We start from the raw sequence: 120232 nt of genomic DNA, 5'->3' as shown, positions 1-120232 counted from the left end.
TTCCTGAATCAATTAAGTTCGTAAGTCAAGGCACCACTATATATGAAATCTGACCTAAAGTTACAGGCAAATAAGTCAAAAATATATTTCAGTTGTTAGTTTTTAGCTATAAAAAGTCCAAACAAGAACTTTAGTCATATCTGAATCAAAAATAAAGCTTATTTAAAAGACATTTAAAAAGCATATGAAAGAGTATACATCTCTTAGTAGTCAAATTGTTAAAATTAAAACATATATGAAAGTAAATATATTATTCAGCCTTATAGCATATTAAGAAAACACACAGAGAAAAACATTTGTAAAAGAGCTCACAAATCCAAGCCACATTAAAATCTGTGTAAAATTGATTATTTTTGTAGTACTACTTTTAAAAAATCTTTTCCACTCCTCTGATAGACATGTGCCTGGCATAAATTTCACTCCGTTTTGAAAGGAAGATCTGGCTCTCTGTTCTCAACTGCGTTTATATGTTTAGGTTTTATAATGATAGGAAATTGGACACTTCCTTTGCAGATAGAACTCCAAAACCTCGAGTTAAAATAAACAGGTAGGAGGGATCAGGAAAGTCCCTTCTCTGCCGGAGGTGATGCAGTGACAACAGGAAATAGTACCTTAGATGAACAGGTTGCAAAGGATTCTTTTTCAGAGTTCCCAGAATCCCACAGCGGTCTCACTAGCTGGGAACTCTTGAAATTTTAGTGGGGGGGAAAAAAAGAACAATGGTCCGACTAAAGCAGTTTCCTAAACACGTATTTTGTGATTGCAGAATTGTGCCTCAGATTTAAAATCCTTATCCACTTGAGACAATAAAGGAATGCAGTCACCTAATTTATTCAAGAGACTGCCAGAGTTCCTATCATAATCTGTAAAAATTTAACACATTGTACACGACTCGTTCAAGGCTCTAAACTAGTTACTAACTCCATCTCTGCTTTTCAGCTCCTCCTTTTCTCTCTCTCTTTTGCCAAGGAAGAAGAGAGACAAAGTATCATTGGTTGTAAGGTTTCTTGAACCGTGATTCGACTTCCAAAGGGGGAAGAGGACGGCAAGGCCACTCTGGCCCGCTATTTCTCTATGTCTTTCAGGCGCGCGCGCGCGCGGTCGGCCGTGATTGGGTGAACTATGTAGAAATACGGGGTTGAGTTCCGCCTTCCCCTCCTCGGCGGCTCTCGCTGGAAGGCGTCTGTGCAGAAGGGCGGGCCTTCTTGGGTGAGGCGGGTGTTCCGCGCGCTCTCATTCATTGTCCTTCGTTTCCTTACTTGCCTCCTACCTTTGCTGCTGCTTTTGCGGAGCTTCCTGGGCGGGAGGCCCCTCTGGAGGGGGAAAAAAATCTTTGTTTTGGGAGTTCGCCCGCGCAGGTGAGGGGAAAGAGCCATTTTATTTGTGGGTGGGGCGCCTCATCTTGAACGGGTGCCACAGAACAGCGCAGGGAAAGGGTGGCGTCGGCCTTCTTTTGCGCGAGGTTTGTGTCAACAACCCTTGGGAGGGGATCTCGCTGTTGTGGGGAAGAGGCAGCGAGGATAGGCAGCAAAGCTGGGAAAGGAAGGGGCCATGGGCCTCTCTGTGTATCCCGCGTCTCGTTCTTCCAGCCTTAAATGGGGGCATTTTTGGAGGGACACCCCCCCTCCCCCCGCACACCTGTTTGTAGAAGTTATGAGAACAGCAGTCTTCTCGAGATAATGTTTTGAAAGGGTTCCCTGTTACTCATTAATAGGAAAGCAGTCAGATCTCTTCCTCCTGGGTGTGAAGCCGCCCCCATCCCCGACTTGTCCGGAAGATACAGAAAGGCTCTTATTTTCTGTGCCAGAGAGATGGGGAGTTGTGGTCTGCGGAGATGTTATACCCTGCTCACTTCAGAAATGTTTAATTAGAATTCTTTGATTAGTGTAGATGAGAATTGATATAACTGTTTTCTTACTGTTTCAACAGTCACAACTCCTGGTGATAAATCTTAAGAAAGGATTTTCATATTGCATTTTCTAGTGCCTGATTTCAGTTCTTTCTTCAAACGGTGACACCTAAGTCTGGAAGGAATAATTTTATTGCTTAGAATGCCTGGAATATACAATCTTGGTTGCACCTGCCAGTTCTGTCTTTGTTAAGTGAACATTCTATCCTGTCTGATCCTTTCTTTGTATGTTAAGTTTGCATTTCATGCATGACTTGCTCTGAAAGTCTTGATTCAGAATACAGAGAACATGCTGTGAGATTTCATGTGGACAATGAAAAGTGCACCTGTTGAGCTTGGTGCTTGCTTCCCATTCAAGGAATGAACCTGCAGCTGATATTTTGTGTGGCATAAAGGAATACATTTATCTTCCTTGAGATTGATGGATGAAAAATCATCTAGGAGAATTGGGTTCTGGTACAAGCATTGCTTAACTACAAATGAAGCAATAGTTCATTATGTGAACTTCAGCATTATGCACATACCTTTTGTTCCTGGCTAAAAACAACTTCTTATGTTTTGGTGCTGTGTAGGTGCTGTCTAGGATCAGAACAAGTTTGTAAGAAGGTCATTATATAGTGCTAGCACTTGCTTTTTCAATAATGAAGCAAGAAAGCAGGCATATTAAAATTGTATCATGTGGGCTAGCTAGAAAGGAGCTATTTTAAAAAGCTGGAACTTCTCTCCTGGCCTTTATTTAGTAACTGTTACTAGAAAAGTATCAATTGTTTTGTGGATCATGAAAATCATTATATAGAAATAACTGAAATTTTAAAGTTGTGACAGTATCATGTCATTGCCCTAAATGCCTTCTCTGAGAATGTTGGTTTTGTTTCTTTGACTTCCTTGCCACAGTGTTGCCTGATGGCAGTACTCAAAATGCACGCAATACTTAATGTGTTAAGAGAAAACTGTGTCTTGCTTCACATATCTAGAAAACTATATAGAGGGCACTTACATTATTGAATCAATTTAATAGTTAAGAGGGACGTGGTGGCACTGCGGGTTAAACTGCAGAAGCCTCTGTGATGCTAGGTCAGAAAACCAGCAGTCGTAAGATCGACTCCACGTGACGGAGTGAGCTCCCGTCGCTTTGTCCCAGCTCCTTGCCAACCTAGCAGTTTGAAAGCATGCAAATGCGAGTAGATAAATAGGTACCACCTCAGTGGGAAGGTAAGTGTTCCGTGCCTCAGTCGCGCTGGCCACCTGACAACGGAAACTTTCTTTGGACAAACGCTGGCTCTACAGCTTGGAAATGGGGATGAGCACTGCCCCCTAGAGTCTGACTAGATGTCAAGGAGAACCTTTACCTTTAATAGTTAAAAAGTCCCTAATTTAAACTGTGGCTCTAACACAAACTTATTAGTTAGGCTTAAAGTTGCTGTTCCTCAATTTTATTATCTGCCTTCTCCTATCAGCAATGTGAGGATGATAATGTTTGCATAGCTGTTAAATTTAAATTAAAAACATGACACCTTTTGAACATTATCAAGCACATCTAGGTAAAATGTATCCCTTGGACTGCATAAGGTCCTCAAGCTTGTTTTCTCAGGCTTCATCGATTTCTTCCTCACAGTTCCCCTGATTCTATTTCTTTTGGTGAAAAAAAGTGAACTGTCGTTCCTCGAAACATAGAGTGATTTCATGATTCGTCATCTGAGTAGTTTAGTCCACTGGTTCTTAACCTTGGGTTACTCAGGAGTTTTTGACTGCAACTCCCAGAAGCCTTCACCACCAACTGTGCTGGCTGGGATTTCTGGGAGTTGCAGTTCAAAAACATTCGAGTAACAAAGGTTAAGAACCATTGGTTTAGTCTTCCCCACAGCTGTATTAAATGTTTATTTAAAAAAAACCCAAATTTTTCAAAATTGGAAGTTCTGTTTGTTTAGAATTTTGGATGGTTTCTTGGGCAGAAGATTGTCCACCAGACATGCAAAAGTTGCCCACCACTGTCCTATTTATGTAGTATCACAAATATTTATTCTGTATATAGATATTCTGTAAGGTAGTTTTTCCATAGCATATTTATCTTTGTGTTACATCGGTAAGGCCACTTGAGACATCCAAGCATGATAGCTAAAAATCAGTGGTTAGGATTTTTTTTCTTTAAAAAATCCTAATTGGATTTTTTTCCATTGTTGAATTTTTTGTTTGTTTCACCTTGGTTGTTTCAGCATCTTTCTGCAGTTTCTCTACAGTGCCTTTTTGACAGGGGCTGGACTTGATGATCCACAGGGACTCTCCAGCTGTCCTAATCTATTATTATTATTAATAATAATAAAATAACTTTAATTTAAAACAAGGATCTTATGAAGTAGCAATTATAAATTCTAATTCTTTAATATCAAGCAGAGGGCAGAATTCTGTTTACATAGCTATGCTGGTGTAAACCAGATCTGGGTGCTGGAACTTTTAGTAGCCAAAAAAAAAAAAAAGCTGCTTGTGGCAATCCAGTAGTTATATTTTACTAATAAAGTCTCCTCCTCATCCTGAGGTTCCCAAAGGCTTCAATACGGCAAAAGAAGGTCCAACAAGAAGGGAGGGGTAGGAGGCTTTCAGTTCATTGAAACTGATTTTTGGCAGCTGAATTTGGTTTATACTGGTGTAACTGTGTGAACAGAATTTTGGATAATTAAAAAAATAATTTCATAAATAGGGGAAAGCAATTCTTGGATTGGAACTTCAATTTTATGCAGTTTAGTATGCCTCTGTATAGGTTAGTTAGTTGACCGTTCTGTTTCCCCTAGTACTCAATCTATTAGCTGCCACCATATGTGTCTCATTTTGGACGTGTATGTTGAGAGATTGGAGTCATCTCCAAAGCTTGTGTTTCTGTCAACATGATATAATGCTGGAATTAAATTTTTGAAATCACCTTTTCTGAGTATTATAACTGGGTATCCCACGTAGTAACTTCTAATCCCCTCTATGTTACCAGTCATGTTACCTGGCATCTCTCTCAATAAAAACTGATCTGGAGTTTCAATTTCATTCAGTTGCTGTTTAGCCTCTGGTGGTTTCCCCTTCATCAGGCCTTCTATCTGTCTAAGTTTCACTACCATGGTAGTGAAACTTATCATTGCACAAAATCTCATAAGTTTTTGACACACAGTGCTTCTAAAGATGTTTCAGGTCACATGATCACTGGAAAGAAGTCATAGATGGATAAGCCAAAGAAAGCTGAATGATATCTGCTTATGAGTATTCTCAAGAAACTTGAAATTTCTTATTTGAATGTGTTTTATAGTAGGATAACTGAGGGGCTGTGATACCTTGGTTTCTACTGTCAGATGTTTGGTGGACTACATTACAGCCTCTCAATTTCTCACCTCTACCAGAAACCTTAGGCGAACCATTTGCCATTTAAATGTAACCGATGCACTCTGACTACTCAGAAATAGAAAATGACAAGCTGGTTACTTCCAGTTTCTAAAAAAGGCTAAGTCTGGATTTCATGAGGCCTGAAGACAAAATTACATTTAAATGGTATATTCCAGCCTTATAGATTCTGTGGTGAAAAAGCAGATGGAGTCAAGTGTTATCAGCATCCTGGCAATAGCGGACCAAAAAATTCTGGACAGCCTTTTTCAGGTTTTTCATGTATACAATATCATAATCTTTAGCTACCAAGGATTTAGAACAATAGCAGTTGTATTGCAGAGGGCATGACATTTTAATTAGATTTAATCTAGGACGAGGAATCTTAGATCCAGAATTTTAGAATGAGGCCAGTCACACTTGCCAGGTGACGGTTGGCAATCAACTATGCTCTCTTTTAGGGAAAACTAAAAACAAGCAAAAGAGGTAAGGTGCAGTGGAAGCCAGGGGACTTGGTGGCAGTGTCAGCAAGGTCAGAAATACTTTCTTTTACATCACTAAGCGTGTCAGCAAAATTGAGATTTGTAGTCAAGAATGATGAGAGAAATCTCAGTGTTTTTGTTTTTTATAGTTTCCCCCCAAATATTAACTGAATTTGGAATATGACAATAGCTTCATCTCACAAGCACTTTATTACGGTCAAAGACCAGTAAAACCAAATCAATATAAAATAGATACATATAATTATTGTTAAGTAAAGTCAGGCAAGGTAATAAAATTCCATTAAAACATGATAAAACAACCACTTGTTTCCAATTAATAACAGAATATATCCTTAATATAGGTAAAACATCAGGAAGTGTTATATTAAAAACATTATATTGTCCATCTAAAATCACCTACCCAAACATCTGTTTACGAATAACCATTGCTGCAGCATAGAATTTGGCCACTTGTCTTGTAATATAAGGGGTATTGTCAGAGAGTAGCCACTGCACATAATAGTTCTCTGATCTCCCAGGAGATTTACAGATAATAGGTGATAAAAGCTCCATGCAAATATCCGATAAAAAGTACAGAAAAGAAGAACATGACCAACTGTTTCAACTTTATCACTGTTACAAGGGCAGGGACAATCTGATGCAGGGAAACCTCAAAATCTTCCCTCCAGAAGCTTAGAAGGTAGTACATTAAGCCTAGCTAGCATAAAAGCCCTTATGACTTTAGATGACATAGTGTTGGTTAAATACGGGGAGGTAACAAAAGCAGATTTCTTAAGGTAGTTATATTTGCCTAACTGGCCAACATGGTCCTGTAGTTCAATGTCCCATACCCTTAACTTCACCGCTTTAATGGCATCTGTAAGACCCATTGCTATAAGTATACTTGGAGAAAAGCCAATTTTCGATATCTCTTCTGTTATATGCTTCTTCCACTCCGACTGAAAGGAATCTAGTAGGATCATTTTTTCTTATGAAAAAATCAGTTTAAGCCAGTATTTCAGCATAAGGACTTTGGCCTGTGCTTTAATGGATACTAACCCAACCTCTAAGCGAAGAGCCACATTGGAAGTACAAGGTGGAACTCCAAGAATGGCTCTCGCAAATTTGGTCTGAACAATCTCCAGAGGTTGTAGATTAGTGTAAGCGAATAGTTGAGAACCGTAAAGCATTTGTGAAATAGTCCTGGCCTTAAAAACTTGGATTACTGATGGTACATGTTTACCCCCAACCATATAAAAAAATCTTGTTATTGCCCCGGTATTTTTCTGGGCATTCATTGCTGCGTGGTTTACATGAGTAAGCCAGGATCCTGAAGAATGAAAAACTATGCCAACATATTTATAGCATGCTACTTACTCTACAGGGTGTCCATTTAGAGATCATTTGTGCTTTATTCTCCTTCTACTCACCACCATAATCTTGGTTTTAGCATCTCAGAAGTCTTCTAAATCCTACGCACATAGTTGACAATAAAACGGCATCATCAGCATAAAGTAGAGTTGAAATTGGGCGAGAGGCAAGTTTGGGTTGGTGAAAACTGGGGTTGTGATGATTTGTGTTTTTATGTGTATTAGAATGGGATATGTAGTCCTAAGATTGTCCCAATAGCATCCATTTTGATTTAAAGTCTGCTCTGTAGTAGGAAAGTTTTTCATGCTGTTTCAGAGAAGCTTCGCTCTCTGGTTATCTCGTTGCTAAGATGAGTAGAGAGCAGAGACTTTCGTAGTCAAAATAATTCTGCCGCAAAGTATGATAACAACTGAAGCTCCATGAGAAAGTTAGGCGGGACAACAAGACCCAGGAGGGGGTGTTCCTTATGAAGCATTCTGGGAAGAAGAAGGAAGTTGGTAAGGAGTTGAAAAAAGATGGAGTTGGACTGAGAAAGGTCAGACACGTGCTTTTTCCCATAATGGCTTGTAGATTTGCTATGGACTATTTTTCCTACCATGGACTGATGGAAGTCAACTGGTTTTCATCTAGCATCAGCCTATGAAGACCCAAGACACGTGAGATGGACTGTGTTATGCTTTTTATTAGTTAGCATAATTCTATTTCTTTATTTTTATAGCTGGAGTGGAGAGGGGAGTATTCCGTTTGTCTTGATATGAAAATGTACCTACTGAACTATTTTACTATCAACTGAAACCTTTTCTAAAGCAATTCTTTTCAATAAAGCAGTAATGATTTGATCTGCAGGCATTGGTTCTTGCACAGACTAGCTGAATGTCTAATTGGCCATGTGTGTTTGCTACCAAAGATTTAGAGCCAGATTATTCTGAGTATAACTCATGGATTTGTCTGTGTGTGTTGCTTTCTTAATAAAGGGGATTGGCTTTTGAGGAAGAAGTTTAGACAGGACCTGGCTGAGACCTAAGTGGCTCTGCTCAGCAGTCAGAGGTTTGTCTGGATTTCGGACTCATCCCAGTCTCCGGCACCCCCATAAATCTCTTCGGAGATAAGGGGCTGCTTACATGGTGGCAGCGGTGGGATGAAACACGGGCTTTGATTTATTGTGTTTACTTTGGCTTAAGTTGAAAGCAGCAAGCATCTCGATGCATGTGCTTTTCACAGCTGGGAAATCCCAAGCCTTGGCAGAGGGGTTTCTTCCACGCTATTTACTTTGAAGGGCTATAAATTAGCTATATTGCATTTTTCTTTTCAGCTAAGGGTCTTAATGAAAGACTTAGCTTTAAGCGAAGTCTGTAAGAACTAATGCTTTGGTTATGTAATTAGGCTGTTTAATGAGTGGCCATTTTCATGCAAGTAAGCGGTCGCCCTTCTGAAGCTCCAGGGTAGGGCTGTTTTTTGCCAGAGTGTTTTATGGCTTTGCCCTTGCCCTACAGTTTCGGCTACAGGGGCAGGGAGAGGATTTTTCCTTTTGGGTCAACTTGGCGTCTGCGTTAGTTGCAGCTTGCATGGAGCAACACTTAGACGGAGAAGAATTTTTGGAGTTGCCTGGAGAGCAGTTTGTGACTCAGAGAACAATTAAGATTAAGGGATTGCGAACAGGTGGAATTAAGTACAGTCTCACAGCTGAGGATATCCAGGACCTACTTGGATCTGATCCAGATCAGACTTGGTCTAAGTTGCAACAGATGGATCAGGCAGAGGAAATGGCGGGTGCCAGCACTCCAGCAGGGAGGGCAGTGCCAGCCAGGGACATTCCTGATGAAACAGCAGGAGCGGCAGCAGCAGCAGCCGGTGCTGAGGGTCCTGATCCTAACAAGAGTCTATCACCAGTGGATAAGTTAACCCTTATGTTTGCTGATTTTGTTGCTTGTCACACTCAATCTATTCATAATCAGAACATTGCTGATCAGTTATTGAAGCAGTACAGAGAGAAAAAGGTGGAGCGTTTGGTTAATGAGCTGAAGGAAAAAGAGGAGTTTAAGAACTCAATAGCCAGTGTTGATAGAAGCAATCTACCTTACTACCATGATGCCCTACCTGTTAGGGCAAAGACTGCACCAGTAGTGCCTAAGAGACAGAGTCAGCCTGATTTTAGAAAGTCTTTTTCTCAAGAGCCCAGGCAAAGTTCATTTGAGCAACGCAGGAGCCTAGCTCCTAGCCAGAGTAAAACACCTCTTAAATGTTTTGAATGTGGTGGCTCTCATCTGCGACGAGATTGCCCAAGGTTGAATGTGCCAGCTAGCCAAGTTAAGGAGCCAGCTAGAAAAACACCTGTGCCAGCTCCACGCAGATCTAAAGCAGGCACTCCCAAGATGGCGTATGTAAGTTCTGTGCCAGCGGGAACTCAGCAAGTGCCAGCTGCCAGTAATGCAGTTTCTGTGCCTCACCAGACAAGCATTGTGCCTTCACAGAGTCAGGAAGGAGTTAACCTAACTGTAACCCCTTCGCAAGCCAGTGGAATGCAGGCAGCAGTAAACCAATATGTGCCTAGAGTTTTGGACTTACAAATTGCTTCAATTTCCTCAGAAATTGTAAAAGAGATTGCATCAGGAGAGAGGTTTTCTGTTATGGATCCTGATTGCATAGTACCAACTACGCAAAGGGACTGGGCAACCCGCACATTTTCTGAGGTGGTTTTTCTTCACACACCTGGAGGTGATATGGCTTTAAGTGCTTTTCGTGACTCGGGTGCCGACATTTCTTCGATAAGCAGACATTTTCTAGACCCCACCTTGATCTTGAACAACCTGAGGTGTCCAGTAAAAACTTATGGGTCTATAGAGACTGATCAGCATTTCATTCCTCTGGCATATGTAAAAATTACCTACAAGTCTTGGTCAGGTGCAAAATATATTTTTACTCATGAGGGAAAACCTGATTTTCTTCTTGGAAATGATCTTGCTTTTTTGGATCACATGCAGAGTCAAAATGTAGCTTCGATGTCGGTAGTCACACGTTCTCAAAGTAGGGAGATGCATGATCCTGAACTGGAGCAGGAATCCACTGAGGATAGCTCAGATGGAGACCTTACCCAACAGCAGCCTCTTGTGACCGAACCTGATAATGCAGCTAAAACTGAAACTACAATAGAGGAGGTGATACCTAAGGGATCAGAGGACTTTAGACTGAAGCAACTTAATGATCCCTCTCTAGCTTCTTTGAGGTCACAAGCAGACAACTATGCTGAACGTCCTGAGCATCAGCAAGTTAGTTTCCTGTGGGGAGAAAATGGACTTTTGTACAGAGAATATTTCCCCAAATCCAACTTGGATGCCCAACCTGTTCAACAGTTAGTCGTGCCTACTGAATATAGACTGAGAATACTAGAAATGGCTCATGACCATCCGAGTAGTGGGCACCAAGGAATACAAAAACCCCTAAAGAGGATTTCTCAACATTTTTACTGGCCTGGTATTTCAAAAACTGTAAAGGACTATGTCAGTTCTTGTGACTATTGCCAACGCACAGGCCATCAAACTGACAAGGTAAAGGCCGAAATGCAGATTATGGAAATTCCTGACCAAGTGTTCCAGTGTTTGCAAATGGATGTACTAGGACCTTTTGTTCCTACTAAATCTAAGAAGAAATACATCATTTCTTTCATCTGTTCAGCCAGTAGGTGGATCGAAGCCTATGCTATTAGCAACCTTACAGCTACCACCATAGCCAGAATCATCGTGGACTTGTGCTCGCGTATTGGAGTACCATCCAAAATAATTTGTGATCAAGCAGGAGCCTTTACAAGTGAACTTATGCGTAAGATCTGCGAGATAAGTGGAATAACCATCAGTTTTAGCACGGCCCATCATCCTCAATCTCATGGTATGGTGGAAAGAGGTCAACAAACTTTGCTTAGGATGATTAAAACTTTGACCCAAGAATATGGAAACATTTGGGATGAACTTTTGCCTTTTGCTTTGTTTGCTTACCGTAGCTCAGCTCATTCTTCTCTAGGTGGCTTTTCTCCAAGTGAGGTGGTGTTTGGAAGAAATCTACAAGGACCATTGGACTTCCTGAAATCCGATTGGGAAGGTGTGGTTAAAAGTAGTACGGTGTCAGTTGCTGATTTTGTTAGAAAACTTCAAGAGAAACTCTTGGCTGTCCAGGAGTTGGCCAGAGACAATTTGTTGGATGCTCAAGCAAGTCAGAAGTTCTTCCACGATAAGAGATCCAGACACAGGGAATTTTCTGTGGGTGATTTGGTACTTGTTCTGAATCCACTCAGACCTTCTAAGTTAGAAGTTGTCTGGGAAGGTCCAGGTGAAATTGTTCAAAAATTGGGAAATGTCAGTTATCTTGTCAAAATGTTGGATTCTAATAAGAAACCTGTTCTTTACCATGTCAATAGTTTGAAACTGTACAAAGATAGATCTGCAATGGTTTTTCAATGTCATGCTGAATATTTTCATGCTGCAAATGAACCTATTGATATGTTGTCTGAATTGCAAGATGCAGGTACATGGTCTGATAATCTTGTTTTAACAGGTACCGTTGATCAGAAAGAAAGGTTGTTTCAAATTTTAGAACAATACCAAGATGTGTTTTCAGATAAACCAGGTTACACCAAATTGATCAGTCATGTGATAACTACTGAGAACAATGCCCAGCCCATACGGTCTAGCCCATATAGAGCAATTGGTAATCATGCTATCCAGATTGAACAAGAGATACAAAAGATGTTATCTTTGGGGGTGATTGAACCGTCATTCTCCCCTTGGGCTTCTCCGGTGGTTCTGGTGCCAAAACGTAACGCTATGGGTGAAATTCTCGAGGAAGTAAGATTTTGTGTTGATTACAGAAAGTTAAACAGTGTTACTGTTCCAGATCCATACCCATTGCCTAGAATGGATGATTTAATTGAACATCTTTCAAAGGCTAAGTTTATCAGCATTCTCGATCTAAAGAATGCTTATTGGCAGCTCGATTTGGCTGAAGATTCACGAGATAAGACCGCTTTCATTACACATGTGGGAACTTTCCGTTTCCAAAGATTGCCATTTGGTTTGAAGAATGCTGGTGCTTCATTTCAAAGGATGATAGACAAACTTTTACAAGGTTTACCTTTTGCAAGTGCTTATCTTGATGATGTTGCCATTTTCAGTTCTGATTTTGATTCTCACATGTCTCACATTGAAACTGTTTTGTCCAGACTTCAGCAAGCAGGACTGACAGTCAAAGCCAGCAAATGTCAATGGATGCAAGGAAAAGTCATGTACTTAGGTCATTTGATTGGGCAAGGAGAAATTCAGACTCTTCAAGCTAAAGTACAATCTATTAATGATTGGCCTATTCCAAAAACTAAGAAACAGGTACGCTCGTTTTTGGGCCTAGTTGGCTACTACAGAAAATTTATTCCTGATTTCAGTCATTTGGCTTCACCTCTGACAGAGCTCACTAAGAAGAGACAGCCTGTCAAGGTAAAGTGGACACCAGAGTGTCAAGGTGCCTTTGATGCTTTAAAAGCTAAGATTATGGATGCACCTATACTGAAATCCCCTGATTTTGACAAACCATTCATTTTACAAACAGATGCCTCTGAATTAGGACTTCGAGCAGTATTGTTACAGCAAGGAGAAGATGGGAACCTTTACCCTATCTCATACTTCTCTAGAAAACTCTTGGATAGAGAGAGAAGTTACGCAGTACCTGAAAAAGAGGCTCTTTCTATATTTTGGTCTCTAAATTTACTTAGACCTTACCTATGGGGGCGTAAGTTTACACTCCAAACAGATCACAGAGCTTTAGTTTGGTTACAGAAGATGAAATCTCACAACCAAAAATTGTTGAGATGGAGTCTAACATTGCAAGATTTTGATTTTGAAGTTCAACACATTCCTGGAAAATTGAATGTAGTGGCAGATGGTCTTTCTAGAATGTACTGTGAAGATTCTTATGAACCTGAACGTTGAAACAATGTATTCAACAGTGTGCTATGTTTCAGTATTGTAATAGTTAATCTGTAGTTGAATTTTGAGATATAACCAGTTAATTACTTTGAATTACTTTTTAGTTACTTTTGCTTGATTTCTTAAAATTAGATCAGATTTACTGCTCTGAATTTTAACGATTATCGGGGGGGCATGTGATGATTTGTGTTTTTATGTGTATTAGAATGGGATATGTAGTCCTAAGATTGTCCCAATAGCATCCATTTTGATTTAAAGTCTGCTCTGTAGTAGGAAAGTTTTTCATGCTGTTTCAGAGAAGCTTCGCTCTCTGGTTATCTCGTTGCTAAGATGAGTAGAGAGCAGAGACTTTCGTAGTCAAAATAATTCTGCCGCAAAGTATGATAACAACTGAAGCTCCATGAGAAAGTTAGGCGGGACAACAAGACCCAGGAGGGGGTGTTCCTTATGAAGCATTCTGGGAAGAAGAAGGAAGTTGGTAAGGAGTTGAAAAAAGATGGAGTTGGACTGAGAAAGGTCAGACACGTGCTTTTTCCCATAATGGCTTGTAGATTTGCTATGGACTATTTTTCCTACCATGGACTGATGGAAGTCAACTGGTTTTCATCTAGCATCAGCCTATGAAGACCCAAGACACGTGAGATGGACTGTGTTATGCTTTTTATTAGTTAGCATAATTCTATTTCTTTATTTTTATAGCTGGAGTGGAGAGGGGAGTATTCCGTTTGTCTTGATATGAAAATGTACCTACTGAACTATTTTACTATCAACTGAAACCTTTTCTAAAGCAATTCTTTTCAATAAAGCAGTAATGATTTGATCTGCAGGCATTGGTTCTTGCACAGACTAGCTGAATGTCTAATTGGCCATGTGTGTTTGCTACCAAAGATTTAGAGCCAGATTATTCTGAGTATAACTCATGGATTTGTCTGTGTGTGTTGCTTTCTTAATAAAGGGGATTGGCTTTTGAGGAAGAAGTTTAGACAGGACCTGGCTGAGACCTAAGTGGCTCTGCTCAGCAGTCAGAGGTTTGTCTGGATTTCGGACTCATCCCAGTCTCCGGCACCCCCATAAATCTCTTTGGAGATAAGGGGCTGCTTACAGGGGTTACTTAAATTTCCAACTAAGCCATTGATACAGAAGTTGAACAAGGTGGGGCTAGTATGCATCCTTGTCTCACTCCATCCCAGAGTGTAGGACATGCAGGAATGTGGTATTTTATTTATCTTACTTTGCTGTTTCCTGCCCTCTGTGGGAATAATTCTTGGCTCATGACACCATCTTGGGTTTCAGGAGTGTCCTTTTTACAATTTTATGATTTGGGTGGGGAATGTTTGTTTTCCTTTATGTTCAGTGTTGGAAACCACCCCGAGTAGTGGCATGCCACTAAGATGGTTCAGAATAGACAATGAATGAATATCAGTCAAATATCAAACATTTTTGTATAGTTTTAGTATCCTATACAGGGATCCCTCCTAACTGCTGGATAGCTATGTGTTTTAGGTATCTGAGCTGGAGGTTGGGAGTTTGATTTCTCACTGTGTCTTCTTGAAAGAGGTTGAACTTGATGACCCATAGGGTCCCTTCCACGTCTACAGTTCTAAGATAGCTCAGATGTCCTTTTCTCTTCCAGTCCTCTATTATAGGTAGAGCCCTTGAGGTCCCTTGACAGGGTGCTTAACCATCCAATCATCATAGAAGGAGATCTAGAACGGTTTTAATGTAATGTCTGGGCATGGTTTGGTAAGCTTATAGAACTAAATCTGTCCAAGGACAGGAACTAATAAGTGATCTCTGCTAGCAAATTAGGAATTTTAAAAAAATATTAATGTCCCTTTGCCACCTACTGTAAACTTCCCAACAGTTTTACAGATTGTTGTAGTATTGAAAAGAACCCAATACATGGCAAATTGTGATCAAAATAGATTTTTTTCTTTAGATTTACCCTAGATGCCCCCATTGTTAACATAGCAATTGTAAAGGCAATGGCTGACTCATAAATGAAACCAAGCCTTGCAAGTTCAAGGAAAGGAGTGAAACATACTTCAGTTTTGGGAACCATCTTTGTTTATAGAATCATAGAAAAGTGAAGTTGGAAGGGGCCTACAAGACCAACCGCCTGCTCAATGCAGGAATACAATCAAAGATATCTGCCAGGTGATTATCTAAGTTTTTCTTGAATGCCTCCAGTGTTGGAGCACTCACCAACTCCCAAGGTAACTGGTTCCACTTTTGTACTGCTCTAACAGGAAGTTTTTTCTGATATTCAACAGAAATCTGACTTCCTTTAACTTGAGCCAGTTGTTGTGTTTCCTGCACTCTGGGATGATTGAGAACAGATCTTGTCCCTCCTCTGGATGACAGCCTCTTTTCTCAAGCCTAAACATGCTCAGTTCTTTCAGCCTTCCCTCGTAAGGCTTGGTTTCCAGCCCCCTGATCATCCATGTCACCCTCCTCTGAACTTGTTCCAATTTGTCAGCATCCTTCTTGAAGTGTGGTGTCCAGAACTGGACACAATACTCAAGGTGAGGCCTAACCAGTGCTGAATAGAGGGACTAGCACCTTGGAGGATTTGGAAACTACATTTCTATTAATGCAGTCTAAAATAGCATTTGCATTTTTTGTAGCCACATGTCCAGACTATTGGCTCATATTTAGTTTGTGGTCTACGACAATTCCAAGATCCTTCTTGCTCATAGTTTTGCTGAGCCAGGTATCCCCCATCTTGGTACTGGACCTCCCAATACAGGATCAACTCACAATCTGTATTGACTCTTCGGAAGACACACTCATGATTCCTTCCGCTCAGCCAGAATCACCTGTCTTGGCTCAACTCCTGGTTGAGGCAGATATGACTATGATACTGATGTCTCCTCATTCAAGTCCACCTTCTACCCACCGCTCCACATTGTGGGCAATTCGGACTCAGCCTCTGTGGTACCGCAACGTCCTCTTCCACGAAAGAGGCAGAGAAAAGAGCGACATGCTTCTCATGGTACCAGATTGGATAGACCCACAACACCAACTGGGTCCATCCCGTCCCAAGAGCCATTCGATAGGCATCGGCACTCGAAGAGGGTCAAACTCTACGAACCCAAAGAGTACTACAACCCAACCTATAAACGTTCCCAGTTTCGAGCACATCGGTACCACCCTTCCAAGCTCCATTACTACCGAAATTGCTGTCACCGATGTCATTACTACTGTGAATCGGACACTTCATCCTCATCTTCATACCCTTGGTACAGACACCGGTACCGTGACACCTATCGATCCTGGTCCTCATCGGACATCAACTTGGTACCAGACTCTCCAGTACCGACGCATACCTCCAGAAAGAGACAGTATACAGACATCTCAAAGTCTCATACTACGGTACCAAAAAAGTCTTGTGACTCAGTACCATTACTTCAGAAGTCGGTACAATCAACCACAACCTACTCTTGTCCTCAACCATTATCTCACAGTATCAAACAACCTACCAAGGACCATCCCAAGCAAACTTTGGTACCGAACCAACATCAGTTGTCTAGAACCCATCAAAATCCAGTGGTACCAACTCCATCTCTACCTAAATCTCACCCTACCACACCAATTTTGATGCCACCATTTTGTGGTCCATCTTCTCCTGCTCCACCATCGCATTCAGCCTCTTCGCACTCTTTCCTCTCTGTTCCAGACCAAGGATCTATTCCTAATCTGCCAACACCTGATTCTGACAGTAATCGTAATGATTCACCTTCACCCACCTTCATTTTGTCATACTCGCAACTCATCTTATGTGTTGCTTAGAGGGACTTAGATGTCAAACAACCATTACAGGTACAAACTGACAAAGTATATGAGGACATCAATAACCAACAATCTCTTCTTCCAAACTTGAGTTTCATACTATCTCTCCTGGACTTGACCAAACAAACATGGTCTAAACTATCGTCTGTTCCACAAATGTCACATAAAGTGGAAAACTTTTACAGAACTCATGGGAATGATGCCACGTTCCTCTACAAACACCCACCACCTAATTCATTACTAGTTGCTGCAGCTCATAACAGAGCGTGCAACTGCTCTTCCACAACACCCAATAATAAAGAGGGTAGAAAACAAGACCTTGCAGCCTGCAGAGTGTACTCTCTTGCATCGTTCAACCTTCGTGCTGCTAATTATATCGCAGCAATGGGAGCATACCATCGCTACTTGTGGACCAAAACCCTCCCATCTCTCCAATCTGCCTCAGGTGAATACAAGACATGAGGACTTGCATTCCATCAGGAAGCTATGACCCTGGCTCGCCAGGAAAGAATAACAGCAAGGCACATCATTGAGACCTCCTCTAGACAGATGGTCATAGCAGTAGCCCTTCGCAGATACGCATGGTTGAGACCTGCCCAGATACCAGATGATGGCAGAATGAGAATTGAGGACCTATCCTTTGACAGTTCCGGCCTCCTTGACAATAAAACCGACGACATTCTGGAAAATCTGCAAAAATTAAAGAAAACAGCATGATCATGCAATGCTGAACAATCCTACAGACCGTGCGGACTGCAATGGCATTGCCCTTACCAATACCAGCAGTCACGGTCATACTATTAATTAATTAGATTTGTATCCCAGCCATCTAGACTATATCTACTCTGGGTGGCTTACAGCAAAAACATGAAAACAACATATAACAATTAAAACAACAATTTAAATCAATAATATTAGTGGCATTCAAGATGGAAAAGCAAAATAGAAGTTAAAATAAACAGAAAATCAAGTAATGACCAGAGGGAAGGCCTGCCTAAAGAGCCAGGTCTTAAGTTGGCTGTTAAAAACACCCAGGGTGCCAGGCAAATTTCCAACGGGAGTTTATTACAAAGTCTAGGGGCCACTGGCGAGAAGGCCCGGTTTCTTGTTCTTTCTTTCCAGGCCGCCCTTGCTGTTAGGCCCGTCAGCCACCTTTCCTGCCTGTATCGAGTGATTCGAGTAGATCTAGGTGGGAGAAGGCATTCCACTAGGTATCGAGGTCCTAAACCCGTTTAGGGCTTTATATCAACATTAACACTTTGAAATCAATGCGGAAATGAATAGGCAGCCAGTGCAAGGCAGCCAAGGTGGGGAAAATATGCTGATGTCTTCTCAACCCACTAAGAAGTCTGGCCACCTCGTTCTGCACCATCTGAAGCTTCCACATCAATCTCAAACGTAGCCCCACGTAGAACGCATTACAGTGGTCTAATCTTGGACAAGAGTGAGGGCCCCGCCATCAAGATAGGGATGTAGCTGGGCAATCTGCTACAGATGGAAATATGTGTAGTGGGCCATTGATGCCCCCTGCATTTCCATGGTGAGTGCCGGATCCAGATGGACCCCCGAACTACTAACCTCACTCTTTGCTGTGTTAGCCCCCAAAAGAGAGGGAGTTTCCCGAACCACCAATGGAGGGGGCCGCCCACCCTCAGGACTTCCATCTTGTCCGGATTGAGCCTCAGCCCATTCTCCTGCATCCATCACAGAACAGTCTCCAGACAGCGCTGAAGGGACAGAACGGCATCCACTGAGGTAGGTGAAAAGGAGATGTACAGCTGAGTGTCATCAGCGTACTGAGGGCATGAGGCCCCACACCCCCTGATGACCCCACCCAGTGGCCTCATATAGATGTTAAACAGCATTGGGGAGATAATCAAGCCCTGCGGAACCCCACGATTGAGACTCCACGGAGCTGAAACACTCTCCCCAATCTGTATTCTCTGAGGACAGTCCTCCAAAAAGGATCATAGCCAGGTTAAGACCTGCCCACCGATTCCCAACTTGGAGAGCCTCCCCAGGAGGATACCATGGTTGACGGTATCAAAAGCGGGCGAGATATCGAGGAAGACCAAAAAGGACATTTTGCCCCCATCAGCCTCCCTCAGCAAGTCATCCAACAGAGCGACCAGTGCCGTTTCTGTGCCATGGCATGGCCTGAAGCCCGACTGGAATGGATTCAGGGCATTGGTTTCATCCCAAAGAGCCTGAAGCTGATCAGCCACCATCCTCTCCACCACTTTACTGAGGAAGGAAACATTGATGACAGGCCCATAATTGCCAATATCGTCGACCGCCAAATTTGGTTTCTTCCTAATGGGCCTAATGAGTGTCTCCTTGAGGGCAAGAGGGACCTTGCCCTCCTGGAGAGACCCATTAATTATTACTGTGGCCCATTCAGTTGTTATAGGCCTGGCTTCTTTGATAAGCCAGGCCGGACAAGGGTCAAGAGAGGGTGGCCTGGCAGTGATCAAGCACTTTGTCCACCATATCTGGCGTCACAGGCTAAAAGAATTCAAGTCTCACCAGGCAAGGCGGAGCGCTGGACGTCTCTGTGCGATCCACTGTATTTAATAAAGGAGAGAGGTCCCGTCGGATGGCCTCCACTTTAGATTTTAAAAATGCTGCAGATTGGTCAGGTGAGATATTAGTAGGAGGCCCATCACTTAGACCAATTCCAGAAAGATTGCAAACTATACGGAAAAATTCCGCCTGCTGATTTGAAGCTTCGCTTATCCAATTAGTGAAGTGCGCTCAACTAGCAGTCCTCACCTTAGCAAGGTAGAGGTTAGTTGCGATCCTAATAGCTTTCCTATTATAATCTGTTCCTGTCTCCAGTTGCACTCTAGCCATCTCCTATTTTACTTCATAGCTCGCAGCTCCTGGTTAAACCAGGACCCTGGCCAAGCTCTGCCCCAGAGAGGGCGTTTAGGTGTGATTGTGTCTACAGCAGCAGGAGTGATCGTGTCTAGTGGATGCAGCAAACCAGCCATCAACTGAGCCTCAACAGGAGCGCCAGACAGATCAGCTGGAATCCCTCATGGTATCATGGTCTGCATCCTCCTCCAGAATAAGATTTTGAATAATCTGGGATTTATTGGACACAGACCTGACATTGAACAGCAGCAGTTTTAGGGTGGAGGGCCAGCTGATCTGACTACCTCGAAGACTGGCAGGTGGTCATAGTGCTAGAACAGTGAACAGCCTTCAAACATCTGTTCACCGTTCTTCTAAAACGAGTGGAAACTGTGCCATTGCCGTATCTCCTTCTACCCGTAATCACTCAGCTGTTCAAAGAACCCTCGTGGGGGGGGCAAGCGTTCTACTTCAGATCAAAAGAAAAACCAAAGGGTACACTAAATTAATACAGTTAAACAATAATAACAGAATTAACAAGATTAATCCAAATAATAATAGAAATATAAACAATTATCAGATTTAACAAATTATCAAATTAAGCAATTTATCCATTTAGAGATTTAAATAAAATTTAAATTAAGCAATTTAAGATTTAAATTAATAAATTCAAATGAAATTTAAACAGAAAAATATGCATTTGTTTCAAAAATAAGTGAGATAAAAACAGAATAAAACAAACTAAAATAGAATAGGTAAGATATACCAAAAAAGTAAGAAATAAATATAAACAGAAAATAAACCCAAGATCCACCCACCCAGTTGGTCCTGTCCCGCAGCACTCTGGCTGTAAGACTTATTTTCCTCAAGGAGGCTGTCAGAAATGAGTTCAGGTTTATGGGGGCAGAGATCACAAGCCAAACAGTCAGAAGCTACCATGCTTTTTCGACACTTAAACAATTTTTGAAAGGTGTTGCCAATATGCGACCTTCTGCTCCTTCGCTGCCTCCACAGTGGTCTCTCTCTCTGGTCCTGCACTGCCTATCCCATCCCCCCTTCGAATCCCTCACCAACACGTCTGAATGCCTTCTTTCACTCAAAACGCTATTTCTCATAGCTATTACCTCTGCTCACAGAGCATCTGAGCTTGCAGCCCTGAGAATTGATCCTCCCTTTCTACAATTTCATCCTGGCAAAGTCATCTTATTCCCAGATGTGTCATTTATGCCTAGTTTCAACCTTTCACCTACAGTGGACCCTCGACTTATGGAATTAATCTGTATTGGAATGGTGGCCCCAGGTTGAAAAGTCCGTAGGTTGAGGGTCCATTTCCCATAGGAATGCATTGAAAACCATTTAATCCATTCCAGCCAAAGGAAAAAAAAAAACCCAGGCTTCAAAAGCTGCACCCACTGCCCTCTGCCTTCTGTCCTCACTGCCCTCTGCCTCCTGTCCCCGCGGGGACGAGAGGCAGAGGGCACCGGGGACAGTAGGCAGAGGGCAGCGGGTGCAGCTTTGGAAGCCGCTCCACGCCCACTGCTGGTTTTCAGCTTCCCAGGCTTACAAACCCCCTCTGCTGCCCTCTACCTCCTGTCCCCGGTGCCCTCTGCCTCATGTCCCTGTGGGCAACGGGGACGGGAGGCAGAGGGCAGCGGGGACAGCTTTGAATTTCCCACCCTTTCCCCCTGACTTTAGTAGGTCGAAGCTCTGGCCACAAGTCGAACCAAAATTTTGTGGCTGGAGCTTTTCGTACCTCAAAATTTTCGTAGGTAGGGACCTTCATAAGTCGAGGGTCCACTGTATCACAACCTATTATCCTGTCTATGTTTTTCCACCCCCTACAATGGACCTGGAATGCTCGCTACACTTACTGAATGTCAGGAGAGCCCTATCATTCTATCTTTCCAGAACATCTTCTTTCAGGAAATCTAAAAGACTCTTCATATTGCCACATCCCCCTCATAGGGGTTCCCATGTATCCTCACAAACAATTTCCATGTGGCCGGTCTCAACTATTAAACTAGCCGATCAAATCGCTAAGCAACCTTTGCCTCCCGGAATCAAGGCTCACTCTACCAGAGCTACTGCCACGTCTGCAGCTTTTCTTCGTGGAGTCTCCCTCCTGGACATTTGCTACATGGTCCACGCCATCTACATTTGCTACCCACTACAGGCTGGACCTGAGGGACAAGGCTGATGCATCTTGTGGACAAGCAGTACTTCCTTCAATCACACTTCCTGCCCGTCCTCCCTTCTGTCCATCACTCATGTACTAATTATGCAGTGGCCGACTATCTTTAGAACTGGGGTACTTTGGAGGGAGGGCGGACCTTGTGGATGGGGGTGGTGGTCCTGCCTAGATTAGCATAAAGCTCTAGAATATTCCAGAGATCTCTGTGCAGGTGCAGAATTAACCCATTAGTGTAAATTCACAGAGTACCACTTGAAGAACCAGAGTTACAGGTAAGTAACCTCTCTTTTCAGACAATTGGAGGAAGGCTAATTTTGTCCCTATCTTCAAAAAGTAGGAACCTGGGAACTACAGACCAGTCAGTCTGACATAAATCCTAGCGAAAATTCTGGAACAGATGATTAAGCGGTCACTATGCAGATTCCTAGAAAACAAAGCAGTAATAATTAGAAGCCAACACAGATTGTCAAGAACAAACCCTGCCACATTGATCTCATTTATTTAATTGGGCAACGTAACAACAACAAATTTAGTTGAATAATTGAATAACTGTTGATGCAAAGACTGCTTATCAATGATCTAACAATCAGAGCAATCCATAATTAAGTAAAATCCATATACTTTGGATGAGAGGAGAGCCTGTAATATTCTTCTCCTTTACAATGATCTTTTTCCATCTCCTTCCCCCTCCATTAAAAAAAACTTTCTCTCTGAAGAGGGATGCAAAAAGAGATTTAGTGCGTTAGTAGAAAATAGTCTTCATTTATAAGGAGGTGATTAGGTTTGCAAGCATTGCTAGCAAGCACAACATCGAGTAAGCAGCAGGGCAGAGTCCTTTTGTAAGATGACTAGGCCAGAGATTGGTCTATCCAATGCCATGAAGGTTTCCAGCTCATCTTTTCTCCAAGTGGATACAGTTTAGGTGTCTCGCAGGTGAAACTCCAGTAATAACAATAACAGGCCTTGTTGAGATGGAGGTGCTTGAATGCTACAGTGAAGTTGAGAGCTATGCTGGCAGAAGTCTCACTACCTAAAGGGTTTTCCAAACCAGACAGGTCTCCGCTAAGAAGCCAGGCCATCTGTGTCCACCAACCATCAATTATGGTGAGAGGAAATAAACAGAAATCCATACCAGATCAGTGGTTACATGGGTCAAGGTGCGATAGCTCCTGGAGATCTGGTTATAAATGAACTACAGGACTCAGTAGATGCTGTTGAGGAACCAGGATAAGCTGCTGCAAAGCCACTGGAAGAACATAAACACAAAACTTAAACCGACGCCAAAAATTGAAAAATTATGAAATGCGATTATGAGGCAAACCCAACAGCTTGCGATTTAAAAAACGTGATGGAAATTTGGAAAAGGAAACACCCAAATAGTGACATAGGTAAACAGCAACTAATGAACTAGAGAAAGTTTATCATCTGGAGTAAAGTGTTTGCAGAACTTGAATTGCAAGAACTAGAAATGATGGCAAAAGAAAAATCAAAACAGAACAGTGACTATAGTATGGAAGAGAAATGGAGGGTAGAGGTAGACTCAACAGTGGAGGAGAGTAGAGGAACAGCTTCTGGAACAACCCAGAAATTATGAGTTGACAGAGCAGAAGAAATCATTGAGGGGAAAAAATAGTAAACCACATTAGTCAAAACATAGAAAGACAAAGGCTCTCCATTTTGCCCCAATTACAAAGTAAACCAGTAAAAGCTCTACTGACAGATGCAAATATAGTATTCAGAACAATCTCAACCAACATGCTAAAGGAAATAAATCAGCTCATGTATAGCACAGTTGTCATAATAACTATGGAACTTGGTTGAAAGCTGAAAAAACAAAAAAACAAAACAAAACAAAAAAAATCCAGAAAACACTTGGCACACCAAAATGGAAAATTTGGCCGGAAAGAGAAATAAACAAATTATTTGCACAAGATGATGGCAACTTAAAACACTTGAAAGATTCAAAAATTTAAAATGAAAAAGTAAAAGCCAGACTATGCAAAACTTGTGACCTAGATAGGAAGACAATTGTTGAAATTATGGAATAATTAAAACAACGTGTAGCAGCTCCAACAAAGAAAATCCAAAGATGTGATGGATGCTTGAAACAATATAGAGAAAACCCTCAATTTCAAAATAATCAACAATTATTCTATAAAACACTAGATGAAAATGTAGAGCAAAAAAATTAGACTCATGTAAAGATGATGCTCTAAAATTTTGGAAAGAATTTGGGAAAACCCAACCAGATATAGCAAAAACATCTCATGGATTAAAGACATTGGTAAAGAAACTCAACTAAAACCTATGGATGATATTGTAATAACAACTAAAATGTTTAAGAAACAAGTAAAGGCTATGAAAAACTGAAGTGCATCTGGTCCAGTTGAGCTGCACAGATTTTGGTTAAAGCATTTAACAACTCTCTACCAAGATATAGCAGTACAATTTAATCACTTACCTCAAAATTCTGCAACTAAAGATCGGATGACAACAGGCCACACAGTTCCGATAATAAAATACCATCAATGGATTCCAATAATTATTGACCAATTACATGCCTTCCAACAATGTTCAAGCTTCTTCCAGGGATATCTGGAAGCTCAATATATAATTGAAAACTGAAAACACTCACCCAACTAACAGAAAGGGAACTTTTAAAAGTCAAGAGGCATGAAAGACCAGCTACTTATTGATAAATACTAAAAAACACAAAATATGAAAAACAAATCTTAACAAGTCCAGGATAGACTGTAAAAAGACATTTGACAGCTGAATTGCCACACACTTGCCTGAAAATATTTGGGATTAGTACAAATATTCAGAGGTTCCTCAGGAAAAACATGAAGAAATTGGGGCATTTAGCATCAAAAGAAGAATACTTCAAGGGGATTCTTTGTTGAAATTGCTGTTTAATATCTCACTAATCCCCCATGTCAATAATTTTAATTAAAATGGATTGGTATTTCAGAACAAGCAGGAAAAATCAATCATCTGCTATACATGGATGACCTAAAACTGTATGCAGAAAGTTCCCCTGAGATAAAATCACTGCTAAACACAGTGTGAATAATCAGTGAAGATATTCAAATGAAATTTGGAATTGACAAACGAGTAGCTCTCTCTGTACAACATGGAAAGATCCAAAAAATAGATGGAATAGTTAAAAATGTGATATTATAAAATCACTGTCAAGTGATGAAAATAATACCTTGGGATACTAGAAGCAGATGACATCCTGCGCAGAAGTTAAAGAATTGACAGGGAATATATAAAAAGGCTGTGGAAAATCTTAAAATCAAAATTAAATGGTGGAAATAAAATTAAAACCATAAATACATGGTCAGTTCCAGTAATTAGATATCCAGCTGGTATAGTGGATTGGACCCAAAATGAATTAGAAGTATTGGATTGAAAAACATGGAAACTAATGCATTATGCACTAAATCCAAAAAGTGATGTGGGCAAATTATTTTTACCACGAAACATTGGAGGCCGTGGATTACTGCAAACAGCAAATAGTAGAGGAGGAAAAAAGAAACCTAAATAATTACATGGGTACAAGTATCAAAAAATTACTTAAAGCAGTGAAACAACAATTTGAAAATGAACAGTTGGAAAAGTAGACCACTACATGGACAACATCTGAGAAATATTGATGGAAGGCATGATCATAATTCAACGTGGACATGACTAGAACTAGATACCCATTAAGAAAGAAAAGTAATATTCCTTAATGTTTTTATATTTTTGATTGACTGTGCCTAGTGTCTTTGAATATTAGAATAATAATAATCTACAGAGTTTATAGAACTGCAGAGTTAGAAGGGACTCTGTGGATCATGAAGTCCAGCCCCTGTCAGGGAGGAACAGTGGGGAATTGAACTCTGAACCTCTGGAGAATACTTGGAGTTGGAGTCCAAACAAAATACAGTAGTACTCCCATATCCACTAGGTATTAGTTCCAAGCCCCCTGCAGATACTGAAAACTGTGGATAATAGTAGTGATAATTCTTAGTAATAATGCTATCTATATATCTATATACAGTGGTGCCCCGCATAACGAGCGCTTCGTTTAACGACGAATCCGCATAGTGATGTGTTTTTTGCAATCGCCGCCAGGTAAATAAAATGGCCGCCCGCAGTGTTTTCGCGCCCTTTCCTCGCTACCGGGCAGCGAAAATGGCGGCCGCATGGAGGATTTTCGCAGAATGGTGAGTTTTTTTGCCCATGTTTTTTGTTTAATGCATTCCTATGGGCTTCTTTGTTCCACATAGCGACAAATCCGTATAGCGATGATTTTTTCAGAATGGATTATCGTCGCTACATGGGGCACCACTGTACCCTGTTTCCCCAAAAATAAGACCTAACCTGAAAATAAGCCCTAGTATGATTTTTCAGGATGCCCTACCCCAAAAATACGCCCCAGTTAAGTGAATCCCTGCCATCCACCATTGTGCACCAACCAGAAGATGGCTGTACAGTGGTGCCTCGCATAACGAGCACCCCTTTTAATGACGAATCCGCATAGCAGTGCAGATTTTGCGATCGCAAAAGCGATCGCATTGTGATGTTTTTAATGGGTAAACAGCTGATCGGCGGTTCCAAAATGGCCGCTGGAAGAAAAAATGGCCACCCGCAGTGGCGGCGAAAATGGTGGCCATATGGAGGATTTCCACATAGCAGTGAGTTTATCCCCCATAGGAACGCATTGAAGGGGTTTCAGTGTGTTCCTATGGGGTTTTTTGCCTCGTATAGCGACGATTTATCCGGAACGGATTATCGACGCTATGCGGGGCACCACTGTATTTGAATAATGTAGTTTATTGTTTGTTGGGTTCAGGCAATGAGCAGGCTGATGGGCTTTGTTGTGATCATCAGATAATAGATATCAAAGAGTCTCTTAGCAATAGATTAAAGAAGTCAGCCACACATACAGATGGATGTTTGCCAGCAGTACTCCTGGTGGGCGACTCAGCAAGGAAACAGAATGAGAAGTCTTCGGACTCACTCTCGGTCCGTCTGTCTCTCTCTGCCCGGCCCCCAGGAGACTGTCCTTTTATGAACATTACAAGGTCACAGGTAATGACAGCATTACAGATAGTAGACAGGGTTCAGATAGTACAATGGTTACATCATGTTAGTAGGGTTGGTCTGGGGAAAGGCAATTAATTAAGCCCTCTGATTGGCCTAAGGAAAGGCCTCTATGGCAAGCTCTCTATGATAATGAGAAAGAGGAGGAATAGTGGCAGCTCCTCCCCTCAGAAGCAGCCACAGGATGATAGGAGAGTTTTCCTCACTACAACACCCATGTGGCTTAGCAACCTTGGGAATGGCACCCCCACAGTTGTAGCGTTCCCCATTAGGTCAATGGTTCATGTTTTGTGATGTAATTGTTCATGCATATTCATGTTGCTGAGAGGCGGAGCCGAGAGATGTTATAAGAGGTGGAGTCAGGGTCAGTCAGTAAGAGTGGAGTGTGAGAGAAGGGGATAGAGTATAGAGTTTGGGGAATTCTGAGGTGTGATTAGAATTAGGCATGTACTACCAGTTAGAAAGTTGTTGTTAATAATACCTTTACGTACAGAAGATATTCATGAAACAATTTCATTCTCTGTAATCAATAAACAAAAGTTCTATTTAAAAGACCTTGAAGTGTGGACCTGAATCTTCCTTAAGTAATGGTGATTTAGTGATCACCCGGTGGCAGCAGTGTAAAAGAGGGGATTGTTTGCCTTTGTGTGCTCTGAGACTTTATGGTCAAGCAAGGGGCAGAAGGGTAAACGCCACAGTTATATATGAAAAAAATAAAACATCCCCTGAAAATAAGCCCTAATGTGTTTTTGGAGCAAAAATTAATATAAGACCCTGTCTTATTTTTGGGGAAACACGGTATATTCAGATTGTGGATAAGTGAATCAGTGGATACTGATCACATGGATAAGGAAGTCCTACTGTAAAAATAATAATAAATGCACATGCCTAGTAGGTAGCAGTTAAAAAGCAATTAAAATGTGAAATAGTTAAAATCTCCTGTAGCATTCTAACTAGAAATTTGGCCCTTTCGACAAAGCACTCATGAAGCATTTACGAGCCTTATGACCTTATTAATCTGTTAAACCAAAAACAGTCATGTAGCAATTTATGAGCAATTTATGAGCAATTTATTAGGCAGAGTCGTTCATGGGCTGCAGATATAGAATCATAGAATAGTGAATTTAGAAGGGGCCTATTAGGCCATCATGCTTGATGCAGGAATACAAATCAAAGGATATCTGCCACCTGGTTGCCTAAGTTATATCCTCCCACTTCCACCCCGTTGAGTGAGGGATTTTCTATATGCACATGACAACAACAACAACAACAAAGAAGCCTTTATTGGCATAGGAAAGTTAAAAGCATACAGATAGAGAAGTTAATAAAAATATAATAAATAAAGAATAAACGTAAGCATAATAGTTACACAGCTAAAAATGTAAGCATAATAGTTACACAGCTAAAAAACACAAGAGATACAGTGGGGGCTTGACTTGAGAACTTAATCCGTATTGGAAGGCGGTTCTCAAGTCAAAAAGTCTGTAAGTCAAGTCTCCATTGACCTACAGTGCATTGAAAACTGATTAATCCCGTAACAGGCCGTTTTTGTTCCATTTTGGTTTTTTTTCTGGTCTGTAAGTCAAATCTCAGTCTGCAAGTCAAACCTAAATTTTGCGGCCAGAGAAGTCTGTAACTCAAAAAGTCTGTAAGTCAAGCCGTCTGTAAGTCAAGGGTCCACTGTACTTAGGACACTCTAGTTAATTTTTAGAAACCTGGGAGGAAAGAACCTTTGCAAGAAACTTGGCTACTAGGTCATGGAGGAGGAAACCTGTAAGAAGCTGGGGAGGACCGGAAAAGCCTGAGATAATTGGGCCTAAGATACAAGCTCGGATATCTTTGAACTCAGGGCAGTGACAGAGAATGTGTGTGACTGAGTCAGGCTCTAAACCACAGAGGTTGCAGATTCTTTGCTCAAAGAGTACCCGAGCATATTGTCCCTTAAGAACCTCAGAAGGGAAAATGTTCAGCCGGGCTAACATAAAGGCCCTCCTGATAAGAGGGTTCACCAAGGACTGGAAATAAGAGTATCCAGAACCAAAGGAGGTTGGGGAACATGTCTGATTCACATTGGAAACTAACTGGATATACTCAGACTCCCATAGTCTCTCCTTAATAAGGGAAAGTGCCTGATTAAAGTTACTTTTAAGAAGGGAGTTTAAAGGTGTGCCAATAGACATGAGTTTGGTTTCACATTGTGTAAACCATGTGGATTGGTAAGGGTTTTTAAGAAGATGAACTAGGAGAGACTCTGGGTCTATTTTAAAAAAGAGACATAACCAGAATTTAAAAGTGAGTGCCCACACCGTCGTTGAGGGGAGGTGCAGGCCTAGCTCTAGGGCTATAGTAGATAGTTTAATTAAGACATAAGACATAAGAAATTTATTTGTCATTGCGCTCACAAGTGGGTGCAACGAAATGAGGTGCTCTTCCCCAAGGAAGTTGGGAATCCCTAGAATCCGTCTATAGAAAGAGGCGGCCAATAGATCAACTTTATTGTTCATGGCATTGATCCAGATTGGGATGCCATAGAGCAGGAGATTAATCAGTTTAGCCTGGAAAATATGAATGGCAGCTGGGACAAACTGATTCCCAGCATTATAATGGAATTTAGTTATAGTTCCGAGAAGATATGAGACTGAAGCTATCACAGAATCTCTATGTGTAGTCCACTTGAGTTGGAAATGGAATGATATACCTAGGTTCTGACTTGTTCAGTACACCTATTAATTTTCCACTGGAAAGGCTTCCAAGATTTTGAGAAAACCATAATTTTAGTTTTCTCCACAATAATTACAAGATCATTGCGTGAACAATATGATTGAAATAGGAGGAGAAGTTGTCTTAAGCCTGATCTAGATATCCACATATAACAAAAGAGGTACTGGTACCTTATTTAAAAACGGGGCAGACTTTTCAGCTGGTGACAACTGAGGACGTAGATCTGCTAAGAAAAGATTAAATAAAAACGAGACTAAAACACAGCCCTGTCTCACTCCTCTAGTGACTGGGATCTTCTCGGAGACGTAGACGTAGCAGTCATAACGAACTTGTCAAGAATTGGCATAATGTAATTTACAAATTAGGAAAAGTAGACGTGGGGGGATTCCCCATGAAGCTAACTTTTCCCACAAAATAAGTCTGTTGACAGAGTCAAAGGCAGCTTTCAAATCAATGAAAGCCACAAACAGATTTCCCTTAAATTGGCATGTATACTTCTCTGCTAGGAATGAAAGAGTTAGTGCATGATCTAATGCACATGTGTGGCCTCCCTTACCCCTCTCTGAATCCACCTATCATCTCAGTCCAAAATGAGTACAGTGGTGCCTCGAATAGCGAGTGCTTCAAATAGCGAGGAAACCGAATAGCGATGAGGTTTTCGGGGCATTTTTTCACTTTGAATAACGATGTTTCCTATGGGTGATTATCGAGTAGTGATGGTTTAAACAGCCTTGCGTTTGCTACAGTACCTGCATTTTTAAAATGTTCTCGCGCTCACCAGCCCCCCGGGGGCTGAGGGCTGCCGGCCTTGGAGCCGTCACTGTGGGCCGAGAGCTTGCGGAGGGCGGGCAGGTGGGGCCCCGGTGCTGGGGGGGCCTGTTGCTGGGCGGCGGCGGGGGAAGGGAAAGGGCCCTGGCATGGCCGTGCGCCTAGCTCCCCATCTCCCGCTCCACCTCCTCCTCTTCCTCCGAGGAGGCGGCGGCTGCACTCTTTTTTAATTTGTTGTTGATTTTTTCCCCCGTTGAGATGCATTGAATAGGTTTCAATGCATTTCAATGGGGGAACCGCGTTTTGAATAGCGATGTTTCCTATGGAGATTTTTGAATAGCGACGGCAATTCGTTCCAATTGGAACGGATTAGCCGGCTTTCAATGCATTTCAATGGGAAACTGTATTTCGAATAGCGATGAAATCCAATAGCGATGTTTTTTGTGGAACACATTAACATCGCTATTTGAGGCACCACTGTACATCCATCTCCAAAAAGATCAGGAAGACCATTGTTAATGACCCATAATAATATGTGGAAAAGGACTGCAGATGTAGGATTTTCACTCACTCTCATTCCTTTGTCCTTCTAACGAGCCTATTCAGACAAGGGGAAAGTGAAACCATGGAGGATTTATCAGGAGTTCCTTACAAACTCTCCTCAGACTGAAGAAACTACTTGGATGAGTAGTGAAATGTTTCAACCTAATAGGAAAGAAGTCCAGTGTTGTTTCTTGTTTTACAGAGTTATTGTACTGTATCCTGAAGGAGCTAGAATGAATTGTAGAGACAGAAGAGATTCCATTGTTTCCCAGTAGTGCTACCTACGCTACTGTAGAAATTTCCTATTTAAGGAAATGTGAAGTCATTTCTTGCAGTGTTGTAATCACCAGCACAACTATGAAGTTGCCTCATTTTAGATAAGGAAAAAGGAAAAAGACTGGAGTTTCAGCCAATGCAAGATAAAGTGACTGGTAACATGTTTCCACTCATATATTTCAGCTTGATTATCACTATTAGAAGGAGTAATGGGCCCAGTGAGAATGCCACCTTGATTACGATGTTCTAGTTCTGTGTTTCTTCTCAAAATATATGTCAGAAGTAGAGATGGGGGACGAATTAAAAAAATGAATTGAAATATTTGTTTAAAATTGCTGATTTGTTTAATATTCTTCCCTTTGTATTTGTCAGTTCCGGAGACCTCAACAAATACAAGAGGATGACTATTTCTCCAGTTTTATTCATCCCCCATAGGCAGAGAGAGAAAGCTAGCCTTTCCATTCTGCTTCTGGCCTTCTCACTCTGCCTGTAGGCCCTGCTAAACAGCTGATCAGTGGGCCCATAGGCAGACAGCCTCCCCAATAGCCTGCTCCTTTTCACTCCCTTATACACCAGGACCTATACCACTGGTTCTTAACCCTGGGTTAGGAGTTTTGGACTGCAACTCCCAGAAGCCTTCACCACCAACTGTGCTGGCTGGGGTTTCTGGGAGTTGCAGTTCAAAAACATCAGAGTAACAAAGGTTAAGAACCACTGACCTATACTGCCTCCAGCCTCTAGCACCATCTTAGCATCTAGCAGCCTGCTGTAAAGAAAACAGGACCACCATTTGCAAAGATGACAGCTGCAGCTTCCCTTAGGGCAGGGAAGCCACAGCTGCCATGTTTGCAAAAGGCAGCCTGGTTATCTTATGGCAGGCAATGATGGAGCAGACTGTGGCCAAGTCGGGTGATGGATGAGGCCTCATTAGCAAGTGTGTGGCAGTAGTGGAGGTGGCACCGGTGGCGGGCATGGACTGTGACAGCCAAGGTAGGGAGGCAACATGGGCAGGGGGCAGGCTGTGGTGGAGTGGACATCAATTTTTTTTCTGTACCTCCATCTGCTCCGTCTGCTCCCCTCCAGGCCAAAATTAATTTCATTAGGTCTTTCTTTCCCAGTCTCCTTTCTCAAATTCCTGTGATCCTGAGATTATTTCTTATAGCATTATCTTGCTGTAATACCATCTGGACCTTTAAATCAGTATTAGCCATTACTTTGTGCATTAATCTGGTAGAATTGCATTTAACATGGGTTTACAAAACCACAACTTTATCATCCATATTTTTAAATTGAGATTCAGTTTTTAACTTTTTATAATTCTCTTGGGTAGTTTTGACTTGCTTGCCCAAGTCCTGTAAATTCTGACTCATGTCTACCACTGTCTGTTTCAATTTTTTTTTCATATTTTAATCTGCTGCCAGAACATTTTGACTCACTTTTGCTATAGCATTGAACACCCTTTTCATATCCATCGGTTCTAATTTTTGACCTTTTTGATCCATTTCAGTTTGAATTAATCTCGCCAGATGATCAGATAACCTAGATTTCAATTGACCAGAGTCCTCTTTTTTCCAACCCACTTGTATTACTTTGAACTAGTCCTAAGAATGGCTCAAAGCCTTTTAATTTTCCATGCTATGAAGAAACAGCACTTTTTACCATACTTCTGTTATAGGAATCGCCAGCAGGTGGTGCTCAACACCAAAATAACTATATCATGCATGCAAAAAACTAGAAGATTTTTACTTTCATTTTCTGCTGACACAATGTAAGTTTAGATTTAAAGATTTATAACTTCTACAGCTTTGTAATTCTGTGGGTCTGCAGTTTAAGATGTGAGGGTTGTTTGTATATATGTAAGGCTCTTGTCTTTTAGAGTCCTGGACAGTTCATGAGAAGCATTAGAAGGTTTATTTAGCTCCTCATGGCCACATCTTGCCCCAACAACAGTTCTCTCTCTCTCTCAGGCACACACATGCAAACACACAAGATCACTTACCTGTCCATCAGCCCCTGGAATTTTCCTCTTTCTCCCCATCAATGTTCTGAAGATGAATGATGTAGAGGAGTTAAACTCTCTGCCATTGAACCCAAGCCATACCCCCTTAGATTCTAATTCTTATTTGTATACTGAATAAATTTTGTTGGCTGAAAATATTCAGTGGCTCTACACCTGCACTTATTTGGCATTGCCAATGAATAAGTCATTGCTGAAATGCAAGTGTGATTTTTTTTTACTTGAAAGGATGCAGTCATATTTTGTTTTGCCCTGTGTGGAATGTCTTTCCAAATTAACAAAGAAAGAGACTTTCTGTGCATGTTGGCCTTTGATTGATCTGGTTTTGATATATGTATATTGACTGTTCTCAGGTTCTCTGTTCTTGGGGAATTGTTTCCACATTGATATATCTACCATGGAATGTCTGGGGAGGATTCAGGATCAGATTCTATGCTATACAAGCCACTCATGTAGAGTATTGGCTGAGTGCCAGGCCTCATCTGTGTTCCTATACCCCAGTGGCTCCCAACTTTAGATAAATCAGGTGGTCCTGGACTCCCAGCTGATGCCAAATGAATCTGGGAAATGCAGTCCAAGAACACTTGGGTTACCCAAGGTTGGGAATCACTGCTGTACCCTATCAAAATCCTGCTGATTTTTCAGGGAAAGATGAGTAGTAGCAAACTTTGTCTTGTTCATATATCTTCTCTTTTGATTGATTGTCTTTTAAAAATCCTCTTGTTTTACGTCTTTCACATCAGGATGTTAGGTAGGTTCCAAGAAAGGTGACTGAAATGTGTTTAGTATAACCCTTCCTGCGTTTCTCAAAGCTCAGATAAATGTTCAATTTCTATATTTTTATTTCTTAAAATGCTTTAATTTGTTTTCAGATATGATGTGAATATGCGTTGCTTGGCAGCTCGGGTCAACTATAAGACTTTAATCATCATCTGCGTTCTCTTCACTCTCATCACAGTCCTACTGTGGAATAGATGTTCCAGTAACAAAGGAACTCCATTTCTGCATAACCCAAGCAGCAGTTTCAGAGCTGATGGAATAGAAAAGCGAGCCGCTGCATCAGAAAGCAACAACTATGTACACAGCCCAGCCAAGCAGCAGAGTGAAGAAGCCTCGCCCCAAGAGCAGCAGAAGGCTCCCCCAGTTGTTGGAGGCTTCCAGGGGAGTAAGATCCTGGGGCTTAAGTATGAAGAAATAGACTGTATTATCAATGATGAGCAAACAATTAAAGGCAGAAGGGAAGGGAATGAGGTCTTCCTGCCATTCTCTTGGGTGGAGAAGTACTTTGAAGTCTATGGGAAAATTGCCCAGTATGATGGCTACGACAGGTTTGAATTTTCTCACAGCTACTCAAAAGTGTATGCACAGAGAGCACCTTACCAACCAGATGGTGTCTTCATGTCCTTTGAGGGCTACAATGTTGAGGTCCGGGACCGAGTGAAGTGTATAAGTGGCGTTGAAGGTTTGTCTTTGTTATTCATATCTGTTTATTTACATCTAATACCTGTTTACTCCTTAACACTTAGTTTGCATAGATGTGTGAAGGTATAAAAACAGTAGCACTTAAAATTCCAATTCAATCTGTGCAGTTAGGAACATAGGAGGCAAAATTCTGCCAGGGATTCTGCCTTTCCCTCTATTACTGTTCCCATCCTTCCCCAGCATAGAAAAAAGGAGGCTAAATAGTTTTGAAACTTTGCTTTTTTCAAATGTATAGCTTCTGGCATAAAAGCTATCAGCCCATTTCAGTAGACAATCACTCTGTTGCTCCACCCACATATGGTGTGTTAGCCACTTGTAGTTTAGGAATAGAATATCTTTACGTGAATGTTTATTAATATTTTTAATGAACTGTAAAAGTTTTATAAAAAAATTAAAAAATCACAAAGCACAGTACTAAAACCAACATATTCTTAATTCCTAAAAATAAAATTTAAAAGTATTTTCTTCTTAAAGATTGCATAGGGACAAGCGGCTTTATGATTTGGTTTCTGCAGGATAAGGCTGCTGTTCCCAAGAATGTAACTTCTGGTAAACATTTCCCCATAAATTGATTTTAGGCTTTTTCTGGTTGTTCTGTTTACCTGCTGAGTCTATCCTGTTGCACCAATATATCTGTGATGATCTAATGTGCTTTTGGATCTAGCTGAGGGCTTTGTGTTGTTCCATATACAGATACCAAGGAAGTAGTTGTTAAGGACATTGCTTTTTTTAAAGCATTATTTTTATATTTTAAAAATACTGTTATCAGATAAAAGCCTAACTTGCACCTAATAATTTGTGTTCAAAATTAGCATAACTAATTTCCTCAAAGGGGTTTTGGGGGGACATTCTTAGAATTTCCAGTGTAGCCCAACACCTGTTACACATCTGTACCTGTTTTCTTATTCCTCTGTCTTCTCGTGACCTCATCTCCATACAGAATTTTAGCTAAAGAACTAACGTGATTTACTTCAGTAAATGAAAGGCAGAGGTCAGTCCAAAGTCAGAAGCCAGAGAATCAGTCAGAACCAGAAGTAATAATGCTAGAGTCAAGGAATCACAAAGAGAAGTCTAGGTCCAGTCTAAGGGTCAAGATAGCTCTAGGAAATACCGTTGCAGGTAAAGACAATAGTTTCCGGATTCATCATGGGACCCTGTCTTATATGGGTCCATGCCTTTACAGTGCTCTTATCCTTCAGTAATTACACATTGGTCTTAGCTGAGCCCTTAACTGAAACACTGTAAGAACAAGCTGTTATAAAACTTCTCAGTTTGGCTGCCTGAAAGAGATTTTTTTACCAGTTGGGTATACCTGGCTCTAGTAGAATCATATCTTTGGTGAATGTCATTACTGAATGCCATTACAAAGGCAATGAAGAGCTCATATTAGGGACTGGAAAATTGTGGTTTGGATCTGGAGGGGCTGGTTGTGACCCCATTGTAATGGTCAGACGACTTCCTGGTCAAGTTTAGTCTATTAGCTTCTTCTCCCCTCTGCAAGGGTGGGGGCTCTATTAAGATGATCCATCCTCGGAGACTAATGGATCCAGATGGTTTCCTGAATGCTCTGGAGGACTATCCATCTGATATAGTCGGCACGTCTGACAAAGCTCAGGTCACCCTATGGAATAGGGAGATGACCTGGGTGGTTGACACAATTGCACCTAAGCGCCCTCTCTCTGCACACAGAGCCCAGACAGCCTGGGAGTGCTCCTAGACCCCAGTCTAACTCTGGAAGCCCAGGTGGACTCAGTGGCCAGAGGCACCTTCCTTCAGCTGTGGAAATTATACCAGCTGTGGCCCTACCTGGACGAGCGGAGTCTCATGACAGTTAAACACGAACTGGTAACATCTCATATAAATTACTACAATGCATTCTATGTGGGGCTGCCTTTGAAGATGGTCCAGCAACTGCAACTGGTCCAGAATCGAGCTGCACTACTGGTGAGTGGTGGGGCCACTAGGGAACACATCAAGCCGATTCTGTTTAAATTACATTGGCTACCAGTTGCTGCCCAGGCCTAATTCAAAGTGCTTGTTTTGACCTATAAAGCCCTAAATGGCTTGGGCCCTGGATACTTGAAGGACCGCCTCTTTCCATATGAACCTACCTGGCAGTTAAGATCTAGCCAGGGGGCCTTTTGAAAAAGCCGTTCCTCAAGGAGGCAAGAAGGAGGCTTGTAGACAAAGGGCCTTTTTAGCAGCTGCCCCCAGACTATGGGATGCCCTCCCAACTGAGATTCATCTGGTGCTGACGCTGATGACATTTCAGCGCCAGGTCAAAACCTTCCTGTTCCAGAAGGCTTTTAATTGAAATAATATGAACTGTGGGTCCTGGTGACAATTTTAGAGTATATATTTGAATTGTATTTACCGTATTTTTCGCTCCATAAGACACACTTTTTCTCTCCAAAAAGGTGGGAGGGAAAGTGCATGCGTCTTATGGAGTGAATGCAGGGTTCAGCCACCTCCACCCAAAAGCCTCCCACTGCCATGCTGGGAGGCCTCTGAACTGGCAGCAGAGACTGCTTTCTGTTTGGACCTCACCATTCTGCACTGCTAGCTTTCTAGGATCTGCCTCCTGCAGCCCACCTGGAAAACCAGCAAGGCAAACAGGCCTATGGCAGCAAGCAGTGAAAATAGCAAAGGACCAAAGAGTGGTTCTAGAAAGACCAAGGGAAACCACAAACACAATCTCCCACTTAGGCAGTTGATTTTCCCACATTTGGGGAAATCACAGGGGTCAGCTCATCTGAAGTGCAATAGATGAGCCTTACCCTGGGAAAACCACTTTTACAACAATGGTCTCTCCCCTGCCAGGTCTCAGTTTGAATGGCCCCTAAGCCTCCTGGCCCTTTGTGTGCACTATCCCCCAAAGGCATGGTGACCGCCGGCTGTACCTCCTGATCAGAACAGTGCTGCACAGCCCCAGTCCTGAAAGAGGCCAGGAGAGCTACTCAGTGTTTTGGGGTGCCCCACAGGACCCCCATCAGGGGCTAGATGTTCCTCCCACAATCCTCCTTCAGTAAAGAACTGAATGATGGAGAGAGAAAAAACTTTTGCTGTAAGGAAGGAAGGGAGGGAGTGGAAGTGAGGCATGCTTTGCTGTTTGCTTACACCTGTGCTGGTGGTGATTTCTTCATCATAGCTCTTATTGACTACCCAGCAACAATCTGTTTATTCATCTCTTTCAGTGCAATAACAATTCATTATAAGTGTTAAAACTTGAGATGGTACTGTAATTCCCACTCATTGTGTGTCATCCTGCTGTAGAAGTCTGCTTCATGATTCTCCACTTCTGGTACATGTATGACTTGTGAAATGACATGCTTGAGAATACACCAGTCCCAAAACTGTACTGTTAGTAGCAAAAAAGACATGGATTTTGTTCCTCCTTGGTGGTTGATATAAAGCATTGTAGTGTTGTCTGTGGCTATTGGAATAACTTTGCCAACTACAAATTGTTCAAAAGCTCTCACTGTGTTGTACACTGCAAGAAGTTTGAGGTAATTGATGTGACAACATCTATCTATTGCTACTGCCTTATGAATTTGCCAGAATATTTTTTTTCTGGTTTTCCTCTCCTAAAAATGAGGTGCGTCTTATTTGGAGGTGCATCTTATGGAGCGAAATATACAGTAATTGTTTTACCTTTTTAATTGTATTTTAATTGTTTTAAGCCGCCCAGAGACCTTTGGGTAGTGTGGGCGGCATATAAGTTAAATAAATAAGTAAATATTAGGTTATGTTCAGTTTTATGTTATCTAAAGACCTAGACAATATAATGATGTTGGTTGTTGTGGTTTTTTTGGGCTCTTTGGCCGTGTTCTGAAGATTGTTCTTCCTGACGTTTCGCCAGTTTCTGTGGCCAGCACCTTCAGAGGACTGGAGTAGTCCTTTCCAATTCTGGGAGCCAGGCCTTGTTAAGTTTTAGACTTTCTTCTTTCTTGTTGAAGCTCTGTTGGTGTTTATGGATGTTAATGGCTTCCCTGTGCAGTCTAACATAATGATTGATGGTGTTGTCTGGTACTTCAGTTGTGGATAGGTATACAGTATATTGGAACCACAAAACGCAGCATTCACACCAAAATCAAAGAACATGAGAGACACTGCAGATTAAAACAACCAGAAAAATGACAGGAAACTCTATTTCAAGATACTGAAGTACAGGACAACACCAGCAATCATTATGTTAGACTGCACAGGGAAGCCATTGAAATCCATAAACGCCAGCGGAGCTTCAACAAGAAAGAAGAAAGTCTAAAACTTAACAAGGCCTGGCTCCTAGCACTGAAAACTACAGCCTGCAAAAGGTCAACGAACTCTACCCAACCACAAGGACCAGGGATCATTACACAAAAAAGACCAGCTAAAGACACCCATCAATCACAGTGACAGATAATCTTTCCCCCTTATCACAACAATACATCCACAACAAAGACATGCTGATCACCATCATCACCCTATATCCTGAAAAGGACAAAAGCTGTTCCCACAATTATAAATACTCAACTATCCAACAAACAGCAACAGAGCATGGACAGAGTTCCTACTCCAGTCCTCTGAAGATGCCGGCCACAGAGACTGGTGAAACGTCAGGAAGAACAACCTTCAGAACACGTCAAAAGAGCCCGAAAACCCCACAAAAAACATCAGATCCTGGCCGTGAAAGCCATCGAGAATACAATGGAATGATGTCATTGTGGCATTTGCCCTTGTGGACCCTGTTTGTTTTTCCCTCACAAAGACTCACGTCGTGTTTTCTTCTCGCTGCCACCAGTGGATTACCTCAATCCACAATATAAATGTTTGTCTGAACACTTGACTTGTGAACAAATCCAGAACTTATTTATTGAAGTGAAACAGATTACATAACCGCCTAGAGTGGTCCGGTGGGCCAGATAGGCGGGGTATAAATTAAATAAATAATAATAATAATAACAGAAGTTTCTCCAATAAACATACACAAGCAAATAAACAGTTCTCTCAGTACATACTTCTTTTCTCTTGCTATATCATTACCACCTTCTCTGCCTATTCTCCTAACCAGCTCTCTCAGTATCTCTTCCCTGTCTCTCTGACTAACCAACCCTATCTGACTCCTCCTTCTCCCACCAAACCTCATGTAGCTGCTGACTCCGCCTCTTCAGATTTATAATAGGCTCAAGCAAATCAGCTCATGAATATGAATGGCATGAGTGATGTGAGTGATCATCAGATTCCTCCCCCCTAAGAAAAAGTTTGTTTTGTGAGGGAAAACCTTACAGTTTACCCTTATGAACAACGGAACATATAGGGAATATTACATACAACACACCATCATATTAATATGCTTACCAGTTACGTCCTAAATCAAATACCATATGTTAACATATAACACATTACATTTGGCATGTACTTAAACATACCTTATACTAGTTTTCTCTCTATTACCATGTTTACTAGATCAAACTTACTACTTTAAACATTTAAAACAATCCATACAATTATAAACATTTGCATTACTCACATTAAGACAGATTACATTACCTCTATTCACCATTATTATTTCCCCATCGCTATACACTTCTCAGCTCATCAGCATTCAATGAGACATTTCATTTTAATTGCATTTCATAACTAGTGCACAAGCAGAACATTTAATACTAAATTATTATCCATCTTTTATCCATCCATTAGTCATTTGGCCTTCGAGACTAGGCTTCAGCAACCATATTCTGAGTCCTTTTTATGCTGCACATCTCAAAGTCTTAACAGGTTCGGTGTCCATCTTGCAAGCTTACTGTTAGCGTCTTTCATAGTTTGTAGCCACACCAGGGGGAAAGGGTCAGTGCAAAGGATGAAGTTCCTCCCCCAAACGTAAGGCTTCAGTCTTTGCAGTGTCCAAATAGTTGATAGTCATGCCCTCTCAATGGCAGACCAATGTTTCTCATCAGGTTGGAAGCTCCTGCTGATTAGTCATTGGGTGCAGATTTTCACTGTCATCCGCTTGGCACAGCAGCACTCCAAGTCCAACACTCGATGCATCCACACAGATTGTGAACCCCCAGTTGCACAACAAAGGCAGATCTTTAAGTCCACGCTCTCTTCTGTCGAGTGGCAGTCATCGGGCACTCTGATGTCTACTGGATGTCCTTGGCTCGCCTCTTCCAGGTTAAGTCTCTTTTCTCACTGAATAGTGGCTTAGGTTTCTCAGCTGTGGGAAGGTTAGGCGGGTTCTTCCACTTCTCCAGCACAGCTATGACTGCGTTCTTCATTGAAATCTTATAGCTTATGCCTTCCTCCTCACTAACAAATTCACCCACAGGTACTTTTGTTGCGAAGTTCTCCATATGTGGGGGACCACTATCATGGGTCACGTCCAAGTTCACAATCATGTTTCTTTTAAGTGTAATCTCAAACATTTGGTTTATTTTAGATGCATTGAGATTTTCATCATCGTGTTCTATATCTTCAATATTTGGTTTCTTAGGTATGGGTTTGCATTGCAGGGTTTTAAGGGCTTTTACAGCTACAGAGCAACTAGACTTCTCAGTCCTCCAGTTCTGTTGCAACAAATCCACAGGTTCTGACCCGCTCTGACCCCGGCTTCCAGGCTTCTACTTTTTATCTACCAGTGTTCCCTTATCTCTTAGAGCCTTGGATTTCAAACTAGCCAATGGGTCTCTCAAATCCTGAGGTAAACAAAAAATAATTTTTCCTTTAGAGTCGGTTCTCTATCTTTAGTTCCCCCAGATCTAGGTTCAGAAGCCCAGCCACTAAGCTTTTCCACAAAAGCTATAGCAGGGCACCCACTTCTTCACCACAGACCTCTGACTAAAAGGTACCCATAACTCCAGAAAATTCACCCTTAAACTCTGGCTTTACTGGATTGTTTCATATCTTGCTGCTGGACACCAATTATGGCATTCGCACTTGTGGCCCCTTCTTGTCTTTCCCTTACAAAGGCTCACGTCGCATTTTCCTCTCGCTGACACCAGTGGATTACCTCAAACCACAATATAAAATGACATTTGTTAGGACACTTGTGAACAGAAACAGAACTTATTTATTGAAGTGAAGCAGACTGATAGTAACAGAAGTTTCTCAGATAAACACTATACACAAGCAAATCATCAACAGTTCTCTCAGGACATCTTTTCTCTTGCTATAGCAATACCACTTTCTCTAACTATTTTGCTAACCAGCCTTATATATCAGTATCTGTTCTCTCTCTCTCTCTCTCTCTGACTAACCAACCCTTATCAGACTCCTCCCACCAAATCTCATATAGCTGTTGACTCCGCTTCTCCAGTCTTCTCATAGGCTCATGCAAATCAGCTCATGACTATGAATGGCATGAGTGACGTGGGCCATCATCACATTTGTCTTCTTGAATTAACAGGTGCAAGTAAAACTTTTATAGCAGACTTTACCTTTTGCTCCTTTGGCTTCCAAGGTTCATTTGCAATTCTTCCATTTTCCGGTAGCTATTGGAAGCAGCTGCTCAGTATCTTTCTGTCTTATCGCTACACTGTTTTATTTCATTTTAAGTACGTATTCTGAACAAAATGAAGCAAACCAACTTCTCACCCTGCCTTCTCTTTTGCTGCTAATGGAATGGGACATTTTACTAAAACTTGTTTTAACTACTGCCAAGTGAAAGAACCTTCACTCAGCGTTTTTACTCAGCCTTTTTACAGTATATTTGGTTGTTACTAACAGAATTTTATCAGAGATTATATAAAGGATACAATGCACTTAGAGCAAGACTTAACTCAATACATATTCTTTGGTGGCATTTAGAAGCTGACCGATCACCAAGGAAGTATATGGACAAAAGAGTAAATTCTAGAGGGAAGGCTTGATGGTGACAAGATCCTTTGAAAATACTACATGTGCAAATTTACTTCATAATCAACCTAAAATTGAATCAAAAGGTACTTGACTTGGCAATCTTATTAATTTAGAAGATTTCAGACCCCCAACCATTCTATGCAATCAAGACAGTTCAGCGGAAAATAAGAACCAGTATATTCAACAAAGGATTCGTTCTCTTTCATGTTTCAGAATAGAAGGAATTATTAAGGTCTTCTTTGGCCTTATGTAAACCAACTCAGTAAGTAGTAATTGGCAGAATATCAGCATTGAGAGATGCCCTCACCCAACTCTGAGGTTCTGACAAAGATTCAGTAATTAATTATGGGTTTTTGGAATATATAAATAGCCATGTGACAGCAGAGCAGCAGGAAAAGGATATGTACTATCCCCCCTTAAACAATGGAAATATGTTGATATATAAACATTCTCTTAAAAATTGTCAGCCCAGGACATTTTCAAGGGAATCGGTGAGTAATGCAGAATGCCTTCAAATAAGATATCTCAGCCGAAAGGGGACAATGTTAATCCTCACTGAGGCATAATAATAGGTAAATTATAAACCATATTCCAAAGCCCCAGAAAGGAAATTCAGTCTGTTTTTATAGATGAAAGAGGAGAGTTGAATCAAATTGTGCGGCTTAGTTGACTGATTGGACATCAAGTTGAACAGTCATTATGTTCACTTGGTTTTAATACCAGGCCAGGGATTAAATAGAAAGAACTTATCTCAGATGACTACCATCTTAAAATCCTGTCATGGAACATAGCCTGGTCCTTTATGCAAAGAGATCCAGGAGTTATGAACCTCTTTAGATCTTTTGATGTAATCTTATTATTGGATACATAATCCACCAGGAAAATCAGCCTGAATATTTGGTAAATGACATCCATGCTAAATCCAGAAGAGAAAGGGGACATCCTAAAGCTGGTTTGGCATTACTGATTTTCACATCACTGAAGGCTACAGTTGAATGGTTTCCCCATGTGATAAAATTGCAGTGGCTGGCTTACTTAAGCTTACATCTATTTATTTATTTATTTATTTATTTATTTATTTATTTATTTATTTATTTATTTATTTATTTATTTATTTATTTATTTATTTATTTATTTATTTATTTAACCATTTTACACGGCCTTTCTCCTTTAAAAGGACCCAAGACAGCTTACATCCTTGAAATATAATATTTAAAGCTGAAAACAATGAGTATACAACAGTGGTTTACATAATCAAAAGACAATATTTGAAACTACGAACAGTGAGCTCAGCTTACAACATTAAACAACAATATTAAAGCTAAAGCAAATACTAAAAAAAGAACAAAAATACCATTCTGAGAGATGGTAAACACAAATAGTACTAAAAACCCAGTCAGAGCAGCAGTGCATAACAAACCATCTAAAAGTTACCATGTTGCCAGCCATGTGGCCAGTCACTCATGCAGGCATTAACTGAGGGAAAGCTTGCCTGAAAGATCTTTGCTTGCTTTCAAAAGGCAGCAAAATGGGGCCAGTCTGGCCTCCTGTTGGAGTGAGTTCCAAAGTCCGTGAGCAGCTGTAGTGACAGCGTCTCCTGTGTTCCCGAAGCACACATGAAGGTGGTGGGACCAAGAGAAAGGCCTCACCTGATGATTTTAACACCTGAGGTGGCTCGGAATTGAAGATACTGTCTTTGAGATAGCCTGGACCCAGACTATTTAGGAACTTTATAGGTTAAAATCAGCACTTTGAATTGTGTGTGGAAACTGATCGGCAGCCAGTGGAGCTGGTGTCACGTGGTTATGTGATTCCTATGACCAGTCCCAGTCAGCAATCTAGCTGCTGCATTTTGGACCTGCTGAAGTATCCTGACACTTTCCATGGACAGCCCCCATAGAGCAAGTAACAGTAATCCATCTGGGAAGTAATTCGAGTATGTGTGACAGTGGCGAGATTAGATTTCTCCAGAAACGGATATAGTTACTATACTAGTTTAATTGTGAAAATGCACTTCTGGCCACTACCAATACCTGGGCATCCAGGTTTTTCAGGAGGAGTGTAACCTCTCTAGTACCGCCTGCATCCCTATTCCTTGATCTGCCTTTCGACTGACCAGTGTAAGTCATATACCATGGTGACCAAAGCAGTCTCCATCCGAGAAGGGGGAAATCTGCTTTTTGCAATGAAAATGTAGGGGGAAAGCAGGAATCACTTTCCCCCTCCATTTTCTTTACAAAACATGGAGGGGGAAAGCAGGGATCAAAGTGCTTTGGTCCCTCCCCCCCTTACTTCAGAGTACAAAACAACCCTTGAAATTTTGCTTTAATTATTTTAGGAAAAAGTGTCGTTTTATACACAGAAAAATATGGCATGTGCTAATTTCCCCCTGTCTATATCTAGTCTGGTTAAGGATTTCTCAGTTGGAAAATTTAAAAAATATAGCATTTACCACTAATTCTAATCCTGTCCACTCTCACCTCAGTACATATGACTTTGAATAATAATTTTAAACTATTCTTGACACTATGTACCAGTGCTCAGTCTAGGTCTAGATGACTCAGGCTCAGTTGATTGCAGCATTCCTGCCGACATTGGGGAACCTTACTGTGGCATTCGCCCTTGTGGACCCTGCTTATCTTTCCCTCACAAAGGCTCACATCGTGTTTTCTTCTCGCTGCCATCAGTGGATTACCTCAATCCACAATATAAATGACGTTTGTCTGAACACTTGTCTTGTGAACAGAAACAGAACTTATTTATTGAAGTGAAGCAGACTGAATAATAACAGAAGTTCTTCAGATACACATTATACATAAGAAAATCATCAACAGTTCTCTCAGTACATACTTTTTTTCTCTTGCTATATTATTACCACCCTCTCTACTTATTTTTCCAACCAGCTCTATCTCTCAGTATCTGTTCTCTCTCTCTCTGACTCCTCCTCCTCCCACCAAACCTCATATAGCTGTTGACTCTGCCTCTCCAGTCCTCTCATAGGTTCATGCAAATCAGCTCATGAATATGAATGGCATGAGTGACGTGGGCAATCGTCACACCTACTGAAATTTTTGCTGACTCAAGAACACAATGAATGGAAAATTCTGTTATTTTCAACATAAATAATCTGCCAAAATGGGAGCCAGTAATTTTGGTTGAAATAAAGATCCTAATCTCTTGCCTGAAAATTAGAAAGTCCCTAGGATCAAATATAATTCCACTCCAAATTTTGAAAGCTAATATAGACTGGTAGGCTCCCATTTTAGCACACATATCAACCACACTGTACGGCTTCCCCTGATATGGTTACATGCTACAGTATAGTGATACCAAACTTACTAAATGCCTTTATCAGATTACTACAATTTGAGTAAGGTGAGGTCTTGATAGTAATTTGACAAATCCTATTTGGGCTACCAACATGATTTTGACCCAGCTCCAGGAGGCAGTGGAAAACAGGAGGGCCTGGCGTGCTCTGGTCCATGGGCTCACGAAAGGTTGGACACGACTAAACAACTAAACAACAACAATTCAGGGTGGGGGGTTGTGCCAGGGCTGCATCCCAGCCCCCACATTATTTAATCTTTACTTTAAGGACTTGATTGAAATGTGCCTAGGATCAGAATATCATATACTGTACCAAAATTCTTTGAGATTAATATTCTATTATTTCCATATGCAAACAACACTGTTCTTATGTCACTATCTAAAATAGTTCTTAAATGACTTTTACATGTTTGTATGGATTATTGCAAAGATAACTTGCTGATGATTAAAGTTTAGGAAAACCAAGATCATAGCTTTTTCTAGGTAAATGCTGGATAGCTCAGTGGTTTAGGCATTTGGCTGCAGAATCAGAGGTTGGGATTTCAGTTCCACACTGGGCCTCCTTCGCAGGAGCTGGACTCGATGATCCACAGGAACCCTTGCAGCTTTGCAGTTCTAAGACTTAAATGGATAATTTATGGACAGCATATTGAGCAGGTTAAGAAGTTTAAATACCCGTGCATTGTTTTCTCCTCCACTCTTTTTTGGACCAGTCACAGACATTCGGCAGTGCAGGTGGCGCAGAATACAAGTAAAGCACTTCTGTGGGTTTTTTAAACCCTGCTGTATGGCAGGTAGTTAAGGTCAAAATCCTATCTCATCTATTATCATCATCATAGGCATCCTTCAGTCTTGAGAGACTATGGTAATGTGCTTTGTATGGACGACTTTGACGCTGTATACGAAGCTGGAGTGTCCTCTCCAGAGCACGAAGCCTGGGTAGAATAATATGGAGGATAGGCTCTTACCCAAGCAGCAAATCCCCGCTCTCCACATTGCTGAAATAGTCCAATGGAAAGGCAAGAGTCAATACAACTGATTCCAGTGATGTCGCAGGAGTTGTCAGAACGACACAAACTGCCTCCGAGACTCTGGCTCCGGATTTTGCCTTGAGATTTACTTCTGAAGCTTTTTCCATCAGTGGATATAGTAACAAGGCAGTGGAGGTTTGAAATCAGAGTTTTCCTTCTCCTAGATGGGCTGCCTTCCCAGGCTGACAAGCCCCACCTATATTGCAATATGGATTCAAGGTTTTAATTCAGCTGTTAAAAATGTACTCTCAAACGTATGCACTCATTCTTTGGAATGCCTAGGTGTGCTTCATCCGCAGAACTATGATTAGAGGCTGAACTATGATTAGAGGCTGGCCTCATATCTGTAGAGCTTGATCTTGCGTTTTGATACTAGTTAAAAGTTGTGTATGCTGAATTATCATTAGTTTACCTTTATTTCTTGCAAAAAGATGTTTTGATTAATTCTTGGTTTAAGGGATTGATAGCTAAATTACACTTACTTGGTTTTTCTGTGGATTTTTTTCTATAGACAGGATAATCTTACTGTAAAACCCTTCTTAGAACAATGAATTAAAGATATAGATTTGCAATATACTCTCACAAATACCCACAGATCTTGCTCGCCAACACGTTTTGGCTTGAATTTTAAATTTCCTAAACGTGCTGGGTATCTGGATAGACTCATCCCCAAATATTGTCATGCTTTTTCTGGAGCTGAATTTAACTGTTTCCCTTCAGCAGTACTGGGATGGTGCTATTGTATTAAGATTGGCTGTGTGTGCTTGTTGAGATGAAGTAGTTGAGTCATTGGCCTATGTCTTGTTTGTAGCTTCCACAGTGACTCCTCTGTCCCATTATGAGGAGCTGCCCTGGAACGCCATTCATGTGATATTTGGAGTATTTGTTGGGATGTATAAACTGAAGAATTACAGAGTCTGTGGCTAAGGTTTTGTTCTCTGTTGTAAGATGTCATAAAAAACTGTATTACTTTAATTGACTATTTTTCCTTAATATGTGTATGCTTTAATTATTATTTATAATGTTGTTCTTAATGTTGTACTATCTTAATTTCGGTCTGTGACCATATAGTAATACATTAAGATTAGCAGCTTTGACCATATGTGATAGTTCAATAGAACTTCAATAGTTCCCTTGAGATTTTTTCTTTTCAAGCATATGTACACATCAGATAACTTTCAGATCCATATCACACTATGAAGTGCTGATAATAAATGAAAACATATTCTTCATTTTAGTTTAGTAATCTTTTATTACACTCAAGACATAGGTAGTTTCCAAATTAGACCTTATATAAGGAGATAAGGGTATTGTTCAATCTGAGCTTGGCACATAGTAGGGTTTCTGGAGCTGAAGCCACAAGGTTTTTTTAAGTGTTATGTTGCATGATTCTGACAGCATCAGATGATCATTTTAGTGCAAAACTGTCAACTTCAGCCTGAGGTCTTTGTTATCACCTTTTTTAAGAGGAGCTGCCAGAGATTGAATTTGTGGCCCGTCTCACTTGGAAATATGGAGTAGTAGCTACATTAATAGATATATTAGTAGATATATTAATCTCTACAAGCATATCAGACCAAAAAAAAATGTAAAAACCACCAAGAGATAAAATGATGGTTGTTGTAGGTTTTTTGGGCTGTTTGGCCATGTTCTGGACACAGCCAGACAGCCCAAAAACATACAACAACCATCAGAGATGGGTCATGAAAGCCTTCAAGAATACAAGAAATGATACATTTGTATCAGCTACATTATTGTTACCCTTTGCAGATTGAAATTGATATTACAGTCTGATAGCCTATTCTGTTACTAACGAATCATTGTCACTTGGTCCATAGCTGTATGCCTGATACAAATAAGAGTTACATTAGTCTCACTCTTATGTCTGAGGAGATGAACTTGATCCAAAAAACCTCCCATTAAGTTGTGTTAAACATTTTTGTGTCTTGTTTTAAAGATGGAGTTTTGATTATATCCCATACCATCTTTTCTGAGAGAAGGGAGAACTTTTAAGTTTTGTTGGCTGCACAAACTTCTGTAATAAGTTCTGGAGAGCCACAAGTACCCCATTTATGACCAGTAAAGTCACATACAGTGGCGCCTTAACTTACGAACTTAATCTGTAATGGATTGGTGTTTGTAAGTTAAAACGTTCATAAGTCAAAACAGCATTTCCCATAGGAATGCACTGAAACCCGATTAATCCGTTCTGGCTGTTTTTTGTTCTTATGTCAAGGCATGGTTTGTAAGTCAAAGCATTCGTTCCCATAGGAACTAATGCAAAACCAGTTAATCCGCCCTCTACCACCAGGGGGAGTTTTTTTTAACCTAAGATGACTTAGGTTTAAAAAAGGGCAGGAAAGGAGGGAGACACACACAGAGAGAAGACAATGGGAGAGAGTTTGGAGTCTACAGTAAAACACGTGCTAAACCAACACATTTTACACCAGTACCTTTTAAACCAAGCCAGCAGAGACCCTTGCAAAAACATTTCTGATTTGCAAGGGAAGCATGCAGGAACCATTGCAAAAGCACAAAAAACAAACGGAGCAAATTAAAAATGCAAAGAGAACGAAGAAAAAAGCAAGGGAAGCATGCAAGACACATCGAAAATTGGGAGGGGACCCAAAAAACAAACAACCAAGACCCATCACAGCACAGAAACATAACACCCCAGCTGAAAATCATGCTGCAAAAATACCCATAACAGTTTTTAAAAAGTATAAACCAGCACCTCAGTAGGCAGTCTCCTTGGATTGCACACTCTCTAACTGCCGGGGTGAAAGAGCTACAAAACAGCAGCCTCGTCGCCACCTACAGCTAGCTATTTGAATTTCCCGCCCTTTCCCCCTTCCTTTTTGTGTTCGTAAGTCAAAGCACCGTTCGCAAGTCAAAACAAAATTATGTCAGCGGAGCTGTTCATAACTCAAAATGTTCGTAGGTCAAGGCGTTCATAAGTCAAGGCAGAACACACATCTGTGGAAATTTTTTAAAGGACCATGAAGAAATAATAAGGTTTGAGGAAAAGACTATTTATCTATGGGGAAAAATAGGAGCAGAGACATGTAGTTTTCCAAAGCCCATGTGGTTGCTTATATAAAGTTTAAACAAGAAGTCTTCAAGAATAATAAAGCCAAATTAGAGTTGTTTATAAAGGATTATAAAAATGCCTACAAATGAATAGGGGAGAAACAGCCTGGTATGAGGTCCTTAAGAAATTAACATGCTAACATTTTATTACCTTATTCAGGTTTTTAAGAGCTTTATCATGTTATGCCAAGGGTTAATTACTTATTAATCGTTTGGGTTAGTCGACTACTCTATCTTCCTGCAATGGGTTAATCATGCAACTTACCTAGAATATATTTCTACTCTAGACTGCTAAAACAGGATGGTTACATTTTGGTAAAAACAAATATAACTGGCGTATGAAAACTTAAAAGCCTCTTCCTGTTTATCTTATCTTTTTAATTGTGTTATTTTCAACATTCTTACTGAAGTTAGTTCTAGTTTGTGTCTTAATGTTATTTTTAAAGCAGGCTGTTGAATTCACTTGTCTTTGGAACTGGCAAACTCTGGAGTGAAGAGGAGCAAATAATTCTGAAAACTGAAAGTGCCTGAAAATGTATGGATTAAATAATATATAATTCAGTTTCCAGTAGCTTGTTGAGGATTTCCATAAGTAGAATACATTTTACACAAGTGATTGAACTATTTGGCTAGACGTTTGTTGCTCAACTATTTGCTCAACTGGTTGTACAATAGACACATCATCAAATTGCATGTCTACTTGTTGCACTCATGGAAATCACCAACAGAGTAGTGGCCAGTGATGTGTATTTGGAAAGGAAACTGAACTTATTGTGAAATTGCTCTTGGCTCTTCTGCATCTTCTTACCACCGGCTCTCATCAGACCTAATCAGTAGAGCCATTGTTATGGATGAGGAGACACAGTGAGGAAAGCTGCTGCAAAACTAAAATACTTTGCAGCGTTACCTGGCTACTCACTGCCATCAGCAGAATGTCAGACTTGATAGACCACTTTGGTCTGATCCTGCTCTTTGTGTTCTTGACCATGATGACTGAGAATGGAGCCTTCCTGTACAATGGTAGTATACTTCTGAGTATTATGGGGGAAGGGGAGTTGCCATTGCTCTCTTCTTAAGGATGTCCTGGAAGTATTTGGTTAGCCATGGTGGAAACAAGAGATTGGGCTACAAGGACATGCAGGGAGATTTTATAGCTGCTTGGATTTTATTCAACCATCAGTTTCTTAACTGTTTATCCCTTTTGGTGAAATACGGTATATGTCCTTACCAAACTGATTTTTTACAAATTGAATTACAAGTTTACCAGATATACCTGAAATTTATTATATACACAGGCACATATTTGCAAATAAGATTCTATTAAATGTCTTTTTTGTATGTCTTTTCACTTCTATTAGTAGGTGTTTACACACAGGTATTTAGGATGGTATAGCAAGAGTCTCACTGATTTTCATACATTCTTTCTCTATGTAGGTAGCAAGCAAATACAGACAGCAGTTACCTAGACATTGAAATGCTCACTCCTTTTCTCCTGCTGAAGTCCTCTATAGTTCAGTTTCTAAGGAAGTTTTTAAAGTTGTTATTTATAATTAGTTACAATTAGATCCCACCTTCCCCCTCCTCCTTTTGCTCTTTCACACTATTTTAATTCTTCCAGCAACCGTATGCGGTAGGATATGCTTTTTTTTTTATTAATATTTTTAATTTTTATTTTATACAAAAAAAATACACAAAAGAAGACATACATAACAAAAATACAAAAAAATACAAGTAATAGTGCTTATTATAAACTAAATTCTAATGTGCACCCCATACCCACGGGACTCTATTTACTATAATAATTTTTTTCTTACAGATTACCTCTCCAAAATTGTATTGAGTATTCTTTAGAGGCTTTCCCCCTTCCTTTCACTAACACGAATTCCACAAATTTACCCCAAATATCATAGAAATTGTTACATCTTATTTCCCCTCTTTTTATTTTAAGTTCCATAGTCAATTTATCATTTAATGCAATGTCCCATACTTCACAATACCAGTCTTCAATTTTAATATCCTTCTTGTCTTTCCAAAATCTAGCTATTAATATTCTAGCACCTGTCATAAAATTAGTGATTAATTCTTTCGAGTGATGGTCCAGATCTGTATTATCAAAAATTGACAATAAAGCAATTTTGGCATTAAAATCAATATCTTTACCAAATATATCACACATTTCCTTAAAAATCAATTCCCAAAATTTCTTAACCACTTTACATTCCCACCACATATGAAAATACGTACCAATTTCCTCATCACATTTCCAACATGCTTTGGAGTATGTTGGATTTATTATATTCAATTTTACAGGAGTCAAATACCACCTTAGACAGATTTTAAAAAAATTTTCCTTTATTCTTGTTGACATTAATCTTAACACTCTCATCCTCCACATTTTTGTCCAGTCCTCTATTTTAATATCTGTTTTTAAATCGTTTTCCCAAATTAATTTTAAACCTTCTATTCCCCATTCTTTTTCCTCTTGTTCCAAAATTATATTATATATTTTACTTACTATTCCTTTCAAAATTGTATCTTGCATATCTTCATGTGATGACAGAAATTGTTCGTACTTAGTAAGTTCTCTACATTTACCATTAGTTTTCAACCAATCCTTTGTCCAGGTGTCTAACTGAATAAGATTATACCATGATAATTTATTAGATTGCAGTTTAGACATAATCAACTCCTTCAATCTCATGTTACCCATCCAGTCCTTCAATCTTGCAACCCTTTTATTCTTAAATAATTCTACTAAATCCTTTAAATTTGTAGGAAAGTTTTCTGTCTCAGTCACTAGTTTTAATGGTGAAGTTAAGGGACAAAACTTCTCTTTATATTTATTCCAAATATTTAACAGGTTTCTTAAAAAGGGGTTTTTAATCTGATTTATTGAACTTCTCTTTAGTATATTAAACAAGTATCCTTCAGCATTTCCATTTATTTCTGAAGATTCCATCTCCCACCAAATTAATTTTTCTTTATTGAATATAATATCTCCAATAACTCTTAATTGATTTGCTATATAATAATTTTTAACATTGGGCATACCTAAACCTCCTTTTTTTTGAGCCTTATACCAGTATCTTTTATTTATTCTAGATTTTTTGCCTTGATTACAAAATCCATTAATTAATCCCTGCCAATATTTAAAATCCTCTTCTTCTAATCGTATTGGGAGCATCCTAAATAAAAAAGTGATCTTCGGTAATATTTTCATCTTAATTAAAGCGATTCTCCCAAACCATGATAGTTTCAATTTGGCGTACTCTTGCAATTTATCTTTAATTTCATTTTTTAATTTATTAAAATTTTTCTCTTTTAATTTTTGAGTTGTTCTAATTATGTTTATACCTAAATATTTGATAAGATTACACATTTTAACGCTATATTTATTCACAAACATGTCTTGCTCCTGTATATTATAGTTAAACATCATCATTTGTGATTTTTGCCAATTAATCCTTAAACCTGTTATTTCCCCAAATTTTTCTAAATGGTTTTTAATGTTTTCCATACTCTCTAATGGATTTTTAATAGTCAGTAAGGAATCATCAGCAAACAAATTAATTTTAATCATTTCATTTTTACCTGTTCCTTTAATTAATTTATCATTTCTTATTGCGTTAGCTAATAATTCTATAATCATGCAAAACAATATTGGTGAAAGTGGGCAGCCTTGTCTAGTACCTCGGCCTAGAAAGATCTTTTCCGTTATACCATCATTAACTATTATTTCTGAAGTATTATCTAAGTATAATTGATCTATAACACCTCTAAACTTTTTACCAAATCCCCAACCTCTTATAAGAAGTTTTAGTGTTGACCATTCAACACAATCAAAGGCTTTAAATATATCCAATGATAAAATCATTGCTTTTATTTTTTCTTTTTCTATTTCATGTATAATATTTAAAACTCGTCTAGTTAAATTGTCCATTTGTCTACCCTTAATGAAACCACATTGGTCTTCTTTAATATAATTTGCTATAAATCTATTTAATCTATTTGCCAATATAGCGGTAAAAATCTTAGCATCTTGGTTTATTAAAGATATAGGTCTATAGGATCCCGGGTCTGTTTGATCCTTATTGGGTTTTAGAATGAGAATCGTTAATGAATGCTTCCATGAAGCTGGTATTGTCTCTCCTTCCATTATCTTATTATAAATCATTTTTAGCTTAGGTATCAAAATGGTGCTAAAGTGTTTATAATATTCTGGACCCAATCCGTCAGGACCTGGTGTTTTACCATTTTTTAATTTATTTATGACTTCAGCAATCTCTTGTTCATTGATCTCTTCTTCTAATATTCTTTTATCATTTTCCGATAATTTAGTTTTTAAATTATCGTTTATATATTTTTCTATACATTCTTTCTTTATGTTATTTCCTTTGTATAGTTTCTGAAAAAAATCATGAAAAATCTTCAATTTTTCTTTCATTATATTACAATTTTTACCTGTTTGATCTTTAATTATCCCTATTGAATTTTTTGCTCTTTTATTTTTACACATTTTAGCTAACAATTTTGAGTTTTTGTTATTAAATTCAAAAAAATGTCTCTTTAAATACATCAGATCTCTTTGAACTTTCTCTATTTCTATATTATCTAATTCCTTTCTCTTAGCCTGAATTTCTATTAATATTCTTCTATCTCTTTCTGTAAAAAATCTGTTTTCTAAGTTTTTCAAATCATCTTCTAGTTTTTTCACATGTCCCTCCTTAATTTTTTTTAATTTACACGATTCTCTTATCGTTATTCCTCTTGTAATTGCTTTCATTGTGTCCCACAACAGGCCTGGCTTAGCACCTCCTGTTTCATTTATTGTCCATAATTCTAGCCATTCCTTCTTTATCTTTTCTATTATTTCTGGATGCTGCAGAATATTATTATCAATTCTCCATCTTTTGGAGTCTTTATAATCTTTCTTTATTTCAATCTCTATTAACATCAATGCATGATCTGTTATTTTAATAGGGTTTATTTCAGTATCAACAATCTTAGAAATTAAATCCTGAGATGTAAATATATAATCTATTCTAGAGTAAGTATTGTGCACAACTGAAAAATAAGTATATCTTTTTTCATCACCTTTCATTTCTCTCCAAATATCCTTCAAATGGTTATTTTTTATCTTTTTACTTAATATTGTGTTTCTATGATAAATATCATTCCGACTGTATGCAGTTTTGTCTTTTATCTTATCCATAACCATATTGAAATCTCCTGCCATAATAACATAACCTTTCTTTACCTTTTCCATTTCTTTAAAAACCAAATCATAAAATTCACCTTGTTTATTATTAGGTGTGTACATATTTACCAAAGTATATTCTTCCAACCCCATTTTACCTTGCATTATTATAAATCTACCATTACAATCTTTTACTACCTTTTCTACTTTAAATTCGCAGTTTTTGAAAATTATAATTGCTACACCCCTAGATTTAGAAGTTCCAAAAAATTTTTCATAAATGTCGATATTGTTCATCTTTAACTCATTGACTCCTTTTTCTGATTGATGAGTCTCTTGTAGAAAGACAATATCCAGCTTGTTTTTCCTCAACAATGCTTCTATTCTTCTTCTTTTCACTGTTGATCCGAGGCCTTTAACGTTTAAAGTTGCAAGTCTTATTTTTCTACCCATATGTGTTCAAAAGTTTTCTTTCCAATAGGTCCCGTGTGTAACCTTACCTCCCACCAACCTACCAAACATAAACTAAAACATAAAACAGACAAAACAACACCCCATAATTGATCTTCACCAATTTTGTGAACATATACATTCGTATCCTCTCCACCATGGTCCCATGCCATGACCACTGGCATGAGCAAAAGGTGGGGGGGAGACGCCACCATCGTCCGGCGGAACCATGACCGGAGCCTTGCCTCTGATCTTTTCATTTAACTTTTGCATTTCTACTTAATGTTTAATACTACAATAGTAACAAAATAAGAATAAAAATAAGAATACCCTTCTCCTTCCCCCCTTCCCCTTACTGGAATCCTTTAAAGAGTTTATATTTAGTTTTTAGTAATTTTAATTTTGTTACCCCTTTTACTATCTAAATTTAGTGTGTTTAGTATGATTAGAACAAGAGTAAAATAAATGGTATTATTCTATAAAGCTAATTTTAAAACAACAAAAAAAAAAAACCTCAAAAATTAGAAGAGGGGAAAGAGGGGAGGAGAGACACATATATATGTATATATATATGCACACACATACATATATATAAGAAAGATTTTGTTAGGAGAAAGGTAAAGGAAAAAAAATAAAAGATATAAAAAATAAAATAAAATAATAAAAAAATATAAGAAAAAACTGGTCCATCTTCTTCCTTCTGGTTCAGCCTTCTAGTTCTTTGCTTGTGGTTGGAATTAACTCCTGACTTTCTCCTTCATAAATGTTCCAATCTTTCAGCAGTTGTAAACCTTGCTCGCAGGAGTGGATTTTAAACAAAATCTTGTCTTTCCAGATTTTCAAAAAAATTGGGTAGCCCCAATGATATCTGATGTTATTTTTCCTCAGAATTGCTGTAACCGGCTGCATAGATCCTCGCCATTTCACAGTCTCTTTACAAAAATCCTGGAAAATCTGAATTTTTCTGTCCCTATAAACCAGCTGGTCTTGTTTTTGTTTGATTGCTTTTAAAAATTGTTCTTTCTTTGTATGATTCAAAAACTTCACAACCACTGGTCTAATACCGAGACTACTTGGATTTCCCAGGAAATATGCCTTTTCTATATCTGTTTCAATCAGATGCTGCGTGTCCATTATAGAGTTTATCCAAGCCATTATCTCCTTTCTGAGATCTTGGCCCTGTTGCACTTGGAAGTTCATTATTTTAATATTAGACCTTCTGAGGTTATCATCCATAAATATGAGCTTTTTATTGGTTTCAGAAATTTGCTGAGCCATGGACACAATTTCTTCTTTATTTCCTTGAACTGTATCACCAAGGTCCCTAATTTTGCTCTTCATGTCCTTTAACTCCTGTGACACCCCTGAAATTTGATCTTGAAGCTTAGTAATGCTTCTTTCGATGGACTTAGATCTTTGCTCTGTTTTGTCAAAGCCTTCAGACATTTTACAAGACAGATCTTTTATAAGCCTTGTAACCTCGTCCATCCTATCGTCTTCAGTTGGTTGTGTCGTCAATCTTTCCAAACTGCGATCTGAGGGGGTTTTGGCAGTTTTATCCCTCCTCCTTGACATAGAGAGTTCTAATTAAAAATAATTATTGTTGTTTCAGGCTTTTCGTTAGGAGCAGGGCAGCTGGAAAACGCCAGTAGCTAATCGGCCATGAAAGTGAAAGTAGTTCGTAACTTTAAAAAAACATAGTCCTTAAGGCTTTTAATCAGCGATATGCCTTCCTTATCCTTCTCTCCAAGGATTTATGATAAAAAAAACATTCTTCTAAAGAAAGAAATGCATTTTAATAGCTTTTTACCTTGCTAGGCGATACGGAGGGTTCGCTCCTAGCTGGTCATTCCCCCGAGCGGAAGTGACGTCTCGCGGTAGGATATGCTGAGGTAGTGTTTCTGGCCCAAGGCCACCCAGTGAGCTGCAAGGTAAAGTAGGTATGGGAACTTAGGTCTTCCCTGTTCTGGTCCAGCACTAAGCCATTTCATCCTACTCAGCGAAAGACTACCTAAGATGTTATTTTCACAAGGTCTGTATATATTTGTTCAATACAGCCTGTTTCCCCTGTAGGCTTCAAGTCAAGGGTTTTAGTTAGACTTTCAGTCAGCCAATATGTGGTAATTAGTAATTTAGCTCACACTGTAATATTTGGCTGTGCCATAGATCACTTGCTTTGATCCGATCTAGCTGAGATGTCCTTGTATGCTTCAGCAATCCTGCCATTATTCATCATATTATGTCTTTTCCCTTTGTCTTACAGGTGTGCCACTGTCCACGCAGTGGGGGCCTCAAGGCTACTTCTACCCCATCCAGATTGCCCAGTATGGGCTTAGCCATTACAGTAAGAATCTGACTGAGAAACCTCCTCACATAGAGGTGTATGAAACAGCTGAGGAGAGAGACCAAATCAGCCAGCCCAGTGAGTGGACTGTACCAAAAGGCTGCTCTGTCTCAACTGTGCCTGACAAGTCCAAATTCACAAATGTTAAGCAATTTTTTGTCCCAGGTGAGTCTGTGTAAGGAGAAGGTACTATGGAGGGATTTGAATATTGTCTCTGTAAAATTATGATCAGGCATGCAATTTTTGGATTTTTCTACTACACATTCCATAAGTCTGCATTTTGGTAGTTCTGCGTAACACATAGACACCTTAGAGATACCTAAATCTGGCTCACCTGGGGGAAACACCCAAACTGGAAGGCTTTGAGACCTATCTCCACCCAGCTTCTTGTTCAGAAATAAGCTTCCATCTAGCATGGACAGGAATAGGAAGCTTGGGCTGGTCCAGGCCTCAAAGCCTTCCAGTTTATGGGATTTGTAATTTTTAAAAATCCAAAAATCCTATCTTTAGTTATGGTTTCTTAGCACATATATCTGTAATTCAGATTGCCTGTAAAAAGAGATTATGGTAGTGTGCTTTGGGAAAACCCAGTGCAATGACATTTTTTATTAGTGAGGCTGTGACATGCCCCTCGCGTGTCCCCAGATTATTTCACTAGTCTGAGACCCATGACACATTCCCTCCTTTACACTGCCACCAGTTGATCTCCGTCAACAATGTTTAATTAGAAAGATTGAGGTCCTTGCTATGAGTGTAAAGTTGAACAAAACAGGTTTATTGGTTACAATTCACATAAACAGGTTCTTCAGAGACTTTAAAGTATTCAGTAGCTTTGCAATAACTTGTTTCACTCTTAACTCTCTAAGTTCCACACTCTTAACTGCCTCCCTTAACTCCTGACTCTAACTCTTCTGACTAACTTTTCACTTCAGATTCTCCATTTCTGACTCAAACTGACTCATAAACTCCTCTTCTCTGACTCACCCCTCCCTTCTAGTTTCTCTGGCTCCACCTCCCAACAGCTCTCATTGGTGTATGCAAATAACCTCATACATGAGCCAAAGCAGGGTGATCGCCACAGAGGGTAATGGTATATTATACAAAAGAGGTCCACAACCCCAGTCTGCAACCCGGCAGCAGTCCGCAGCCTATCCAGGACCGGACCACGGACACAGATCTCCTAACCCCCTGCGAATGCCATTGCACGCATTTGCGCGAGTGCGTTCTGTCCCCTGCGAGTGTGACGTCCGCATGCACACAAGCATGTTCCACCCCTGCGAGCACAATGTGTGCAAGCGAGCTCTGCCCCCCCCCCCATGAGCATGCCACACTTATGTGAGCATGCCATGCCCCCCAACCAGTCTGCGGTTGGGAAAAGGTTGGGGACTACTGTTCTACGGCAATAGCAAAACCTTTGTCCAGAGAGACTACAGTCTACATTAGGTGAGTTTCAGGACTGAGGCTTGAGAAGGAAACAGAGCTTGGCACAGACAAGTGATGAACAATGATGGGAAATATCAAGTAGAAGTGAGGGAAGGATTATCCAGGTAAAGGTTTGTTACATGATGGTCTTAGGAAGGGGATAGTTAAACAAATAAAAAAAGAGATGGTTCTTCCAAGGCATATAGCAGATGGGTATGAGTGAGAGAAGAGTGAATGGATGGGAGGAATGAGAATGGGGCTACAGAAGACAAGGGAGGAAAGAGAATTGAAAAGCTAGGAAACTTCACCCACGTTCCATTTAATAGTTGAAGTAAGGAATACAAAAAGGAAGTCTTTTTTACCCCAGCTGGACTAATGATTGTATGCAACATTTCTCCTCCCCCTCCCAACTTCTACTTTGTATGAAGACAGCATGATGTATTTCCCCCAACTAATCAGTAGCCAATAGAATTATTGAATCCATTACTTTAAATATCAGTAAAACAATTTTAATCAGTGCTTTAGGCTGGGATCTATACGAGGTAGAGACTTCCCTTTTTTGTATTAGACAGAGCGACTAAGAATAAGAGGTTGCTAGAACTCTAAACAAAATCCCTTACAGTGGAAGAACAAATTTAGGTAACTAGACTTGGTGGACAGAGTGCCTGAAGAACTATGGATGGAGGCTCATAACATTGTACAGGAGGCAGCAACAAAAACCATCCCAAAGAAAAGGAAATGCAAGAAAGCAAAGTGGCTCGCCAATGAGGCCTTACAAATAGCAGAGAAGAGAAGGGAAACAAAATGCAAGGGAAATAGGGAAAGTTACAGAAAATTGAATGCAGATTTCCAAAGAATACCAAGGAGAGACAAGAGGGCTTTCTTAAGTGAACAGTGCAAAGAAACAGGAAAATAATAGGGAAAAATCAGAGATGTATTCGAGAAAATTGGAGCTATTAAAGGAACATTTTGTGCAAAGATGGACATGATAAAGGACAAAAATGGTAGGGACCTTACAGTTAAAATCTCAAAATATGACGCTGTTACGGTGCTACACTCAATATACCAACAAGTTTGAAAAACTCAGCAATGGCCAGACGATTGGAAAAGATCAGTCTACATCCCAATTACACAGAAGGGCAGTGGCAAAGAATGCTCCAACTACTGTACAATTGCACTCATTCCACAAGCTAGCAAGGTTATGCTCAAAATCCTCCAAGGCAGGCTTCAGCAGTATGTGGACTGAGAACTCCCAGAAGTACAAGTGGGGTTTCGAAGGGGCAGAGGAACTAGAGACCAATTTGCTAACATGTGCTGGATTATGGAGAAAGTCAGGGAGTTCCAGAAAAAATCTACTTCTGCTTCATTGACTACGCAAAAGCCTTTGACTGTGGGGACCACAGCAAACTATGGCAAGTCCATAAAGAAATGGGAGTGCCTGACCACCTTATCTATCTCCTGAGAAATCTATACATGGGACAGGAAGCAACAGTTAGAACTGGATATGGAACAACTTATTGGTTCACAATTGGGAAAGGAGTATGACAAGGCTGTATATCGTCCCCCTGCTTATTTAACTTATATGCAGAATGAATACATCATGCGAAAGGCTGGACTGGATGATTCCCAAGCTGGAATCAAGATTACTGGAAGAAATATCAACAACTTCAGATATGCAGATGATACTCTGATGGCAGAAAGTGAGGAGGAATTAAAGAACCTCTTAATGAGGGTGAAAGAGGAGAGCGCAAAAAATGGTCTGAAGCTCAACATCAGAAAAACTAAGATCATGGCCGCTGGTCCCATCATCTCCTGCCAAATAGAAGGGGAAGATATGGAGGCAGTGACAGATTTCACTTTCTTGGACTCCATGATCACTGCAGATGGTGACAGCAGCCACAAAATTAAAAGACGCCTGCTTCTTGGGAGGAAAGCAATGACAAACCTAGACAGCATCTTAAAAAGCAGAGACGTCACCTTGCCAACAAATAGTTATGGTTTTTCTAGTAGCGAAGCTGAGGCTCCAATACTTTGGCCATCTCATGAGAAGAGAAGACTCCCTGGAAAAGACACCGATGTTAGGGAAGTGTGAAGGCACGAGGAGAAGGGGACGACAGAGGACGAGATAGTTGGACAGAGTCACCGAACCTACCAACATGAATTTGACCCAACTCTGGGAAGCAGTGGAAGACAGGAGGGCCTGGCATTCTCTGGTCCATGGGGTCACAAAGAGTTGGACACAACTTTACAACTAAACAACAACAAGAGCTCCCAGTGCATTTCTTCTCACCTTTTATTGATGGAAGAGTAGTCTTCAGTCTGATCTAAGATCAACTGATAAACAGTTGATTTAGAAATGTTAAAGATAAAGCAAATCCAAATTGTCTTCCAGAAGTCACTGTTGATTGATGAAACTATCAGTGAGCAGTTTCTTTGGGAGCTTCTCCTGTACTGACTTGCATAATAAACTATAGCTTCTTCAGCCTTTCTCTGCTGACCTTCTATAAGTTTCAGATGGGGTCTGCAGCAAAATTTTGCAGTTTTTACTCCTGATCTCAGGTTCCAGTTAGCCAGTCATGTCATAGACAACCTTCTGTTCCATTCCTCTTCTCACAGTTTCCTTGATTCTTAGCTACTGAAAAGATGCAGCTCTCTGGCCACACGACCCCCCATACTGTTAGGTTTCTTGGGAAAATTTCTGCAAATTTGGGTTTTGTCTGCTCATACCTTCCTGTCTTATATAAACTGCTCGTGCTCATATAAGACAGCACAGCATGACCAGACAAAAAGCAGCTTTGTTATTTGTGTCTGTTTAAGGACTACTGGGGTGGGGACGTGATGGCGCTGCGAGTTAAACCACAGAAGCCTCTGTGCTGCAGGGTCAGAAAGCCAGCAGTTGTAATATCAAATCCACGTGACGGAGTGAGTTCCCGTCACTTGTCCCAGCTCCTGCCAATCTAGCAGCTTGAAAGCATGTAAATGCGAGTAGATATATAGGTGCCACCTCGGTGGGAAGCGTTCAGTGTCTAGTCGTGCTGGCCACATGACCACAGAAACTGTCTTTGGACAAACGCTCACTCTATGGCTTGGAAATGGGGATGAGCACCGCACCTTAGAGTCAGACACAACTGAACTAAATGTCAAGGGCAACCTTTACCTTTAAGGACTACTGACTAGGTAGAATTAAGGTCATCATTGATAGCATTTGTATGTAATTCACACTTTTCATATTTAATTTGGTAATGTTGCTATTTGGACTTCCAAGAATAGCTGACTAACCACTGCATAGACTTTTTATGTGACTCAGCAGATCGACTTCTTAATCTGTAACAGTACCCAGATTAAAAACTGAAATGCTAATTTCTTGCTACAGTGGGGTCTTGACTTGAGAACTTAATCCGTATTGGAAGGCGGTTCTCAAGTCGAAACGTTCTCAGGTCAAATCTGCATTTCCCATAGGAATGCATTGAAAACCATTTGATCCGTATCTGCTCTTCTCCATCCATAGAAACTAATGGGAAGCTGCTATTCCGCCTTCGACCACTAGAGGGGGATATTTTGTTTCTTTTTTTCTTAGGTCAAAAAAGGTTCAGGGAAGGCAGGGAAAATACAGTCCAGGCAGTACAGTACCAGGCAGTCCGAAGACTGTCTCCCAATCCATTCTCTAAACACTGGGAGGAGTGAGGAAGCAGACAAGCACCCTTTTCACTGGCCAACAGTTAACTGAAAGTTCACATTTTGCACTTTCCCTGCCTCCCACGTGGGTTTTTTTCAGTTCTTAACTCAAATCTAAGTATGTAAGTCAAGTCAATATTTTCCTATGAGAGTGGTTCTTAAGTCAAAATGTTCTTAACTCAAGCCGTTCTTAAGTCAAGACCCCACTGTATTGATTTTTATATCCCATGGGAGTATATCGGAACATGCATTTTGGCTAACAAGTTAATTAGAAGGGGCTGATTTTGTTATGTCTGTTTATTAGGATTATGCACCAACCCCAAAATTCAGTTGAGAATCTCTTATTTAAAAAAAATATTATATCAGATATACAAAACAAAAAAACATATATGCGGGGAGGTGTTTCCCATAGAATCATTATCAAATATATAATCCTAACTACATAGCCCATATTACCCTACTAACATTTTTAAGCCATATCATATTCTCCTCTCTCTCTCTCTCTCTGTATATATATATATATTTAAGATCAATATATATATATATTTCAGATCAATACTTCAAATATTAAGTTCAGTAAAAACCTTCCTGATTTATAGCAATTAACATAAATACACCTGAAGTGTAATCTTACACCTGTATTATCTTTCACTCAGCAATTTCTAGTTATTGTATTTAACATGAAACATTTCTAGTTTAAGAGTTATATATGGTTATCTACAGTGGTGCCTCACACAACGATGTTAATTGGTTCCAAAAAAATCAACGTTGTGTGAAACATCGTTCTGTGAAACACCATTTCAGTGCCTTACAATGTTTGGAACAGGTTTTAAATGCTTGCAATCGTTAGCCCACCTCCTGAACCCTATGCAAACTTAATTTGATGTTGTTCTGAGTTGTCTTTAATTTTTGGTGATTTTTTGAATTTTCTCTCATTGGAATGCATTTTTAATAATTATATTTACTTATCAACCACTTAAACCCAAGAATCACCAGAATTGCTGATAGTATCTTAACCACATTAATTTTATTTATTTATTTATTTATTTATTTATTTATTTGATTGATTGATTGATTGATTGATTGATTGATTGATTGATTGATTGATTGATACCCTGCCCATCTGGTCTAAAAGACCACTCTAGGCGGCTTCCAATATAGTAAAATCAGTGAAATAATACAAAAAAACACAAACAATTACATAAATCATATTGTAATAAAGAGAATACAACAATAGAATAGAAAATACATAAGGAGAGAATAAAGAGAAAAGTCAGATATTAACTGGAGGGAAGGCCTGAATGTATAGCCATGTTTTTAATTGACTTTTAAAAGTGCCCAAAGCGGGGGCCGCGCAGATCTCAGGAGGGAGATTGTTCCAGAGGCGAGGAGCCACTACCGAGAAGGCCCGGTTTCGTGTCCTTTCTTTCCGGGCTTCCCTCGTTGTTAGGCTCCTCAGCCTCACCTCCTACCTCGTGCAGGTGATCCGAGTAGATCTAGGTGGAAGCAAGCGTTCCGTCAAGTATCGAGGTCCTAAACCGTTTAGGGCCTTATATGTAAGCAATAACACTTTGAAGTCAATGCGGAAAAGGATGGGTAGCCAATGCAGCATGGCCAGAGTAGGAGAGATATGTTGGTATTTTCTCACTCCAGTAAGGAGTCTGGCCACTGCATTCTGTACCACCTGAAGTTTCCGCATCAGCTTCAAAGGGAGCCCCACGTAGAGCACATTACTGTAGTTTAATCTAGAGATTATGAGCGCATGTACTAAGGTAGTGAGCGTCCCCGTGTCTCAGTAAGGTCGCAGCCGGGCAGTCCGCCAAAGGTGGAAAAAGGCGGTGTGGACTACCGACGCCACCTGCGTTTCCCTGGTGAGCGTCAGGTCCAGGTGTACCCCCAGACTGCGAACCCCATTCTTTGCAGCCAGAGCCAACCCCCCAAACATAAGGGAGTTTCCCAAGCCACCATCCACAGGGCCACCCACCCTCAGAACTTCCATCTTGTCCGGGTTCAGCCTTAGCCCGTTCTCCTGCATCCATTGCAGTACAGCCCCCAGGCAGTGCTGGAGGGACAGGACGGCATCACCTGCAGTTGGTGAAAAGGAGATGTAGAGCTGGGTGTCGTCAGCATATTGATGACACGATGCTCCACACCCCCTGATGACCCCACCCAGCGGCCTCATATAGATGTTAAACAGAATTGGGGAAATAGTTGACCCCTGCGGAACCCCACATTTCAGACTCCACAGGGCGAAATACTCTCCCCAAGCTGCACTCTCTGGGGACGATCCTCCAAGAAGGAACAGAACCAGGCCAGAGCCAAGCCACTGATGGCCAACTCAGAGAGCCTCCCCAGGAGGATACCGTGGTCGACGGTATCGAAGGCCGCCGAGATGTCGAGGAGGACCAACAAAAATATTTTACCCCTGTTGGCCTCCTCAACAAGTCATCGTACAGGGTGACCAATGCTGTCTCTGTACCGTGGCATGGCCTGAAGCCCGACTGAAATGGATCCAGGGCATCTGTTTCATCCAGATGTGCCTGAAGCTGGTCAGCAACCACCCTCTCGACCACTTTGCTCATGAAAGAAACATTGGCGACGGGCCTGTAATTGCCAATTTCGTCCGCCGCTGTATTAGGTTTCTTCCTTATGGGCCTAATGAGTGTCTCCTTGAGGGCAGAGGGAAACCTGCCCTCAAGGAATGACCCATTTATTATTGCAGTGGCCCATTCTGTTATCGGCCTGGCTGCTTTGATTAGCCAGGCCGGGCAAGGGTCCAAGGAGGAGGTGGTGGCTCGACAGCACTGTGGCCACAGAATCAGGTGTGACAGTCTGAAAGGAGTCAAGGGTTACCGGGCAAGATGGAGCGCTAGACATCTCTGCATGACTCACTGTGTTCAAAAAACGAGAGAGGTCCCGTCGGATGGCCTCCACTTTAGATTTTTAAAAGGCTGCAAACTGGTCATGTGAAAAACTAGGGGGAGGCCTATCATCCAGACCAGTTCCGGATAGGTCACGCGGTATACGGAATAACTCCGCCTGCTGGTTGGATGCTTCGCTTATCCGGTTAGCGAAGTAAGTTCGACAAGCAGCCTTTACCTTAGACAGGTAAAGGTTAGTTGCGACCCTGACAGCTATCCTATTATAATCCGTCGGGTTCTTCCTCCACCTACACTCTAGCCTTCTATGTCGCTTCAGCGCTCGAAGCTCCTGGTTAAACCAGGATGCTGGCCGAGCTCTACGATGGAGAGGGCGTTTAGGCGCGATCGTGTCTATAGCCCTGGTTGCGAAGGTAGACCAGCTATCAACCAGAGCGTCGACAGGAGCGCTAGCCAGGTCTGCCGTGACCCCTCTCATGACATCCTGGAATCCAGCAGGATCCAGTAGCCTTCGAGGGCGGACCATAGAAATAGGTCCATGTTCCCTGCGAGGGGGGAGAGCCACTGTGAGGTTACATTTTATCTGACCATGACAAGGGGACCGACATGAGGTCAGTCACCATCAGACCACACTCACTCCAACTGGTGGAAAAAACCAGGTATAATGTGTGGCCACCCACGTGGGTGTGACTGTTGACATGTTGGGACATGTTCAAGGAAGCCATGGTTTCCATGAAATCAAGAGCTGCCCCCGCATGTACGTTGAAATCGCCCAAGACCAAAAGCCTTGGGGATCCCAATAATGCCACGGAGACAAAGTCGGCCAGCTCCGGAAGGGAAGTGGCTGGGTCGCGGGGAGCACGGTAACACAGCAAAATCCCAATACTATCCCTGGCCCCGATTGACATGTGGAGTACCTCTAGACCTGGCTTTACGACCGAGGAGCGCCTAGTAACCTGTAAGCTGGATTTATAAACAATGGCTACTCCCCCCTGCCCCTCCAGTCTATCCTGGTGTTGGACGGCATAACCAGGTGGGCAGACAAGTGCCAAGGGAGGACTAGCCTCCCCGGTAATCCACGTCTCGGTTATGCATGCCAGGTCTGCATCCTCCTCCAGGATAAGGTCGTGAATTACCTGGGAGTAATGTATGTATGTGTATCTTTCAACCAATAATTTCTATTATTCAGCAAGTAGCTTTCTAATTTTTTATTATACTTATCAGCTCCATGTATAAACCGGGAATCCCAAATTGCTTACAGTATTATAACCTGGATTAATCTCTTGCACCCTTTTTACCAGTTTTAAAATGCCATCTGTAGAATCTCTTTAAACCATTTTCTCTCTGATTTACTGATTTTATCCCACTATAATTAACAGTTCGCCTTCAAAGCCAATCATATATGTTTAAACTGTAACCAGAATTTTTCACCCCATCCAACCTCATCTTCACATCTCCCTCCTGTAAATTCTCTTCCCTCAAACTAGTATAATTTTTTTAGTACTCTTCCCCTTAATATGCCTCATCTTATCCACCTGACCCTCCTCATATACCGTATTTCCATAAGACGCACCGGACATTAAGACGCAGTTAATTTTTAGAGGAGGAACACAGGGAAAATATATTCTGAACCAAATAGTGTAATAAAATATTTAATAAACTATAACAGAATAACATTTGAACCATGTAAAGTGAACAGCAGTCAACAGTGGCATTAATATAGACCATTATCAGCCAGTGATAAGACCTATACCACTGTACCTATATTTTACATTTCCTTTCATCCACCTCCTCCCCATGCTTATAGAAATGTCTCAGTGACAGATGAGATTGTTGTGCAACTCTGCCCAGCTACAGCTCAAGCCTGTATTAAGTTAGAAATGGTTTGCCTGATTTGGCACTGCATTGAGAGGTCGCTTTTAGTTGTGTGGAGGATAAATAGTGGAATTAAACTGTTCAACAGCTGGTTTTCCTTATTTACTTTAGGTTATGCAAAAGAACAGCAACACAAAGCTTAACCCATTCACCAGCAGTAGCACATGCTCAGCATAAGACCAAATCTCGGGTTTCTGACATAATTGAACATTTATAGCATGCAAGGCACAACACAAAGCCAAAAAAACTGAATACAAACTATAGTAGCTGAAATCAGGAAGCAGGTACTGTAATCCAGGTAGAAGTCAGGAGGCACAGTTAGTTTCCTTGCTGAAACACCCTTTCGAAATACATTCTCTATTAGACGCCCAGAACTTGAAAAGTTTGCAAGTTGAATCTAAATTTCCCATAAAAATGCATTGAAAATTAATTAATGCATTTTATGGGGGGGGGGAAGGTCAGAAACTTTAAAAAACTTAAAAGAAAGTCACTTACCAGGTACTGTAGACTGAGCCTTGCTCTTCACAGTGCCTTGGTAGATCCCAGAACAGCCAAAAAAGAGCCCTAAACAGCTGAAAGCCAGCAGGAAGCCGGCAGCTGGCAGCCATTTTGTGCTCTTCTCTGTGCTCTTCTCAGCTCCTTCCCCCTCCCCTCTCCCCACCTAACAGCTGATCGGCGCTGGTCTGAAAGGCTTTGCAGAGAGCTTTTAAAGCAAGTACCCCTGTGCACATTTCTACACAAGCAGGTTTCAACTCAAACAGAGCACCTTTTCACCCAAGCACTAACCCCAAACAAACAGCTTTTAAACTAAATTTTACATTTTAAAATGACAATACCAGGCAGTCCCAGGTCTCTCTCTCAGCGCTCTAACTGCTAGCAAGGAAGCAGACAAGCAGCCTCTTCACTAACTGAAAGTTTGAATTTCCCCGCTTTCCTTGCCTTCCCCGCATATTAGATATGCTAATATCTGTGCACTGGATGATTGTGGGAGGAACATCCAGCCCCTGATGGGGGTCCTGTGGGGCACCCCAAAACACTGAGTAGCTCTCTTGGCCTCTTTCAGGACTGGGGCTGTGCAGCCCTGTTCTGATCAGGAGGTGCAGCGGAGGTCACCATGCCTTTGGGGGACAGGCCACAGAAAGGGGCAGGTGGTTTAGGGGACATTCCAACTCATACTTGGTAGGGGAGATACCGCTGTTGTAAAAGTTGTTTTCCTGCTGTAAGGCTCATCTATTGTATTCTGGATGTGCTGACCCCTGTGATTTTCCCAAATGTGGGGAAATCAACTGCCTAAGTGGGGGACTATGTTTGTGGTTTCTCCTGTTCTTTCCAGAATTACTCCTTCCTCTTTGGTCCTTGGCTATTTTCACTGCCTGCTACCATAGGCCTTTTAGCCTTGCTGGTTTTCCAGGTGGGCTGCAGGAAGCAGATCCTGGAAAGCCAGCAGTGCAGAATGGTGGGGTCCAAACAGCAAGCAGTCTCTGGTGCTAGTTCAGAGGCCTCCCAGCATGGAAGTAGGGGTTTTCTGGGTGGTGGTGGTTGAACCCCTTTTTTCTGTATTCATTCCATAAGACGCACATACTTTCTCCCCCCCACTATTTGGGGGGGGAGAAGTGCCTCTTATGGAGCAAAAAAGACAGTAGGTTTGCTTTTCAAGGAGGCTTTCCACACTGACCCCAGCTGACCACCTGCCCCCCTTTTTTCCTTTTTTTCCTCCTATTCTTTCCTCTCTTTTCCTCCATCTGCTCTGAGATTTATCAATGCCATCTGAGTTTTTTTAAAGAGAAATTGCTTTTGGTTTTAGTATCCCTATGTTTGTTTTCTATTTTACAAGTTGTAAGCTGTTCAGAGTAGTGCTGTGACACTAATGGGAGTGGGATACAAATTGAATGAATGAATGAATGAATATGTGCAGGGGTTTTTTTTGTAAAAGACCAGTATTTGTAAGGTATATTTAAAGGGCCTGTTTTCCCCTTCGTGAACCAGTTGTTCTGAAAATGACAACTACACTTATTTAACAAATGTGCAAAGGCAGCCTTAAGTGACACATATTGTATAGGTGCCACTATGTAACAAATATGCAAAGTTTCATAAGGATATATGCATTCGTTTATGTGAGAGTTCCGCAGAGCCTCTGTTAATGCATGCCATATGATTAGAAGGTGGAATTGTCAGTTGTTTATCCCTCTCTATTTCCCAAACCTTAACTGTTTCACAGAAACCTGAATGTTTCTTTCCTCATCACCAGCTACCTCTCTGATTCCTGCATTAGACTTTGATTGGAGTCCTGTTTTGCTTCTGATAGCTCCAAATCAAAGCCTTTTTGCATCAGGAACCATCAGAATCAGCCTGAGGTGGTCTGATTGTCTCTGGCTTCATCTGAATTGATTGTACTTCCCTGCTATTCATCAATACATAACAAAAGAGATCCCTTGGTGTGTGTGTTTTTCCAAAATAACTGAAATATTTTTCTTTTGTTTACTTGCAGAAAATTCTGAGGGTGCATCTCTACAACTGGGAAACATGAAAGACTTCATTATTTCTTTTGACCTCAAATTTGTAACAAATGGGAGCATTTCTGTGGTTATTGAGACAACAGAGAAGAACCAGCTTTATACAGTGCACTATCTCTCAAACACTCTGCTGATAGCTTTTAAGGATAAAGACATTTCCTATGGCATTGGCCCAAGAACTAGCTGGAGCACAATAACACGAGACCTCGTAACAGATCTAAGGAAGGGAGTTGGCCTCTCTAACACAAAAGCTGTCAAACAGACAAAAATAATGCCCAAAAGAGTGGTGAAGTTAGTGGTGAAAGGAAAAGGTTTCATTGACAATGTCACTATTTCAACCACAGCGCATATGGCAGCCTTTTTTGCTGCCAGTGACTGGCTGGTAAGGAACCAGGATGAGAAGGGTGGTTGGCCAATCATGGTGACCCGGAAGCTAGGGGAAGGCTTTAAATCTTTGGACCCAGGCTGGTACTCTGGCATGGCACAAGGCCAGGCAATTTCAACCTTAGTCAGAGCTTATTTGTTGACAAAAGACCACTTGTTCCTCAGTGCAGCTCTGCGGGCTACAGCACCTTATAGGCTCTTGTCAGACCAACATGGCGTGAAGGCCATCTTTATGAATAAATATGACTGGTATGAGGAATATCCAACAACACCTAGCTCTTTTGTTTTAAATGGATTTATGTATTCTCTATTTGGTCTATATGACTTAAAGGAAACTGCAGGGGACAAGGTAGGAAAAGAGGCAAAGTTTCTATATGACCGAGGCATGGAGTCTCTGAAAGCAATGCTACCACTCTACGATACAGGCTCAGGAACAATCTATGACCTTCGTCACTTCATGCTGGGAACAGCTCCCAACCTTGCCCGGTGGGACTATCATACTACCCACATCAATCAGCTCCAACTCATAAGTACAATAGACAACAGCCCCATATTCAAAGAATTTGTCAAGAGGTGGAAGAGCTACCTCAGAGGCAGCAGGGCAAAGCATAATTAACCAGAGGTGATAATAGGTTTGTGGTTTCCTGTTGTCTATTGCTGTGCTTCAGAAATACTATTTTCAAGGCTGAGCTAAGAAATGTTTGTAAAGGTGATGTCTGAACTCTGGTATATCCATGTACTTGTGTGCTATTTAAGAACAAGATTCTGTTTTGAAAGAAGTGATCCTTAAAACTCATATTTTTAATTATTTTGCATTCCAGTGATGAAATACAGTGTGAGGATATCATTACCAAATAGACATCCAATTAAAAGACTAAATCAAAACCTATTTTGCTTATTTACTTCTGCAGTGGTCCATAGTGACACTTGTTTGCAGGTGAAGTTTCTATTTATGAGGGCCTTCCCCCTTTTGGGGGAAAATTACAGAAACTATCATGTTTTTTGTTGCCTAATATTTGATAGAAAACAAAAATTATGCCTCTTTAAAAAAAAAGAAAAATCTGAATTCTCATTTCAGACACAATTAAAAGATCGTGTGGTGTCATTACAGAAAACTCTGTTTACTTGTGACCTAAAGAATTGATGGCATCTCTTTGTATATTTTTTTCTGTGGTGGAAAATTTCAGAACTTTTTGCTTTAATATTCTATGTAAAGCTGAAATTCACTGGTAAGGTGCAACTAGAGTACACCCATTGAATTAATTGGGATTTGGTAAGTCAGTTCCTCTGTATGTTCCACTGTTTAAATGGGCTTACTCTAGTTGTGACCACTACTGGATTTCAGCTGGTAAGACATACCGTATTTTTCGCACCATAAGACACATTTTTCCCCCACAAAACAGGGGTGAAGAAAACAGATTATATTTTCCTGTTTCCTTCTCCTAAAAAATTGGTGCGTCTTATGGAAAGGTGCGTCTTATGGAGCGAAAAATACGGTACATTAAAAGTTCAGTTTCTTTAAATATCTATGGGTGATTTTAATGCTATTGTGCATGAGACTTCACCAGGAACTTCTATGAGATTTCTGTGAAAAGCAAGTAGAAGGACAATGCAGAAGGACAACACAAACCTTTGTGCCTTTGTGCAACTTCTATGTTCTTTGCCAATGTGACATGTAGGAGGCTCTCAAGTCATGTGCTATGTGGCAGATTTTGAAGTTTTGTTCTGTAAGCACAGCTGTAAGCAGGAACAGTGGTCTGCACAAAAAATGGGTCATCTTGTCTAAAACTGGATCTGTTCTCACATTTTTATGCTTTACCAACATCTTTCGATAATAGTTCAACTGTCATCTTGGTCTTTTTTGTTGTTTAGTCCTTGAGTCATGTCCAACTCTTCGTGACCCCCATGGACCAGAGCACGCCAGGCCCTCCTGTCTTCCACTGCCTCCTGGAATTGGGTCAAATTCATGTTGGTAGCTTCGATGGCACTGTCCAGCCATCTCGTCCTCTGTCGTCCCCTTCTCCTCGTGCCTTGACACTTCCCTAACATCGGCGTCTTTTCCAGGGAGTCTTCTCTTCTCATGAGATGGCCAAAGTATTGGAGCCTCACCTTCAGGATCTGTCCTTCCAGTGAGCACTCAGGGTTGATTTCCTTTAGAATGGATAGGTTTGTTCTCCTTGCAGTCCAGGGGACTTTCAAGAGCCTCCTCCAGTGCTACAATTCAAAAGCATCAATTCTTCGGCAGTCAGCTTTCTTTATGGTCCAGCTCTCACTTCCGTACATCACTACAGGAAAAACCATAGCTTTGACTATTTGGACTTTTGTTGGCAAGGTGATGTCTCTGCTTTTTAAGATGCTGTCGAGTTTGTCATCGCTTTCCTCCCAAGAAGCAGGTGTCTTTTAATTTCAGGGCTGCTGTCACCATCTGCAGTGATCATGGAGTCCAAGAAAGTAAAATCTGTCACTGCCTCCATATCTTCCCCTTCTATTTGCCAGAAGGTGATGGGACCAGTGGCCATGATCTTAGTTTTTTTGATGTTCAGCTTCAGACCGTTGTTTGCACTCTCCTCTTTCACCCTCATTACAAGGTTCCTTAATTCTTCCTCACTTTCTGCCATCAGAGTGGTATCATCTGCATATCTGAGGTTGTTGATATTTCTTCCGGCAATCTTAATATACAGCCTTGTCATACTCCTTTCCCATTTTTGAACCAATTAGTTGTTCCATATCCAGTTCTAACTGTTGCTTCCTGTGCCACGTATAGGTTTCTCAGGAGATAGATAAGGTGGTCAGGCACTCCCATTTCTTTATGGACTTGCTATAGTTTGCTGTGGTCCACACAGTCAAAGGCTTTTGCATAGTCAGTGAAGCAGAAGTAGATGTTTTTCTGGAACTCTCTGGCTTTTTCCATAATCCAGTGCATGTTAGCAATTTGGTCTGTAGTTCCTCTGCCCCTTCGAAATCCCGCTTGTACTTCTGGGAGTTCTCGGTCCACATACTGCTATCCTACCTTGGAGGATTTTGAGCATAACCTTGCTAGCTTGTGGAATGAGTGCAATTGTACAGTAGTTGGAGCATTCTTTGGCACTGCCCTTTGGGACTGGGATGTAGACTGATCTTTTCCAGTCCTCTGGCCACTGTTGAGTTTTCCAAATTTATTGGCATATTGAATGTAGCATCTTAACAGTGTCATCTTTTAAGATTTTAAGTAGTTCCACTGGAATGCATTCCAAATGCTTTGTTTTATGTAAGCAGTTTTGTTCTTTGGAAAATTAGAGTGGTTCCTCTCAAAGTAGACAGCTGTGATCTTTGAGGAGAAAGGTGTGATAAAAGTATTTTAAATAAGTAAAATAATTGTGGGCCCCTTACAAATATTAAATGTAATGTTTAAAAATGGGCTCCAAAAATCCGCTTTTGCTCTTTGATTGAAATGGTAGGCAATTCAGCCATGTTTTGAGGTCTTTCAGTAAATCATATACCTCGAAAATGGTCACAAGAGAGTATGTATTTTTTAATTACAAAAACCTTTTGAGAGAAAAACGTTTTTGGTGTGACTATGGTGTAAGAGCATGTCTGGTCCTTTAGGGTCCAAAGTGAGTCTGTGAGACTCCTGGGCCTCTTGAGGTTGCCATCTTGGTCTAAGTTGGCATTGGCTAATAGTAGGTACAAATTTTTTGAGAAAAACCCGAGCTGTAGCTGAACAGTATGGAACTTTTTCTATCAGCTCCTGATACTGAAGTTACTCCTGGTGAGATTTACAGTTCATTTGCTTTTTGAAATACGAATCAAAGCATCTAGAAATGATCAGTGAAATATTTCGGATGGGGGCCAGCACACACATAGTCAGCAGCCCTCAGAGATTCCTTGGTGCCATGAGATCCCCCAAAAAAGCCTCAGGTGAAGTCTCTTCCCTTGTTGCTTCAGTGAAATCCTGTCTTTGCTCCACTGCCCTTCACTTTGACACAAACGAAGGAAGACAAGATTCTTTCCACTGACTTCCATATGTGCTAGCTGAGTCTTAAGAATTGGACTCATAGGCACCTTTAAATGCTAGCTGAGAGAGCTTTACTTGTTCGTTCGTTTCGTTTAGTCGTTTAGTCATGTCCGACTCTTCGTGACCCCATGGACCAGAGCACGCCAGGCCCTCCTATCTTCCACTGCCTCCCGGAGTTGGGTCAGATTCATGTTGGTTGCTTCGGTGACACTGTCCAACCATCTCATCCTCTGTTGTCCCCTTCTCTTGCCTTCACACTTTCCCAACATTAAGGTCTTTTCCAGGGAGTCTTCTCTTCTCATGAGATGGCCAAAGTATTGGAGCCTCAGCTTCAGGATCTGTCCTTCCAGTGAGCACTCAGGGTTGATTTCCTTTAGAATGGATAGGTTTGTTCTCCTTGCAGTCCAGGGGACTCTCAAGAGCCTCCTCCAGGACCACAATTCAAAGGCATCAATTCTTCGGCAGTCAGCTTTCTTTATGGTCCAGCTCTCACTTCCATACATCACGACAGGAAAAACCATAGCTTTGACTATTCGGACTTTTGTTGGCAAGGTGATATCTCTGCTTTTTAAGATGCTGTCAAGGTTTGTCATCGCTTTCCTCCCAAGAAGCAGGTGTCTTTTAATTTCGTGGCTGCTGTCTCCATCTGCAGTGATCATGGAGCCCAAGAAAGTAAAATCTGTCACTGCCTCCATATCTTCCTCTTCTGTTTGCCAGGACGTGATGGGGCCAGTGGCCATGATCTTAGTTTTTTTACTTGTTAGGAAAATGGTATTCCTTAATATTGGTTTTTTGATTGCTCACATTTCCATGTAGCCTATAGAGGAGATGCTCTATAAATCCCCACAGTTGATCCAGGAAGTTTGCAGTCCAAATTAGTCCTGTGAGCCAGAGAGTCTTTCCTCTGATATTGGTACAAATATTAACTTCTTCATAAATTCCTTGTCACCACAGTACACTGATGGCTCTTCACCAACCTTACCCAGATAAGTACCAGTCACTGAGATAGACAGAAGTTGAACTGCAACATATCTGCATCTCCCATCTATCCCACTGGATGTCCCCATGTCAGAATCCAAACATTCATGGGGCAGCCCCCTCTTGCTTCACTGCTGATGATACTCCAGTTTGCTCAGTGAATCTTCTGTTAATGTGAACACTTACTTGCAAAGTCAAGAGTTCACTAGGTGAACAGCTTTCAACTGCCTCATGTTTCTATTCCGTACTTAGAAATGATTTATTGTGTACTGTTCTCTTCTGTCACACAACAAATTCTTTCTGATTTTCTGTTGGTGAGGAGCTGATAGAGAAGCTCAGAAAAACAGTCAGGAGGGCTAGGAAGATATAATTCATGGGATGGCATCATTCTCAATGATGTGGAAAGGTTAGGCTTGCTAATTTGCTGAAGGATCTTCATGTCTGGAGGTATAATTGGCACCCAAAGAAATTTCAAGAAATTGCCTATCTTGTCAACAGGCCAGTTTTGCAGGCATTTCATCAATTTTTAAAATATAGCTTGTGAGAGTCAGATACCAATTCATGATGTATTCCAGCAACCTCAGATACAACTTGCTACTAGTTTTGGGCTCAATCAGACAGGCATTTGTCCTGCTGTTTGGTTCACTCTGTTTGCCAGTGATCACACAATATTGGAGCAAAACAAATTGTCTCTAGAGCAGTACTACCCACACCTTCTTGAACACCTGTCAGGGACTTTTACTTCTTTAGTGCAAGTAGAATTGCTCTGGTTTGGTTCATTTCCAGCATGTGTGATCACTGGAAATGGAGCAAGAACAAGCCTTCCTGGCTATCAAGGCTCCTTCCAGTTTGAATTTCTGATATCATGAACCGACTTTTCTGAAAGGGCTGGTCAACAAAATGCGAGCAAAAATACTGACCCTTCAGACAAACAAAAGAATATATTTATTTTTTATTTTAAGCGATGCAGTGCCTCAGCAATAGTCTACCAGAGGTTTTTTATTTCAATCACTCCCCTGCCTCTGCTGAGGAGCGAAGTGTTCAATTTATCAATCTCCTGAAGTGGCTAACTTACTGAGACACTTCATGATATCAGAAGGAGCCAAACAAAAGTCACTCAGTCTCCAATATGTCATTTAGATGCCAGTATAACAAATGGAATATTGCACCTCATGCAATCCTGTTTAGCCCACATTCGCCCACTCCCAAAGATCCAGTGTAGACATGTCCTTTCTTTTCACATTCCGGCATTTGTAGAATCACTAAAGTCTTTTTTCCATGTGATTCTTTATGAGTTTTATGAAAGGTGTAGCTAGAGAGTAAATTGTGAAGGAAACCATACAAACTGCAAAGAGAAAGTTAGTGGTATCTAACTAGTTAGAGCATCTGATTTTGGGAGTAAATTCAGACCATAGGACTTAAGTACAGTAGAATCCCTGTATCTGTTGGATCAGTATCCACAGTTTCATGTAACCATGGTCAAATCTAGTGGTACTATAGGTCCATTCCTTGGGTCCAGGCCAGGCCAGGTTTTCAGAATGCCTGGACCAGATGAGAGGCGGGGAAGAACTCCCCACTAGGCCAACTAGGCATGGAATTCTTGTTCCTTCCCTCTTGTTCATGGTTTCCCAGGCACAGGTTGGGTCAGGCCCTCAGCAAGGTGTAGACGTTCCAATTCCAGCAGCTGCTGAGAAGCCAAAACTACTACAGTCACACTGGGAACTGGAGAGATTGGGATGAGCTGTTTTGTGTTTGTTTGTTTTTAGTGGCAGTGTCTGCACTCCCAGGGCAGAGTTGTGAAGCTCCAACATCCATAGGGAATGGGGGGAAGAGAAGGACCCAATTGGTTCCCACCCTTCCCCATCCATTTTCTATTTTCCCCACATGATCTGAACTGGCTCCCCCCTCCAGAGATTTGGGAGAGGATGTAAGTGGATTCTGCATTAGCCTTGGGCATTTCTTCCTCAGGCAATACAAACAACGATTCAGAATTGTTAATAAAAGGATTTTTATTAATACACCTGTTAGTGTCCTCTTTGTTAAACTCAGTAGAACTTTGTATTGTCAACTGGGGAGGGGAAACCATAACTTTTCGTTACTTAAATCTTTTAATAATAAGTTTTTGCTTTTTTCTCTTCCGTGGTCGGTTGCCTCAGGAAGTTGTTGCGGACCGCACACAAGGTCCCGCAACATGGGTGACGGGCCCACTCTCCCTCTCTCATTGCTTCTTTCTCCAGCATAGGATCCAATTGGTGTACCAACCGGGCAGGACCTTGATTCTTGGGGTATAGCAATACCGTCCATTCTTCTGGACTAAGACCGGGAATAATGGGTCTTACTTTGCCAGCTGCTGAACTCTGCCTCCTCATCGATCGTATTAACTGCTGGTCTTTTCACAGGCATGGCAAAAACTTGAACACCTTTGCCCGTTTTATCTGTTACTGTTTCTCTGAATACTGTTATTTTCTCCGTCTCCTTGGACACTGTTCCCTCCTCCGTGGTTAGGAACACGTCTACCTTCTCTCTTTCGCAGTTTCCCTCCTTGTCTCCTGCCTCAGTCGTATCTAACTGCCTTAACTGTCTTTCCCCCTCGCGAGTTCCTTTGTCTCGAGCCCTCATTACCTCCATCACACAGCATTCTTCTGTCCTTTCTGCTCGTGCTTCTGTCTTTGGTTTTCTCTCTTGCCCTGTCACTACATCCTACGTTTGTGTTAGAGTCTGATCTATGCTAGCTGTTTGAGGGGACGGCATACTCTTTCGCGTTTCCTCTGTCTCCTCCTCACACAGAGGAATGTACACAAAAAAGAGAATCTTTCCTCATTATTCTCTGGGCTAGGAGGAGAAGAGTTGCCACTGTCACTGTTTGGAAGGGTGTCTGTATAGCTAAGTTTGCGGCTGTGGTAGGGCTTTCTGGGGCTGAACTTAAAGAGGGTAGGAGTTGCTTTTTCTTTCTTTAAATACAGTGGTACCTCGCTTAACGATTGCTTCGTTAAATGACAAAACCAGTGTACGATGACTGTTTTGTAATCGCTTTTGCGATCGAAAAACGATGTTTTAATAGGCAAAATTCGCTTCCTGACGATCGGTTCCCTGCTTCGGGAACCGATTTTTTGCTAGACAACGGTTTTAAAACAGCTGATTCAAAATGGCCGCCCCCTGTGTAAAATGGCTCCCCGTTGTGTTTTTGGATGGATTCCTCGCTTTACAGGCAGTGAAAATGGCCGCCCCTATGGAGGATCTTCGCTGGACAATGAGTTATTCAGCCCATTGGAACACATTGAATGGGTTTTCAATGCGTTTCAATGGGATTTTTGATTTCGCTTAACAAGGATTTCGCTCTACAGCGATTTCGCTGGAACGGATTATCATTAAGCGAGACACCACTGTACAATACAGGGGTCATACTGTATTTGCTATATGTTCTCCATTATCTGGTTTTAGTATCCAAGGGAAGTGTTGGAACTGATCCCCTGCAGATACAGTGATCCTAATGTACTAGTATTGTCTTTGTTTTTGCTGATGAGCAGTCACAAACAATCTGAAGAGCACAGATCATGAGAGAAAGTCCATATAGTGTTGAGCCTTGGAAATCAATCCTTAACAATAATGCCAAAGTGTTTAGAAAAAGGACTTTTAAGACATTTCTCCTTCAGCAATTGATCATGGATACAGGAAGAAGATCAAGTCCTTTTCCTTTTGCAAAATTGGGCAATTTGGATTTTGAGTAGCCAGCACAAATTTTGCTGGACTACTGCCTTTATAATCTGTTAGTACCTTAACCTGTACATCAAGAAATAGGTTTGATAGTGGCCTTCATCGTTCTCTGATTATTGCTTCACACTGACATTCCTGGCTATCAAGGCTCCTTCCAGTTTGAATTTCTGTTATCATGAAGTGATATATTAGTTGACCTGAGATTAACAACTAGAATAAGCTAGAATCAGAAACTAGATCAGTGTCACTTGAATTATGCAGCCAACCATTTACCTCTTTTTTGCTCTTGGGAGTGTTCTCAACTGCTCACAGTGACTGTGGCTGTGAGGGATCATTAGAAGATACTTGTTGGTGGTGAATGATGACGGATGGGAGAAAACAGATTCTCAGGCTGGTAGTGACTATGGTTGCTGAGAAACTGATCTGGACTGTTCCATTTTACATTTTTCTCTGACCCATTGCAGAAGTAATAATGTCTAAATGTGTGTATGGGCCTCCATGGCCTTTCAGTGCAAGATCTGTAGCTCTCTATATGTGACTATGTTGGTGCCAACCAAGGTTCATTTCAAACTGAAGTTTGGAGAAGGTGGAAAACTCATTAAAATAATAGTTATTTGATGTGAATATTGATTGGCAGAGCTATTGCTGCACCATGCTTAGTTTGCAAAATGAAGAGGATTCACAAAAGAAAGAGATTGAGAAGTTTCTTGTTTTGGAAATGTCTGCATATGGACTTTCCAAGTTTGTGTTAGAAGTCTATGAGGCAGCCAACCATGGGCAACTGTAGAATTTTAAAGAGTAAAATTAAAGTTTATTATTACATGTTCTTTATTTATTTAGTTTGAATCTGAGAGCAATTAAAGAAGAAGAAATTACATGAAAACATGGATTGGAATTTAGAGAGCTGGGCCAATTCTTATAAGGTCATTAATGATTCAACCCTTTCTTTCTGCATTATTGTGCAGAATTTTCTCCCCAAAAAGCCATGTTATGTCAGGAGATTCAAACCAGTGACATATAAGCACAATTGCTGACATACAGCTGTTTCCCTTGCTCTCTTTTAATGAGAATTATTGAAAGCTGCTGTTTGTTATATAATGATATCTTTGTTTTTATTTTACTTTCTCTTTTTTCCTGGGATAGTTCTCTGCGATTTACAACCATGTGTTAAATATGCAATAAGTTGTTTATAGGTTGCCCTTTGGAAGGCACTATCTTCTTTGTGAACTGTACAGACCTTGTGGCTTAAGCACAGGCTAGTTTTCTATATGGCAGGATGTTGTTTTTCTTTAAAGTGGAATAGCCCTGTTATGTTTATAGACACACACACACAATAAATGTCAGCTTTGTGCTTCATGTAGAGCTGCTTTCTTAAAATTGTAAAATAAAGAGTTTTTAATCTTGCATTTTTATTTGTGGTGTATGAATTATCCACAAAGGAAAAAAGATGTTTCAACTTTGCTGTAAGACTAATGAAACAGCAGGCAAGATATGCAGGTGCAGGGGCTATTTTTTGCTTCCCGGACCTGCCAAAGACTGACTGATAGTCCACTTCCAATTTCATAAACTCCTTTCAGTTTGAGCAAAACAAGATACAGTGGTGCCCCGCTTGATGATTACCTCGTTAGATGAGGAAATTGCTTAACGATGCAAGTTTTTGTGATCGCACAACAATGTTTTAATAGGGAAAAATGACTTCATGATGATCAGTTCCCTACTTCAGGAACCAATTTTTCGCTTAACGATGATCAAAACAGCTGATTGTCGGGCTTTCAAGATGACCACCCGCTGTGTAAAATGGCTCCCTGCTGTGTTTTAGGACAGATTCCTCGCTTTACAGGAACCAGAAAATGGCCGCCCTATGGAGGATCTTCGCTGGACGCTGAGGTATTTCGCCCATTGGAACGCATTGAACCAGTTTTCAATGCATTTCAATGGGATTTTTACTTTCGCTTGATGACGATTTTGTTCTACAGCAATTTTGCTGGAATGAATTATCCTCATCAAGCGAGGCATCGATGTATGCACATGGTGGGGCTACATTTGTTTAAAGGAGAGCAGTTGCTCACAGAGTTTTACAGGAGTGTCACTTCTCAATGGAAAATCATTTTTTGCGGTCCGTGAGGTGCATTGCAGTTCATTCAAACAGGTAGGGGACAGGAATGGCACACAGATTCAAACCACCTTGGACAGGGTTGACTTCGTGGAAAGTCATGGAAATGGGAATTGATCAGTGAACATAATAGAAAATATTCAGATGTTAGGAGAAGTTAGGGAGATGGCAATCAAGATGCACTCAATTTCTGACATGCTGCTGCAAGAGGGTGATGTTTTGTTGTGGCAGTTGGTGTAGAGAAGTGGCAGAATATAAGTACAATTTCATGATATTCTTTATCTTTTCCAGCTCAGTATCTTTTGTTGAGCTCTGTGCATGATTTGCAAAATCAGCTTGTAGCTTTTGCAAACCAAAGCAAGTTTAAACATTGAGAACAACATACATTCATGTGAAAAAGAAAGTACATCATCTTTGAATTCTATCGTTTTATGTATCAGGACATAATAAAAATCATCTGGTCCTTAGCAGGCCTGAAAATTAGGTACATACAACCTCAGATGAACAACAACACATGACATACCATGTCATGATTTATTTAACAAAGTCAAAATGGAAAAGCCAGGTGTGAAAAATGAAATACACCTTATTATTCAATACAGTGGTGCCTCGACTTACGAACTTAATCCATTCTGGAAGATGGTCGTAACTCGAAATGTTCGTAAGTCGAAGCACCATTCCCCATTGAAATGCAATTAAGCCATTCCGGCCAAAGAAAAAAAATCACACACAAAAACTCACTGCAAGACCGATCAGAAACGCGATTAATCCGTTCCGGCCAAAGGGGAAGAGAAAAGAAAAGCAAGCGAAGCATGCAAGACACATCGGAAATGGGGGAATATTTATTTATTTATTTATTTATTTATTTACTTACTTACTTACTTACTTACTTACTTACTTACTTACTTACTTACTTACTTACTTACTTACTTACTTATACAACCACTCTAGGCGGGTTCCAATGTAACATAACAATAAAATAACACAAAATATTACATAAATCATATAATAGCAAATACAATCCAAAGACAGAATAAGAAATAAAGGGCAGAAAGAAAAATCAAATATTAACTGGAGGGAAGGCCTGAATATATAGCCATGTTTTAAATTGACTTTTAAAAGTGCCCAGCGTGGGGGCCATGCAAATCTCTGGAGGGAGATTGTTCCATAGGTGAGGAGCCACTGCCGAGAAGGCCCGATTTCGTGTCTTTTCCTTTGGGGACCCTCTCGGCGTCAGGCTCCTCAGCCTCACTTCCTGACTCACACTGGTGATCCAGGTAGATCTTGGTGGGAGCAGGCGTTCCACCAAATATCGAGGTCCTAAACCATTTGGGGCCTTATAAGTAAGCATTAAAACTTTGAAGTCGATGCGGAAATGAATGGGTGGCCAGTGCAGCATGGCCAGAATAGGAGAAATGTGGTGTTTCCTCACTCCAGTAAGGAGTCTGGCCGTCGCATTCTGCACCACCTGAAGTTTCCGTATCAGCCTCAAAGGCAGCCCAAGGCAGAGCGCATTACAGTGGTCTAATCTTGAGATTACGAGCGCATGCACTAAGGTAGTGAGTGTGAGCTTTGTCCGTTCTCCTAAAAGAATCAGACAGCTTGGAATAGAGAGGTTCCAGAGTTAGTGCACTCCTGTGTGAGATGAAATGAGTCCTTGTCTCATCTCATCCCAAGTCCATTCCCATTTAAAAATCATTGAGAACCAAAATATAATCATGAGTCTCAGAGTCATTAAGATCTCCCAGTACTCAAGACAATATTGGACTCAAGGTAGCTTAGTTCCGTGGCCTGAAAGAAATCAAATTAAGTATTGGTAGCAGGGTTGTGTCTGTTCAAGAGATCAAACATAAGATCTTTGGTATAATGGTTTTATTAGAAAAATAAAGATTTAAAAGAATTCAGTTTATGCAAAAGCAAAGCAATCAGAAACATTTCCATAACTACCCAGTTAGAACTCTAACAAACTCCAGCTAGAAAAATAAAACAATATAAATTGCTATCTAAGAAAAATTAGGAAAGTCAATGGCCTCCCCTCTAACTACTTGAAGAACTATGTCCTAAAAGAATTTCAGGAACTCCAGAGTCCAACTAAAAATCCATAGTCCATAGAAATCATACCAGTCCTTCTAGCAAATCCATGAGGTGAAAAGTCTCCTTAGAAATCCATGATGCAAAAGTTTCCCTTCTTCCTCTGCAATCCTCCATTTCTCTTCCATGCTGGAAAAAACCTCTTCTTCTACTCCCCCGTTGACAGCCATTGATGGAAGAAGAAAAAGTTGTCCTTCTCAGCCTTTCCTTCTCATGGGAACACAGGTGTTATTTACATACTGCTGCTGGAATGTTTAGACTTCGGTAGGCCCACTGTCTCCTAGTTACCAGATAAGGATACTAGCTTGTGAAAAATAGCATCTAGAGACTTCTAGTGAAATGACACAGACTTAAGATGGATTCCTTTTGGCTAATTCCATGACTACAAATCCCATTTAGAAATTACCTTCTGGCTTCTGTGACCTATGTCATCACAGTGAGTGCCCCTGCGTCGAGATAGGGCCGCAGCCAGGCAATCCACCAAAGGTGGAAAAAGGCGGTGCAGACTACCGATGCCACCTGCGTTTCCATCGTGTCAGGTCCAGATGTACCTCCAAGCTATGGACCCCACTCTTCGCAGCCAGGGTCACCCCCCCAAACGTGAGAGAGTCACCCAAGCCGCCAACCACGAGGCCACCCACCCTCAGAACTTCCGTCTTGTCCAGATTTAGCCTCAGCCCATTTTCCTGCATCCATTGCAGTACAACCTCCAGGCAGCGCTGAAGGGACAGGATGGTATCACCTGCAGTTGGTGAAAAAGAGATGTAGAGCTGGGTGTCGTCAGCATATTGATGACATGATTCCCCACACCCCCTGATGACCCCACCCAGTGGCCTCATATAGATGTTAAACAGCATTGGGGAGATAATCGACCCCTGTGGGACCCCACAATTGAGACTCCATGGGGCCGAAACACTCTCCCCAAGCTGCACTCTCTGGGGGCAGTCCTCCAAGAAGGAACGGAGCCAGGCAAACGCCAAGCCACCAATTCCCAACTCAAGAGAGCCTCCCCAGGAGGATACCATGGTTGACAGTATCCAAGGCCGCCGAGATGTCGAGGAGGACCAACAGAGACATTTTACCCCTGTCAGCCTCCCTCAACAGGTCATCGTATAGGGTGACCAATGCCGTCTCTGTACCGTGGCACGGCCTGAAGCCCAACTGAAATAGATCCAGGGCATCTGTATCATCCAAGTGGGCCTGAAGCTGGTCAGCCCTCACCCTCTCGACCACTTTGCTCATGAAAGAAACATTGGCGACAGGCCTGTAATTGCCAATTTTGTCTGCCGCCATATTAGGTTTCTTTTTTATGGGCCTAATGAGTGTCTCCTTGAGGGCAGATGGGAACCTGCCCTCAAGGAAAGACCCATTTATTATTGCAGTGGCCCATTCTGTTGTTATCGGCCTGGCTGCTTTGATTAGCCAGGCCGGGCAAGGGTCAAGGGAGGAGGTGGTGCCCGACAGCGATCAAGCACCTTGTCCACAGCATCAGGCATCACCGGCTGAAAGGAATCGAAAGTTACTGGGCAAGATGGAGCCCTGAACATCTCAGCTCAACTGACTGTATTCAAATAAGGAGAGAGTTCCCGGCGGATGGCCTCCACTTTAGATTTTTTTAAATGCTGCAAATTGGTCCAGTGAAAAACTAAGGGGAGGCCCATCACCCGGACCAATTCCGGATAGGTCACGCACTATACAGAATAACTCAGCCTGCTGATTTGAAGCTCCGCTTAGCCAGTTAGCGAAGTATGTTCGACAAGCAGCCTTTGGTCAGGTAAAGTTTAGTTGCGATCCTAACAGCTATAATCCATTGGGTTCTTCCTCCACCTACGCTCTAGCCTTCTCCTAAATTACTTCATCGCTCGAAGGTCTTGGTTAAACCTTTGAAAAAGCAAAGCGAAAAGTAAGAAAACCCCTCCAAGACCCATTGGAAATGGGGAAAAATACCTGTACCAACCTCCTTCCACCTCATAAAGTAAGGTTGCTACATCACCACACCTCTATACTTCCGGTAGTCTGCCACCAACCATTCCCTGAATTGAGTCACACAGACTGGAATGGATTTAAAATTAAAAGAACTAAATGTTTATTGATTGGTACACATGGATTGGTAAAACACACATATCATGTAATCAGGTAATCACACAGAACCCAACTCCTCCTCTCTCTTCACATCAAAACTCTCACTTTCTATATATACCACACAGCTCCTCCCCCTGATGTCCCGCCTTCCGACCACCATTGGATGATAACTCTCCCTCCAAACCCTTGAAGGACAGGTGACATCAGAGCTGACTGTAACACCTCCCCCCTTTATAAGTTGTTTTTGCGGGGGAAAGCTAGATTGCTTTTCTCCCAAAAACAACTAGGAGCAAAGTCAACACATTATAACTTTATAACATTGCATTATTCACAAACTTACCCACACTATGCAACATATACTTAAATTATTTCATGCATCAAAATAATTATACTTACATCTCCATTGTTCATCTTTATTCATATACATAACACCATTTTAATCAACATGTATGCATAAACATTTAACCTTTTCCACCAAATTGCATAGTCCATAGTCCATCTGGTCGTCTTCATTCTTCTGGTCTTCGAGATAAGGCGTCAGCCACACAGTTCATCGTCCCTTTGACAACCTTGACCTCGAAGTCAAAGTCCTGTAACATCATAGCCCACCTCATCAGTTTGCTATTGTGGGTTTTCATTGTCTTTAACCACTGTAGTGGGGAGTGGTCCGTGCAAAGAACAAAATGTCTCCCCCAGATGTAAGGCGATAACTTCTGGACTGCAAAAACGATGGCAAGACACTCCTTCTCCACGGTAGCTAAGTATCTCTCTCCTTTCTGGAGCTTTTTACTAAGGTAGGACACTGGATGCTGGTCTCCGTTGTCATCAGCTTGGCACAGGACAGCTCCTACCCCGGTGTTGGACGCATCTGTGTACATGATGAACTCCCGGTCGAAGTCTGGAGCACGCAGCGCTGGATGGTGGATTAGCGCCTCCTTCAACTTCTGGAATGCCTCCTCACAGTCGCTGGTCCACGGGATGTGGTCATCGGTCTTTTTCCTCATCAGCTCGGTTAGCGGTGCTGCCATCTCGCTGAACCTAGGGATAAATTTTCTATAGTAGCCTACCAGACCAAGAAATGATCTGACTTTCTTCTTGGTATTGGGTCTAGCCCAATCACTTATTGCCTCTATCTTGGCTTCTAGGGGTTTGATCACTCCTCCCCCTACCATATGACCCAAATATTTGATCTCTGGGCTACCCAACTGACACTTGCTTGCTTTCACTGTTAGCCCTACTGCACTTAACCTCTGCAGCACTACTTCTAGGTGGTTCAGGTGATCTTCCCAGGTGTTACTGAAGACCCCTATATCATCGATGTAGGCTACTGTGAAGTCACTGAGACCTTCTAAAGTACGGCCCATCAGTCTTTGGAATGTAGCTGGTGAATTCCTGAGGCCAAAACTGAGGACACGAAATTCAAACAAACCGAAAGGGCTGCAAAAAGCGGTCTTCTCTTGATCTCTTGGATCAATCCTCACCTGCCAAAATCCCTTTACCAGATCTAATGCTGATATGTACCGACAACCCCCTATGGTCTCAACCAGGTTGTCTAATCTGGGCATGGGGTAGGCATCAGGTGTGGTCACTAGGTTTAACTTCCTGTAGTCAACGCAAAACCTGACACTCCCATCTGGTTTATCCACAAGTACTATAGGAGAGGACCAAGGGCTAGAAGATGGAACTATGATATTCTCCCTGAGCATCTCATCCAACTCCTTACGCACCTTGTCCTTATAGGGTCCTGTAACTCTGTATGGGGATACTGCCTGCGGGGGTGCATTCCCTGTATGGATCCTATGCATCACTCCCTTAGCTATCCCTGGCTTATTTGAAAAGACCTTATAATATTTGTTGATCAGCAATTTCAGTTCTTGTTGCTGATCTTGGGTGAGTGCCGGACTGATCTTCACCTCCTCTGGGTTGTATTTCACTTCACCTCTACCCTCCCAGAAAGGCAAGTCAACTTCCTCACTATCAGCTGCTTTCATGGCAGATAAGACTCTCTGTTCCCCCCTGAAGTAAGGTTTCAGGGCGTTAACATGCACTACTCTCCTGACTTGGTGTTCCTCATTCTCGATAATGTAATTCAGGTCATTCATTTTTGAAATGACCCTGTATGGTCCTGCCCAATTTAACTGTAACTTGTTCCCTTTGCAGGGTTTTAACCACAACACCTCATCTCCCGGGCCAAAGTGCCTTTCTCGTGCCTTTTTATCGTACCAGGCTTTCTGTCTAGCCTTTTGTGCTTGCAAATTTTCTGACGCTAACTCTAAATTTCTCTTCAGATCATTCATTAGCGTGTCTATGTAGGTAACTACATTTTGGGGATCATCCTCTATGATCTGTTCCCAATTCTGTTTAATCAGCTCCAGTGGTCCCTTCACTTTCCTCCCAAACAAAAGTTCAAAAGGACTGAACCCTGTGCTGGCTTGTGGCACTGATCTATACGCGAACAACAATGACTGCAATTTCTGATCCCAGTTGTTTGGGTTTTCTGCCAGGTAAGCCCTGATCATTCTCATTAGGGTCCCATTAAACTTTTCCGTTAACCCATTACTCTCAGGATGATACGCGGTGGTTTCTTTGTGTTTGATTCCACAAATTTGCCATAATCGTTTCATGAGCTTAGAAGTAAAAGATGTTCCCAAATCTGTTATTATTTCCGAAGCGAATCCCATCCTAGACATGTACCCTACCAAGGCATCAGCCACTGTGTTAGTTTCTATGTTACTTAGGGGAATGGCTTCTGGGTACCTCGTGGCATGGTCCACAATGGTAAGGATAAATCTGTTCCCTCTCTTTGTGGCCTTAGGCAATGGCCCCACAATGTCCACCCCTATGCATTTAAATGGCGTTGATATCACGGGTAATGGGCATAACTTAGCTTTGGTTCTGTCGCGGTTATTCCCCTGCCTTTGACAAACATCGCATTGTCTGCAGAACTCCTTAATCTGCTTCCCCATCTCAGGCCAATAAAAATTTTATGTGATCCTGTGCTTAGTTTTATTTACTCCCAAGTGTGCAGCAAATATGTCAGAGTGTCCCCTTTCTAATATCATTTGGCGAAATTTAACCGGCACTACTATCTGACTTCTAATCCCATCTCCCCCTTTTGAGATATTCATTAGTGTCTCCCTGTATAATATTCCCTGTTTGATGTGAAATCTCTCTGGCGTTTCTGGTGTTAACTGAGTTTCTGTCACCTTACCAAAGCAATTTTTAAGCATGCCATCTTCCTTTTGCTCTTGTGCAAATGTGCTGTCTTTGGGTAATACCATTTTAACTGCTTCATCTTCGTGTCTACCCTCATCTACTTTCACCTCCTGTTCCTCAGTAACTTCCTGAACTGTCCCTGTTGGGTCTTGTGAACGTGTAAGCATTAACACCCTCTTGACATGTTCAGCCAAGTCAATTCCCACAAGCACGGCTGCTGGCAACTCCGATGAAATTCCAATCCGCCAATTGCCCCTCCAGCCTTGATAACGCACGAATACCTCAGCCACTGGCAGAGAAATTACTTGTCCTTCTATCCCTTTAACTTTTAGGCTCTCATGTGGGATAATATGCTCCTTAGGAATAATATCAGGGTGACAAAGAGTCACCTGGGAACAGGTGTCCCTTAGGGCCAAATAATCATGATCAAATATCCCTATTTTAACTCCAGCAGTCTCAAAAAGTTGGGAATTCGTCCTAACTAAAAGACAGTACTTTATTTCAGCCAGAGGAATACACTCCGCATCCCCCTCAGCTGCTGTATTAAGTCGTGCCGGGGTCGCTATGGCAACAGTCTCTCCCAGTGGAGAAGAACTTTGCTCCTGATGTACACAATAAACAGCTTTTGGCTTGTTCCCACTCAAATTTTGAGGCAAATGTTCCTTTCTGTGTTTTAGTTTCTCACAGTTGGAGATCAAGTGGTCTTTTTCTTGGCAAAAGTAACATTTTCTGTTGTTCCCTGAGTATTTCTCATCTATCTTTGGTTTTCCCTCCAAAATCTGAGGTCTCTGTTGTTTATGGTCCGAGGGCTTCCCTTCAACATGGCTACCTCCACCCTGCTGACTCTTTACTTGTCCCTGAGAGAACCTATTATAAGTCTCCCCTGTCTTCCTCACAGTTTTTCCCTCAGAATATAGTGGTTTTCTGATCTGAGATATAAAATCAGCGATTTCCGTGGCCTCTTTCAGAGTTTTCGGCTTCTTTTCTTTAACCTGGAATTTTAATTCCCCATGTAGGATAGAATAGAATTGTTCCAATGCTATAACATCCTTCAATTGCTGGAATGTCTCTATCCCCTCTTGAGACAGCCATTTTTCCAAAACCCTCACCAGATCAGATCCTAACTGTGTGAAAGTTTGGTCTGGCCGTTTGGTAAGTGATCTGAACTTTTGACGCAACTGTTCAGCGTTGATACCATGCCGGGCAAACACCAGTTTCTTAAACTCTGAAAAATCTTTTAACATCTCTACTGGCATCTCGGCATATACCTCAGCCAGGCTTCCGCTAATTAAAGACCTCACAATGGTCATCTTTTCTGACTCCCTCACTGAGAAATCTATAAACGTTCTTTCCAGAAGAGAAAAGAAAACTTCAGGGCAATCTCCCTTCCTGTAAACTGGGAATTTCTTCAGGTCAGCTTTTGACAATTTGCCCTCATCACTTGGATTAACATTATTGTTATTATTTTCATTCATTACTTCCAACTTCCTCAGTTCAAATGCCATCCGTTCTTTCTCTATATTTATTCTTTCTCTCTCCAATTCAAATTGTCTTTGTTTCTCTCTTTCTCTTTCCTCCATTTCTAATTGTCTCATCCTATATTCATGTTCCTGAGCTAATTGAATTTTCCTCAGTTCTGATAACTGTTCCCCATTAATTTCTTCCTCCCGCTCTGAGGTAAATTCTTCTTCAGCCCCCTCATCCACCAGTGGGTCCCTCAGTTCCCCCATCTCTGACGTCTGACTGTGTGTTAGTGGCATATTCTAACCACACAAGGCTTTTTCCCAATTTCCAAGCCTCAGACTAAATGCACACCACTCTTTTTTTTTTACTTAGAGTCTGTACTGTACACTGTTGCTGTCCTTCTAGCACCCCCCAGCTAGAAACAGTAACCAGACAGGCTTCTGCTCCTTTCGCTAGGCCTCTCAGTAAACAGAGTGAAATCACTTTGCTCTGTCTGTGGTACCAATCTTAATTTCACACAGCTCTGCCTTTCCTCAGGCTCTGCTGTTCACAAATGGGAAGTTCCCTCAGCGTAGCTGTCTTTTTGGCTTCAGCCTTGTCCCTTCAGAGCTTCACCAAACTCAGGACAGACCAGCCCCACTTCAGCCTCTGCCTTCTGGGCACTTTTCCCGCCAAAAGGTTACCTCAGAGCTTCCCTGTCTAGTCCCAATCTGAAGTTTCAGCGCCCCTCTACTAGACCTGCTCCCCATGAGCCAGATCCTAGAAGGTTACCCACGCTTCGCCTCAGATTTCCCTGACTAAAACCCTTGCTCTGGGCACGATTCAGCCAAGGCCTCACTGGATCTCTTCGTAATCCCACAAGCTGGCACCACTTTTTTATGTAACAACCTCCTTCCACCTCATAAAGTAAGGTTGCTACGTCACCACACCTCTATACTTCCGGTAGTCTGCCACCAACCATTCCCTGAATTGAGTCACACAGACTGGAATGGATTTAAAATTAAAAGAACTAAATGTTTATTGATTGGTACACATGGATTGGTAAAACACACATATCATGTAATCAGGTAAAGAAAGGCTCAAGCTTATACAGACTCTCCACACGTGTTCACACAGAACCCAACTCCTCCTCTCTCTTCACATCAAAACTCTCACTTTCTATATATACCCCACAGCTCCTCCCCCTGATGTCCCGCCTTCCGACCACCATTGGATGATAACTCTCCCTCCAAACCCTTGAAGGACAGGTGACATCAGAGCTGACTGTAACAATACCAAACAAACAAATCCCCCAAAACCCATCGAAAATGGGGAAAATACCAAAAAACAACCCCCCAAGACCCACCACAGCACAGAAACATAACCCCCAGCCCAAAACCACGCTGCAAAACCCACCCAGAACAACTTTTTTTTAAAATACATTTTATTATTTTTATGACATATATACCTACAAAGACAAAATACAAAACAGGAACCAAAAAACAAACCAGAAATACCTACAAATCAATGACACAGACAAACTAACAAAACAATACAAGACTAAACAAAGCACACTGTGGGGAGGCATTTCCCATACCAGCTTAACTATTATATAAACTTCTAACTGCAGAAATAATATATCCATTTGCATCTGTACATGCTATATTCCACATCCCTATTTTATATATCTAATAGAGTGTCTAAACATCTTAACTCTATTAAAAAGGTATTATAAATTCCCTCATCTGCATTCCATCCATCTGACTCTCATCATTGTAAGCCTAAGCACTCTTATAGTTCACACATATTTGATAATCCCATATACGTGCCTCCAAGCAAAACACCTAATATTATTAATCATCATCTAGCCTCAAAATTAATATCTGGCCGAACTTGCTTATATATCTTCAATTAATTGATTTCTGTTATTTGTTCAGCAAGCAACTTTCTCCTTTCTAACTTTTATTTATCAACTCCAGTGTCATAAACCTGGGACTGGCCTTTTAGTCAACATTATAGCGAGTGTTATACAAAGTATTTTCCAGTTTTGAAATGCCATCTATAATATTTCCCCAAAACATCCTCAAAACAATTAACTAGTTTTTCCCCAATACAGCCAGTAATATGATTTTGGAGTAGGATAATGTGAAGTTCTGCCCGCAGCTTCGCCCAATTCCCTCTCTTTAAATTTCCTCTTACCAAAACAGTCTTGATATACATACTCCCTTCCCCGCCCCCCTTTCGTCTTTTTTTGGCATCTTTTGAAAAAAGAATGTCTCTCTTCTCCTCGCCTGTCTCCGACGACAGCAGCTGCTTCTTAATGGTTCCGTCCTGTTGAGAAGCGACCTCCCCCTCTCGCATCAAAGGCTGTTCCACAAAAGTTTGTCTAAGTTCTTTATCTTTGCAGTCAATCTTTCCTTTCTGAGCAGAGAGAGTCATTTCCAGATCTATTCTAATCTTGTCAATTTGTTTCTTAAAATGGTTAATAATGTTCATTTGGAATTCTTGAAGAAATTCCTTAAGATAATACATCATGAGTTCCGATGGTGATTCTCCCCCTCCTTCCATGGCCGTAGTCATCAACAGGTTAATTGCTCAAATTCCCCAAGTGATTTATTGGCTAATCCACACTTAAAGTCTTGTAATGGGGTAATTAACCGCCTTGTGCCCGATATAGAGTCACTTAGGTTAAGCTGTGTGAAGTTATTTAGAGTTCTAAGAAGCCAGTTTCTCTAGGGGGAGGGTTCAAAAGGGAGAAAGAAGAAAAGCAGTTGGTTTCGTTTCTGCACTGTGGCGTAGATGGAAAAGACTTCAGTCTTCAAGGCGTCAATGAGTTAATGCCACTTGAGACCTCCTTCTCATCAGGTTACCAATAATAGATTTATACTTATTAATTGCTGTGGTTTAAACAGCAGTCCATTTATCTTCGTTCTGCAGTCAGATAAATAAATCTTGATGCCTCCCCCTCTGAACAGCTAACTCACTATAAATGGCGACTTCACGAGAAAGGTCGCATTGCAGGAAACGAACTCTTCCAAAAAACAGACTGCCATCTGCGATTTGGTGGCTCCAAAGCCCCCGCTTGCAAACAAGCTCCACTCTCCCATGGAGCTTGCCCCCTCCTTCTCCGGGGGGGGGGTCCTCTGTCTCGGAGTAAACCCAGGAGAATCCAGAGCTCTGGAATTCCCTGTTTTCGCTGCTCGTGGCTCCTTGTTTAGCCAGAACAACTTTTAAAAAGCAGAAAGCAGCACCTTACCTTACCAGGCAGTCCCAAGCCAGTGATCGCACTCACTCTAACTGTTGGGGCAAAAGAGCTATAAAGAAGCAGCCTCCACCTACCAATGGTTAGCAATTTGAATTTCCCACCTTTTTTCAAATCTTAACTTGAAGCTCCGGCTGCAAGTCAAAGCAAAATTTTGTGCTGGAGCTGGTCATAACTCGAAATGGTTGTATGTCGGGACATTCATAAGTTGAGGAACCACTGTAGCTCGTAATCTTTAGCAGCAATAACTTGAAGTAATTGTTTTCTCTTTGACTACATCAGTCTCTCCCATCATTGTGGAGAAAATTTGGCCCACTCTTCATTGCAGCGTTGCTTATGTTCATTGAAGTTTGCAAGCATTTGTTTATGCACAGCTTTCTTTAGGTCCCACCACAGCATTTCACTTGAGTTAACTTTGACTTGGCCATTGCTACACCTTGATTCTTTTCTTTTCAGCCATTCTGTTGTAAATTTGCTGGTGTGCTTGGGGGTCACTGTCCTTTTGCATGACCCAATTTTTGCAAAACTTTAGCTGCTGGACAGATGGCCTCACATTTGACTCTAGAATACTTTGGTATACAGAGGAGTTCATGGTTGACTCAATGACTGCAAAACAAGCCAAAATCATGACTCCATGCTTGACAGTTGGTATGAAGTGTTTGTGCTAATATGCTGTGATATGCTGTGTTTGGTTTTCACCAGATGTGATGCTGTGCATTATGGCCAAACCTCTCTACTTTGGCCTCGTCTGTCCAAAGGACATGATTCCAGGAGTCTTGTGGTTTGTCCAGATGCAAATCTGCAAACCTAAGCTGTGCTACCATGTTCTTTTTAGAGAGAAATGGTAGCACAGCTTAGGTTTGCAGAGAATTCATCCCTTTTCTGCTAAAACTCATTAAGGAATCTCGGGCCAAGCTTTCCTCCATCCCATGAATCACCAGACACATCAAGAACTTGTACAAAACACATGGCAACAACACTACATTCTTATCCAAGCACCCCCTCCAACTCAGTGATCAGAATAGAGCCCAAATCCACTCCAGCACAACCCCTGATAACTTGAGAGGTCAGACAATAGACATAATCAGGTGTAGGATCTACTCTTTACCTTCTTTCACTCTACAAGCAGCAAACTACCTCGTAGCAATGGGAGCATATACTCACCATTTATGGAACAAAGCCTTGCCTGTTCTTCAGTCTGTGCCCGACAAATACAGGACTCGCAGCCTTTCCCTTCACCAGGAGGCCATGACTCTAGCCCACCAGGAGAAGATCACAGCCCACCATGTAGTTGACGTGGCATCCGAATATAATCACATCATAGCACTGTGCAGACATGCCTGGCTTAGATCAGCTAATATATCAGAAGATTCACAATCTTGAATCGAAGAATTACCTTTCAATGGTGCAGGCCTCTTTCATGAGAAGAGTGATGAGATCCTGGTCAGTCTACAAAAAATGAGAAAAACAGTATTAATCTATAACTCATAGAACTACTGCCGCCCTCCCACATAACCAGTGATGGTGTACTTACCCGTACCAACAATATAGACTGGCAACAGATAGGCAGAGATGTCCGGCATCCTCCTCCTCTTCCTTTCCTGCCAACAACATTTGCACCAGCAGTACTCTCACAAATCCCTCAGGTGCCCTGACAAAAAGACCAAGCAAAGTCTTTGACTTCCTTACCCCCCAGATCCACCCACACATGTTGTCACCCATATACACAATCTGCCTTGCAACTCATTTTCTGCCTGAACAAGATCACCATGAACTCTTGGGTCCCGTCTGTTGTCACCCTCAGGTATGCAATCAGATTTCACTCTCTACCATCCATGGGACTAGTAAATACAACAACACTGTCCCCTGTGTTAGAGGAGGAGGCTTGATCTCTGCTAGACAAGAATACAATTGATTCTGTTACTCCAGCAGCCAACAACCTGCGATTTTATTCCTGCTACTTCATGATTCCGAAGAGAGATGGTGGTCTTCAACCCATTTTGGATCTCCACAGCCTCAATTCCTACATCACTTGAAAATGATTCTGCATGGTTATATTTGTTGTTCTTGTTCATGTCCGACTCTTCATGACCCCATGGACCAAAGCACACTAGGCACTCCTGTCTTCCACTGCCTCCCAGAATTTGGTCAAATTCATTTTGGTAGTTTCGATGACACTATCCAACCATCTCGACCTCTGTTGCCCTCTCCTCTTGCCTTCACACTTTCCCAACACTTTCTTTTCTAGGGAGTCTTCCCTTCTCATGAGATAGTCAAAGAATTGGAGTCTCAGCTTTAGGATCTGTCCTTCCAGTGAACACTCAGGGTTGATTTCCTTCCTCTCAAGAGTCACCTCCAGCACCAGAATTCAAAAGCAGCAATTCTTCAGCGGTCAGCCTTCTTTATGGTCCAACTCTCACTTCCATACATTGCTACTGGAAAAAACATAGCTTCGACTATGCAGACCATTGTCAGCAAGGTGATGTCTCTGCTTTTTAAGATGCTGTCGAGGTTTGTCATTGCTTTCCTCCAAAGCAGCAGGCGTCTTTTAATTTTGTGGCTGCTGTCACCATCTGCAGTGATCATGGAGCCCAAGAAAGTAAAATCTGTCACTGCCTCCATATCTACCCCTTCTATTTGCCAGCAGGTGACGGGACCAGCGGCCATGATCTTAGTTTTGTTTGTTGTTTGTTTTTTATGTTGAGCTTCATACCATTTTTGGTGCTCTCTTCTTTCACCCTCATTAAGAGGTTCTTTAAGTCCTCCTCACTTTCTGCCATCAGAGTGGTATCATCTGCGTATCAGAGGTTGTTGATATTTATTCCAATAATCTTAATTCCATTTTGGGATTCATCTAGTCCTGCCTTTCACATGATGTATTCTCCATATAAGTTAAATAAACAGGGTGACAATATTCAGCTTTGTCATACTCCTTTCCCAATTGTGAACCAATCAGTTGTTCCATATCCAGTTCTAACAGTTGCTTCGTGACCCACATATAGATTTCTCAGGAGATAGATAAGGTGATCAGGCACTCCCATTTCTTTAAGAACTTGCCAGAGTTTGCTGTGGTCCACACAGTCAAAGGCTTTTGCGTAGTCAATGAAGCAGAAGTAGATGTTTTTCTGGAACTCTCTGGCTTTTTCCATAATCCAGCGCATGTTAGCAATTTGGTCTGTAGTTCCTCTGCCCCTTCGAAATCCCGCTTGTACTTCTGGGAGTTCTCGGTCCACATACTGCTGAAGCCTGCCTTGGAGGATTTTGAGCGTAACCTTGCTAGTGTGTGAAGTGAGTGCAACTGTACAGTAGTTGGAACATTCTTTGGCACTGCCTTTCTGTGGGATTGGGATGTTGACTGACCTTTTCCAATCCTCTGGCCACTGTTGAGTTTTCAAACTTGCTGGCATATTGAGTGTAGCACCTTAACAGTATCATCTTTTAAGATTTTTAATAGTTCGACTGGATTGCCATCACTTCCACTGGCATTGTTAGCCATGCTTTCTAAGGCCCACTCCAGTATGTCTGGCTCAAGGTCAAGAACCACACTATCTGGGTTGTCTGGGACATCCAGATCTTTCTGGTATTATTCCTCTGTATATTCTTGCCACCTCTTCTTGATGTCTTCTGCTTCTGTTACATCCCTACCATTTTTGCCCTTTATCATTGTGACAATCACGGCGCTCGAAAGCACACGTGAATGCTCGGACAGAGAGTAATTTGGAGATTGTACATGCTAACACGTGCTGAGTGAGTCCTGGAACCCAGCTAGACGTGAACAACTCCCCATCTTACAAGTCTGCCCTAATAAGAACACCCTTGTACTCTCAGATATTACTGTTAGAAAAACATGTGGGCTTTGTAGTCCTTAGACTTCTCTTGCACCACAGGCAGGACTCCTTAAGTATGCTAGTCCGAGGTAGCACTCTCAGATGACCCTAAGACAAGTTTACTGTTCAGGAAACCTATTGATTTATATAATTATTATTTTATTAAAGAATAAGCATGTTCTTAAGTATCAAAACCAATCTAGGCCCAAGCAAGGAAATAAGCATTGTGCTGGTTATTTACAAATCTGTAGTGAGGCGAAGAAAACATGAAAAATATGCAAATGTCCAAAAAGCTTATAAGAAATCAAAAAGCCAATAAAAAGAATAAAAACAGTTCCAATAAGGTAATCCATTAGGAAAAGCAAAATAGTCCAATTATGTTAGAAAAAGTCTATAGTCCTCAATAATCCTGTAGAAGAAAAATACTGTACAAAAAGAAAAATCCAGTGTAAGAATATGTCCCATTGTCCTGTGTAAAATTCAAGATAATAATCCATAAGGAGTATTCCAAAAAAGAAGTCCATAAAGGGTATTCCATAGGAAATAGTTCATAGGCCAAAGGGTAATCCAGTATAGTCCATGTATAATCCATGTGTGTAGGCCACGAGTAAGTCTCGAAAGACTGAAGAGTAGGTCCCGAAACACATTAGGGTGAGTCACGAATGACAATGTCCATAGGCAAAAAGTTCCTTTTTCAAGAGTAACTGGTAAGGTCTTATCGCTCCTTCCCACGATGCCATCCAATCACAATCTGTTGCTAGGCAAACAGTCCTGGTGTACCACATGACTTTCTCTCCCATGGGTAACAGATGTTATTTGGGTTACTGCGGTTTTCAAAGAGTCACAACAATACCCATCTATCTTATCTCAGAGAGTCCTTTCTCATGCTCTCAGAATAGCATTCTCCCTGCTCTCACTAGCAGACAACCTGTCAGCATAGCATAGATCCTTTAAACAGAGAAACAAGATGGAACCTCTCTTGCACATTTCTTAATTACAAAACCCATGTTCCTTACAAGATTTTAACTACAAATACCATCTCATCACAATCATGTCCATCTTTGCACAAAAGGTTCCTTTAATATCTCCAGTTTTCTTGAACACATCGCTGGGTTTTCCCTTTCTATTAAATTCCTCTTTTTCTTTGCACTGTTAATTTAAGAAGGCCCTCTTGTCTCTCCTTGCTATTCTTTGGAAGTCGGCATTCAATTTTCTGTAACTTTCCCCATCTCCCTTGTATTTCGTTTCCCATCTCTTCTCTGCTATTTGTAAGGCCGTGTTGGACAGCCACTTTGCTTTCTTGCATTTCCTTTTCTTTGGGATGGGATAGGGATTTGGTTTAGATTATATCTGTCTACCCCAGTGGTTTTTCCTACTTTCTTCAGTTTAAGCTTGAATTTTGCTATAAGAAGCTCCAGATCTTGTTTTTGCTGACTTTATAGAGCTTCTCCATCTTTGGCTTCAGAGAACATAATCAATCTGATTTTGGTATTGGTGATGTCCATGTGTAGAGTTGCCTGTTGTGTGTTGGAAAAGAGTGTTTGTGATGACCAGCTTGTTCTCTTAACAAAACTCTATTAGCCTTATTTATTTATTTATTTATTTATTTATTTATTTATTTATTTATTTATTTATTTATTTATTTATTTATTTATTTATTTATTTATTTATTTATTTATTTATTTAACTTATATGCCACCCACTCTACCCAAAGGTCTCTAGGTGTGTTGCAACAATTAAAATACAATAAAAAGTTAAAACAATTAAAATATAATTTAAAATATATATTCTAAAAATTACCATCAGAACCCACAGTTGATATTATTTCAGTTAAAGGCCTTCTGAAACAGGAAGGTTTTGACCTGGCACCAAAATGTCATCAGTGTCTGCACCAGGCGAATCTTATTTGGAATGGCGTTCCATAGCCTTTGCCCTGCTTTGTTTTGAACTCCAAGGCCAAACTTACCTGTTGTTCCTTTTATCTCTTGACTCCCTACTTTAGCATTCCAGTCCCCTATAATGAGAAGAAAGTCTTTCTTTGGTGTCAGTTCTAGAAGGTGTTGTAGGTCTTCATAGAATTGGTCAATTTCAGCCTCTTCAGCATTGGTGGTTGGTGCATAAACGTGGATTATTGTGATGTTGAAAAGTCTGCCTTGGATTTGTATTGAAATCATTTTATCATTTTTGAGATTGTATCCCAGTACAGCTTTTCCCACTCTTTTGTTGACTATGAGAGCTACTCCATTTCTTTTATGGGATTCTTGCCCACAATAGTAAGTATGATAATAGTCTGAATTGAATTCAGCCATTCCCATCCATTTTAGTTCACTGATGCCCAGGATGTCAATGTTTATTCTTGCCATCTCCTGTTTAACCACATCCAGCTTATGGATTTAATGGTTACATTAGAACATATAATTCAACTCCTTCAGCAGGGTGATTGGTTTGTGATGATAGATTTAAGGAATGCTTATTCTCAGACAGATTATCGCAAATTCTTCAGGTTTGCCCTCGGTGCCTCCACATACAAGTTCAAGGCCACTTTGGCCTCTCTACCACCATGAGAGCCTTCACAAAGTGTATGGCACCTGTAGTTGCATATCTATGTGTAAATGGAGTAACCATATTCCCATAAATTGATTACTGGTTGCTCATCGCACCCTGCTGAAAGAGGTGTGCAAGTCACCACAGACAACACCATGGGCATGTTCTATATCAACAAGCAAGAAGACACACTCTTTCTTCTTTATCTGACCATTCAGTTGTAGGAATGGTGCTATGAACGCCATGCCTGTTCAATGGTGGTCCACATCTCCACAGAAGACAACACAGCCAACAAATTGAGCAGGCTCCACACTCAAACCTACAAGTGGTCCTTCAACAATTTGGTATTCCTCCACCTCTGCCATCACTGGAGTTTCCCTGTGATATATGTCTTTGCCACCACAGACAATACAAAATACTTTTCCAGAACAGGAATTGGCCCTGGGTCTCTAGGAGATGCATTCATGGCCACTTGGTCACTCATCTTCCTGTATCTATTCCCTCTGGTGACAATACAAAATACTTTTCCAGAACAGGAATTGGCCCTGGGTCTCTAGGAGATGCATTCATGGCCACTTGGTCACTCATCTTCCTGTATCTATTCCCTCTGGTGCCACTTCTCCTAAGAACCATCATCAAGCTCTGACAGGACAATTCAAACACAATTCTACTGACAGGGACCACCAGGGGGTCTATGGTGAGTGGCCCTCCGCCTCCCCTCACTACCACATCTCCTAATGCAGAACTATGGAAGGACCTTCCACCCCAGTCTACAGACATTGCACATGACAGCATGGAGAATCCTGCCTTCATAACTCTTTCAAGTCCTGGTTCAAGCTGAGAAATCATCTACAAACCCACTTTACACCTGTAAGTGGATTACTTTTTTAAGGTTTGCACAGGAACATAATTTTCCCACCACACCGATGTCATGGGACCTTGTTTTAGTATTCTTTATCCATCTATTCAACTGCAGCCTATCTTTTTCTATCCTCAAGGTATATATATCCTCAATAATTGCCCAGCAGCCTCATGATTCAACCACTGCCACCCTATTTTGCCACCCTCAAGCACTTTCTCAAGGATTTCGTCAACATCTGACCATCACACCAAACACTACCCCCGCAATGGTCCCAGCTCATTGTACAGTCTCACAGTTCCCCCTTTTGAAACATTTGAATCTTTAGCTAAAGCATCTGCGAGATTACTGTCTCTCTAAACCATATTCTTGGTTGTCAGTACTGTAGCCCATCAGGACGGTGAGCTTGCCGCAGTACGCAGGGCAAGCTCACCATCTTCTAGTTTCATACTTACAAAGTTACAAGCATTTATTTCTTCCAAAGGTGGTCTGGTCTCCAGTTTTCGCATCAGACAGCCGATTGATTTGCCTACCTTTTTCCCTTCACCTTCCAATTACCTCAAACGTTCCTTGCACTACCTGGATGTTTGGCGACCACTGGCATTCTACATTTCCAGGACCTCTTCCTTTCATAAATCCAAGAGGTTTTTTTGTCAGTCCCTATAGACCCCATAGATCTATGATTTCACCACAACCCATTTCCCATTGGATTGTGGCAACAATCCTCTACCCTATCCCTTGACATGCACTCTACTAGAGCAGTTGCTGCTTCCACTGCCTTCCTAAGAGGTATCAGCCTTCCTGACATCTGTAAGACTGCCATGTGGTCCACACCTTCCACTTTTGCCAATCACCACATTCTAGCTTGATGTCTAGGCTAAGGCAAATACAGTATTCAGCAGAGCAGTGTTGTCATCACTACTCTGGCAGCCCTCCTCTGGCAAATCAGCTTGCTAATCATTCTATAGTGTGCATTCACAGAGACCACAAAGAAGAAAGATAGGTGTGAGTTATTGGTCCCATAAATGAGATCAAAAACCATGAAACAGGAAAATCCAGGCTTCCTTCACTCCCGATTGAAGTTAACTGCTTGAGTCAACACAGTTTCCGGGACATGAACTCTTGGCAAACCTGCATTTAAAGCTGTTTCGATTTTACTAAAAAGAAACCACTTAATACCGTATCTTTACTGTTCAATGACTCAATTTTGGTAACGTAAGGCCAAATTTGTTATCTATAGGGAAACTGTTCTGTTCAAAGGACTAGAAAGGCCAATTATTAAACAACATGAGTTTATTTAAGTGAACAAAGAAAACATTTCTCTACAGTTTCATTTCTAAGCAACAGCATAACGTTTCAGCACCTTCTATAAAAATTAACTATTAAACAAAACAAAATCTAAACTATAAACTAAGGTAAACAAACGGTATTCTTACGCAGTCCATATTGTTAAATCAGGTTCCTTCGCCATGTTTCCAGATACCCCAAACTCTCTTCTTCCTTCTCTCTCTCTGAGTTCCTTTTTTCCAACCTCTTGTAAATTTCTCCAACCTGCCCCTTCCTGACATATTCGACCAATCAAGAAGGAAAGAATTAGCATAGGGTACGCCCTACTTTCCCACCAACACCAAAGAATTATTTATAATTCAGGTTAGAGATATTTTGACTCTGCCGTGTTTTTCTCTCCAGCTGCAGCGATAAGGTTAGCGACATGAAGCTGAAAATAACTACTAGTAATTTTCCAGAACTTAGCCTGTGTCAGACTCAAAATGGATTTCTCTCTGTTTAAGACATGACTACATAACCCATCTCTAATTAGAAAAATACACTTCATCACAATAGGCTACTTCCCTCTAACTCTGGTTCTTCAAGTGTTCATCTGGGAATTCACACTTCCCATCCATCCTCCCCCGCATCTGTCATGTCTATCTTGCACAGCAGCGGACTGTTCTTCAGAACTGAGGTGCTCGCCAGGACGGGCAGGCCACGTGTACTAAGGGGGCAGTCCTGGTGAACACATGCTGAAGCTCTAGAAGATTCTAAGAATTTGCACAGGCACAGAAACCCTATAGTGTAAATTCACAGATGACCATTCAAACAACCAGAGTTACAGGTAAGTAACCTTTCTTTATACTTTAATCGCTAATTTAATTGACACAACAGTTTCAAAATTTTTGTAATGTGCTTCAATTACCATTTTGTATAGAACACACATTGAAATAGGTTTTTATGTAGTTTTAGTATAGATTTACGTCGTTCTAGCTTCAACACACTCAAACAAGGTGCCTTTAGCTTCTTTCTCATTCTTTCTTAATTTATCTCATTCTAGCTTCAATACACTCAAACAAAATTTCCTTTCACTTCTATCTCTAGTTCATTCTTTATTACATTCATTCTAACTCCAATAAACTCAAACAAGCTTCTTTTCGCTTCTTTCTCGTTCTTTCCTCATTTACATCATTGTAGCTTTAATACACTCAAACAGCTAAAGGAAGTTTGTTTGAGTGTATTGAAGCTAGAATGAATGTAATCAAGAAAGAACTAAAGATAGAAGCTAAAGGAAGCTTGTTTGAGTGTATTAAAGCTAGAATGACGTAAATGAAAAAAGAACAAGGGAAAGAAGCTAAAGGAAGCTTGTTTGTGTATTGAAGCTAGAATCAAGTAAATTATGAAAGAACAAGAGAAAGAAGTTAAAGGAAGCTTGTTAGATTGTATAAAAGCTAGAATGAATGTAATCAAGAAAGAACAAGAGAAAGAAGCTAAAGGAACGTTGCTTGAGTATTGAAGCTAGAATGAAGTAAATCAAGAAAGAACAAGAGAAAGAGGCTAAACGAAGCTTGAAAGAGGCTAAACGAAGTATTGAAGTTAGTATGAAGTAAATGAAGAAAGAACAAGAGAAAGTCAAGGACCACATGTTCATAATTATAAAATTATATATTTTATTTATTTATTTATTTATTTATTTGTTTGTTTGTTTGTTTGTTTGTTTGTTTGTTTGTTTGTTTGTTTGTTTGTTTGTTTGTTTGTTTGTTTGTTTGTTTGTTTATATGCTGCCCACTCTACCCAGAGGTCTCTGGGCGGCTTACAACAATTAAAATTCAATACAATAAAAGATAAAATGATTAAAAAACAGTTAAAATACAATTAAAATACAATTAAAATTGCCATCATCAGGACCCACAGTTGATGTTATTTCAATTAAAAGCCTTCTGGAACCGGAAGGTTTTGACCTGGCACCGAAATGTCATCAACGTCAGCGCCAGACGAATTTCAGTCGGGAGGGCGTTGCATAGTCTGGGGGCAGCTGCCGAGAAGGCCCTTCGTCTACAAGCCATCCCTCTTACCTCCTTGAGGGATGGCTCTTTCAAAAGGGCTCCCTGGCTAGATCTTAACTGCTGGGTAGGCTCATATGGAAGGAGGTGGTCCTTCAAGTATCCAGGGCCCAAGCCATTTAGGGCTTTATATGTCAAAACAAGCACTTTGAATTGGGCCCGGGTAGCAACTGGTAACCAATGTAAATTAAACATAATCGGCTTGATGTGATCTCTAGCAGCCCCACCACTCATCAGCCGCGCAGCTCGATTCTGGACCACTTGCAGTTGCCGGACCGTCTTCAAAGGCAGCCCCACGTAGAGCACATCGCAATAATCTATGCGAGATGTTACCAGTGCGTGTGTAACTGTCATGAGACTCCACTCGTCCAGGTAGGGCTGTAGCTGGTATAATTTCTGCAGCTGAAGGACGGCACCTCTGGCCACCGAGTCCACCTGGGCTTCCAAAGTTAGACTGGGGTCCAGGAGCACCCCCAGGCTGCAGACCCTGTCCCTTAGGGGGAGTGTAACCCCATTCAGGGCAGGGAAATGGCCCTCCAACCTGTCCGGCGAAGCACCCACTAACAGCACTTCCGTCTTGTCTGGATTGAGTTTCAATTTATTAACCCTCATCCAGTCCATTATCAGGTCCAAACACGAGTTCAGCACAGAAACCGCCTCACCTGGATTGGTGGAAAACGAGAGGTAGAGCTGAGTGTCGTCAGCATATTGCTGACTCCTCAGCCCAAACCTCCTGATGACCTCTCCCAGCGGTTTCATGTAGATGTTAAACAGCATGGGGGACAGTATCGAGCCCTGAGGAACCCCATGACATAAATGCCATGGGGCAGAGCAACTGTCCCCCAGCACCACCCTCTGGACACGGTCAGCTAGGAAGGAGCAGAACCACTGTAAAACAGTGCCCCCAACTCCCAACCCAGCCAGCCTATCCAGAAGGACACCATGGTCGATGGTGTCGAAAGCCACTGAGAGGTCCAGGAGTATCAACAGGGTCACACTCCCCCTGTCTCTCTCCCAGCAAAGGTCATCGTACAGGGCGACCAAGGCAGTCTCTGTACCAAAACTGGCTTGAAACCCAATTGAAATGGATCCAGAAAAATCCGTTTCATCCAGCAGCGCCTGGAATTGCCCGCCCACTGTGGCGATCCCCTCTGAAGGCCCTACTCCCCAGGCCTTCACAAGGTACTCACCTTTCTTCCTGCTTCGCTGCCACCAGGTATTACTGCTCTAATACCACTTAATCAAGGAGACACGTGTGATTGCAAAACTTAAGTTATTTAGTTGATCAGGGAGGTTAACAACTGATTAATATTTGATAAGTAAATCACAGGTTGCAAATCATATGAGTCTAAATCAATTCTACTTTAACTTTCAAGTTCTACCAACTCTCTGTTCCATTCAGCATCCTTACAGATCTCTACCTCACTCTTAGTTCACTCTTCAGTTTCACACAGTCTCTCACTAACACACACACCCTCATACTCCATACACCAGCCTTTTATTTCCAGCCCCCTCCCCCCTCGGCACCGCCTTCCATCCACTCATTGGCTCCTTCTCCACTGCTCAGCTGTGACGGACAGGTGAGGGCTGGGCTGTTCGCTACTATTTTATTTATTATTTATTTATTTATTTTATTTATATCCCGCCTATCTAATCAATTAAGACCACTCTAGGCGGCTTACAACATACATAATAAGATATTATAAAACTGATTTTTACATAATAGAAGACATTACAAGAAAGTAAGACAAACAATAAGGGGGGGAAGAAAAGGGGAAATCAGGAATTGACTGGGGGGAAGGCCTGCTGAAACATCCATGTTTTTATACCTCCCCCTTAAAAAGATGTTTCATGAAGTAAAAGCTATAGTGCTTTACCCTCATGAACAACGAGGAGCATTACAGTATTAAATAATCCATTACACAACATTGCAATCAAAACTTACCACCTTTGAACCAAAGTACTAATTCAACAACTTATTTGCATGCTATACATTACCTTTGTAATTCCGTTACCAGTTCAACTACATTTCTCACCACTTCAATCACTTATACAGGTGCTTACTCAACAACATGACATAACACTTAAAATACATACTTTTTTTTCATATAACACACAGCATACAACATTTAACGAGGTGCAATTAAACATTCCATAGCATTTGCCATTTTACCAAAGTCCTTTTATTTCTTATTCAGTCTTCAGGTCTTCTTGAAAGGGCATCTGCAGCACCATTTTGAGTCCCCTTAATTACACGTACCTCGAAATCAAAGTCCTGAAGAAACAAGGCCCATCTCATCAATTTGCTGTTGTTTGCTTTTATGGTTCTCAACCATTATAATGGGGAATGGTCAGTACACAGAACAAAATGTCTACCCCATATATATGGCTTGAGTTTCTGAAGAGAATATACTATTCGCCCGCCTGTAGCTTTTTGCTCAGGTATGCCACGGGGTGAAGTTCTCCGTCATTGTCCTTCTGGCTCAGCACGGCTCCTAACCTTATGTTGGATGCATTGGTGAAGATGGTGAACTCGCGCTGGAAATCTGGAGCTCTTAAGACTGGGTTGGTCATTAACGCCTCCTTCAGCTTCACGAACGCCTCCTCGCAGCTGCTGGTCCACTGGATACTTTCTGCATTCTTCTTGTGTGTTAGGTCAGATAAAGGAGCGGCTATTTCACTAAATCTGGGTATAAACCGTCTGTAATCGCCGACTAACCCTAGAAAAGATCTGATCTTTTTCTTGGTGGTGGGTTTAGGCCAGTTGCTAATAGCTTCAATTTTGGCTTCTAGGGGTTTGATTGTCCCTCCCCCTACTATATGGTCTCAATATTTCAGTTCGGGGCTACCCAGCTGGCATTTGCTAGCTTTCACTGTTAGCCCTGCTGCTTTCACTCTCTGCAGCACTGTTTCCAGGTGATACAGGTGATCTTTCCATGTATGACTAAAGATCCCTATATCATTGATGTAAGCCACCGTGAAGTCACTAAGCCCTTGCAACGTTTTGTCCATGAGTCTCTGAAATGTCGCTGGTGAGTTTCTCAGTCCAAAACTCAGGACACGGAACTCATATAATCCAAAAGGGCTATCGGATGCTGTCTTTTCTTGATCTTTGGGGTCTAGCCCTACTTGCCAAAACTGTTTCATTAGATGTAGGCAGGATATGAATTGACATCCCCCTATGGTCTCTATTAGGTCGTCTAATCTGGGCATCAGATATGCATCCGGCTTGGTTACATGGTTCAGCTTCCTAGTCTATGCAAAATCATCCGGCTTGTCTACAAGCACTATAGGGGCAGCCCATGGACTGGATGAAGGAACAATGATGTTCTCCTTCACCATTTTGTCCAGCTCCTTGTGAACCTTAGTGACATATGCCCAGTAACTCTATAAGGAGTAACAGCTTGTGGGGGTGCATCCCCAGTATCAATTTTGTGCACCACTCCCTTGGATAACCCTGGTTTGCTGGAGAAGACCTTTTGGTATTTCATTACCAAGGCCCTCACTTCGTTTTGTTGCTCAGGGGAAAGTAAAGGACTACAGTGGGGTCTTGACTTAAGAACGGCTTGAGTTAAGAACATTTTGACTTAAGAACCACTCTCACAGGAAAATATTGACTTGACTTACATACTTAGATTTGAGTTAAGAACTGAAAAAAAACCATGTGGGAGGCAGGGAAAGTGCAAAATTTGAACTTTCAGTTAACTGTTGGCCAGTGAAAAGGGTGCCTGTCTGTTTCCTCACTCCTCCCAGCGTTTAGAGAGTGGATTGGGAGACAGTCTTCAGACTGCCTGGTACTGTACTGCCTGGACTGTATTTTCCCTGCCTTCCCTGAACCTTTCTTGACCTAAGAAAAAAAGAAACAAAATATCCCCCTCTAGTGGTCGAAGGCAGAATAGCAGCTTCCCATTAGTTTCTATGGACGGAAAAGAGCAGATACGGATCAAATGGTTTTCAATGCATTCCTATGGGAAATACAGATTTGACCTGAGAAATTTTTGACTTGAGAATCGCCTTCCAATATGGATTAAGTTCTCAAGTCAAGACCCCACTGTAACTCTGACATCTTCAGGGTTAAATTTGGCTTTCCCCCTTCCTTCCCAATATGGTAAATCATGTTTTTCATTTTCTGCTTCTTTCATTGCAAACAGAACAATGTTTTCCTTCCTAAAGTAAGGCTTGATCATGTTTATATGGACCACTCTCCTGCCTGGTTCTCCATACTCCTTGATGACATAATTAATTTCATTCATTTTGGAAATTACCCTGAATGGTCCTGCCCAATTTAGTTGTAATTTATTCCCTTTGAGAGGTCTCAGCATTAGCACCTCATCTCCGGGATTGAAAGTTCTTTCTCTGGCTTTCTTATCATACCAGACTTTTTGTTTCTTTTGCTGCCCCTGTAAATTTATAACAGCCAGCTCTAAATTTCTTTTTAGAGTGTTCATTAGGTTGTCTAAATATGAAATCACATTTTCAGGATCAGATCCTTGTATTTTCTCCCAACTTTGTTTGAGTAAGTCAAGGGGTCCCCTTACTTTTCTCCCAAACAATAACTCAAAAGGACTGAACCCAGTGCTTTCTTGGGGTACAGACCTATAAGCATATAGTAGAAGTTGTAATTTCTGATCCCAATTGTAGGGATTCTCTACCAGAGTATACCCTAATCATACGCATGAGGGTTCCATTGAATTTTTCTGCAAGGCCATTAGTTTGTGGATGATAGGGGGTGGAAGTGACCTGTTTAATCCCACAAAGTTTCCACAATCTTTGCATGAGCTTAGATGTAAAAGATGATCCTAAGTCAGTAACTATTTCAGACGCGAACCCCATACGGCTCATATAACTAAGCAAGGCATATGAGTCTCAATATTCCTCAAAGGAATAGCCTCAGGGTACCGTGTGGCGTAATCAATAATGGTTAAAATAAATCGGTTCCCCCTTTGGGTGACTCTGGGCAATGGTCCTATAATGTCAAGACCAATGCGTTGGAGTGGGGTAGAAATAATTGGTAAAGGGCATAGCTTTGCTTTAGTTTTATCATTGCTATTACCCTGCCTTTCACACACATCACACTTTTGACAGAAATCTTTGATCTGCTTCTCCATCTCAGGACAGTAAAAATTCTGTGATTTTTTTATTTAGTTTTGTTAATGCCTAAATGAGCAGAAAATACGTCTGAGTATTATTTCTATTATTTTCTGATGATATTTTAAAGGAACCACTAACTGCTTCTGAAGATTTTCCCCTCCCTTCCTGGGATTCACTAAGAACTCTCTGTATAATAGGTCCTTCTCTATAAGGAACCTTTCAGGTCTTTCAGGGGTTAATGGTTCTTCAGTAATGTTTTCAAAGCAGCATTTCAGCGTGGAATCTGCCTTTTGTTCCTGAGTAAATGTATTGTTTTGGGGATTACTAAGCTGTAGTAATTCAGCTGCATCAGTATTGTCTGTCATTATCTCCACAGGAGTTTCACCTTTTTCCTCAGCTGTCCTTTCATTTTCCTTTTGGGAACGAATCAGTACTAAAACTCTCTTCACATGCTCAGAGAAATCAATCCCAATCAAAACCGCCGCTGGCAATTGCGCAGTTACACCAGCCCTCCATTTTCCTTCCCACCCTTGATATCTGATGGGTATTTCAGTGACTGGCAAAATAACAGTTGCTTCTCCAATCCCCTTAACAGTCATGCTTTCACCTTTCAAAATGTATTCCTGAGTGACAATTGTCAACAAACACGACATGGTGGCAGTGTGGCCGTGATCGTATAGTGGCGTGAGTTCGTGTCAGCATAGCAAAATTACTGTATACAAAGAAACAAGATGGAACCTCTCTGGCTCATTTCTTAATTACAAAACCCATATGCCTTAAAAGATTTTAACTCAAAAACCCATCTCATCACAACAATATCAGGATGACATAAGGTTACTTGAGAGCATGAGTTCTTCAGAGCCATATATTTATTGTTATTAATATAAATACTATCACCAGAAGTTTTAAAAAGCTCTTGGTTAGTTTTAATCAGGTAACAATGCCTAATTTCTGCCACAGGAAGATCTGGTTCTCTGTTCTCAGCTTGTGTAAGGAGCTCAGCCTGGGTTGCCATGGCACCTAACTCCTCCCTCTGAGTGGTAACTTGGTCCTGCTGTAAACAGTATACAGCTTTAGGCTTAGGCAAATTTCCCTTTTATGGCCCAACTTCTCTGTTTTTACCACACTGGGTTGAAATGTGGCCCTTTTCCCCACAACGAAAGGAAGTTCTAAAGTTCATTTGATCATTACCAGAGCTCTTAACTCCTTTTCCTTCCAAATTCTGGTTTCTGATCTGGTTATGATCTGAGGGCTTGCCTACAAAATGGCCCCCTTCTGTTGGTTCTTAAACTGCCCTCTGGGATTTTTATTTGTGTCCTCCCAAGCTTTCCTCACAACTTTTCCCTCAGAAAAGCTTGGTTTTCTAATATGGGAAATAAAATCAGGGGCCTCTTGCAAATTTCTGACTAGATACCTCAGTTCTCCAGGTAGGAGTGAATAAAACTGCTCAAGTCCAATGATATTTTTAATATCTTGTACTGTCTCAGCTCCCTCCTGTAAAAGCCATTTGTCCAGATATCTGGTCAGGTTTGCCCCTAACTGAGAGTAAGACTCTTCAGGTTTCTTTGTCAGAGCCCTGAACTTCTGTCTCAAATGCTCAGCATTGATGCCATATCGAGCAAAAACTAACTTTTTATACTCATCATAATCTTTTATTAATTCCACTGGCATCTCTGCGTAAATGTCCGCTAGGCCTCCACTAATTTGAGACCTAATCACCATCATGCGTTCAGATCCCCTTACTTCAAAATCCTCACACACACTCTCAAACATAATCATAAAAGATTCGGGGTCATCCCCCTTTCTAAATACTGGGAATCTTTTAAGGTCTGCCTTGGACAGATGTCTCTCATCAGAATTAGATCAGCCATTGTTGTTGTTATTATTATTATTAGCTTGAGCTGCCAGCTCTAGCCTCCTAATTTCAAATGCCATTCTCTCCTTTTCTAGTTCTACATTCTGTTGTCTTTCCTCAGCTCTAGCCTTCATTTTTAGCTCCAACCTGAATTCATGTGCTTGAGCCTGCTCCAATTTCCACTTTCTGAATTCTATAGAGTCCTCCCCCCTTGAGGTCTTCATTTCTTGATCTGAGGTAATTTCTTCCTCAGATTCCCCATTTTCTTTATCTGAACCAACTGCATTCGTGAAGGCTTTCACGGCCGGGATCTTATGGTTGTTGTGGGTTTTTCAGGCTCTTTGGCCGTGTTCTGAAGGTTGTTCTTCCTAACGTTTCACCAGTCTCTGTGGCCGGCATCTTCGGAGGACAGCAACCTGTGCTCTGGTGTAGTTGGCTTGGGCATGCCAGTATTTATGGCTGTGAGATAGGTTTTTGTCTTTTTCTGTAGATGGCTGATTAGTGTGTATTGTTGTGGGTGTATTGTTGTGCTAAGGGGAAGAGATTATCTGTTCCTGTGGTTGATGGGTGTCATTAGCTGGTCTTTTGTGTGTGGTGATCCCCTGTCCTTGTGGGTGGGTAGAGGTCGTTGACCTTTTGCACGTAGTATGTTTGATAGCTGGGAGCCAAGTTTTGTTGAGCTTCATACTTTCCTCTTTTTTGTTGAAACTGTTTGTGCTTGTGGATTTCAATGGCTTCCCTGTGCAGTCTGACATAATGATTCCTGGTGTTGTCCAGTATTTCAGTATTTTGAAATAGAATTTCATGTCCAGTTTGTTTCAGGGAATGTTCAGCTACTGCAAATTTTTCTGGTTGTTTTAGTCTGCAGTGTCTCTCATGTTCTTTGATTCTGGTGTGGATGCTTCATTTTGTGGTTCCAATATATACCTGGCCGCAACTGCAAGGTATCCGGTATACTCCTGTGGTGGTGAGGGGGTCCCTTCTGTCCTTTGCTGACCGTAACATTTGTTGTATTTTTGTGGTGGGCTTGAATACTGTTTGTAGGTTGTGTTTTTTAAAAAGTTTCCCCATGTGGTCCGTGACCCCTTTGATGTATGGCAGAAATACTTTATTTGTGGGTGGCTGTTTTTCTTCTTCAGTTTGCTGTTGTTTTCTAGGTTTGATGGCTCTTGTGATTTCATTTTTGGAGTAGCCATTTGCCTGTAGGGCCCAATTCAGGTGGTTGAGTTCAGTGCAGAGAAACTGAGCTTCACTGTTCCGATTTGCACGGTCTACCAGTGTTTTGATTATGCCTCTTTTTTGGCGTGGGTGGTGGTTGGAGTTTTTGTGTAGGTACCTGTCTGTGTGGGTGGGTTTTCTGTAGACCTTGTGTCCCAGTCAGAGGTCAGTTTTGCATAGGACCATGACATCTAGGAATGAAAGTTGGCCCTCTGTTTCTTTTTCCATGGTGAATTGTATATTTGGGTGGATGCTGTTCAGATGGTGGAGAAATTCTTCCAATTTTTCTTCACCGTGACTCCAAATTGTAAAGGTGTCATCCACATATCGGAACCAGACTGTGGGTGCGAGGGGTGCCGAAGCCAGGGCAAGTTTTTCAAAATGCTCCATGTAGAAATTTGCTATTACCGGGCTGAGGGGGCTACCCATGGCCACTCCATCTGTCTGTTTGTAGAATTCATTATCCCACTGGAAATAGCTGGTTGTTAGGCAGTGTTGGAAGAGGGCCTTGATGTCTTCTGGAAATACCTGCTGGATGAGTGTCAGGGTGTCCTTTACTGGTACAACCTTCAGAACACGGCCAAAGAGCCCGAAAAACCCACAACAACCATGAACCAACTGCCATCTCAATAGGCACTTTTCCAGCTTTCTTTCCTCTTGTGGAAGGAATGTTTCTTTACTCAGGCTTCTGATTCAATTTTCAAGCCCCCAAATTTAAAAAATACACTTTTTTCCTTCAGTGAGAGTCTGTGTTATAAAGTTGCTTCCCCAGCACTCATCCACTGGTAAGCTACTGTGTCTAGGCTTCTGTCTTCCAGCCAGGCCTTTCACCAAAGACAGAGTTTCTCTCCCTGCCTCAGGCATCAAATAACCCTAAATAACAGCTTCAACCTTTCCCAGTTTTAGCTGACTAGAGCCCCCTCAGCTTGTCTGCCCTTGGCCTTCGCTTTGTCCCCTCAGAACTCTATCCTTTGAGCTCAGGACAAGCTAGCCAACCGGTCACAAGGAAGCTTGTCTGTGTGCCTTGAAGGTAGAATGAATGTAATCAAGAAAGAAATAAAGATAGAAGGTAAAGGAACCTTGTTTGTGTGTATTGAAGCTAGAATGATGTAAATCAAGAAAGAACAAGAGAAGGAAGCTAAGGGAAGCTTGTTTTAGTGCATTGAAGCTAGAATGAATGTAATCAAGAAAAATTAGACATAGAAGCTAAAGGAACCTTGTTTATATTGAAGCTAGAATGAAATAATCATTAAAGATCAAGAGAAAGAGGCTAAAGGAAGCTTTTTTGAGTGTATCGAAGCTAGAATGAATGTACTCAGGACAGAAATAAATATAGAAGTTAAAGAATGCTTGTTTGAGTGTATTGAAGCTAGAATGACATAAATCAAGAAAGAACAAGAGAAGGAAGCTAAAGGTAGCTTGTTTTTATAAAAAAAATTAAATCATTTTATTAATTTGCACATATGTCTATCAACTACAAACAAATGTGCACTGTAAGATAAAACAGAAAAAAAGAAATGAGAAGAAAAAAGGGAGGGGAAAAATTCCCCCCTCCCTCTTTGAGGACAGATTCAGACCTCATTGAGGCCCAAATTTCCCAAGTTTCCCATTGAAAGTGAAAGAGAGGGGAAAAGTGCTTCAGTCATTTTGCCCTTTCCTCAGATCTGCCCCTGGGCCCAAACATATATTAAGTTCCAATTTTGTTTTGCATAGTCCCTTGATTATTCTCATTGTGCTTCTGAAAGTATCTATTTCTGTAATGTCCAACAGCTTCTTCAGGAACTTCATTGTAGGTATGTCTTCATTTTTCCATTTTTGGACCCATAGTAACCTGGCCGCTATAAATATATACATCAAACAATATTTTTAATTTTCTTGTCAGTAATTTCTGGCATAATATTTAGTAGTGCTGTTTCAGGTTTGAAATTTAATTTCTTTTGAGTGATTCCTTTTATTATTTCCCACAACTGTAACCAATAACCCCTGGCTTTTTCACATATAATTTCCTACTTTCTTTTTACATTTCCAACAAATTTCTGCTACCCTCTGACATTTTTGCCAGTTTTGCAGGAGTGTAGTGCTGTAGCGGGCCACTCTGAAGCCTCTGCCAACTCAGGCCTCCAAGAGTGCTCACTACTGTTCTTCAAACTGCTGCCACCAACCTATCCTTAATACTCAAAAAGGACAAGTGTTTCTTTCAAACAAAAAATTGTTTATTGATTTGTACAAAATAAAAAGGGTGAATCACAGGTAGTAAATCAAGTTGTAAATTACGTTTCTCAATTACTAAATTCACACAGACTTTTCCCTCACTGACTAGCTCTCACAAATCTATCTCACTCTCTCAAACAACTTTTCTCATCTTCCAAAACTCTCAAAACTCCCCTCACACATCACACACACACCTTATATAATCCAGCTCCTCCCCCTTCTGCACCACCCTCCATCCTCTCATTGGCTGATGTTGCCCTGCCCAGCTGTGATGGACAGGTGAGAGCAGAGCTGTATGCTACAAGTGCCATCTGTAAAATATTTTGAGGATATTTTCTCTTAAATTTACTGGCTTAATCATTTAGTAACGATCTTTCCACATCATTGTGCAGTAATCAATATCAATATTATAACCAAAATTACTTGCCCATTTTATCATGGTCTCCTTTACCCTCTCCTCCTCCAGCTTGTATTCCAATATATATGTGTACATTTTCTTTATTATTTTCTCATCAGTGTAAATCCACAGTTTGTCCACCTGGACTTTACCCTCAAAAAAGCCCATATTTTTTTATCTTTTCTCTATCTTGATTCTAGTTTATTCAATGACCACCAATCTGTTGCCACCACCAGTTCCTCTAATGCTTGCTTACTTTTTACATTTTGTTCTCTGTTAAGTAATTCTTTATAATTTAATAACATTCTTTTCTGATTCAACACTTTGAACATAAAGGCTTCTATAGGAGCTACCCATAATGGAATTTTCTTGTATGTTTGAGCTTGAAATTTATGCCACACTAGACCCAATGCTTTCCTTACAATATGTTCCTTAAAGTGTGATTGATCCTTATATTTTCCATACTAAACATATGCGTGCCAGCCCATACTTAAGTCATGCCCTTCTAGTTTCAGTAGTCTTTGGTTTACCAGAGTTATCCATTCTTTTATCCATGTCATAGCACATGCCTTATAATATAACTAGTTGGGTAGTCCTGCACCCACCCTTTCTTTCAAATCCTGTAATAGCTTAAATTTTATTCTTAGTTTCTTATTCCGTACAAATTTTGTTGTCACGCGATCCAATTCTTTGAAGTATTTGAAATGTAGTAATATTGGTAGATTTTGAAAGAGAAATAAAACTTTAGGCAAGATCATAATTTTTATCGTTGCAATTCTTCCCATCAATGACAGATGTAGCTTACTCCATTCTTGCAGGTTTTTCTGAGTTTCCTTCTGTATTCTAAGATAGTTCTCTTTCATTAAGTTGCTGGGGTTTTTGGTGATGATGACTCCTAAATATTTAATTTTTTTGTACTACTTCAAAATTGTTTTTCCTCACCAACCACTTCTTCCTTTGTTTTTAATCATAACTTTTGTTTTTTGATAATTGGTTTTAAGACCTGCCACTTGTCCATAATCTTCTATGATTCTCAATACTTCCTCTAGTTCTCCCTGAGGATTTTCAATTATTGACACCAAATCATCTGCATAAGTTTGTACATTGAATTCTTCACCTCTAAAGGAAGCTTGTTTGAGTGTATTGAAAGAAGTAAATGAAAAACAAGAGAAAGAAGTGAAAGGAAGTCTATTTTAGAGTATTGAAACTAGAACGAAGTAAATGAAGAAAGAACAAGAGAAAGAAGCTAAAGGAAGTTTGTTTGAGTGTATTGAAGCTAGCATGACGTAAATCAAGTAAGAAGAGAAAATGAGCGAAAGGAAGCTAGTTTGAGTATATTTAAGCTATAATGAAGTAAACCTAAAAAGAAGAGAAAGAAACTAAAGGAAGCTTGTTTGAGTGTATAGAAGCTAGAATGTATAGAAGCTAGAATGAAGTAAATCAAGAAAGAACAAGAGAAAAGGGTCAGGTTAGGGTTAGGAAAAGGCTATGTTTAGGGCTAGGGTTACGGTTAGGGTTAAGGCTAGGGTTAGGGCTAGGGTTGGGGTTAGGGTTAAAGCTAGGGTTAGGGCTAGGGTTAAGGTTAGGGTTATGGTTAGGGAAAAGGTCCAGGATAGGGTTATGGTTAGGGTTAGGGTGAGGGTTACCATTAGGGTGAGGGTTACCGTAAGAGATAGGGCTAGGGTTAGGGTTAGGGCTAGGGCTAGGGCTAGGGCTAGGGCTAGGGTTAGGATTAGGATTAGGGTTAGGGCTAGGGCTAGGGCTACGGTTAGGGTTAGGGTTAGGGTTAGGAGTTACGTTAGGGTTAGGGCTAGGGCTAGGGTTAGGGTAAGAGTAAGGGTAAGGGTGAGGGTTAGGGTTAGCAGTTAGGATAGGGTTAGGATTAAGGTTAGGAGTAGGTTTAGAGTTAGGTTTAGGCTTAGGGTTAGGGTTAGTGCTAGGGTTAGGGTTAGGGTAAGCGTTAGGGTTAGGACTAGTTTTAGGGTTAGGGATAGGTCTAGATTTAGGTTCTAGGTTAGAGATAGGATAATGTTTATGGTTAGGTTTAAGGTTCCTTCCTTCCTTCCTTCCTTCCTTCCTTCCTTCCTTCCTTCCTTCCTTCCTTCCTTCCTTCCTTCCTTCCTTCCTTCCTTCCTTCATTCATTCATTCATTCATTCATTCATTCATTCATTCTACCTTCCTTCCTTCCTTCCTTCCTTCCTTCCTTCCTTCAATTCTTTCTTTCTTTCTTTCTTTCTTTCTTTCTTCTTTCTTTCTTTCTTTCTTTCTTTCTTTCTTTCTTTCTTTCTTTCTTTCTTTCTTTCCTTCCTTCCTTCCTTCCTTCCTTCCTTCCTTCCTTTATTCTTTCTTTCTTTCTTTCTTTCCTTCCTTCCTTCCTTCCTTCCTTCCTTCCTTCCTTCCTTCCTTCCTTCCTTCCTTCCTTCCTTCCTTCCTTTTTTATTTTTCTTCCTTCCTTCCTTCCTTCCCTCCTTTTTTCTTTCTTTCTTTCTTTCCTTCTCTCCATCATCCTTCCTTCCTTCCTTCCTTCCTTCCTTCCTTCCTTCCTTCCTTCCTTCCTTCCTTCCTTCCTTCCTTCCTTCCTTCCTTCCTTCCTTCCTTCCTTCCTTCCTTCTTTTCTTTCTTTCTTTCCTTCTTTCCATCTTCCTTCCTTCGATCGTTCCATCTCATCTTCCTTCCTTCCTTCCTTCCTTCCTTCCTTCCTTCCTTCCTTCCTTCCTTCCTTCCTTCCTTCCTTCCTTCCTTCTTTCTTTCTCTCTCTCTCTTTCTAACTTCCTTCCTTCCTTCCTTCCTTCCTTCCTTCCTTCCTTCCTTCCTTCCTTTCTTTCTTTCTTTCTCTATTTCTTCCTTCGTTCCTTATTCGCTCCCTCCCTCCCTCCCTCCCTCCCTCCTTCCTTCCTTCCTTCCTTTTTTTTCTTCCTTTCTTCCTTCCTTCCCTCCTTTTTTCTTTCTTTCTTTCTTTCCTTCTCTCCATCATCCTTCCTTCCTTCCTTCCTTCCTTCCTTCTTTCTTCCTTCCTTCCTTCCTTCCTTCCTTCCTTCCTTCCTTCCTTCCTTCCTTCCTTCCTTCCTTCCTTCCTTCCTTCCTTCCTTTTTTATTTTTCTTCCTTTCTTCCTTCCTTCCCTCCTTTTTTCTTTCTTTCTTTCTTTCCTTCTCTCCATCATCCTTCCTTCCTTCCTTCCTTCCTTCCTTCCTTCCTTCCTTCCTTCCTTCCTTCCTTCCTTCCTTCCTTCCTTCCTTCCTTCCTTCTTTTCTTTCTTTCTTTCCTTCTTTCCCATCTTCCTTCCTTCGGATCGGTTCCATCTTATCTTCCTTCCTTCCTTCCTTCCTTCCTTCCTTCTTCTTCCTTCCTTCCTTCCTTCCCCTTCCTTCCTTCCTTCCTTCCTTCTTCCTTCTTCTTTCCTTTCTTTCTTTTTCTTTCTTTTTTTTTCTTCTTTCTTTCTTTCTTTCTTTCCTTCCTTCCTTCCTTCCTTCCTTCCTTCCTTCCTTCCTTCCTTCCTCCCTGCCTCTCTCCTCCCTCCCTTCTTTCCTCCCATCCTTCCATTCTTTCCTATCTTCCTTATGTCTTTCTTACTTTCCTTCCTTCCTTCCTTCCTTCCTTCCTTCCTCTCCTTCCTTCCTTCCTTCCTTCCTTCCTTCCTTCCTTCCTTCCTTCCTTCCTTCCCTTCCTTCCCTTCCTTCCTTCCTTCCATTCTCTCTCTCTCTTTCTATCTTCCTTCGTTCCTTCCTTCATTTCTTTCTTTCTCTATTCCTTCCTTCCTTCCTTCCTTCCTTCCTTCCTTTCTTCCTTCCTTCCTTTCTTCCTTCCTTCCTTCCTTCCTTCCTTCCTTCCTTCCTTCCTTCCTTCCTTCCTTCCTTCGTTACTTACTTACTTACTTACTTACTTACTTACTTACTTACTTACTTACTTACTTACTTACTTACTTACTTCCATTCTTTTTTCTTTTCTTTCTTTCTTTCCTTCTTTCCATCATCCTTCCTTCGATCTTTCCTTCCTATCTTCCTTTCCTTTCCTTTCCTTTCCTTTCCTTTCCTTTCCTTTCCTTTCCTTCCTTCCTTCCTTCCTTCCTTCCTTCCTTCCTTCCTTCTTTCTTTCTTTCTTTCTTTCTTTCTTTCTTTCTTCTTTCTTTTCTTTCTTTCTTTCTTTCTTTCTTTCTTTCTTTCTTTCTTCCTTCCTTCCTTCCTTCGATCGTTCCTACCTATCTTCCATTCCTTCCTTTATTCTTTCCTTCCTTCCTTCCTTCCTTCCTTCCTTCCTTCCTTCCTTCCTTTCCTCTCTCTTCTCTTTCTATCTTCCTTCCTTCCTTCCTTCCTTCCTTCATTTCTTTCTTTCTCTATTTCTTCCTTCGTTCCTTCATCGCTCCCTCCCTCCCCTCCCTCCCTCCCTCCCTCCCTCCCTCCTTCCTTCCTTCCTTCCTTCCTTCCTTCCTTCCTCCTTCCTACCTTCCTTCCTTCCTTCTTTTCTTTCTTTCATTCCTTCTTTCCATCTTCCTTCCTTCGATCGTTCCATCTTATCTTCCTTCCTTCCTTCCTTCCTTCCTTCCTTCCTTCCTTCCTTCCTTCCTTCCTTCCTTCCTTCCTTCCTCCTTCCTTCCTTCCTTCCTTCTTCTTTCTTTCTTTCTTTCTTTCTCTTTCTTTTTTTCTGTCTTCTTTCTTCTTTCCTTCCTTCCTTCCTTCCTTCCTTCCTCCCTGCCTCTCTCCCTCCCTCCCTTCTTTCCTTCCATCCTTCCATTCTTTCCTATCTTCCTTATGTCATTCTTACTTTCCTTCCTTCCTTCCTTCCTTCCTTCCTTCCTTCCTTCTTCCTTCCTTCCTTCCTTCCTTCCTTACTTACTTTACTTACTTACTTACTTACTTACTTACTTACTTACTTACTACTTACTTACTTACTTCCCTTCTTTTTTCTTTCTTTCTTTCTTTCCTTCTCTCCATCATCCTTCCTTCGATCTTTCCTTCCTATCTTCCTTTCCTTTCCTTTCCTTTTCTATCATTCCTTCCTTCCTTCCTTCCTTCCTTCTTCCTTCCTTCCTTCCTTCTTTCTTTCTTTCTTTCTTTCTTTCTTTCTTTCTTTCTTTCTTTCTTCTTTCTTTCTTTCTTTCTTTCTTTCTTTCTTTCTTTCTTTCTTTCTTTCTTTCTTTCTTTCTTTCTTTCTTTCTTTC

The 120232-nt window shown here is 41.1% G+C and overlaps 1 protein-coding gene and 1 pseudogene across 6 annotated transcripts; one reads left to right on the top strand and one right to left on the bottom strand.

Annotated features, from left to right (window-relative positions):
- The first annotated feature begins 1091 nt into the window (after positions 1-1091).
- Positions 1092-71908, top strand: GLCE (glucuronic acid epimerase). Of its 6 annotated transcripts, none has more exons than XM_020808159.3 (4): positions 1098-1209; positions 34216-34805; positions 58020-58265; positions 70440-71908. In XM_020808159.3, the coding sequence occupies exons 2-4, from the start codon at positions 34229-34231 to the stop codon at positions 71462-71464; spliced, it is 1848 nt and encodes a 615-aa protein (XP_020663818.1). In that variant the 5' UTR covers positions 1098-1209; positions 34216-34228; the 3' UTR covers positions 71465-71908. The 6 variants fall into 6 exon arrangements, with proteins under 6 accessions (XP_078236997.1, XP_020663818.1, XP_020663819.1 ...); XM_020808160.3 differs by having other exon boundaries at positions 1129-1358; XM_078380872.1 differs by having other exon boundaries at positions 1135-1209; positions 34302-34805.
- LOC140702487 (U1 spliceosomal RNA) lies at positions 37501-37655 on the bottom strand (annotated as a pseudogene).
- Positions 71909-120232: the final 48324 nt, after the last annotated feature.

Source organism: Pogona vitticeps, chromosome 12, assembly GCF_051106095.1.
Source record: "Pogona vitticeps strain Pit_001003342236 chromosome 12, PviZW2.1, whole genome shotgun sequence".
NCBI classification, from domain to species: Eukaryota; Metazoa; Chordata; class Lepidosauria; order Squamata; family Agamidae; genus Pogona; species Pogona vitticeps.
Note: the sequence above shows the minus strand (reverse complement) of the source record. Positions and strands in the feature narration are given on the sequence as shown.

Bases quoted from the DNA above. Each gene is read 5' to 3' on its own strand.
- GLCE (XM_020808159.3), top strand. From the start codon at position 34,229: ATGCGTTGCTTGGCAGCTCGGGTCAACTATAAGACTTTAATCATCATC. The intron at 34,806-58,019 runs GTTTGTCTTTGT...TTTGTCTTACAG, and splicing joins GTGTATAAGTGGCGTTGAAG to GTGTGCCACTGTCCACGCAG. The intron at 58,266-70,439 runs GTGAGTCTGTGT...GTTTACTTGCAG, and splicing joins TAAGCAATTTTTTGTCCCAG to AAAATTCTGAGGGTGCATCT.